This window comes from Telmatherina bonti, assembly GCF_933228915.1.
Source record: "Telmatherina bonti genome assembly, chromosome: 6".
Lineage (NCBI taxonomy): Eukaryota > Metazoa > Chordata > Actinopteri > Atheriniformes > Telmatherinidae > Telmatherina > Telmatherina bonti.
In genome coordinates this window covers 20,993,439-21,137,617 of record NC_136624.1, presented here as the reverse complement: position 1 = coordinate 21,137,617, position 144,179 = coordinate 20,993,439, and the positions used below count along the sequence as shown (strand labels likewise).

Here is a 144,179-nt window from a genome sequence, read left to right as displayed (position 1 = left end):
CAGGTCACAGGTGTTCAAGTGTTTTGAACTTGGCCCTCTGTTACACAGCTTTCTAGTGCTAAGTTGTCTTTTTTGAGTTAGGTTTGGTTTTAGTGTGAGTTAGTTGCTATTTTTGTAAGATTGCATCAAGATATGTGAGAAAGCCTGCTGTACAACAATATGCATACCACTGGTGCTTTGGTGTTTTTTTTTTTTTTAACTGCATAAACAAATGTGTGTGGCAGTGTGAAATGACTAATTTTCACAAGATTTAGTATTTTTCAAAAGTGAAATGTCAACAAGAAAATTGTCTCTGCAATTAACCTGTGCTTGCACTATAAGATATGTAGCCTTATGGAGACAAGTTTTGTGTGCAAAAATATTTGAGAAATATGAGGAATCAAAAGCTACAATTATGCCATTTATATCACATTGTTAATATGTCTGAAAATTGGGTAAATTATGCACTCTCGGGCTCATATAAGAAGCTTTGGAAACAGTTTCCTTGTAATCAGACATGACGAGAAGCAGATGAATTCTTACAGCTGGTGAGAAGGGAGGTTTCCTAATCATTCACTTGGACAAGGTGTTCAGAGAGATAAGAAAAGCAGGCTGTGCCAGCTTGACCCTCTAATTCTGGCCAATTTTCTGAACATCTCAAAAACAAATGAGTTGTGCAGTTTTTTTTTAATACCTCATATTATATTGGCTTTCCATCATTTTGTTATGTTTTTCCCTCCCTAATCTGAGAGGCCCCATGCTTCTTTGAATGTTACTTTTTAAGTGATGTAATGTGTGTGTGTGTGTGCGCTTCACCAAAAACATTCCCCTGGTGTTTTTATAACTGTATCTTTTTTTTAAGTTTCTTTTTTTCCCCCATTTTTAATTGTTAAAAAGTGAATTCACTGTATCTTTTTTTTTTAAGTTTCTTTTTTTCCCCCCATTTTTAATTGTTAAAAAGTGGATTCACAGGTCACTAAAGTTTGTCAGCTCTTTGTTGTCCAGTTTCTAGGTAACATGTCGGAAGGTTACTCCAGCAACACTGGGTGGTGGAAAGACACGGTCCCTGTCAACAGACTTGTGGTTAAAAATGGGTGGTGGATTCCTTGGAATTTAGCCTAGAGTATGTGTGAGTGTGAAGCAATAAGGCACAACCCCCTTTTGGCAGGGGAATGTGCAGCCCGTTGTATCCATGACAATACCCAAAACCACAGACAGTGTTTTCCTCCAGACTCTTTATTGTGGCATACACTGTCATGACAAGCAACTTAGTCCTCTATGCCAAAGAAGGTGTTACTGCCTTCTATAATGAATTAGTAATGCTCATAATTTATCTTTAATTTTGACTTTTTTCACCACATTACATATCATTCCAAACATAATATATTAGACATATATACACAGCCTTTATTAAATCTGATAAAAGATACACCCATAAGCCCCAAATCAACCCCTTCTCTCTCTCTCTCTCTCTCTCTCTCTGCCTTTCAGAGGGAGAGGATTTTGGCTTTCACAAAAATCCTCTGCCTCTGACAGACTGAAGTGATTAACACATGGCACACCTCCTGTTATGTCTTTCAAATTAAGATAGAGACCAGGAGTTACGAAGAGTGATGGAGAGAGAGAGAGTTCCTCACAGCTTTCATGTTTACAAAGCTGCAGGCCTAAAGGTTATTTAACCATTTACTATAAACTGTGGGAAATCCTTCCAGGTTTTACCAATGTGGATCAGCTGTGTTGTTGTTACAATGCTTTTCATTGAAAAGCTTTATTAGTTATATAATTATAATTACTTAATATAATGTATTTACTGTACATTTAAAGGCATGATGATCGATATCATGAGTCAGACTAAACACAATTTAGAATGCGAGCCCACGCTTTTATTGTAGCAGATCTTCTACGTCACTTCCTGCTTTTCTGGGAGCGTAAATGTTGGCGCTCCAGCACGGGACGATCACTGCAGACAGTGTGAGGAGCGCCCTCAGGCAATACGTTTCTTCCCTGGAGAAGTTGGACTACCGGACTTGGTCCTCAGGATCTTGAACTGGTTTTCTGCGTCCCGATATGGAATTTTTACTGGATACTCGAGGACGACAGAAACTAAAGTCTCTGCTGATAATTTATCTCTTTGTCGTGAACACAGCAGGTCAGTTTAAGGATAGCCTTGCAGCCGGTTAAATTAGATGATATTTATCACATGAGAGGCACAACACATTTTCCATCACCTCCACTGTGGAAGAACTGCGGCTTACTGTGATGCAGCTTCTATAAATAGCTTTAAAAGAAAAGGGGGGAAAAAAAAGTTAGAGAAACTCAATAAACTTTTGCAACTTTTTATATAATTTGAATTGCAACATTTATGTTTTCCATGCTATCCCATATGTAGAAATATAATTAGTTTTCAACTCTAGTTAATTTAAAATACATTTTCATAGCATTAGATTTTTTTTCTTTTTTAAAAAATGTATTATTATGATTAAACAGCCCTTAACTGGTTCATGATGTCGCCTTTCTCTTTTACCTCTAGGTGACTGTCCTAAACCTGAGGGAAGTAGCAATATGATCTTGTCTGATGAAGCACTTTTACGTAATGATTTCCCTGAGGATTCTGAGGTCACATTATTGTGTATCACTGGATACTTCAGTGAAAGCGGATCTGGGATCATAAAATGCATTAATCAGAAATGGACTGAACCAGATCTTATATGCAAGAGTGAGTCCTGTCTTTATTCGTTTCTAGCTCTTCTGACATTCATCCACCTTTAGCTCCAGAATAATTTGGTCATTTTGATAATATTTTTGATGTATTGTTATGAAAGTATTGTTGTAATGGCTGTTATTATGTTTTTTTAAATCCTACAGAGAAGGACTGTGGTCCTCCTACACCGAAGCCACACATGCAGTTTAATATCAGCCACGGTACCCTATTTGGGGCTATACTGCAAGTATATTGTGATAAGGGGTAAGTTATGAAACCTTGAGATTCCATTGCTATCTGAAAATAAAAAGATTGCATCTGAAAATCAAATTGGTATGTACCAGTGTGTAAAAGCGGGTCCAGCCTGCCAGCATTGAAGAAGTTGTTGATACATTCTTCTGAAATTAAACTTTAAAGGAATTTAGCTTCTGAGCTGAAATGACGCTACCACAGTATTTCAGTCTATGATTCTGTTGAACTTTTACCCCCTTGAATTAATCAGCTCTGTTTACTGTCCTTTGTCTTGTAGTTACAAGATTAGTGGAATGAGCTATCTACAGTGCTTTGATATGGGGTGGTTTGGAAAAGGAACATGTAACAGTAAGTATGTCTGATTGTACTACTTGTATATCTTTGGATACAGCTAAAAGTGTTTTCTGAGCACTTTGAAAGAAAAGGCTTTTTAGTTAATGTAAAGACAAGTACTGCTACCCCCCCCCCCCCTTTTTTTTTTTTTTAATAAGAAATACTTTAAACTATTTAAAATTAGACTCTTTAATTAACTTATCTATTTAACTCCTTTAGTTGTCAAATGTGGAAAACCCCCTGAAGTGGCCAACGGCAGAAGCCTCTGGGTTCTTCCAGATAATCCAAAATATGAAGACTCCGTGAGGTACAGCTGTGACGATGGATACACCCTCATCGGGAATCACAGCATTACATGCAATGAAAAAGGTCAATACAATTCACAGCCTCCTGAATGCAAAGGTAAGTTTTTTGTGTTAGACTTGAGTGGTTAGAAAAGCTCACTGATGTTAATGAAGTCTTGGATAGTTTTTTTTCATCAATAAATTTTTAAGCTATTCTTTGCAAATTCACTGGACCTTTCTTAAAATGCACAAGTAACATTCTCCTGTCTTTCGTTTAATTGTTCCATTAAATACTTTTTTTCTCTAACATGAGAGGGTAACATGCTCCATCTATAGTAACTTTTCAGTATTAAAAAAAAGAAAGTTGCATTTCAGCATTTGGACTCAGATTAGCTCAGCATACCACAAAATGCTTCATTTTAAATTAGATACCACTGCTTCTTATATTTGAGATACAAAATAATTCATTGGGACAAATGTTCTGTGACAACTGGCTTAGATTAAACAAAAATGCTATAAATGAAACCGAGAATCTGCAAAGTAAAAGTACTGCTCAACTCAATTTATTATTTAAGTTGCCTTACAGCACAATACAGTTAAATGCTCTGCAGTCTTTTGGGAACTGAGTTGTAGGAAGACTACATCACTGAGTGCAGAGTCCAGAACATAGTAATGTGAAAACAATGTTTATGCATGAAAATGTGTTTTCAATGTCCCCTTCAAAATGCCTCAGTGTTTCACACACTATGACTGGAAGGCAGAAACAAACAGAGGTCATATGTAGTTATATGAGATTTTTTTAAATGGATAATAACACTTGTCTGTAGACAGTGACTGTTGAAATCAACACAACTAGTGAAAATAATAGAACATGGCAAAAACAATCACTCAGTGATGCAGACAGTTGTCTCAAAATGAAAACATTTTGATATTTCTGGTTATAGTATCTGTATCAACATTTTACCTATTTCCAAATACTTTTGTCTTTAGAAATAATTCCAACTCTAAAAGATGGTAAAGTAGGGATCAGGTTGAAATTGCTGAAGTTTTTTCTTTCATCTATAGTGTTGCACTTGCTGTACCAGTCTCAAGGACACTTGAAAGCTTTGGTAGTTGATCTTTATACAGTCGTGAAATGTAGTCAAAACAGTGGCTTTCCTGGAATGTAGTTCAAAATCAAAGAAACAGTTATACTTTTAGGTTTGTACTTAATGTACAAATAATGGCCCAAATTATGCAAAAGTCCCAAGTGTGTTTTCATAGCTCTCCAAACCTTAAAAAAAACCGCATAAGAATCCTCACAAGATGATCTCTAAACAGAGTTTGCAATGCAGTTTCCAGTGTGTAAAATGGTAATCTGGAACAAGTTTAGTTCAATACAGTGTGTGTACTGTTGGTTTCATCAGATACACTCAGCAGCGACAACACAGCTTCCAGTGTTAAACATAATCAGCTCATACATTTCTAACTTTACATAATCCATTTATTAACTGTGTATACTCACCTCGTATGGTTTAGATACTAATCGCAACACTCACTGCTTCTAAAACAAATGAACAAAGTTGTGAATTGAGGAACTTTTTCCTAAAAGTTGTTCAGCTGTTGATGTCCTCCTTTACTAATGCACCATGAAGTTCCAAATCACAGCTTTCCACACTAGACTGAGAAATAAATGGAAGATTCTATTAACTTTTCTCCCTATGGAATGTGAAGTAAATGTAGAATCATATGCCTGATGCATAACTTTCATTCAAAGGAACAGCATGTTCTGCATGCTAGATTAAATCCATTTGCATGGCCCACCTTCAGCTTAATAAAAGGCTGATGAATGGCTGTTTTTTTTTTTTTTTTTAATCTTTGTTAAATTTAGCAGTCTTCTTTGTTCGTAGGTGTGGCAACAGAACATATAATTACAACAAAAAAAATTATAACATCCATTACTACAACGGCACAAGGTATAACCTACATTAATAAATAAATACAGTATTTATTGAAATTTTTTTTAATATAAACTTTAACAAATTTTGTGAAGAGTAATATGTTTTTACTGACTACAGATATTCCCTTACATCTGTTGGCAACGAGATATTTTGGCAACTATACTTGTGTTTCATATTACAGAGACGTCCACTTCTGCAGTTGTATCCGCCACACCCACAGCCCCCCACAGAGATAACACTATCACAGTCACTGCATCCCTAACTGTCTCACCTTCAGAACAAGGTACAGAAACATGTTCTCCTGAAAACTTTTCATAAATATTAAATATTGCATGTTAGAGCATGTATTTTTGCTGTGCATGCAGTATGCGTGTCAGAAATGACTATTAAGTCTCAAAAGCAAGGTTTTTTTTTTACTTTAACTAATGCAAGAAGTAATAAGAATTATGGTAACCAACTGTCATTGGGCTTGTAAAGACATAAAAAAGTATATTTCATGTTGTTTTGGATATTTACATTCATCCAGTGAATGGTAACGATAAGAGCTGGAATAAGCAACCTGACTTGTGCTTCTTGGTTCTTGAACGTGATTCACTGCTCATCTGTTCCTCCAAACTGATGAAACCTGTCAGATGAGAGCTGAAGTGTTTTCAAGAACACAAAGTAGAAGTCCAGTTGTCTTATCTAATTTCTTAAGATATATCTCATATTATAACAATTTTTGTTTAAAAGGTGGCAAAATCCCTTTGACACACCAGGATAAAGCTGCTACAACCACATCAGCTTCATTTGAAGGTATTCGTTGGTTGTTCTTTTTTTCTTTAAAGAGAAAAAGCATGTTTTCTTTATTGGATAGAAAAGTTTTAGGCTTTTTGATTTAAAAAAAAAAAAAAAAAAAAAAAAAGGATTATGGAGCCTGTGGGAGAGGATGGGACATTAGGCTGTGCCAAAATCAAAGAAAACAATAAAGCAAAACGAGGCCTAACTCACACTCTACCTGTAAACAAAAACAAAAACAAATAAATTCCTATCTAACTGATCTAATAACCAGAGCTTGACTAAAACATATATAAGGGGTGGCAACAGCCTCTAGCCCAGAGGTGTCAAACTCCAGTCTTCGAGGGCCGGTATCCGGCAGGTTGTTTCCCTCTTTCAGCACAGCTGATTCAGATCAAATGGACCCAGCAGCTTCTTGTCAACCTAGTTATGAACTTGTAAGGTGTGTTGGAGCATGGAGACAACAAAAACCTGCATGATACCGGCCCTCGAGGACTAGAGTTTGACACCTGTGCTCTAGCCCTAGTGTGTCTATACAATTTTTTTTCTACATGTGGAAATGTAAAGGGCGCCCCAACTTACCTGGTCCTCATGCCTCCCTACATACCTCTTCCACCATGCCATTAACAAACAAACAAACAAAAGCAAAACAGAAGAGAGTGACGGCCTCCAGGTGCTGCTCTTTTAAAGGGTGATCTGTAGTGCTGACTGGAACATCTGAATTTGAACCAGCCAATAAAACCCAGGTTAGGCAGATCTCCACTTCAACTACTTGGAAACACCTGATAACAGGGATGACAAGTTTTTACAAGTGCAAGTGATGCACGTAACAACTCCACATCAGTAAATCTGTGTCTTCTGAGGCACATGCATGTTATAAGTAAAATGAGTGCCTACAGTATGGAAAGTTGACCTTAAACCATTGTAAAGCCCTGATACCTTTCGTATGGGTATGGATAAGATTTTTAATGGTGTGTTGCTTAATAAAACTTAACAGATATAACATCCAATCCCTCATAACCCTATAAAGCCAAACATATTTGATGCAATTAGTTTCTGAGACCTTTTGCATCACTTTATGATAGAAACTTTGCTCACAACACTTTTGTACAGAATCTGATACATGTTTCCTGCCCCCTAATGGATACCAGGAAGCAGAAAACTACAAACTGCAGTAAATCTGACCTATAACATGCTAATAAATGGTCAATGCAAAAAATATTTTTTCCCCCCTAATTTAAAGGACTTCGGATTAAAAAAGTTGAACTTTTTTCTCAGTTTATCTTAGGTCCTAAATGGGTTAAACAAACTTTCGTGTGCTGTAAAACAAAGCAAATGAGGTTTTTTTTTTTCAGTCTGAGCTCATATACTGACAGCTGAAGACTTAAATTCTTTTTTTATTTTTTTAAAGTTTTGCTTATAAATATTATGGTACAGCGTCAGAAGTAATGGAGTATAACTATTTTCATTTGAATCTTTAACAACAGAAAAATAAGAGTGACAAGTAAAAAGTGAGAAGCACTTCCTTTTAACAGTAACTTCAGATTGCTAATATCTGCAATGTTACTAATGAAGTTGTATTTAATTTATCCAAGTTAACTAATGATAAAATCTGTGGTGAAATTTCCTGAAAATAACATGCATTCCAGAAGAATCATTTGGATCCAGTGTTGCTGAATTAATGCACAAACTCTGTTAATGATTATGTACTGAATTAGTAACATTACCATTACCATAAACAGTGTTTATTGAAATTTAAACTATTTGCATTGTAAAAAACTGTTTTATTCTTGCAGACAAACAGGAGGAGGCCATAGATACTAAAAATGATTTTGGTAAGTGATATTGTTTATGCTTAACAAATATATTAATATGTAGTTTTCTTGTCTGAGCATTTAACTTGATTTAAATATAATCTGTCTAGGATACACGACAGTTGTAATCTGCGTGATAGCCGTTACTTTAGGTAATGTACAAGTTTTCTTCTTTAAATGGCTTTCAATAAATTTAGTGATTGAAATACAGAATGTAAGAAAAGCTTCCTGTCATTTTCATTCCAGTTGCATGCATATGTGTGTTCTTTTTAAACAAGTTTCTTCTGAGAAGAAAAGGGTGAGATTACTTTTACATTTTTCACATCTTATTCATATACTTTACTTTTATGCTGCTGTTTATCTTTGCATGCTCTGCTCTTTAAACCTCTTCCAGCCAACATATAATATGCACCTCTTATATGCCACAGAAAATATTTGTGTGACATTCACTATGTGAATGTTGCACATCTTATAACACAGTGCATGCTGCACATTCATATTCTGAATGTGCAACAATAATACAGTGATTGTTGCACATTCAGAATATGAATGTGCAGCATGCACTGGCAAACCTAACATCACCAGACAGTAAAGCCATGCACTTTAAGCTCCAGTAAAAGTTATAGTTTCTCCAATGCTTTTTGATTTATGACCATATAAAGGAAATTTAGATGTTTGTGTTTCCAGACTGCTGAGGAATGACGGAAACGTACAGGAAATCCTCTGATTAAAACTATTTTCCAGGATGAAAGGAAAGGAAAAAAAGTAACACCCTGACAAAATCTTTTAATTTATATTTCAACCCATGACACTAGCAGGATGAAAACATATTCCCAGGCATTTATCTCATACTAAATAGCTTAGATTCAACAGGAAAAATGAATATCTTGTTAACTTTATGATATGTAAGCTACAAATATAGTATAAGGCCAATGGTTTTCGTTTTTTTTTAACACAAACTTCTGTCTTAATTGCAATGACTAACTCTAAATTCCCTGGAATGCAAATTAAGAATACATCATTTGGTGGACGACATAATTCAACCCTTCTGACACACATTCCTTATTTGATGACACTATAGCTCATATGACACTGGAGAAGACCTGAAGCCGGAGTTATTACAGTTCCAAAATCTTTAGATTGCCTTCCTCACTCAGGTATCTATAACTTACTGTGTATTTATTACCATAAAAACATATAAATATCCCAGAAACATGTTTAAGCTTTTTTTTTTATTACTTTATTTCTTACTATGTTAAACTGAAAATATGAAGTATTATGATAATTTTTACAGGAAAACCTCTAAAGGATGAATGTTGTGCTTTTTACTTGTACCACTGTGTGAATGAACTGAAAAACTAACTAATTTTACAACATTTCTTGTTGCAGCTCCAGCTCTGCAAATAGAATCACACCTATCAGTTAGAACATCTGCCACCAACGAAGGACATGCCAACAAACTGGGTGCCTTACTGAGTCCATGGGGGAAACAAGAAACACACCTTTTATATGTTTGCACTGTATCAAGTTATTAAACATGATCTGTGTTATGAAACAACAGGACATTTCACAGATTCCTGATCAGAAGCACTTTTTTAAATAACTTTTTAATGTGTTTTTATTGGGACATTAACACAAGTTTGTAAATATTTTATTTATCTCTGTTTGTATTTATGTTTAAGTAAACACTGACATTGTCGTCTTGTGTTGTAAATTGTGGGGGGAAAAAACCCATTTCAGTATTTAGCTTTTTTAGAAATCTCAAACCTGCAGGTTTTCATGTTATATGCTTTTTTTTAAATCAGAACAGAGGCACAACAGAAGTTATTCAGGAAGTTCACAATGTGTTTTATTCAGTTTGCAGACTGAATTGGCGACTGTCAGAGATTAAATCAGCCACATTCTCCGCCTTCTGACTTTCTGTTAAAGATTGTCTATTGTTCAGGACTCCTTTAAGTTAAAAAAAAAAAAAAAAGTAGCTGTCTAAAAAATGAGGAAAAAAAAGGAGCAAAACCTTTCTTCATGACAAAAGAATTCAGTAGAATTTCAAAAGTATGCACTACACAAGCTACCAAAAATGTGAGTTCAAAGATAAGAGTTTTAATTATAAATGAATCAAAGTTCATTCCTGATTTGCAAATGTTTTACAATCCACTTCTGTAAAGGTAAAGCCATAAAAGGACTACATTTGGCAAGACATGAAAGCATTTTCCAAAGTGTTTTCACATAATAAAAAGCAGAGACCTTTGTTTTACAGGAGAAGCTAAATGAATGCATCCATTGTTAAGAGAATAAAAGCAAGTTATTATCCTGGCAAGGTTGTGGACCAGAGGGGGGAAAGCCCCCATTGTAAAATGTATCGACAGTGCTTCATTGTACCCTGGGCTGTCATGACAGAGGTTTCTTTGCAAGTTTGGAACAGCCAGAGAGGAGAACAGGTTTCTTCCTGTGGCTTCCTCCGAGTATCCTCCTTGAGTTTGATGTTGATTGAAAAATGCTTTGATTAATTGTGCAGAAGAGAAAGCATGGTCACAAACAGGACAATCAGCAATTATTATCATTCCTCTGAGTTATGAGAGAAGACAATTGAGGACCAGAGAGGATGGGTTTGCTGTCTTTCTCAGAAGCCATTTTAACAGTGCTTACCCCAGAAAGTAATTAAAAAGGATATCGTGCTGTTCACAGGACACATGGGCAATTATTCCTTTTACTTCAATCATGGATCATTTAGATAAAAAAAAAAAACAGACAAAGCAGTATTTTTTTTTTATGATCAACACACAAAACCTGAGAGATAAATATGGCAAGAATGTTCTGTTACTTATTTTAAGAAGTTGCCAAAATAGATGAATATAAACAACAACAACAAACAAACAAAAAACTATACTCACAAATCCACACAATCAATGACTAATTAGAGGAAAAAACTATTTAAGAGCCTGGTGGTTTTGTCCTGGTTCAGTGTTTGTCTCCTTAGACCTCTTACACATCACATTCAAATTAAATCAACCTCAACAAATTTTCCTCAAGTTTGCTTAAAACCTATTAATTACACAATAATGTGAGGAATGTGAGTGCAGGGAAGCACCGTAAGGTCAAGGGTTGTGGCTCTCAAGGACCAAATTTACAAGTCAAAACAAAGCTGTTCTGAGTGATCACACCTTCCTGTGATGAAATTATTCTGTCATGATGGGAGTGGTGTTTCCCGTGATGACTGCTCTCTCAGGGATTAATGGATGAAAGGTCTCATGAATATAATGTGAATCATAATATGGCCATGGCCTTCTATACTTACTATGTCTCATTATCACCAAAACACTGAATGATGAATATCTTTTGGAGCTGATATTAAGCCCATCTGAGATTCTATAAACTTATAAGTTGTAAGATTTTCTTTTTTAAATGTGTTTTTGCAGCCTCAAGATGCTACATACAGTTTTTGCCTTGATCATCATTATTTGAATGTCTTCTATTTCGTCTGCTATTTGGTCAGGCTAACACAAAACTTTTTTATTTGTTGATTTTCAGCAATGCAAAGCAGTTGAGGCAAGTTATAATGTTTTATTATAATTTATTTATGCACATTTGCAATACAGAACAAATCAAACTGAATCATGGCATGACAACTAACATTATTATCCTGGGTGGGACATAAACAAGTGTGGGAAATTTCACAGCAATTGCTTGTCAGAAACCTTTTTCTGGTGACATGAGAAAAGCCAAAAGGTCATAAAAGTCTGCAGCATATATCATGATCCATCAGATAGTGGATTTCCGAGCAACCCTTAACCACAGTGCTATGGTGGAATGTGCCCTATCGCATCACAACAAACTCACAACAGTCTTTACAGTTTGTTATCAAGTCAATCATGCAATACTCCCATTACAGTCCAGACTTTTAGCTTATAATGTTTGATTCACACGAGCTTCTGCAGCTATGCCAGTGATGTATTGTTAGCAAAAGGCTGTATCCATTTAAAGCACTTTTTCATATTACAGATTTAACTGGTTCCCTGCTGTGGTTTTAAGTCTCTTAAAAATGTGACCACAGCCCAGGAAAAGTCTTTTTTTTTTTTTCTAGTGCAGAAGTAGGGCACCACTCCCAATGTGGCTCATCATCACTGGCGGGCATCAAGAGAAACATTTCGGGAAATTAACCTAAATTTAGCTTAATTTACCCTCTAATTCAGCGATAGATTAAGGAAATCACGAAAGCAGTGGCTGACAGAGTTCACAGTCACAACTGTAACGTATCAGTCACCATCTTCCCAATTTCCACTGAAGCAGCACAAGTCTCTATATCCTGTTTGACAAAAACAGGAAAATGATAAGAATTTATCTATCCATCCTGTTTTTACACAAATCCTGTTAACCTATTGGAACTAAATGATCTTTCTTTAATAGATTTTGCTTTGTGTTCTACTGTAAATTATATAAACAATGAAGATATTTGATCATATTTAACATGAACTAGGTTGATGTTTCAGCTTCTCAGATTATAAATAGTTACGTGTTTCTAATCTTACCTATGGAGTATTTATAAGGTAATAGTCAAAGGTTGTGTGTCCAAATTATTGATTGATCACTGGATCAATGCTGTGAGGCAACATTGAAATTTTAAAATGATAATGTAGTTGTTTTATGTGGTGTTAATACATTTAATTTTGGCAACATTTTAAATGAATGGAAAAGATGATGCATCACACATTTTTCTTTTATGTTAAGAATACCAAACTCTGCTGAAACTATCATTTTGGAGATCCCCCTGAACTGTCTGTACTTAACCCCTTCGAATTTACTTCCTGTACATAGATAATATTCATGTTCAGGTTTACAGCTGCTTCATCCTAAAGAGATATTCACAATTATCCTGAAAGTAATTTTGTTTTTAGTTGGTTTTGGTTTTGTTTTAATCTTAGGCTAGCCTGTAGATTTTTTCCTTTGTACTGTGTGTTTTCTTCATTAATTGTTCACCACTACAATGAATACAAATGTATTTATAAAGACCTTGCAGTTGCAGAGATGTACTAATTTCATTATGGGTATGTTCAAATGGATAAGGCATAAAACAAACGGGTTAATACATACTGGCCATTACAGAGTTGCTTGTTGATAAATGTTTAAGTTGATGATACTCAGATGAAAGGAATATACTAAATATCTTTACTTTATTGCTGTCCCATTACTTCCAGTTGACTTTAGGTTTTATTACATGTTTATAGAGAGATCTGAAAACTTAAAATTTACTGTTGAAAACCTCACACGCATGCACACACACACACACACACACACACACACACACACACACACACACACACACACACACACACACACACACACACACACACACACACACACACACACGCACACATAAAACACTTTTAAAGAATTTTAAACCAAAGTGCTTGTACTTGTCTCCCATGACATGAACTGTACAAGATCATGATCACTTTTCATTTCATGTTGTTGTTCAAAGAGGAGGAAATGGTCTTGTGCAGGAGATTCCGCCACCCCCCCCCCCCCCCAAGTTAACCTTGGCACTCAGACAGAGGAAGTGATGCGGTCTTATGGTAGATAAACAAGCAGAAATTACACTCCACATATTTAGTCTAATCATATGGCATTGCAGAGTAAACTCTGCCAACCCGTCTGGAACAAAGGGATTTGCGAGTGATTCATGTAAATTTGCTGAATCACTCACATAGTTACACAAAATGCGAGGCAGACTGGTTTGGGCACAGCTTTGACGTAGTTGAGAAAAAATGAGAATAAAGAAAGAGTAAAGCCCTTGTTGGTCAGAGATTTATGACTCCTCTTCAGAGTTATTCTCATGAGAAGAGAGGATGAAGATCTTTTAGTTTAAGACATCAACGTAAATGGTTTCCACTGTGGACATGAAATGAAAAACAGATGGCCCATCGATGATCTTATTAGAGTAAATGTTTACATGCACCCTAAACTTTGAAACGCCTTCACTTATTTGGATCTTTACTTTTAGTTAGGCAGTCTAATATTATTTTTGCTATGATAGACAACTTTATCTGACAAGTAATGTGATTGTTAGAGGCCTTTGGCGGTCACAGAATTTACTATCTAGAAATAAAACTGCTGTAGCCTAAAATGTCCCTTTATGGGGCAAGTGACTAGTTTTGATCACTTTTTCTTTCATATTCAGCATGAAACTTTTTTTTAAATGTAACAATAGAATGGAGGTCTTGGTACATACCAGAAGAAAAAATTTTGGGTTAAAATTTCTAATTTCAAGGTATTTTATTGAGTGCCCTATGAAGGGTTAACATGCCTAGTAGATGGTTGAATACCTCCTCCAGCTACAATTTTCTGTTTCTTAGCTATGATTTGCGATGATGATCTTTTTTCTTTTTTTTTTTTTTTTTTTTTTTTTTTAAGTAAATTCAATCAACAGAGTACACATAGAATTTTAAATGAAGTCATCAAACTAATTTAGTAACATGTGGCAAAAGTTACCCAACAGTCGCCAAAACAAACTCCTGGTCATACCAAGCCTCTTAACACTTTAGTGGATTTCCTTTCAGGGTTTTATACTCAACCTCTTGTTTATAAAATACCACATGCATTCTCTCAAAACTCCAACTGTTTCTCTGTAAGTAAAGACACTGTAGCTTGATTTTATTCATGTTTTTTCAATGGTTCTAATCTGCATATGTGCTTTAAACAACCTGTGTTTTTAACTGTTCTGCTGAGGTCAAGGAAAGTCTGAATGTACCATCATGCAACCAACACCAGTCATCCTTGAAACAGACTTGGCAACCAAAGCAGTGATTGGTTAAACCCAAATCAGCAACAGTGATGTCATGTTTAGTTAAGAAACTCCCTATGACTCAGTTTTTCTTCATAGTGAAAGCATATTAGATGGGTTGACAATATTTTCGTCTGCTGTTGACATGGAAACACAGCTCCCCAAGTTCTCCCGAATGCATCTGCACACCATAGCCCTGCCAAATGATTTTTTTTTTGTAATTTTAGTGCCATTTTATGCACCAGTCTCTTTATATAAAAAAAAAAGCCAGTAATAAGCCGTAGTGTAAACTTGCTTGAAAGTTCTGATATATGGTATAACTTGTGGTACGAAACCCTTTGCAGTTACTTTCACTATCTTGACAGATAAAAGGTCTGAAGATGATCTGAGAAGCTGTAAGAAGGGTTCCCAGCTCAGACCTTAAATTAAATTTTATTAAAAGCTATGACAGACCTTTAGATCTTTAGCTAAAGACATTGGAGCAGGTGCTCCAATGTCTGTACACAAAAATGTTGTTTAATTGACAATTTTTTAAAACAAGATTTAATTAAAAGGTCTGGAACTGGTTTTTTTTTTTTTTAGCATTACCAGTATTGCAGCATGATGCACAAGACTGGTGAGGTTATCTCTTTCTTTACTGATTTAAAAAAAACTTTTTTTCTGAAGAGATCTGCATGCTGTGCTGCTCGAATGATCGTTACTGGTAATGTTAGCACTGACAACAGGAAATTGTTTACATGTATCAGCTGCTAATAAGCTGAAGAGGAGATGCATGCTGGGAACCATTTTTTTTTTGTTGTTGTTGTTGTTTCACATTTCTTCATTCTGGGCAGTGTGAGACCCTGGAAAATAAGTGGATGGGCTTGGAGAAAGAACATCAGGAATGCAGTATCATGTTTTTTTTTGTAGAGTCATGACAGCAGGATGATTTATTGGACCAAATTATATCTGCTCAGGACTTTTACACCTTTAAGCTGGACTGTGATTATAAATGGAGTAGAAAGAGTAAAGATGACAGGAATGCAGTACTTGTGAACAACTGATGGCGTAATCCAGGGCATGTTCCTTAAGATGTTGAAACATAAGTTTCTGTCAATGTTACCTTCTGAGGGAGTTCACCTGTGCTATATGCTTATGCTGCTTGTGATGTCAACAGCTGCGGTGTTGCCAAGCTACTGAAAAAACACCCCAACGCATTCCTGGGAACCTGGAGATTGCAGTCATATCTTTCTCTTTGCTTCATTTCATCTCTTTAACAGTTTGATTATTTATTTTTCTGGCTGCACAGTGGTGTGTGCACTGCAGCTAGAAGCAACATGTCTTAAATAAGTGCAATAACTTGTATTTATATGGGATTTACATTTTTATAACCACGAAACATTTATGTTTAGTAGAAAAAACAATACAAAGTGCTGTACATAATAAAACAATTTACATCAAAACATAAACACACACACACACATATACACCCATAGTCCCCTTTCATCCACCCACAACAACCCGCACCCATGCCCTATTAGCCCTTTTAATTAACAGTTAAAAGAAGATGAATGGCCAGGTACATAATATTAAATATTGTGAAATATTTCATATAATTTTTATATGACTGGTAGTAATAATAATTCTGCCTGAGTCATTTTTCATTACAACTATGTACATGAGTGTTTTTTCTTGTAATCTCCAGAAACCACATGCTTAAAATTCACATGATTGTGGTTAACAGTCCTGGCAATGTAGGTTAATGATTCATGAATCTTAATTGAGAATTTTCAATAATTCATGAAAAAGGACTAATTTCAGCTGAGTGTTTTGGGGAATAAAATAGTTCACAGTTCAGGGCTTCTTGTTTAGGCTAATGCTGGTCCTTTATTTGCCTTCTTTTTTCACATTGTTTAGCATTACAATAGAAGACACACACACACACACACACACACACACACACACACACACACACACACACACACACACACACACACACACCTTTAAGCTATAAATACTCAAAATCTCAAAGAACTGTTTCCAGAGAAATGGCTATGACTAAAAGATGATTGATGATTCAAAGTCTAAACTGTGGAAGAGACTCTTTTGGATATACATTTTAAAATGCTGCACAGGCCTAACAGCTAACATCTGTATTATTAAAGCTTTTAACTAGATAATTCTGATTGTTCACTGTTTCTGGAAACAAATCACAACTGTAGCTGTAATGTCCACACAGCATGGCCAACTGACTGCTGCATGGGAAAAGTGGAAAGTGACACCCAGAACAAAAAAAAAAGTCCTTCACTTTTTCCTAAACATATTCTGTGCTTGTACCTGCAGAGCATCTTTCAGCAAGTCTTCTACAGCAACAAAACGTCATTGCACGTTGCCTGAAATAACCACAGGGATGACAGTGCAAGGCTGCCATCTTCTGGTACTTTTGGATATACCACCATGTAGCTGAAGCAAAATCTGTTGATTGTCCCTCCACATTGTAACCGATTTCAAATGGTGCTAGACATGATGGGAACTCTAAACACCAGAGGAAAACGGTCAGCCCTGGTGAGAGGGGGGGATCAAGGGGTCAGGAGACTGGATTCAACGTTGCATTCTTTGATGGTTCGAGAATCTCCTTAACCATCATCACAGGGCATTTCATCCTTGATCCTTCAAGATGAGCTTGACTGAATTTATCACTGGTCTGGAGTAGTATTGTTTGTATTGATGGTTTTACAATGAATCCAAAGGCCCAAAACTAAAATCTAAAGTTGATGGCACTCCAGTGGTCTGTTCCCACTCAAGAACACCGATTTCAAATGGTGCTAGATGGGATTTTATACTCTAAGACACCATTTGAAACCAGTTCCCTGGGGAGGATGACTTTTGGGGAAACCAGTATCAAACCCATATCAATATCTGAAGAAACAAAAAAAAAAACCAGATTAACAGATTATGAGGGCACAATAAAATGTTGGACACATCTAATCTGCATGATGACAGGGGAAACTGACAATCAGACCTGAGAATATAAAATATTTTGAGTTTATCATAATGTATTACTGTAACACGATCAATGAAAAGATCCTTGATCCATCAGAAGTTCCAGTTAAATTATTTATATAAGACTGATTTAATTCTTTAACATACAGAGGTTCTTCTACAAAAGTTCTACCCAAAGAAATCCCTGATCTGCTTTGTAATGAACACAGTGTGTTAAGAGGACAAAGTAATTAAACAAAACCAACTACTTGAAAATATTTCAGTAAATAGGACAGAAAAACGCTGTTGGCAGATACTTCGTAATACAACCTTGTGGTTTTTGTTTTTGCTCCACTGCAAAAATAAACAATTTTATCTTTTCATCACTAATCTGTTTTTCTCACAAGTGTTTGCTCTTCTAATGAGCTTTTTTGACATGACGGCATTAACATTGTTAAATAATAACAAAATAAAAACATCTGCAGGTTATTTAAGGCACATTCTTCAAGGTTATGCAGATGCTGAAATAACAAAATGTTTAATTTTCATTGTTTAAACTTTGATTATTTAATGTGAAGCTAAACACCCACCTGTGTTTTTCATTTGCACCGAGAAGAGGAATCTTTGTGCAAACTTTGCTGACAACATAAGTTTGGCAAAGACATAAGACATTGTTTAAAGACTAATGTTTTCCCCCGGGGCTGTATCTAAGATGACATTTTAGAGATTTAACTTTTTTCCAGACTGAGAAACAACAAAACATTCAGAAAGAAACATACAATCTGTTGGCACCAGGACCATTAAGGAGAACCATTGAGTTATGGACAGCACATCTAGGAACAACACAGCAGCTCAACACGTCGAATGAGAAGAGCATCAAATGGCCAAGATCTCAGTATAATGGCGTGGTAGTGGACTGGCACCAGAGATCAAGTACAACAAAAACTGGCTATGAATCATGTTGTGGAAAAATAGATACCTGAAGCTCCCAGCAGGTTTCTTTGTAGTGCACAGTAGGATATTATGTCCTCTCCTGGGTCTGCCTCAGGCATCCAGTTTGCTCCTGATAGTGACTGTGGTGGGAGATGGAAAAAACAGGGCCTGAAATAGGTAAAGATTCATTAGTATGTGCCCCTGTTGTCCAACCCAGTGAAGCATGCCGAGAACAGAATGTCTATATGAAACCCATTTGGGACTTTCTCCATCCCATTTTTTTTTTTTTTTTACATGACAGAACAAAGTTAAGATGAATAATATGAAAATTTGTTGGGTCCTAGTTGTAGGTCTGGCAATAAAAGACAGCCAGTAACCTGCCCTGACAGTGTCTCAGACACTCTTATCCTTTTGTTGGGGAAAACGTGACGTAGCACCTAATCCAAAACCTGCATGTGTCTTTCAGGGACAATTTCTCTGTCAGCCAGTGCATAATCCTCTTCACTGGTAGTTTACTGTCTTGGCCCTCTCAAACAAAAGCACTTGTACTGGCTGGTTATGTTTGAAGAACTGGTAATAGAATTAAGGAATTTGTGATGGCTAACATTGTTGTAGGGATGTGTGCAAAATGATTAAAGCATACTTTAGGAGTACATTAGATGAACGTTGCGGTCTAAAAGTCACGGCACTCCTTGCATCCATCCTACATAACATAGAATGTGAACCTCTCTCCATCCATGACTTTCTCCGTCTTTCATGCTCGCTGTTTAATTTTACTCCAAGTTCTTTTGTAAGCTGCTAACTGCATCGAAGCATTTGTTTATCTACCAAGTCACCTGATCATTTACTGCTTGTTAAGGGCACATCGGGCCCTTTTTAGAAGCAAAACAAAAGTGTGTTACGCAACATTGGTTTATTTGAAGCCACATCAAACCGCATGCGATGTTCACTTCTAACAAAACAAATTGTTGGCAGAAAATAAGGAGAAAAAAAAATCACAAAAAATTGCTTTAGTCAGAAACATATTGAACTGATTCTTCTTTTTAAAGGAAACGCTAACCTAATATATCCATGTTGTTCAAAACTCTTGATAAACATGCAACCACTGCACATGCACATGCAGGCTGTTAGTATGTAATTAGTGTCAACAGCGGAAAGTCACTCGAATAGTTCATCAGAGCAGGTGATGTAAAACCAACTGTGAATGCTGGCATATGTGAGACATTGTGTGCATAGAACAGTGCAGGGCAGAGCAGTGTGCATGTTTGCACGTGTAAACTGGGTAGGTGGTTAATCCTCTTACAGATTAGAGGTCCTAATTTATCAGGAGTGAGAGGCAACCTTATCAAGGTAATGTGTTTTTAAACCACCTGCAGTCAAAGAAATGTTGTGTGTACAATCTGGATCACAACACCTATGTAATAAAATATTGTGTGTCCTATGAATACATCTGCGTGAAGTACTAATTTGATTAAATGCTTTTAGAGTCAAGATCCACTGTTTTTAATGTGAAGTCAGTAGAATAACAAAAAAAAAAAAAAAAAAACAATACCTAGCTGGACCAATCAGATCTCGTTTCCTGTGTACTGTGTCAGACAGTACCAAATGTTTGGATCATGTAATAGCTTAGATATCGCTTTCTACATTGCATCATATTCTCCTTGGAGCTGCGAGTTGCGAAATGTTTGGAGAAGAAAGAGCCATAACACACTCGGATGAGACTGACGTTTTGTCCAATCTGCCACACAATGGGTGAAAATAAATTCCACAGACGAAGGAGTTGATATACACTTTGTCCCTCTTTTCTGACTCTTGCTTGGCCTGTTGGGAAATATCAGATGTCCCACTGACAACAAGAATGGCGTAATCATTTAAACTAGCTGCTGTAGGGCATCTCCAGAAAGCAAATTAGGTGTCCAGTTTCTGAAACAAGGAACACCTGGCTAATTATGGACAAAAGCATGAGGGAACCAAAACAATCGCACCATTTCATTTTCCTGTTGTTGACCTTTGATATTGACATATGCTTCAATGTGCAGTAGAACTATGCAAACTGAAACGGGACTTGTCATGACGGGAGACTTGAGAAGTGGCCATATTGGTTCCATCACAGTTGCTTACATCACTTTTTTGCCCTCGTTTTGCAGCACATAAGGTGTCTCTACCTGCAACCAAATGCTGCCTCACACTTGTCTATAAATACATCATCATCTAGCTGCGCCAGCAGTGCTCCGAGTTTAATTTTAGCACTGTCATCTCACGGCTCTGTACCACTTCCTATTCTATAATCTCAGCGTAGGAGGGATCTGTTTTAAAAGGCAGTGGGTCGCTCTCCATTTTCCCTGATGGTTTATGTGGGCTACAGGTGATACTGGCCCCTTGCTGTAAACACATTCATCTGTGCATTCCCTATCTCTGTCTTGTCTTTTAAAATGATGGCTTTGTTTATCCATTATTGAACCACCAGCATCAGCTGAAATTTATAGGCTCCAGCTGAAAAAGTGGGGATTGTTCATTAAAGCAGTGTTTTTATAGACCAGGAGCAATGCCAGGCATAGGACTCTATTGGAGAACAGGCTGCTCATTACTGATATCACATTTGTTATTAAAAAGTTCTGCTATTTTTATAAAAGCAACTATGTGTTCCATCTACTTCCCTCTGCTAACGTGACTATTGCTGCTACTTCCAAACAACTGCTGCTGAAACTGAAACACCACATAATACAAATAATAATAATGTGGTTATAATAGGCTATGGTTATATTTGTAAAAAAAACCAAAAACAAACATTTTTGTGTATTGTCAACAAAAATTATAGATTTATTTCTTATCTAATTGGATGTATAAAATATTAGGGATTCAAATTCTTCCAATTGTCGTGGTAAAAGCAGACAGATAATGTCATTTTGATTTCTTAGGAATTTGAAGGTTTACTTTAAAAACCAGCATAATAAAATCAAATAGTCAAATAGTACCCATATTACTTTATTTTTGCAGAACAAGGTTATGATTAAAATAGTTTAAAAAATATTTTAAAGAACTATTTTGGAATGTATTTTCTGGCAAATGTTCACCCAGTCAGGTTTTGGATTGAACCTGCTGTATTATTGTCAACTTCTTGTGCGTTGTGTTGTATAACATCCGAGATGAACACTTTTTTATTGGCTATTACTAAACTTATTTTACAATTGACACATTAAATGAAGTAATTCATGATTATCCCATTATTAAAAACTGTCCTTTTTCAAGATAATGTTGTCTATCATAAGACATGGGGTCTGACAGCACCAACAGCAGGTCAAAATGATCCGACTCTTGCCTTATTCATCATTTATGTCCTATGTATGGGGTTTTTTTTTTGGTGCAGCTATGTTGCATTCAGTAATGACAGCAGCTTATTCACAATCCTGAGGTTACATGGAGTCCACAGAGACTAAATATAATGTCACTGAGAAGCGGTTAAATATGATTAGCGGTAATAACTTGCTGAATTTCGGATAGTGATTAATCTGTAGTGTCCGTAAATTAATCCTGGGGTCCTCTCTGCAGCTATCAGCACAAACTGTGTTGGTTCAGGGGTGCAGTTCACCTTTCTTCTCAAAGAAATCAGCAAGCAGCTGCTTCTCACTGCATATCCTCTCCCTCTCCTTTCTTTTCTTTTTTGGTGACCTGATTTTCCTTTCTTGGGGATAGCTGACTTTTTCCCTGCCTCCTGTGGCTTTCCACCGTAAGCTACTAGCAGGATTCATAAAGGCCCATTTAATTCATTGCCTAACTCAGCTGAAACAGATCTGGAATAAAACTTTGTGGAGTGTTTTTATAAGGGTTGAGAGGGGCTTGAGAGACCATTGATAATTACTGTAATGGGGAATTCAGAGGCACCTGGGGCTTTATCTGAATTTATGCGACTGACTCTTCAATAACTGCCTTCTATCCTTGTTACTGTTTTATCATCTTATCCCTTCACTGCTGGATGGTTAACTCTTGTGTTAACTATTTGAGACCTATAAATTAAACTCACTTGAAATCTTCGATTTCTTTCACTTTACAGTCTGCAGCTCCCCCCCACTTGTCGCCCCCCTGCATAATCAAAACAAAAAAAAAAAAAAGAAAGAAAAATAACTATTGAGGTCACATTTCCTTGTTCATAAAAGTGGGTCACTTGTTCCACTGGTCAGCCTTATGGTAAGCATTATGACTGCTGAGGGCATGATCGTCACAGTCTTTAAAGTATGTTACGATTAGTTTTGGCAGCCTGGTTCACTCAATATGGAGTACATTATCTAAAATAAATCACTGAAGGTATTTTGATTAAAAGTCAGCTCTGTGATCAGTTTATGCATCTTCCCAGGACCTCTACGTTTGCTTCAAAACCACCATAATAACATTCCCTGTGGAGTCGAGTTTCTTTTGAGGACACATAATTAAAGGTACCCTCCCCTCCCATTCTCTCTCTCCTTCTCTTTTTCTCTCTCTCTGTCTCTCTCTCTCTCTCTCTCTGTCTCTCCACCTCAGATGCTCTGGGAGGTGATGAAGCTCTTTATCTCATGTCTCGTTGGCATGTCAGCAGGAGGAGTACCACACCATCCTATGACAGGTCATTTAGAAGACACAGGAGACCAGTAGCCTCAGCCACAATAGTATGATCACAACAAGTGTCTCAAACGCCTATGGTGTTACAAAAAAGGTGCATTACAAATTGTGGGGGGACACATCTGCGACATGTCTCATTCGTGATGATAGAGCACAAAAGTAAAATGAATGCTAAAACACTGTATTATAAGTGAAATGAGCACAAAACTTGGCGCCATATAATTAACTCCCAACTATAAACAATAAGTAATTAAAAAGAGAGAAGAAACATGTGCCAACATAGTTATACAGCAGATTAAACATCCAGAAGTGGTGCCACTCAGTAGCACCCCCTAGATTCGGGAAGCACAGCTCGCTTTGAACATATCAAGTGCGCACTAGAAATGTAAATTACTATGAAGGATATCCCCGGATCTCTGACGCAGCAAATGATGTCTGACACCTGAAACATAAATAAAGCTGCGTCATCACTCTCCTGCTTGAGTTTTCATTTCCTATAAAATCCTCAAACAACAACTTTACCGTCGCACATCAATGTGCGTCCACGTTTGTTCACTAAAGAATTATTTTAATAGTAAAACTAAGCGGTATTTTAAAAAAACAAAACAAAACAAAACAAAAAAAACAACACTGTCAAACAAGCCCAAGAGGCCGCCGGGTGGTAAATTATCGTGCCAATATGTACTGCGTAACATCGTCCTCTCCCACAACAGGATTACGCACTATCCATCTCTTGCGCAGCATCCTATTCCGAGCTCTTCCATGACACGCCATCGCTACCGATTCCACGTTTTGTTTACATCTTCTTCAAATTCTTGAAATTCGCTCACAAAATAAGTTTTAGACCGTCCAAAAATACGCTGCCCTCCCGTCGCTACATGTTCAACCATGACGGAAATTCCAGCTGGATTTTAAATGGCTTGTCGGACTTCGCGCTGACGCAGTTTAAATTTACCTGTTGTCATATCGATGATGAAACATCCTGATTTTTAAAGAAGTGTTTATAACTTCTTTTGTTTAACAAGCCACGAAAGCCCTGCGGGATTGTGAAAACATTACTTTCATATTGTTTAATTATTCTTTGGGCCATACTTTAAGAATTGCCTAAGCTTTATTCTCACCTTTCCATCAAGACTCCAGTGGTTATGAATTACATAGTGGTATTCTTTATGCAACATACGCAGCGTGATGTCGCTTTGCCCATGTAATAACATAAATAACTTACGTGTTTATACCAAGCTTGATTTTCACCGAGTGTGAAGAAGTGTCAGCCATTTCCCTCAGACCTCGCTAAATGGTCAGTCCACTTGATTCCTGTTTGTCCCTTATTGTCGTTATTATCAACCTCAGAGTGCACGTTTGTCTCAGTGTATCCCCTAACAATTTTCCATAGCGCAACATGAGGACCCCGCCCCTGACACTCCCCCGGTCACTGATTGGCCAAACGGCCGGACAGTCTTTCCTCATCGCCAGAATCACATGTGGATGACGCATGTTTACAAACATCGGTGAGATCACATGGTAATGAGGGCCGTTTTTTACCGTAAACCATCTCCCTTTGACGTAACTACCAGATGTCGTGCTCCGAGAGTGTTATTGATTTATCAATGATTTTGTGAGAAACTGTTTTAAGATGACGGATAACTTCTACAAGGAATGTCATCAACATCTAGAAGTAAAGACAACGCAGTTATTCCTCTCGAGTAGGTCAGGCCCACGGTAGCTATTATATGTTTTCAAATATCCATTTAATTATTTGACAAAGCGTACAGGAAGTTTTAGATAACCATCCATTAACTTTGAGCATATTTAAAATTGTAGGTAATCAGATTTCCCAGAAGGTAATGTAAGACTCAACTACTTTGTTTTGTTTTTTAAACTACATAAAAATGTTCTAAATTTTGGAATAATCTTTAAATGGCATCATTCACGTATTGTCTTGTGGTTCCATTAGATTTATTTGACGAGTTCATTTCTAAATATTATATTTTAAAATGTTTGAAAATCCATGGCGATCCAGAAAACACAATGCAATGTTGTTTTACTCCAGCAGGTGGCAGTATAACACTGGAAAAATCGGTCTATCACGCGATGAATAGTTATCGCTTATCATTTCAGGGGTGACGTAAAGACTTTGTAAGCGTAAGCACAGCCATTCTTTCAATTATCAAGGGTTACAATACGATTATCTTAGTTAGCATCTTGGAAAAAAAAAAAAAAAAAACAAACAAAAAAAAAACATTACAGACTCACTGTCAAATGTTGAAAACAAGCATAAATTGAGCTGTTGTCATGGTCATGGCTTGATTTCCGGTAAATGCCTTTTTTTTACGGATTTTGTCATGTCTGTCATTTCTGCTACTGATATTTAGGAGGAATACCTAAACCCTCATTTGATAACAAAGCATACCAGATTATTTGAAGTTTAGGGTCTTCTGTGATTTATGATGACTGAGGTAAAATGAAAAATATATTTAAATTTGCTCACGAGCATTATAGCTCACTAAACAGATAAAGGTTGTCTGTTGAAAAAAACGCAGTGATTTCTAATCAACCTAAAAAAATGTTTGACACATGCTGTTTGGGTCTGTTTATTGGCAAGTCAGCTGAAATAGGAAGCTTTACCCATTAGATGGAGACAAAGTACAAATTTTGCTTTCCTGGAAACTCAAGTCAAAACACTTTTCTTTTCATTTTTGTTTGTATCTCGATTTGGAAGAGAAATTTATTTAAATCTAGATTTCTAAATCCCCCAAACAGTTTTGTAGACATTTAATTCACAAAATCAAGACTCCATTTATAAATAAATGGGAGCCTTCATATTTCTATAAAAAATATAAACGCTGCTTTTAAAGTACATTGCTGACTGAGATAAATTACACAATTTATGTGTAAAAGTGGTGACATTTGTCATGTTTGTATTTTTGCAGTGATGGACTCGAACCACCTTGTCATTGCTGATCTGCTACCAGTGAACATGGCGCTGACCTTTGCACCCACTCAGCTTTACAGCACTGTTCAGGCAGTGGTAGTGTCTAGCACAGCAGGCTCGGTAAGTGAACCATTACAGCTGGCATGTATAGGCTGTCAAGAGTGTAACAACAAGAGCTGGTAAAGGTCATTTCAGCTAGAAAGACTGGTGTGGTTAATTTGCCGTGGCTGCACAAAGTAAGGCTTTGCACACATGTTAAGCTCCCACTCTGTTGTATTCACACACAGAGTGACAGATGACCTTGTAACCATTTGTTGTGTGACTGAATCCTCATAGCCAACAAAAACCAATAGGTCATTGTTTTGTTGTTTTGTTTGTTTTTTTTTTGTTTGCTTGTTTTTTTTTTTTTATACCCAACACACTGGTTTCTTAAGTGCATCATTACTGAAAGCAATTACAATTCTGGTTTTGTTACTGTGTTTTCAAAAAGCATATAATACAAATCTTAAATTTAAAAAGAAATTCTGTGAGACATACAATATGTGATTATAAGTGAGCACAGGTATATTAGACAAAATGATATTTTCTTTAAAGGGGTTCTGTTATGGTATTTCAAGTTTTCTGAGCTTTCTACAGTGTTACAGTGTTGAATCCTCATCAGACATATGAACGGCACCGTTTTTTATCACCTAAACACATGTTTGAGTTTGAGTTCCAGCAGCTCTCTGTTTGGTTTCCATGGCGTCGAAAAACGCGTTGTTTTAGAGAGTTTTTTCTTCTTGGAAATCCTTGTGACGTCCCGGGGGATAAGGTTCGGTGATTGGTTACCTTCTACTGGTTAACAAGGGCATGTACAAATACATCAGGCGGGTGAAAAACGTCTGATAAAGTTATTTTGAACGATGGCTGGTGAGTTTACCAAAGAGAGACATCCTGCTGCATTCGTTGCTGTGGGTTGCTGTTTTCCACTTCGTTTTTAGGGTCTGATTCAGGTTCCAACATGTAGGGCTGTATGCTATGTGTTGACATTGTATTTTGTTTTTTTATTGAGTTCATATTAGCCTAATCCTTCTGTTTATGAGATGTTACAATGACGGTGAAAGCAGTTGCGGTGCGTGCTCCCGATGTAGTGCAGTGGCAGGAGGCGGGGCTTAATGTGGAAGAGTCTCAATCCACTCGTTTTGCCCACAGGCTGATCTGACAGCCTACGGAGAGGGTCGGTCTGAAGTAAATAAAGCGATTTGTGACAATAACTCAATCAATCCCAGTCCTTCTGGTCTCAGAAATAAAAATAAATTAGCCTGAAATGCACATAATAGTTCCACTTTAAATGTGCCAATGAAAAATGGTTACATGTACAGTTGACATTCACATCAGTACACATTATATTATTGACTACTTAAATGTTTTGATAAAAAACTTAACTCTTTTTTTTTTTACATACCTACCCATTAATTTAGTCTCCCCAACAACTCATGTAGCCTTGTATTATCACATTTGCACCTTTGTGGTACACCGCTGGGAATGTTATGGCCGTGTTTAAAGCAGACCTACTGGGCTTAATCAGAGTAGAGCTAATTTGTTTTGGGCTCATCAGACATAGGAATGTGTTCCCGATATGCATCAAGCTCATTTTCACACTTGTTTATTTCTATTCCTTTGGTGCCTACACAGAGATTGATGTTACATTTTGTATTGTAGCTATTCCTGAACCTCTGATATGTATTGGTAATCAATTTGTTTTACATGCTTTGTGATACTGAACCAGTTCTCGCTTCCTGTGGCATTATTTGAGAACTATATAGTCATTGCAGCTCATGGCCAGTGGTACACCTCCCGCACTGCTTCTGTAGCTATGTGTTGACCAGTTCTCAGCTGATTGACCATGAGTTATTTATTTCCCTCAATCTTTAATAAGTCTCAGCCAGATTCACAATCCTTCATCTTTATAAACATAACCCAAGCTGAGTGTGGCACTGACACTAAATTTCATAACCGTGTTTTTGCCCAAAGCCTTGTTGATAGTCATATGAGTTCTTGGGTTTGCATCGGTGATGCAGTTATTTCTAATGTAATCTGTAATGTAACAGGGTTATTATTTAATATTAGGGATAAAATAGCAGACTGGTAGGTGTTATGTCAGCATCAATCAGCAGTTATTGGGTGTTAAGAAATTACCTTTGCCCTATTCCTTGAGCCAGTTTTCATAGTTTACAATATGTGTTTCACATGTGTGTGTGTACATATACATATATATATACATATATATATATATATATATATATATATATATATATATATATATATATATATATATATATATATATTCCTATAACTTTTAATTAGGTGAAACAGATGAATGGCTATATGTGCATAAAAAAGGAAAGTTAGAACATAATACAAAGGTACTTATTTTTATTGCACAATTCATTAATATACATGCACATAGCTGAGTTCCAGTTGAGTCAAAAAGACTTTAACAATAGCTAGCAATAAAGACATGATACTATATACCAGATGAAGTTTCAAATGCGTTTTTTTTTTTTTCCACAAATTATGTTTTTTCTCTATATATAGCAAACTACAGTGTTATATTACGGCAAACATTAGCATATCATGAAAGCACAGAAAACTTCTCAGAAGAACGTGGAAGGTGTACTGCATATTTTAGGTCTTACTTTGTTTTATAGCAAATAAAGTTGAGTTGGTCAACACAATCCCAGCTGTCCAAACTTTGTCCCTCCAATGAGAGCGCAGCACAGTGGTGAGTCCAGGCAGGGCAGTGTGGCGTCTCCCCTTGACTCCAGGGCTGGTACTTTACAATGGTCCCATCCACCCACAGCCAGCTGTCTGCGAAGTATCGTAGGCCGGTCCACACATGGGCTGTCTGGGCTGTCCTGATAGTCTGCAGGACTTCACCCAGACCAGATTCAGAGGGGATGCTGACTAGTTCCATGTCTATGTTGTGACAATGCTCCATTGCCTCCTCCCAGGTCTTATTTTCTTTTATCCAAACCAGGTTGCTCTGATAGCAGTAGAAAGGGAATTTGTTGTTACAGTTAGCTTCATATAAACCATTTTTGTCAATGGCCATACATCTGCCATGTTTGTCTTCGTTTCCCAAGATGTTAATTAAGACATTTGTCCCTCCTGAGCCTTTCTCTGTTTCATTTCCATCTTTATACACACCAGTCCAAATAGCTCTTTGTGCCTCATCCTCCTCTTTATAATTACTGTCATCATCTTCATCATTGTCATCATCATCATCATCATCATCATCATCATCATCATCTCGGTTTTCGATTAAAGAGAGATCAATATAATTCTCTCTGCAGTATTTTCTGGCCTCTACCCAAGTCATTGGTGTGTTGACAAAAACATCCTGTCCAAAGATAGCACAGAGAGCCCCAGACAGACCTGTAAAAACAAAAAGCCAGAGAGTTATCATGTTGACTTTGCTGAAGTCTCCTGTAGTGGAATGATCCCATCCCATCAGGGATTTTAAGCAGTCTCAAAAGAGCAGAAGCATCCAATCACAGGGTGCCTCAAGGTATTATGAAAATTTCTGGAAGGGTATGTCAGGAAGCTCAGATGCAAATATAGATCATTCAAATAGTCCTGGTTTAATAGAACATACTTAATGAAGCGTTTCACCTGAAGTTTGGGATGATCGTGTTTGCAGATGTCTGTCATCTTGAAACAGTTGTGTTTCACTGGGTTTGTATTGGTGTTGATATTGAGCTTATTGTAGAGGCATCGAGTTTGTCACGTTTGATAAAAAGCCAAATATTTATTTTTCACTGAAATTTTTTTTAAATTGTGTCGGGTGTGCAAATAATTTTTTACACAAAATTATTAACTTACTGAACAAATATAACAGGAACATACATCCCTTGAGTTTAGTAAACAAATATTTTAAATTGCACTTTTACTTTATATACCACGTTGCTCTGATGGTGAAATTCCTTAATCTTCTGACCTCACAGTGATTTTGCTTTTAAAACTACTTTTAAAAATCCCAGATTTGCATTTCCACCATGCAAAACATTCTTTAATGAAGCGTAAAGAATTGTAGAATTACAACACAGTGTTGTTTACTCTGTTTCCTACTCCGCTGCAACTAAGGGTTTGGCTTAATTTTAATGTTCTACACTTTTATACAGGATGGGAGCATGATGTCACCACACAAGCTGAGGGGGCTGATGTGAGAAAGTGCCATGTTTGGAGGCCACTTGTGAGGCGCTGTGACAGACATGGGGAGGACTGGGCACATGATTGACAGGAGAAAGAGTAGTGACTCCACTGTCCTGAGACCGATGGCGTGGATATCAGCTGTGAGACACACAGACATGCATATTGCTGATATCGCGAGCTGGTTGAAAGTGTACTCCAGCCATTTTTATTCTTAAATATCAACATTTCACTTAGTGAGACATGTGTATGCATGTTTTCCCTTTCAGATAAAAATGACCTATCGGTTCTTCTGCATTTTGTAGTCGAGAACCTGTTTATATTGCAGAATAGTAAGCAAGCAGGCTAATGAAACCTAATTCAAGCTTTGTGCAATCAATGAACATCACCCAAACAGCACTCATATGAGCCACATAGTCTTAGAGGCTTGGTGTAACCCAGCCAGAACAAGGGCTATTTGAGAGCTATTTTGATCAACATGTCCGCTAGTGAAGACTTAGAAGTATAATCCCTATAAGAGCATTTGCCATATTAGATCAAACAGACTGACAGATAGATAACACAGACCACCGCTAAGCCACTGTAACGACAGGGGACATTATTTTTGAGTTTTGAATCTGTAATGGCAATATTATCCCAATCTCTCCTTCATAAACATTCTTCATAAAAACTCCTGGATCCAGGATCTGATCTGGACCACCCCCCAAAATATAATTACTTGTTTCTTATTTCATTTCTGAGATTTGCTGAAAATTTAATCAAAATTCCTTCTTAACTTTCTGAGTTATGTTGCTGACTAACCCACAGACAAATCAACACAGCTAAATACATGACCACTGCCTTGTCAGAGGTAATGATAATTAGTGTGAACTGAAACTGTCGTCTGGTGATTTAGTTTTAGCAAACTGAAGCTTTCATATCAAGGAAAGTGTGGGAATGATGTGACAAACCCTCCACTGAGCTTGCAAAGGATCCACGGCTCCTGTTGGATTTAGTTAAAACAAAAGACAATATGAAAATAAAAAAAATAAAAAAATCAATAAAAATCTCCAAGTGCAACTGAATTTCTTGTGCTTCTTGCAAAATATTTGTAGTAGTAATCCTTTTTGAGTCAAGTAAATAGAAACTAGTTAGAAATTCATATAACGCATAAAAAATGGAAGTTTTTATAACTAAAACTGTCACAATGTTTAACTGAAGTGACAATAAATAACAATCTTTACCCTGAGTAAGTGACAAAAATATGAAATTGAATGAAAACTTTATAATATCTATTGTCCTGTCGTTGCTTTTGTTTTTTTATTTTTTTATTTTCTTTCTTTTTCAGATAATCTTGAGTAACAATAACAATGAAATAATATGTGATGGAAATTGAAAAGAAAAATTATTAATCCAAGCAGGAAATTGTAGTCTTGTAGTCTTTTTCACCCCAAAGACCATTTTTAGCTTGAGTAAGAAACAATAACAAATAGTCTTTACCATGACATAACTAACAGTATAATGTTCAACACTATAACAAAAGCTGAAGAAAATGATGAGCCACTTTCTTTGACTGAACAACACATGGCTTTAGTGTTTTTCGTAGCACAACATTCAACTTTTTCTTTCATCACCAGGTTTCACATTATTTAATGTAATATTTAGCCAGAAGCTCTGGCAGACACACCTTACAGAAGTGCTGTGCTTTCTGGAGATGAGCTTCCCAGAACTCACAGTCTGGTAGGATGTGCACCACCACAAAGTCCTGTTCCGTCCAATCAGATTGGTTGGACACAAAAGTTTCTGTCCTTTATGTCCATTGGTTGCTAAATGCTACATGAATGGTACTTGAAGGAGCATTTCACTGCCATGAAGCCCTTACAGCAACAGTCACACATAATTAGATTATCTGTGAAAGCACTGATTTCTTGGAAATTGCTGTTGATGATAAAACCACACGATTTAACTTTAAGGTTTTGTAGTGTGCAGTTCTTGTTCAGCATAAGTCTTTTTAGCATCCCCCTAATGACTGACACCTTCTGGGCTGGACGATTGATAATGACATCAATGTGTATGTGTGAATAACACACCTGCATCACAACAGTTAGTTAAATTGTTTTGCAGTAATTTGCAATCACATTGTTAAACTAAAAAAGAAAAATTTGACCTTTACTTTGCACACGCACGAGTTCACGTATATGCTTTAAAACTGGCATTTTTAATCTGTCCAGAATAAATTAGGAGGAATAAACTTGACTACATTTAGGTTAATTTCATTTATTTAAATCAAAATAAACAACATTTTAAATTTTAAATACATTTAATTTTAGGAAATGTAATAATGACAATAGAGAGCAATAATATTATGTAATATATTTAAATCTTAAATCACTAAGAAAAAAAAGGCAGAGTTTATTTTATTTGTTTGCTTAAGATGATGTGCTGAAAGATCTTCACAAGTTCATATGTAGATGGTGAACAACTGATTCTGTTATGGTTTTACTATTTTTCTATAGCTTGTATCTACCAGTATGTCCTCCATACATGCCCAGCCAGGTCCCTGGCATGGAAGGAAGTATTTGTAGAAAGAAGCTGAAATAAGCAGGATAAGTGTGTGCCAAAGTTTGTCAAGATGTCATTGGCGAGGTTACTTAATGGATTACCTGTATAGATTATACACTGATGTAATCTATAAAGAATCATGTTAAGGGGATGTTTTCCTGAAGCATTTTATCATATTGCTTAAAATCCACTTATGCCTAGCTGCAGCCAATTACTTAAATATTCTAAAACAAACATAAAAATTAGTCACCTGTTAAATGGACAGGACTAACAAAACACTATCCAATCATTTTAATGGCCCTTTCTAGAAGTCTGGATGATATATTGGTCAAACTTAGCTGCTTTTTGATCCCTACCCCCTCAACCCCTCTGTGTGTGCTCCTCTTCGTACATGTTTTGCATATTTTCAGTCTCCCCTTTAATGGAAATGGGGATATATTATTGTAAAGGTTTGGCATGTTTGATGAAAGTCTAGCATTAATGCAATCTTGTTCCAAATGGATACACGGCCTTACAACTAAGCCGAGTCCCAATCGGAATGAGTCTAGCATGATGTGAATGCACTTTTAGTTACTAACTCAAATTAACCAAGTGTGCCCAAAAGTTATATAAGTTCTTTTTGTATATTTTTCTTAAACTACTGAAGATATGTAGTATTTGTAGCATAATTTCAGCAAAAATAATTAAAATATTCTAATTTTTTTCAAATGTTTTTGTTTGTTTTGTGTCTTTGGTCAGGTTGTGAAAAACTGTAAAAGAAAACCTATTAAAGCTGCATTTCAACATGTGCCCATGCAAAGCCTTATGAGACTCTTACTTTGCTCTATTAAAATTAAGATTTTAAAACAACATTATTATCATTACAAGACAAACTCACCCTTCACATGACTTAGGGCTCTAGAGGCTCTATTTTGGTCACAAATGACGTTCTCTTCTGAGGCTGGAGCAGGAGAAATACTCCGTTTGCTCTGTGCTTGATGGCAAATGCATCCACATGCTTCCTGGAAGAGTTTTAAAACTCTATAACTTTTCTCTGATTTTCAGCTGGTTGACATGTGTCCGATGCACGCTCTCTGTCCACTGGTGAAAATGTAGTCACCTGTGTGTGCGCGCACGCATGTATCATGCATGTGTCATTAGGGTAGAAGTCACAGCCACACAGAGAGAAATCATGATGCACTTTTGCTGGTGCACACAAATAAAAAAAGTTAGACGCACAGATGCAATCAATGCAAAAAGTTAGTTTGAAGCCCTGCTTAATATTTGTGTAGTGAATTTCAATTTGGTTAATAAGCTAATTTCCCTTTTATGCATTATTATTAGGACATGGATATTAGTAAACAAAACTCCCATACACTCAATTGTGCATGTAACTATACTGTACATGATGTCCTCTGACGGTACAAAAACACAAGTCTGTGTATGTGAACTTTCTGCCGATAAGTTGATCTGGAGTAACATAATACATTTCATAATGTGTAAAAAAACAGCTTTTAATTACAAGCTAGAAATGACAAAGCAGATAAGATGAAGACAGTCTGCAAAGATATTGTCAACAATCCCACTTTATGAATCAGAAAGGAAGTGTATTTACATATGCAGTACATTATGAAAGAGAAGTAAAAAAAAATGATAACTCTGAAGTAAAAAATATATTTTGTATCAACAGGAGGTGAAAAATGTTGCTGTGCTGAACCAGCTGTATGCCATGTAAAGAACAATCCAAGTAATTTCTTGTTTTATTTCCTACTTTTAATTAGAAAAATCCCACTTTACTTTATTTGTTTGAATTAGATGATGCCCGCGTGCTTTTCCATTCCAATATACAGTGAAAAAGATATAATTTATTTCAAAACAGAAACAACAAACAGTACAATGATGAAAACCACGTAGCTATACAAATACACTTTGGACCTGGTCCACGTAGACTTTGACCAGAGGTCAGCTGCAGAGGTTTAGTTTTTCAGTAGGTTGAAGAAGCCCTCTGATAATTTCCACATTTTTAACATCATGGCAGGATCATTTCATTCCTGATAAAATCAAAGTTCTTGCTTCTTGATTTTTTGTTTGTTTTGTTTTTTTTAATCTGCCAGTATTCACATTTATCATGTAGTTTCAGGTTGTTTTTTTTTAATTTTTATTAAGAATGTCAACAACAATAGACATTTTTTGGTGTACAAACATATTATTTATTACATTTTGACAATTAACTATGCAAATTTAAGTCTTTGCTTCATGCACCTTTTTTACTTCACTTTTTAAGGCAACTGTGCAGACATAGAAATTCAGAGGGAAGTCAGTCACTGTCAGTCATTTTTATGCCAGTACAGAAACTCCTTTCAGCTGCCTGCTTCATTGGCTCCATTACAGCACAAATATGGATTCAAGGGGCCAGAAGCAAAATTCTTTTGCCTCAAGATTTGCTGTTGTGTACTGCTTATAGACTAAAACAAAGCCTGTCATGAGCCACACCTTTTATCCAATAACTTGTTCTGCTGTTACTTCTAGGGGTAATGTCAGATCTTTGCTGTCTTCAGGTGAACATTTTGTTCCATTCTCTACCAATTTGCTTTGAATATACGTGCTGCCACTGCTCGCATGATAGAGCTTTTAAAGGGAGGGCAGAGAGCTCTAAGAGGAGAGAAGGGTCAATTTACATGAATGCACATGAATGTGGGGCTGGTAAACATGCGGTTGGACATTAAATCAGAGGCGGTGTGTGATGCCATGCTATACACCAGATAAAATTACACCTCTAGTTCTTCATACAGTGATTTTTTTAATTCATTCAGTCTAGAAATGCTGAATATCTGCTTATTACCCCTTTAAAATAGTCATGCATTTTGTATTTCTATGTCAGGTGTCAACAATACACATTCAACATTATTTGGTGATATTGTTAGAATAAGATTGAAGTCAGAACAGCTATTCAGTCCCTACCAGTCAGAAAATCAGTCAGTCAGTCAGTCATTGTAAGCTCTTCATGGCACCAACAAAGGTTAGTGTTCCCGGACTTCACATTACAGGCACTGTAATCATTGACATCTTATTGTTGTTGTTGGCTTCATCGTTGTTGCCATTTTCCTCCAGACAGCAGAAAACCGAGGAGAGGAGCAGGAGGGGATGTGGCTTTTTTTTTTTTTAAAAATGGATTCTGCTGAACTTTGTTAAGAGGCAACAGAAGGGTTAGTGGATGATCAGTAGAGCACAGTGGTTGAGGGTGTTGTCATTCACATCTCGGTGTCGGCCACTGGGCTCTGTGTGGCAGAGTGTCCATTAGTGGTGGGGGTGGGGTTGGTCCCATTTTCTGGTGGAGACTCTCCATTGACAATAGGCTTGTCAAGGGGCTCCTGGGGCAGAGGGGCCACTGACACCAGGGTGTTAGCCTGGTTCTCTTCATCCACCTGGAAAGACTCAGCCTAAGGGGAGAACACAGCAGCAGCTTTAGATCAGAGCTTATCTGGGGGGTGTTTAGCAGAAAGTGTGTAAGTGAAAATGTGTAAACAAATGCATTATTTGTAGAGTTTTATAGGCTTCAGCTGTGCGTACCAGGAACTTGTCAAGTAGGAGCTTGATAATGTTTGTATTGTAAATTTTCAGTTTGTACATTATTAAGTAAAGACACCATTAATCTTATTTGTGAAGGAAAATTCAGTGAAATGCTTTGTCTTGGTATTTAACATAACATTTGAAGCTTATGACTAAAAGCAGAAATTGTACGAGCTTATTCTGTAAACAATATTAGGGTGTGTCACCATATGAAAGGGATTTTAAAACTGACATTGCAAGCTTTAAACAACAAACTAAACCTCATGTCCTGTAGCAACAGAATGTAGGTGAAACAGCTTGAAAGGCCTAACATCTCTTTGTTTTATACAGTTGTGAAGCATCTTATCCTCCAAGCCAATAATTGTGTTGATAAGCAAGTTTTGTCCTCAAATCCATATTTAGTTTCCTTTTCTTAAAAAAAAATGCTGCCAAATTTACTTGTGAACAAGAACGTTAGGAGCAACATTTTCCCAGGTTAAGCTCATAAGGTGTTTTTGTATTTTTTAATATTTCAAAGATATGCTTGGGTATTATATTTTGTCTGATGTCTTACCCTTGTGACCATCTTCGGCTTAATCTGATTGACATGATAACAGTGGTGCATTCCAGTTTTCTGATTTTGTTCATTTACAACAGTCTTCCAGGAATTGATCCAATCTTTAATAAAAACACATTTTGATGATGGTGTTTATACCAATTTTATCATGGCTTTTGTGTTTAAATGGCAATGTACAGAATACAGAGCATCATCTGGATAATTGGCTCATGTTCTGATTCTGTCCTTTAACACCACTAAAATGTCTGATGCATCTGTAAAGTTCCCTGAGATGGTATTAATGGGAGGTGGTACTTTACAAATAAATTTAGCAGATGCTTTTCTCCAAAGCAACTTACATATAAGATTGAGAACAACATGAGCATGAAATCAAACAGTTGAGGACATCATAGGTAGGTGCTGATATAACATGTAGTGCTACAGACTTTTTTTCTCCACTCCCCACAATTTTACCTTTTACCACAATATTTGTTGCAAAGAATTGGGCCAAGTTCTTGAAATCCACTGACAAATAGAGTGAAACTAAGTGTGGAAGTGCTCGTTGAAGAGCTGACTCTTCAGCCTGCTCTTAAAAGCAGACACGGACTCTGCAGATCCGACAGAGTTTGGCAGGTTGTTCAACCATCACGGAACAACAGTGGAAAATAGTCTGGCTAGTGATTTAGACCCACATAGAGGTGATAATGCTAGGCACCTTTCACTGGTAGAGCACAATTGTCTAGAGGGAGTGTAGCTCTGGAGCAAGTAGTGAAGGTAGAAAATAGCCGTTTGAGTCATTGTTTTGTAAGTCAGACGTGAAGCTTTGAATTTGATGCATGCTGCGACTGGAGGCCAGTGAAGCGTGATTAGCAGCAGAGTAGCATGAGCTCTTTTGGGTTGGTTGAAGATCAGACATGCTGAGCTAAATTGTTTTCATTAATCTGATGTCTTCTATTTTTCCTGATGTCATCCAGTTTTTCAGACTGAAGGACCCTCAGCTATTAATCAACTGTAAGACATGAGGTTCCATTGAGACTCAGGTAAGAAACACTAGTGTGATTAGACAGCATGCATATCATCCAAAGGTGACTATGCTCGGCATACTTCATATTAGAGCTATGTATCCTTCAGCACTCTCCAGTCCACAAATGTACCTCTAAACTGGTTTGATGCTGGGGGTGGGATTGAAACAGAACTCACATTATCTTACCAAACTGTTGAAGTGATTGACAAAAAGGTCCCTCTATGTCATGAACAAGGAAGTGGTTTAGATTTGAAATGACAAAAAAAGATTATTATAATGTACAAACTTTGCAGTTTGTTGGTAGACGTAGAAATTGGAAACATGTCCAATTTGTTTAATCACCTGAAAACGTGTCAACTTAGCTACGGTTCACCGTAATTTTGTTAAAGTTTAAAGACCCGTGTGCGTGCAGACATAGTGTTGGTTAGTTTAGCAAAAACGGTGCAATATTTCTAAATGACTCACCAATCTGACTCCTTTGGAGTTCTTGTGATGCGTCTTGAAGTAATAACCAGCTGTCAGCAGCGCAGCCAGCAGCAAGCCAGCTAGCAACATAGAAACCAGCACCAACTTTGAGTTCTTCCCCCAGCGAGGAACGGCCTCCTCAACATCCGTCTGTGCCAGAGAAGAAAAACATTGATTTATACTCGAAACTCGTGTTATAGTTTTCCTAAAGTGTAGTCATTCATTCCTTGGCAATCAAAACAAAAAAAAAATGTGACTGTATCTAAAAACTTTAAATTGCTTATCAGGTCAATCAGTGATGGAGCAGAAAATTAAATGTAGATTGCGTAAAAAGGCAAATAGAGAGATGGCTGTGACAAGCACACCAGTCTGCCAAAACGAGTCACCATACTCGAAAATAATGTTTTGCAGCTGACAAGTTGATTGTTTGTGGGATTTTTCTGACAACAACTGTCTGTTTGGCAGCTTAAGGTTTTTAAGAGAGTTTATAAAGTCAGGGAGTGGTTTTCTCCTCCCAAGTGTATTTCAACTTTTAATTATTCCAACCACAAAGTTTAGCTAGCTGAGTCAAGTTAAATGATTGCTTTAGGACGTCTTGTTTTCTACAGACCTTCATGGTGAATGGCATAAATTACATCGGTGATTAAATGTGGAATTTCTTTCACCATGCCTTTGCAATGCTCAAGGGGAAGCATTTGGGGAATTGCATGACATATACATGACTCCAATATTTTTAGAAAAACTTAACATATCTCAATATGTGTGATGCATCCCAGAAATGGCACTTACCTTATCCTTTATGTTGTCATTGTTGAACTTATTTGTCATGCCTGTAACATCAGCTGCAATTGGAAAAATAAATATTATTATTTTTTCATTGTGTCTGATATTGCTGCAAGTTAGAGGTGCTACTTGAGCTCGTGCATAAAAGTATGATGTATATGTTTACCTAAGAAAGAACATTTACTTTTTTTGTTTGCTCGTTAGTGACTACAGAAGTGAATATTACATGAATGCGGTGTAACCAATAACTTTGTCTTTATTGTTAATTATTGATAACCACAGAATATAACTGACCTTCAACATATTTCCCAGACACAAGGGTTTCATCTGTATTGTCTTCCTGGTAGATCTCCAGTTTACAGTCTTCCCCGCACAACTCCCGTAGGACACTTGCAATCTTCATTTGTGTTTCTTTCTGCAAAAAATTAATATTACATAATATTAAAGAATTTATTTTGAAATAAAACGTTAAAATGTAGTTGTATTTTAAAAATAAATAAGACTGAAGCATTTTTATTCTGTTATCAAAGGCTGAATGTGAAATCCATGGCAAATCCTGGCAAATCTTAATCCCAGCATCACACTTTGTTCATTTCATGACCAGTTAAAAATCAGCAATTAGAAAATAAGCTTGTCTTTCATTATTATTTTAGAAATCTAAGTAAAAAAAAAAAACCTAAAATCTAAAAATCTAAAATCAGGCTATTTGTGTTCTTTTGATGTAAAGATTTGAGTAAATAAAAGAGAACAACAACTCAATGACAGGTCCATGTATCACTTGTTCATAAAATATTGAATTTGAAATAGAAAATCAAAATATGAATAAGCTTGTTTTTCATTATTATTTTATAAATCTGAAACAAAAAACTTAAATCCAACTGTTTTCACTTTTAATTTGAAGTTAAGATCAGAATTAAAAAAAAAAAAAAAAAAAAAAAAAGATACATGGACAGAAATTAGTTTTAATATTTGCTATATTTCTGTGAGCTGGAAGGTGCTGCAGATTCTCTTCCTGCAAACTGGCATTGTTGCCTTTGTTGTTTATATAAACAAACATTTATATAATGCAGGTATGGGAATCAAGGGCTGCTGCAACATAGGGAAATGAAGATGTCATATAAAGAGATTAATCTGTGGAATTAACAAAATATTTTTAGCACAAAAAGCTATTACTCATGCCATCCAAATTTGCCATCATCTCAGCGAGAGACTTTAGGCATATAAATGCCTTGTCACAACGGTGAACCAAGTCCATCAAGAAACAATCTATTCTCCTATTTTACAAGATCCAGACATTTTTAAAGTAAAGTATGGGGTTAAATGTAAAGTATGGGGTTTGACCCCACCCGGGTTTGAATGATACAATGATTGAATGAATGAATGATACACAGAACACACTTTAAGCATTGTCTGTAATGCTTTGCTCCTTAAATCTCATTACTTTCTTTATGTGACATCTTTAATTTATTCAAGGTTATTTCAACACTATATGCTACTTTTTTTTTTACCCTGTTGTAATTTGATCTAAACATTGGGACTTGTTATGTAGTAGGAGCTCTTGACTCCAAGTCCAGATGAGTCACAAGACCATGTTTTTATGGACCAGATTTGGTCGCCTCCAGTCCGGTGCAGAGCTGGGTGAAAAAGATCTCCAAGAACTTATTTACAAGTCCACCACCTTTTTATGTATATGTGAGGAGCTCCACATGCAGTTCATTAAATGCTTTACTCTTTACATGACAGAGAAGTCAAAGGCTGCAGACAATCCTCTGCATTTTAGTCCTCTGCCAAGAACAGCATTGATCCCCTGATTTGACTCGGGGGTTTATTTTACATCTTACTTTAGTCCTCTCTTAACCTAAAAACATCACTGCATTGCCCTCTGCTCTGGGGAAAATAACATTTCTTTAGGGGACCATGTTTTTAAACACTCAAAACGCTGCATTGTTCATGGCTGTTTATACATTGTTGTAATGTTAAATTGTGCACTTACTTCTGAGGCTATATGAGCGCTGTAGCAAACTGAAAGCACATGTAGTGGATATAGACCTCCACAAAAAAGTACTCCAGACCTCAAAGCTGCTATCATGAGATACTGAAGAATTTATCTTCCTAAACACAAACATGCTCTCTCTCAAACACGCACATACACCCACACTACTGCCTTAGGCTTTTACACATTACATATTCCACAGCAGCAGTGGGCCACCAATTGTGCTTTCCACCCGTTGCCCTCACAGTGAAATCTGTGCCCTGGGTTACGTTCAACAGAAACTTCTTGGGCTTTCCGTATAGTCTTTAAAAAGAATGGATGCACAGTCATTTATTGATTCACTGACTCGTGATGTTTACCACCTTTAAAAGGATGAAGAATTTCCTGATGAGAGACATTTAGAGAGCTGATAAACAACTTGTCATGATGAGCAAAGCTATGGACAATATTCCTTTGTATAGCAGCATGTTGTTATTTGAGTTTGTAGGAAAGAAAAATTTTACACAAGTATTTTGAACTCCAGTAGGGTGACATGCCATGCTTCTCTTTCTTTTTACTGTTTATTAAATAGTTCTCATCTTTGTACATCTCTATGATCTGCCCTAAAACATTTGATCTACATCATATAAAAGCAAAAATGTACAGATTTGATCAGACATTTTCAGTGCTTACACAGCTGGATGATGCTTTGAGTTTCAGATTGACAGCATTTCTTCCTTCCACAGCTTCTTTGCTCACGCAGACAACATCAACTCCTGCCACTGGCTGCAGAGAGAAACCAAAGCTTGTTAAGTGCCACATTAACTCCCTTCCTTACCATTAGGCTCATGATTGCCATATGCCATCAGCCAAATTGTGCAGAAGCGCTGGATTTGTGGAAGAGTGCTTTTAACAAGCTAAAGTACATACAGTGTCATGCAATGGACATTTTAATCTAAATTCTGTCTTTGGTTCCTCAATTAAAAATGTACTTTTAGATTTATGGTTTGATTGGATTTAAGACAAGGTGAGAAAAGTGAAGATATGTTTGTAAAGTTGGTGCAAAGCCAAAATTTCTTGGGTGTTTATTTTAGTTACATGCAGACCATATTGACTAATTTCTCCATGTTCATATTCAATTATGTCTGAGGATATTAAGCAGATCTGTAAGATGAGGATCAATAATGAAGAGGCCTTTCAGGCTAAGTTAGAAGTTATCTCACTTTATCTCGCTTTTCATTTATAATAATCCTTATGAGGTGATTCTGATTATGCTTTTAATAAGAGCTCTTTAGCTTAGTTGTCTCAGCTTGACCTTGTTTAACAACGACATGAATACATCCAGTGGCTGACTGGTTCAGTACACTTAGTCTGCTTATGTCCTGGACCATAGTCACCTTGTAAGTAAGTAAGCAATAAGTATTGCGCTTTGTACAGACACTAAATCACAAAGTACTTCATACCAATAAAAACATACAACATAAAGAAAAAAAAACCACAACAATACAAATACAGAACAGTGAAACCATGGAGTCTACTTGGGACTAAAATGCTCGCCTAAACAAATATCTTAAAGAGCTTTATGAAGGCATGTACTGAGTCCAGGGAGCGCAGATCCTGGGGAAGCTCATTCCAAAGATTGGGAGCGACAGCTATTAAGGATCAGTCTCTCTGAGTTTTAAAGGGGGTTTGTGGAACCATCAACAAGTTTTAAGCCGAACTGTAGGGCTTAATTAAGTCCACAATGTAACTATGGACCTGTTCATGTAGAGCTTGGAAAGTTGGCACCAAGATTTTAAACTAAATCCAACACAACTGGAAGCCAGTGAGGAGACTTCAACACTGGCATAATATGGGCTGTCCTGCTGGTTCTGGTCAAATCCTGGAAGCTGAGTTTTGGACTGACTAAAGACAAGCCAAAACTTTCTTGTTGAGGCAGGTGAAGTGGCTGTTGTAGTAGTCCAACCGCGAGGACACAAATGCATGAATGATCATCACAAGCTCCTGTTCAGACACCCTGGACCTGAGCTTAGCAATATTACGCAGCTGAAACAAGCTTTTTTAACCAACTGCCTTGAATGATGCTATAATGACACATCAGCCTCATCAGATGTTACCCCAAGATTTCTCAACTTGGCTGCCTGAGTGCCGAAATGTGTCCCTCCATGCTTATAACAATATATTAGCTACTTTTATCAGTCTGAGCTTGTGGGAGTATGTAAATGTTTAAAGGGCTCTTGTGTATCAAGCTGCCATGAGGAACAAATAGAGATGAGACACCCCCCCGCTGTGCCTCCTAACACTGGGTTACATATTGCTAGCAACTGGGCCAGGATGTGAAAGAAAATGTAGCTTGCCAGTGGAGAAGGGGGTGGTAATACATTCATAACACAAAAAAGGATATTGGAAGATCACACACATGAATAAATATGTGCATATATAAAACAAAGCCATAGCAGTTGGTGCTTTGTGCTTTTGTCTAATATCTCTTGAGTTGGTCTGCCATGCTCATATCATTTGATCCTTGTTTTTTTGTCCACATGAACAGGTTGTGATAAATGTGGCTTGTTTTGGAAAAATGAATGTGACAAATAGTGAAACATTTTTTTTTAACCTATTTTTTTGTTCTCTTCCTGTTATTACTGCTTCCCTCTCAAATGCTGTTTCATTCGAAATGCACTTCCAGTTTTTTCTGTAAGTACAGTATGAGAACAGGAATGGGGGAAAACGTGGGTTTTTTTTCTGCTGGAAATTTCAGTGTGATTTGTCTTTCACTCCCTTGAAATGAATGATGTGCATGGTGTTGTCATATTTCTGACTTCACTTATTTTATATTACCTTCAACTTATTTACCACATTCACTGTGGCACTGTAGGATATGCTAAATTGATTATTTCCTACAGGTAGAAACCTTATAAATATAAATTAATCACAGCATTGTGTTGGTTCTTGTTTATCTTACCTTTGGTATGTTGATATGGCCATCACCTCTGGGAGGAATAGGTGCTGGGGTCTCAGGTTTGTCAGTCTGCTCCTCATCTGTTGATTTAATTCCTTCATCTGCTGGATCCTGTGGAGCTGCAGGGCTACTGTTATCTGCTTCCTCTGTGGCTTTTGGTGTTGTTTGTGCAGCAGGCTCTTGAGATTTCAGAGTAGGCAATGCCTCCACTTGACCGGGCCCATTATCTGATGCCAACAGAGTTGGATGGTTAATTGATCAATTATAAACAGAAAAGGGAAATAAACTTTATATTTTAATGATCTGTTTAAAAAAATGACTCAAAGTCAGCCTTTCCTTTTCAAAAATTCTGTTACATCAGCAATAGCACATGCTCATAAGTGTATTTTTTATATGCATGTTAATGCAGTCAAATGTCTGTTTATCTTTTTTTATGTTCTCAGAAAAATGTGATTTGTAGGAGGGGGAATGTTTAAGAAGAGCTACTCAGCTGTGTTTCATGAGTAAAAATTTGATTATTTCTGCAAAAGTTACCTTTCTTCTTACCAGGGCTATTATCTGTATTAATACGCTTACCTCCACGTGGTATAGACACCATCATTGTGGTCGCTGCATTATCCTGTGCTTTGACTCCTGTTGTAAAAAAAGAAAAGCATTTTGAAATATGGGTAAACATGACACAAGGTCACATTTACCAGTGAACAAAATATGCCCACATTATCCCTGTTCAGATACACAGTCTGTGTAATGTGCTGGAGACATTATTTGCAGGTATACTTTTGAGATGCTTCCACTGTGTAGTTTGCTGCAGAATAGCAGCATTTTCCAAGTTTACTAAACTCGACTATCACCTTTTTTAGGGCTATCGCCCTAATAAATAGAAAATTGATCAAAACTGACATTCATAACTAATAGATATAATCTTGCTCAATTATGTCAATTGTTAACTAAGTAACCATATACATTTAAATTGTGTATGTTTAACTTGACTTATTTTACACTATCTTATATATCTTTTTATATTTATCTTTTATACTTTTTTTATAGTGACTTTTTAATTGAAAATATGAATATATGAATATATTTGCAACAAAAAAAAATTAGTTATCTATGAGGGCCAAAAATAAAATGATACTCAAATAATTGCTAAATAATCAGAATTGAGGTAACCTGTTCAATTAAGTATGAAATTGGATTGAAGTCATAGCACCATGCTGTAACCTTTATGTCAGGGGTGTCCAGCTCTGGTCATCAAGAGCCAAAATCCTGCAGAATTTTCATGTATCCCCGCTCCGATACACCTGAGTCAAATTAAACAGTCATTGTACTGAACTTAATCGGCTATTGGATCCATTTAATGTAAACCAGGTGTGTTGGAACTGGGATACTTTGAAAACCTGTAGAAAGTTGGTCCTTTATGCATTACTATTTCCACTTGAGCTCCTCAGTGTGGACACAACGTGATTTCTTTGTGTCCCCAGACGCTCTGCAGTGAGTGAAGGTTAGGCAACAAACAGTATAGCATGAAACAACTGAAGTTCTCAGATTCGTGGATCACATCTTGTTACAAGTTTAGAATTATATTGTATTACAGGTAAACGTACCTTGGCTCACACTCTTGATATTTTGGTTTTTAAAACTTCCTTCAGCAGTGAACTGTTTTAGCACCAAAACATTCACATGAACTTGATGGTTAAAGGACACATCTGATTCTTCATTCTTACTTAATTAATCAAATATGCTGCCACACCCTGCAGTCAAAGAAATTGATGATCTTAAGGTCATTGTTGTTATGGTGTAATTAGCACATGTTGCATGGGTTGGATTTTAAAGTCAAACCAGATGATCATGCAGTCCTCCCTCCTTCTGCAAAATAATAAGACAATTATGTCAAGGTCAAAGCATTCCCATAAAGCCATGCGTTCCCAATCTTATTACCTCTACATTTTTACAGTCATTCATTTTCTTTACTATAAGATTGAAGAAAAATTCCCTTTTGAAATCTGGACTGTTTCACTCATATTAACTGAATGGTAATGTTTAAATGGATAAAATACATTGCAGCTGAGCGATTGCTTCCAGGACAAAGGCTCAGAATATTCTGTATTGTCACAGGAAGTGTTTGACAGGAGTCATTTGACTCGGGAAGATGAGTAATATCGCACAGACTACAGAAAATGTTGCTCTTTACAAACAGCAGTTTGATTTTGTTCTCATGGAAATAATAGACATATGTCCAAAATACAAAAGGATGCAAATTTTCTCCTTCTTGCACATACTGCCTTGCTGTCTGTTGAGTGCAACTGCAGTCAAACAGAGGCAGAACTGTGACACAACCAAGTCTGTTGGATATATCATTGTGACAGATGGATGAAAAGTACAGCACAAACAGTGTGTCTACCAAGCTAGCAGGTGGGGTAGAAGTCTCCAGGGAGGTTCTATGGTATGTTTAGTGTTAGCAACTGTCCACTACAGCTGTCTGTCTCACAGTAGCTGTTCTACATTGTTCCATAGTCTACACTGATTAAAGAAAACACATAAAGGTCGATGGGCTTATGGTAAATTTGTAGGTATTACATACAGTTAAGTGTTTTCTTGTATTGTTTTTAACCAAAATTTGCAAAACGTCTTTTTAAAAATGCAGGGATCTCTGTTGCATTAAGGTGAATAATCTTTTTCACTTGCTTGTAGCAGTGCGAGAATCCTCCTGCATTGGGATATGATGAGAGTTAAGGACAGTAATGTTTTTCATTCATCCCAAAAGATAACACTGTATGCCTCTTTAACAAAAAAGGACGCCACTAAACTTCATCTTTATATTACATGGAGTCCAAGCAGAAAGCTTTAATGACATCAGACAGAAAGCTTATGTCAGTGTCAGAGGGGTTTGACTTGCAGTCACTAGTTTACTGCAAGGATCATCCACATGTAGACTACCAATTGGTGAGGGAGAACCTTTCGTCATGATGTCAGTCTTTAGACTGCTTTCCCAGCCTGTCTTCTACAGCTGCAATCCATCCTCCATCTCTGAGTGGTCTGTATGTTTATTTTACAAGAAAGGATGAGGTACAAAGTGAGTAAAATGGTCAAACATAAATTAGTTTTTCTCGTACAAATCTGACATCAAGGAGTGCCATTGCCATGGCTAAAATGTGTTTTTTTCTGCACTGTAATCTGTCAGCTGGAGAGTTTGAGTAGATTAGAAGGGAAAACTCAGTCTGTGGTTTGTTATTTAAAATAAAAAGGCTACATTTCTACACAGTTTTTTTTTTGTGTGTGTGTGTATAGCAGTATATCTATATATGTCTGTGTATTTAAGGTTTCAGGTTGCTTCTCATGGAATATTTTGGGTGATATTGCGGTAAGAGAGTGGAAATGAGTTTGCACCGCGTTCGCAGCCACATTGACGCAGGCAGTACTTTAAGAAAACCTTAAGACTTTCCTGCATGAGGGAAGGCTTTAAGCATTACTGTAAAAATCTGTTGTTTTTCTTTTACTAGTTTTGTGCTAATGATGTCATGGGACTCCAGTGCACTTGTAAAACCAAGCTGCTGCATTTTCATAATTCAAACAGGCTTGTTTAGCCTCAGGGATATTCAAAACACAAAGCTCACTTTGTGCAACAGTGCCAAGACAGCCAGTAAACTTTGTCCATCTCCGACCAAACATCACTCATTACAAACAAACAAGCTTCTCCAACAGACCAGAAACCAGATGGAGTGAAACGTTCTGGATATAATTGCCTCTTATGATCAACATTTACAAAAAAAACTGGATCTGAGACACCAACTTTAATGTATTGTTATGACAAAACTCTTGCCAAATGACTCTGGGTCTGCTTGCTGTTAATTTTAGCCAAATTATTTATTGTTTTTAAGGTTGCTGCAGCCCAAACAATGAATTCTGTCAGCTTTAATAGTCTTAATATAAAGCATTTTTAAAGCAAGGAGTGCAAGTTATCCAACATACAGCAAGTAACTTTTGTGGTATTTCAAGGCTAGAATGTTGCCTTGACTTTTGTGTTTCTTATCAATGATAGTGTTTCTTGTCAAATCAAGCTTATTTAGCATGTTTAAAACAACAGACATTGATTAAAGTGTTGTATAATTTGAAAACAACAAAAAAAAAAAACACAGAACAGAGATATAAACTACCAGAAAAACAACATTAAGGCCTAAAAAACAAGAGACAAAACCATAAGTGTACTCTGCAGCCCCTTCTTCCTACTCTAGATCTGTAAACTTTCTGGCAGTGTGACCTCTGAACACGTCATCACTTCATTTTTCTCCACCGTTCACATTCCATCTCAAAGGTCACACAGATAAACATAATTCCTTACTGGAAATTTACAGTATTAATTAATGCAGAAATCCATATGTGCTATCTGCTGGTGTTTACAAGCCCTAAACCTAACATCAACATTATATCCCCAGAGATTTTTCTTTCATTCCTTCTTCTGTGTTTAATGATTAAAGCAGCAGATATCAGTTCTGGCATCTGCATCTTGGAATCATTGTACAAACATAACAAAGCTAACCATCCAAATCGGACCATACTCCATATATATGTTTTTTGGCGCTGGCCCTGACTTCGTAGCGCTCTCAAATATTTTCCCACCAAATTCCTTTGAATGACGGCTGCGGTCTGGATATGCTCCGCCCTGCACCCCCCATCTCCTGGGACTCTGGATGGAGGAATGTGGCAGGCTTTGGAAGAAGACAAGCCTTTGGCTCCACGCCCTTCTCCCTCCCAGGCTTTCGTCTCTCTTTACCCTCTCCCACTCACGCACAGTTAATCCAAAACATTTATCGAAGTGAAATTCAGGCTTCAGCCTTTACACCTTGTACACAATGGTGCAACAAAGAGGAACATCCTATATTTCTGCATGTTTTGCAGTTACTTTCCTGCTTTTATATTACTGAAAAGACTTAGCCTTCAACATGTTTTCTAGCCAACACTAATTAGTTAAGGTGAATTGAATCAAGTTCATTGTCAATTCAAATACCCATTTTTAATTTGGGTTTGTAAGTTTTGACACGTTTGTCTCTGTGTGGCCCTGCGATGGACCGACGAGCTGTTCAGGGTGTACCCTGCCTTGCGCCCGAAGACTGCTGGGGTAGGCTCCAGCTTCCCCGCAACCCTTCCTTGGACTAAGCAATCAGGAAAATTAATGAATGAATAAAAGAATGAAGTTTTGACACTTTCAAATAACTTTTTTGTCACCAAACGATGCTGGACCTAATTGCTGGACTGCAGTATTGATTTTAATCTCATATGAGACAATCAAGACCTGCAGAAAAAACAATCATCTGCAGCTCAGCAAGCTGGAGCTTCTGGTCTGATTCCCTCAAGTAGATGATGGGAAAGACGTTGTCTCAACTGACCCACTGCTGTTTGATCTAAATCTTTGTTCCATAGTTAGAAATGTTGAGAAACTTTACATATTTTTGAATACACAATAATTTGATTATGTTGAAGTTTTAAAGTGAATTCCAATAATGGAGTCAATGGACTTGTGGGCCATCATTTTAAATGGAGTTGGCACTTCTGCTCAGGAGGGATGGACTATAAAACTGCACTCTCTGCTTCTGTCAAGAGGAAACCTGTGCTGTGTAATTGAACATGGTGAGGTGTTAATGGTCTGAACACATTAGTGGACCACCATGTCAAAGTCCCAAGGAGTAGTGCTCCACTGACACGATTCTGGCCACATGAAGCATGTGGTAATTACCACATGGCAGTCTGTTTTGACAGAAAAACAAAACACACATTTATCTTTAATTTTCATAAATTAAATAGCAGCTTTAACCTTTTAATCTCTGACTTTGAAGGTGAGTTTTCGCATCCTAATTGTCACAAAATGCTTGTTAAATCAGGACAGAACCTGTAAATTCCAATATCAACAAAGAATATCTTCCTAAACACCCACCCTTCCAATATCATTTAATTGGGTTACATATACTGTTGGTACCATGAGTATTTCCTCCCCTGGTATTACTATATGGTTGTGTTAGTACAAAATTGAGTTTTCATTTTGTTTTGACTAACACATTCACACACAACTATAGAATCATTCTTATTTTTGTAGTGTCCTCAATGTGCTGATTGAAATATTCTCTTTGTATTTGTCTACAGGATGTGAGTGCCTCTCATAATGTTTTCACAGTGGGGGCTGTGAAAAACAGCAGCAAGTTTGGTCCCTTAAGACACTACCCTCCTCTGTGGGACTCACACTGTTTTAGCAACATCAGATCAACAGCTAAAGATATGTAAACTGCAGAAGTAAACTGTTTTCAGTATTCAGTTATTATTTTATAAAGGTAGTCGTAATAGAGCCGTTTGTGCCATGTGATACAATGTGGTTGAGACAAACTTCATATAAAAGCCGGTTTTACTGCCACCAAGTGGAACGATCATACTTATGTAGTCCATGCACATGCACCAAATTAAGCTAATATGATAAAATAGCTGTTAATCATTTCCATAAATATGTGTAGCACTGAGCATAGTGACAGAATTTCACAAAACTAATTGATGATGAATGATATTTTCTTCAATAAAAAAGTCTTTTCATTATTTAATACGCCATATCTCTTCCAAACTATACATTTTTTAAAGATCGCGCTTAGGAATGTGAGATTGCAGCATAGACGCGTAAGGTTAAACATGCTCTGCAACCCTACCCTCTTTGAAACAACAGACCACTGACCCCAGCATCTTGACCTACTCTTACCCCCCACTCCCCACCCCAACATGGCCCCCCTCTTGTCATTCCTGTCACAGCGATTAATAGCAGTACCCAGGCCATTCTTCTCTCATGGCAGGAAAAACAACAGGATCTTATGGTTTCAATCAGGCCATAAAGACAGTGTTAAATTCAACCAGAGCTGTCCAGCTGCAAAATTCACCCGACCCAACCCCGAGGCCACTGCAGCTCCTTATCGAGAGCGTGATGTCAGTTTCTAGGGACCACAATCAGGAAACATGACATCTGCTTTCAATTGTGGGCATTAAATCACTGCCCAACCCCCTCACGAGCTCCAACACACCCGTACTCACAATTGCCTACTTCAGTTTCACAGCCTTCTGCATTACCTTGTATAAGCAGTCTGGTTTGAGTGTGTGCAGGTAAACTGTAAGAAGATCCTCCTACAGAGGGAGGCAGATGTGAGCAACAATCGCTCAAAGGCTTCATTCCTGATTTTTGCCCCCCCCCCCCCCCCCCCCCCCCCCCAAAAAAAAATCAGTCAGACTATCTATTAAAAATGGGCATGTCATCAAATTACAATAGAAATTACTTACACACACATCTATGGGTGGTATTGAAAAACAGGGGGAAAAAATAGTCAAGATACACTTCTGAAACACTGATTACTTGCTTTCAGAGTTTTTGCTTTGAGCCTTGCAATCTGATACAGAGACACTCCTTTTTCCTTCCCTTCCTTTTATCTAATTTGCTGATCAGCATGCGTGCCAGCGTATTCTAGTTGATAAAGTAGCTTTTTCACTGGGTCATGTGAATGCTTACTATGGTTGAATACACACACAGAAAATAGAGTATGCAAGTAAAGAAGCTGAAAAAAATGCAAAGACACAGCTTCTATCAGTTTCAGTGAAAAACAAACCATTTTTTATTGGACGGGGTAGGAAACCCTCCCCCATGTTAAAGGAGTACTTAAAGTGAGTTTGTCTGTGTGTGTGTGTCTGTGTGTACACCAAGATGTTTACTTGCTACTGCTGTATCACTTGACACTTGAGATTTTTACTTGACACAGCTGCTTTCTTTATGAGAGGAATGAACACTGTTGTTGACATTGTTTCGTAATTCTTTGGTTCATCTGTTGCTTTACTGACTGCAGTGAAAACAATGATTTACATAATTACATGCTCTTGGGTTGGCAAGGTTAGGGAGTCTCCATTGCTTAACTAGAAAGTCTTCTCAAACCATTTCACATTGCAAACATAGCTTGAACTGTTAGGCAGAACTTGTTTGGAAAACTGTCTAAAAAGCTAAAAGTTTTTTTTGTTGTTTTTTTTTTTTTTTTGCTCCCACCACCACACCCTAACTTAACCTGCAGTCCTTCCCCATCATAACACTTTGGTATATCTAAATATATCTATATTTAATTTGAAATAAAGATTTACAGATGTTAAATTACTTAGTCAAAAGTAGCAATCAAATCTGGAAAAGTAGCAAAAAACCCTAAAAACCATTCATTCATTCATTCATTCATTCATTCATTCATTCTCTATATTGCTTAGAATAATTCAGGGCTGTGGGGATAGCAGGGTGTTTCCCATCACTTAAAATGCCCATATATATGTTAACTAAGCATGTGTTAAATGTCCACTATGTCATAAACTGTTCACAAGCAATCTCTGTCATGTCCTGACTTCTTCAAGTGTTAATACTCTCAAAATTTTATATTCTGGTAACAATGTTTGATGCAGAACATGAGTATATGCATAAATTAATATAAATATGCATTTAAGAATAAATAAACACATATAACAATAAAATAAAGACAATTGCAAAGAAAGTCTTTTTAATATATAATAGGCTACTATATATATGAAAATTCCCACTGAAAGTGCAAATGCCAGCGAAATTTGCTGCTGACTTTGTGAAGAGATTATCCAGCCATCCTACATGTTCAAATCCAGGAGGATCAGTAAATGACAAGGTGTAAAATATTAACAGTGTGGTAAGCAAGTGAGCAAGCTGATGAGAGTTGACTTGTTCTTCTAACATGTTTGTTGCTTTCCACTTACTTGTCAACATCTGGATTGAAGTATCTAAATATATGTGTTGTTGGTATTTAAAAAAAAGTAATGAAAGAGCCTCATCCACTATTCTGAAGAGGTGGCCAACAAAGCACGTCTATGCTCTGACCAGAGGCCATGACCTTTCTACTGTGAAATTGCTTCTTCAAAGGAGGATGTCCCATTGTCAGGAAAAGGGGTTCTGTATTAGTATATTTCGTCCCCAAGGGTAATATCTGGTCTTCTGTACCCACTAGAACTCAAAATTGGACCTTAAGGTAACTATGTGTATGCATTTGAGGGTTGAAAAGTTAAATTATGTTCCAATGTAGAATATGGATAATATATGTGCTACCTCTTCTACATGTTAGGGTACAATATTAGGAGATAGTCTGTGTCTGAAACAGGAAGAAAGAAAATATGGGTCATGCTTTACTCTTAAATAAAGGCTTTACAAGCCCTTATGCATTCAAAGCTCATTTTAATGTAAAGTATAGTCATGCAGACTAGAGGAGAGAAAAAAAGTTTATGTAGATTTAAATTTGGACTTTTCAAATTTGTTTTACATGTACTTTGATTTAACATAGTCTTAAATAAGTGTTTAACTTGTTTCACGTCATCCTTATTTGTATTGTCACCCTAGCTGTAGCTACAGAAGAAGAGAGGCTGTCTGCCAGTCAGAGGCTTGGTGGTTTGAGCCTAGGTTTCCTCTGACCACATGTAAAGTGTCCTTTGGTAAAGTACTAAATCCCACATTGGCTTTGATGTGTTCATTGGCATGTGAATGTACCATATAGTGGGAGACAAACATTTTCTACTTTTAAATTAGGGTGCAAGAGAATTCCCAGGGGTGTACAGCAGGTTTTTATAGAGTACAAACTTTAAGGTCACTTACTTACTTTTTGTGCAAGAGTTTGAACAATGCACCAGTTTTTGTAAGCTAGGTTGTTCATCAGTATGACTTATTTCTTTATTTTTATTACTCAATAAATCAGCCCATAGAACCCATTCAGTAACTCTTAAGGTAATAATTAAAAAAGTTATTCACATATGTAAAACAGCTGCAGCCAAGTCACACATTACAGTATGCCAGCATCACAAAATCAAGCATTGGTCAAGTCCAAACGCTCCAGGCCATAATTCCAACAGAAGCAAATACAGCTATCTTTGAAGAACCTTTTTTTCTGTTTTGATAATTTGAATTTTTGTTTTTGATTTTTTTTTTTTTTTAATCATAATAAAGCAATGGTGACAAAACTACATAGTAGCAATGGCATAAGGGGTGTTGGTTGCTAGGTAACAAAAATGTTGGATTGTGTTTTAAGGATTTCTTAACTGAGGAAATATTGGATGACCTAAGCTTAATCGGAATCCTGAAATTAGTGTGGATTTGCCTCTTTGAATCCGAATTGAGAGGGAAAAGCCTTTCTTAAACTCTCAACTTCAGAAAGGAAGTCTGTAATACACCTGGTGTTTCTGATCATGACCTTATCCTATGCTTCCACAGCACCCCTTCAGGTTGTCTTGGTAACCACTATGCTCCCTATCATCCGTGCTGCCTTTGCTTTCATCATTGATCTAAAGCCCATCTTTAATGAACATAAATAAATTCTTCCTGTAGGACTCATATGGATGTAGGACTCATATGGATTGACAACATGTTTCAGAGAGAGTGAGAGAGGTTCTAGTATATGATATCCTCTTCATAGCTTTTCATCATTTTGACACAAACATTTGGTCCAGATGGAGTCTGTCATAAGCTTGAGTTCCTTTGACTTAGTGGTGCTCATTAAGAATTTTTTTCCTCTTTTCCCAAGAGCAGAATAACAAGTTTTTCTACCTCAGAGTCACAATCTATAGGTTGAAAATATATTTACAAAGCTTCAGCCCTCAAATCAGGTGCAGCTGCTTCTCTTGGATGATGATCTCATTCCAATTGAGCTACATCTCATGAACAAGACAGAAGGATTGAATTAAGGAATCCACACTGTGATTCATTTCCAGTATTTCCAGAGAGCCTTGCAGTTGATGCATAAGCTGCAGTTCATCCTCAGAGCCTTTTTTGTTTAGTTCTTTATGTAACTTGATAATGTTGTTAATGACTCATATAAAGTGCTGTTTTGTCTATCTTTTAAATGTTTTGAGGAATCAAATGCCTTATTTTTTTTCTACATGTTTAGGCGTAAAGAGTGAAGCATTGTTGTAACACATTGGGAAACATGCTGATTCTGTTGTCTACTTAAATAGTGGCTTGAAGTTTGCCTTGAGTTATTTTAAGTCTCATTTGGCATGTGTAGTGTGGAACTTGCAGTATAATTTGACTTTGCTAACTGAATATAATTCTTTTTAAAGTGTGATTGTACTAACTCTGAAACTGCTCTCAGACACAAACATGAAGCCATCCATGCATGCCTCACATTCATTTTATGTGTACTTTAACATCGTCAGATATCCATGATGCCTCACTGCAGCAACACAGCCACATATGCATGTTAACAACCAAACTCCACACCCTTCTCTCACGCATGCTTTAAGTGGCCTCACATTGCAATCCAGCTAAATTTAAACACACACATTTCTCAAAGTCCGTGGAGATCATGGGAAACAGGTCAATAAAACAACTAACACGCAAGTAAAATTCAGAAATAAAGACTGAGCAGAAAACTGCAAGACAGTTGGCAAGATTGAATTAAAACCAATTTAAATGCATTGTTTCAATTCTTATGTTCAGAATAGAGTATAAATGACTTAACTGTGTTACCACACAGTTCAAAAACTTTCTTTAAAAAAAACCCTTTGTTTCCTAAAGTAATGCTTTCTTTTTAACACTGAAAAAACACAAACATTTTTTTTTTTTTAAATCTTCTTCTTTTAGTTGTTTTCTGCAGCAAAACAGTACACTTGCATTCCAGATATTGAAACGGTTGTAGGGTTAAAGTCTGGATTCAATGCCAACTTCTCAAACAAACACTGCTCCACCCCACCCCTGTTGGCTTTCCCTGTCCCAGTAAATGGTCATTCGATCCCTGAGAGTTGACCCTCTTTGCATCAAGTATTTTTACCTACCGTTAAAAAGCGTGGCAATGAGAAGCAAAGCGAAGGCCAACATTTTGCATGGTCTGTCTGTTCTTTGTGAAGATGCTGCCATTCTTGTCCTGTTAGAGTGCATACGAGCACGTGAGATAAAAAAAAAGGAGGGGAAAAGAAAAAGAGAAGAGAGCAAAGCTAGTCAAGGCAGAGCAGTTTAGGGTTTCCTCTTATCCAGAGCCGGACAGGGCGGATAAAGCACCACTTGTGTTCTGTCAGTTTTTATATGGCCGCCACCCCCCCCCCCCCCCCCCCCCCCCCCCCACCCCCTTCCTTCCTTAATAAGGCCCAGCCCTACACCCCGTATTCCAGTGGTTACTTTAACTCTTCCTCTGAGCCCCCACCCCTCTTGAAGGAGAAGCAAGGCAGATGGAGGGGAAAAGGATAATGGGGTCTTTTTTGGGAAGTTCTCCATGGAAAAGAAATAACCATAAATTCTTCAAATACCACTCAAGGTCTGAATCTATATGCAAGTAGATGCTCTATGTGTGAAGCCTATGTAACCAAATGGAATTCTCCTGTATTATAGGCAGGAAAATGTTTTGTTGATATGTGCCTCTTATTATGTCCCTTTGCACAAACTGGGCTGCAATGTGTGCTTGAGCTGTGAACTCTGTCTGGACAGAAGCAGTAATCCGCCTCACAATAAAATGTGATAGCTGACAATAGTATGTGACACTCAGGTCATTAATAGGCTTATAGAGATAGACCACGGAGGAGAATATCATAATCGAAACAAAGGTGCAACCCACTGTTATGCTAATAGTTTTAATCCATTTCAGCAGCTTGAAGCCCCCACCGCTCAGCAAAGCCATCAATCAACAGCAGCATTTGTTGAGACACCACAGGATCCGCTTAAGCCTTTCACACTTCCACAGACTCCCGAAAGCACCCCCTGAATCCGGAGGATCCTTACTTCAACTTTTGTTCACTCTTTTGTATGCACTTTTCTTACTCCCTATAAATTACACATCTGGAACCACTGGTGAAGGTATGCTAAATGAGTTCTTAAAAAAGACCCACCCTCTTGGACCAAGACAGCAACAACAACAACAGCGAACGGAGAGGACCAAAGCTAAATCTTACATTCTTAAGACGCAGTCATGTAATTTGATACCAGTCCTGCTGCCCATAACTCCCTTGTCCCTGTTTTGGCCCCCATCCTCCCCCCTTCCGTCATCACATTTCCTCCGTTACCCCCTTTCTTTCACGCCAGACCTCTATCAAACATCCAGCAGAAACAGTGGGGTGTTGAGGTAGCCAACTGACTCCTGTGACTCAAGAAGAGTTTAGCTGAGAGCCTCAAGAGATGAGCTGGTGTGGTCCCCATTACAGCCACAGATGTAGAGCTGCAGTCATGCCATCCCCTGTAAAACATTAATCAGACTGTTAGGTAGGATTTCTGCTGTTTGACTCTCTTTGAATCACTGCTTCTTGTCAGAAATAAGTTTCACAACTGACCCTTTATTACAAACGACATCACCATTTTTCTATGTTTCTAACCCTTCATTTTAGAAAAAAAAATAGTGATGCTTTTGCTTTTGACCGGGGCTTCATTATATTTATTTTTTACTTATTCTGACTAAAGTACAGTAAATGTGCAATTTTCATTCTTTAAAAGAAAGAAAAGTACAAATGCAATGAAAATAGTTTTTACTCTTTATGACAACAGACAGCAGTCTACTGGTTTGCTTTTGAGTCCATGTTTGTTTTGAAATGCAACTGTAATGTTACAGGTTACTGTGCAGGAAATCGACATAGATAGTATTCTTGTGAATATTTTACACAAGGCCAGTCTAAAAAATATCTTCAGTATGGACAACCTATGATATGAAGCCTGTCTATCTCTTGTTATATGGCTTTATTTGTTTATATGTGGACTATCCTGCACATCTGTTGCAGCTTATGGAGTCTGAAAAAAGTCTTTCCTTACTGTTGACTATTTCTGACAACTGTGTGTTATGTCAGTGTGGCTTTTAAGTGTGTTGTAGTAAGATTTGTGGGTTTTTAGTTCTATGTGTTGTATGTACACATCTCAGAGTTTGTATTCAGTGCTTTCTGAAATGTATGATGGAGCATCTCAGGAGAATACTGCTAAGCTGCTTTAGTATCAGAAGAAAAGCTCAGTGCTTGTACTTTCTCACAAGGAGTCCCCTGTAGATTTACCCTATACTTTAAAGACCACAAGAATCCTGAGCTGTTGCAAAGTGTCTTCTGAATATGCCGTTTTGTTTTTCTTTTCATTCTGCAGGAAAAATATTCAGTTTAATTAACAAAGAACAGCTAACAAAAGACACAAATTTTGGGGCAAATCTGTCTGATAATGAAGGCAATTTCATAGTTTTATATGAGAAATGTAAAGAAAAATTGAGCATTACCAATAGTTCTCGATGAGTGGAAAACATCCTTTTTCTTACTCACCTGAGAGCTTATAAAGTCCATTTCTGACATGCACTACTTTCCTTCATCTAATGGCAGGTCAGCTTGTGTCATATCTGAATGAGAGCTCTTGTCTTGTTTTCTAGCAATTTGCCAGTTGTTTCAAACCAGTGCTTGACATACTAATTTCAATGATTAAGGCATAACAACAAACTAGTGTAAAAGAAAGCTTAATACATGTCTGTTTCCCTTTTGATAACCTGCAATTTTACTATTAGATTGACTATTTATGAAATGGCATTCTGTCTTACTTAAATGTTACTGACAGCTCCATTCAGACACGACTGGCATAAATAGATGGGACAGGGGAATCCTTAAAATCATAATACAATGACATTTCATATTAGCATGCCAAAGTAAAACACAGTTGATGGGAAGTAAATGAAAATATCTCTTTTCTACAAATACTGTACTGTGCTGTGTCTCAAGCCACCCCTCATTTCTTTGTCTTAATCTCAAGGAACCTGACCTTCTTCTAAAGTAAGTCCTGACCAAATCTTTTGGCTTTCCTAAGGCCTTGAACATTGAATATAGGCTGCTTTTCAGTCAGTTTACATTCACTACTTTCATCAGACCATTTTCAGAGTGTTTTTATTTCTTCTGCTTTTATTTATCAAGCTACTCAGCCCTAAAATGAATTATGTATCAGTATGAAAAAGGATCCTAATTTAAGGGGTAAAAGTTTTTGTCCATTTTGTAAGAGATAATTTCTCAAAATATAAAACAATAGAATTCAAACCAATATAAGAAAATACACACACAAAAAAACACACAGTACAAACAGTCTTTTGCAACGATGCTTGCTCCCACTTATATTGTTGCATCACTCAAGAAGCCGAAAACATAATGCACTTTGATAGACATAAAGTAGTTGTATTTCAGCAGCAAGATCTGCACAGAATGCACATTGCCTTTTAAAAACAACTGAGGAAAAGGACAAGAAAAGAATAAAAGAAATAGTGGAAGGGCCAAAAGATATCTATGAATAGTATCAAATACATTGAAAAAAATAGAAAAGAAAATATAGAATGCAGTGGAGACCTGCCACACAACCTCAGACAAGCATCGGACTCTTCAGTTGATCCATGTGCTTGGAGCTTGGACGAAAGAGTGGGTCACCCAATAACAGGAAGGTTGGTGTTTCAAACCCTGCTTCTTTCCAATGAACCTGTTGTGTCTTTGAGCTGGTATACCACCATTATTACCATTTTTCTGTTAGACCTTTCATAGATCAGCTGTGGTTGTGCATGTAGATAAATACTAGGGGTGGGAAAATCAAATTAAAGAATCCAATTTTTTTGATTGAATATTAAAAAATGGATTTTTTTGTTAAAAAATCCATTTTTTTAAATAAATAAAAATAATCCAATATAAAAGTTTCGTCATTTTTTATTGTTTTTATTGATTTTATTTAACTTGTCTTCTTGGACATTATAGCAGCAGAATGATGGTCTGGCTACTGTGTTTTTTTTTTTTTCCCTATTTCAATCAAGAAAAATGACGAGCAAAATAAGTTTTTTAAATTTCTTTTTTGTTTTTAGTCTACAAAAATCGGGCAATATCGAGAAATCAGGAGAATCACAATTTAAATTGAATTGGCACCCCAAAAAAATCGGAATAGGGACGAAAGCATATTGTCACAGCCCTACTGAATACCACCAAATATAATTGTTTTTATTATTTCTTTTCCCTTCAGCCTCATTAGAAAGGGTTTTCATAAATGTGTAGAGACTAAAAAGTCATTTTAAGGATGAGAAAAGGTAGAAGAATATCAGCTGAAACAACACTTTGACTAAAAGTTTTGCCTTCAAAACAAGGACATAGAACTGATTTAATATTTTTTCCATGGACTAAATCTTGTCAAGTTTTTGTAACCGTACAGAAAGCTGTCATATACATGCTAGGTTTGTAAGTGATGCTGTAACACTGCCACAGAAAAACACAGAGAATAACACATAAAGCATGTCCATAAACTCATGGGATGTACAAACATAGAAAGAATAAGGAAACTGAGCCAAAAATGAGATATTGTGTGAGTATGCACAAAAATTTTGAGAATTTTTTATTTTGGAACCTGGTTTTCAAAAAATGAGTGTTTTTCATGTTCCCAAAACAAAAACAAAATCAAAATCATCCTGGTAAAAACCTTGAGCTGATACATCTCACTTAGTCTGTGTGAACAACTGGTCCTATGTAGTAATGAATTCTCCTCAAAATCTGAAACTTAAAATTATGGAAACAGTTTGATGTCGTGTTGACAAAGAACAGAAAAAAGGCAGCAACATTCAAAGGATAGCAGGACAATGTTTATGCAGACTTTTCTTCATTTTCTTGGCAACATATTAGATGCAGCACAAGACTTGTATGCAGTACAGTAAATAAGTCTGGTTTCTACATGTGAGTGGAAAAACTGCAGCACAATCACAAATCCTGTCTTCATCTTAATTGAAATAAATATCTTCCTCTTGTTTACTCTTTGATACTTCACCAAACATCAGCATGGAAAATTATGAAGTAGGACTCATGTTCAGCTTGGTGTTATAAAGCTATCTGTCTCAATTCCTTTAAAAAGTTGATCAAAAGTAAAATATGTCTGTTAGTTCATGCAACTTTATCATCTCACAGTTGTTGTGTATTAACAGTGAAGCAGAGGAGAATTGATGTATGGATGAATTAAAGTGGCACTGAAACATCATTAACTCTGCTTAGAATACTTTACAAATTGTAAGAGAGAAACACCTTGGTATTTATTCAGACATGACATTTAGTAGCCAGCAGATAATTGGAAAGGAATGCATGTATAACAGAAGCTTAACTGGATGGCTCAAAGCTTTTGCAGGTTGATGAAGCCATTAATTTTGTGTATCTCATCTCTGAAAAGGGTTTTAGAAACAAATGTCATGAATTAATCAGGACACTAAATGTGATGTTTTAGTGAAGAAAAGAAGCCAGCTCTAGCTGTGATTGACAGATGGTAACACATCATTGGGTCCTTGTGGTAATTTACAACCAGGTTGCAGTACTTGGGGTTGCAAAAAACAGGCACAGCACAATTTTTCCTTCACAAAGCCTCTATGTGAGACATTTCCGACAGAACAATGCTTGGCAATAAAGAATTAGGACTATTCAATGTAGCCTGTTTGTGATAACTAGGAATTAACTCCCAGTCCTACTGAGTGGACTTACATCAGGGGTCCAGTTGAAAATAATAATCTAGCCTAATAAATTTAGAAAGTTACTGTTTATTATGATATAATACAGCCTGTAGGATGCAGTGCGATCGCATTTCTTCATTTATCACTTCCAGACTTGTTCCATAGGAGGCAGCAGAAATGATTGGATGTAACTGTGTATGTTGTAGCTCTCAACACAGTGAGAGTAAATGCTATTACTAGTATAGAAAAGGATTTATTGGTTTGTTTACATGACAGTGTCTGTTAATTTGAAAATAAACAACAAAAAAAGGAAAAATTTTTTAGTTATGCTACTTCTGTTGTAAGAATTGTATCAGTGTATTTGTGAAACAGGGAAATGTGCTCTTACAGAATGAAGATGTGGGAAGATTTTGCAGCTGCAAGGAATGTCTATAGCAGGGGTGGACATCTCCGGTGTTTGAAAGCTGCAAACCTTCAAGTGTTGGGAGTTTCCCTGCTGCAATACATCTGACACACGTTGCACTAGTCTGCTAATCAGTCACTGATTTGAGTCAGGATCGGAGTTGCCTATCCCTGGTCTACAGTATGTCCTATAACAAACAAAAGTCACAATAAGTTGTGTTGTCATATGACCACTCCACAAAATTGTTTTTCTATATTTATCATCTGGAGCAATAAATTGGTAATCTGAGAAAACAAATTAAACATACTTTTTATTTGTCTTTATCTAAAATGTAAATTTCCAGTATATCTTTAACTAGCTTTTTACTCTGTCAGAGTACCCCAGCTGTCAGAGCTCAGCAGTCATCCATTATTTTCAAAAGCTCAAACAGAGCTCTGAACTCCATGTGGAAAACAATTACACTCTTACTTCGTGTATTTATATACCTGTCTTTACCACCATCCACCCACCCCCCAAAAAAAAACAAACAAAAAAAAACCATGCAGACAAACACTGTCACAAATACATAGCATACAGTTCGTAATGCAGAATTTAGGGAGCTTTGAAAATGAGAACTATAAATCCCACAAAGCTCACTGATTGGCTGTGTAGGAGGGAGTCTGTCTGAAGTGATTGCGTGAGTGCAGGAGAAGGAAGCTGAGGAGGAGGGAAACTGGAAGGAAAGTTTAGAAGGAGGAGGAGTAGTGGGAGGGGATTCAATTTCAAATTGCAGAAAATGTCGACTGTTAACTCTCTGGGCTGAGCAGCATGCAGGCTCTAAGCCTTTAAATGTAAAGGAAATGGTGAAAAAAAGGAAAATGAAGAAGAGAGGTTGCAGACTAATGAAGACCCTCCTTCCCAAAGCAAAACATGCATCAGCTAAATTCCTGTGTGGGTTCCCTGTATGGTCTCGGAGTTCCACTTTTGCTTTATTTTGGGTTTTTTGTATTTGTTGCATGGCCTGTAAAAATGTTGTATAGTACTACGTGATACCACATACAACCTTCTATTATTACAGTTTCTAGTTTTCCAGTAGCCCACTAAGTCTTCATACTTGTAAGATTACCAGTCCGCAAATGAATTATCCTTGTTTCTTTGTTTCCAAGACTGACTTGTGATAATAATTTTAGCCAGAAGATGGCATCAGTAGACTGCTGTGATATAAAGATCAACCAACTGGAAACAATCACTATACCATTAATCCCTTTATTTGTACATACATGTGCCTTCCTCAGTGCTGTTTTCTTTCTTTTACTTTTCACGTTTTCACATTTATAGTGATTAATAATGATTGTCAAGACTGTAATAGTGGAGAACCATGGTGGTAGAACTGTGAGTGGACAAAAGAAAAATTATGTTGGCCAGATGAGGAAATGAAAATGTCGTCATTGCATTAGCTCATCCAATAAATCCTGGAAGGAGTTTTTACGGATGCTGGCTGAGATGTGGTGCTTTGTGATTTATTCAGTACAGTAGTCACAGATTGCTCTACTTGATGTAGATAGTTGTCTGTTGTTCTAAGAAATAATACTGGATATGTTTGGATTGATACCGCTCAGTGATGTTGTATGTATTTAACCGAAGCAACAGGAGTCGGATGTTTGAAGAACTTCGCAGCACAGAGGCTGCACTCCAGCAATGCTTCGGTAAATGCAACACTTGATTGTGCAGTAGAAGGAATGTGTTTGTTGTACTGGGGAATATTTGAACATTCAGCAATTAAAAAAGAAAAGGGGAAATGGATAAAAAAAAAATTAATTCAAGAAGAAATTCCCAATAAAGACTAAATTATTTTCATATCATTTACCATAATATTTACTTCACAAATTACTTAATTACATGTTATGTCATGTGTTTTAGCATAAAAATTGTTATAAAGATTTTGAATGATTGACATTAAAAAAAGTTTATTGCAAAGAATTAAAAAATGACAGAAAAACATCTTCATGGAGAACTTCTTGCAGACTCCCAACGAGTCTGGTGAGGCTCTGAACAACTGCACTAAATGAAAGATATTTTCTACTCCAAAGCCATCTTAAGTCCCATACTGCCATGCATGAGAATGATAGACAGTCTCCTTCTTCTCCACAACATTCTGTCATATCATCACAGATGCCCTGCTCCATCACCCAGTATCAGCATGCTGAACACACATACTGACCCGATTCAGGGTGAGTTCAGCACAAACACCAATATAATCTGCACGTTATGCATATCATGAGCGCAAAATGTAAATAAAAGGTGGATAATAAATAAAAGAAAAAGTGGGATTTGTTTTTATAAGGTTTTAACTGAAGTGAATTAATGTTAATGTGATTGGAAAATTAAATGTCATGAATAAATGCCTAGATTAATAAATGAATATTAATAATTAGAATAAGGGGGAATATTTTCCATGTGTCTACACTTTTACTCACAGTTGCAGAAGACAAACATGTTTCTGTTCAATGCATGTGATAATATAACCCAAAAAGTGATATCCCAGTATGATGAACATCCTTGTCCACTTACTATTTATGCATGTTTGTGTTTATGTGAATGAAAAATCCAAGCACAGTTCAGAATTCCACAGAAAAATCCACAGTTTGAATTGTTCTTCAAGATCTGAATCCTGTGCATAAAGTCTGTGTTCCAATAAATTAAATATTCTGATCAGCTGGAAAAACTGAGGATCTGCTATTCTGAGTTAATTACCAGTGAATTCCCAGAAATGAGGCAATGCACTGTTTATTTAACTCAACTACACATATGAAATGTAATCATAGCAATCATGTGTCAAAGCAGGATGAGATATCATGACAAGTCCCAGGGTTTGATAGAAGACTAATTTCCAATTGCTGTTGTAGCTCCAAAAACCCTGTCTGATCCCATCCTATCAGAGTCTATCACAAAGACATCCTGCGGCTTTGTCAGCTGTCAGTTGGATAGGTTTGAGGTATAACGATCCCCCCTTACTGCGCATGTGTGCAAGAGAAGTAAGCAAGTGGGACATTGTGTTGGCTGCTGAGTGTTGGTACTCTGACAAGTAAGCAGTGAAGAGATGCAAGATAAGGGGTTTGAGCCTGGTAGGTGTATAGAAGACAGTACAACACCCCACCTTGATAATAGGTAGCAGGGAGGCCAGACTGTTCATACAACCCTTACTCTCCTCCCCCCTCTGCCCTGCCTGAGGGGGACGCATGAATAATGAATTCATGCCCCTGCATGAGAACCCCTATAAGCAGCTCACATGTCGTACCAAATATTGTCACATTATGACTGACCATGATGCTTCTTCATTCAAGTAGATTTTTTCTCACATGATTCTGTTTCTAAATGCACTTCAAAATTATTTAAACATTTTCTCAACCATGCTTTACAAATACTTTATTTTAGTCTAGTTGTTCCTTCATTGTCAAATTTGCTACTCTAACCTGGCAGCCTGTTTTAACAGCTGCATGTTCAGACATCCTTTTTTAGTATGATTTTACCATGATTACAATTAATTTCAGAGCTCGCAGCTGTGATTGGATTTCTCAAAAATACGCAAAAGAGGCCGTATCTCATCATGTAAGCACCATGTGCACATTTATCTTGCAGCCTTTTATGGGAGATGAGCAGGTTAGAAGTGATTGTATTATAAAGGCTTTACTTGTGTTTGGTCTGGAAATACAACGCTCTGTTCCTGTGGAGGGCTTTACAGGAATCCAGCACATGTGCATTTAAACCCACCCAGACAAGTAAATCTCTGCCAAATGTGATGAATCCATCATCTCTATTTTAAAAATGCTTCTTAACAGCAACTATATTATTTCACTTGATCCATCAGTTAAAAGGAAAAAAATCCTTGGTACTAGTTCTATCTCACCGATATGGTCGTTTTGATGTATACAGTTACTCTGTGATAATAGTACCTTTATTTTGATGGTGGATTTGCCTTTCTAATAAAGCTAAGACAAGATTGTTCTTACCCTTATTTTATTTTTAGTAACTGGTGGCGTCTACGGTGTGCTTATATAATTTATGTGTGGACTGAGTAATTATGTTAATCTCAAACTATAAAGGCTGAATGATAGATGTACTCCTGGGATCTTAGGTCATCTTTGACACTGTCTTGTATTTAAAGGCTTTCCCATGAAAACTCAATCAGAGTTCAACTATTAAATTAGCATGCTAATGGCCCACTAACACGGTAACAAATAGATTATCCACTTACGTTTGGCTGGGTAAACATTGACTTCAAAATGACCTCATCTCTAACAGCAGCTTCATTGTTTTGTTTACAAAGTTCAGACTCAAGTCAACAGAAATGAACTGCAAGTGATGGATTTTATGTTGTGTTAGACAATATAGTTCAGGAACATCTGAACACAAAAAAATCTAATGAAGTAATATGTTATCAACAAACTGTAATTTAGGATGTATTGTAGCATTTATATGTGCTTTGTGGACTCGGGGCAGGGATCTGACCTATGACCTGAGTAGAGACGGAATAGCAGACCCACTGAGAAGGGCGATTCAGTCCCTGTACAACAACAGAACAGATGTTCTGGGCACATCCCATCCAAAGGAGGCCCTGTTTCTATTTCCCCATTGACTGGCCTGGGATTGCCCACATGAACTGGGGAAAAAGAAAGTCCAAAAATTTCATTCAAATCCACCATTGTTACTTATCAAATAAACTCAAACTGAGCCTAAATCATTTTCATCAGCTGCGCATTTAATGTATAACAACAGTAAAAAGTGAATCTTTGCTTGCAAAATAGGAGTGTTTTTTATGTACAGCATTTATACAGTAATATATAGTTTAAAAAAAACATTACAGTCTGACAGTTTATTGCACAACACTTATATAAATTATCGTAGTCAAACCACACAGGAAACAGATTAATTCTGTCACATTTCGACATTTAACAGGAAATGTATTCATAATTTATATTTTTTCTTGCTCTTTTAACTGAACGTGAATGGAAGTCCTGTGAGGAGTATAACAACTCTGCCCCACAGAAGATTTCAGTAGTCGCGTTGAGATGATTAAAGAAGCGACTAAATGGCCTGAACCACACAAAGGCATCCATCTTTCATCACTGCTAAGGGTGAAATTGTCAAAACTACAATTCTGCATCAGCATGATGCCCAGACTAATTTTTTTTTTTCTTTCTTACATTTTTTCTTTTAATTATAATTATTTAAAAATTTTGACATGACACTTATACTACAGCAGCAAGGAGACAACAAGCAGCCAAGAAAAATAATTAAAAAACAAAAAAACAAAAAAAACTTGTGAATTACATGTTGAAACACAAGAACAGTCAGGATTTAAAGCAACGATTGTGCCGTGAAGCAACAAACAGACTTTACAAGGACCAACAACTGATCCAAACACATACATGATTAATTTTTACTCTGTCTACAAAATATAAGAAACACCTGATTTATACTAAGCTAAAGTTCCTCTTACATCTTCAAGTGTCTGAAAAATCCTTTTTCAGCTTTTTACCCATGTTTAATTTCTAGGCCAAGTTCATAGTAGATATATTGGGAAAATCAATACGGCATCAAGGCCTTCTTCTAACTTAATCTGTCCAGATTACTTCACAGAATCTGCAGGTGTTCTTAATATCTCGTACACTGGGTGCATTTCAAGTATTACGCTCAATGTAAACAATAACTGATGAGACATTTAGGGTGGGGGAGCGTTGCTGTGGGCCAGGGATGGACTAATCTGATCCATGATCACACTTATAACTTCATTAATCATGCTTTCAGCTACAGTTCAATTTGGTCTCCACTTATCTTTGAATGGCTGAATTAGTGGTCTATAGATCATCACTGTGAAAATTTCATATCTCAAATGAGATCTCTTCCGTACAAAGGCATGTTTTATTAATAGCCTCTACAGGGGCATTTAACATGGATAAAACACAAGATACATTATATTTGGCACTAAGAGCAAGGGAGTGGGCCCAAAATAACTCTCCATATTTTTAGAATTGGATGGTTGAGATCCCTGTGTTGTATTATTAATCAGCGAGACTCTCACCTTGTCAGTGATAGATTGTACTGCTTTCAAAACCTAGCAGTTCAGACAATCATCTCGGAGCAAACCATAACATTGTAGGCTTTTAAACACAGAGGTAGGAATCTCAGCTACCGACGACGATGTCACTCCAAGCCAGGGATATGTAGTGTGAACAAGTGTCCATCATTTCTGACATATAAAAAGTACTTTGAGTGTTGTCTCTCCAGATGTGCCGTCCCATTAAATTGGCCCCTGTCTTTGTTGATCTCCTCTGGAGATTTTTCATGTTGAGTCATTCTTTACTAAGTGCTGTTCTCTTCAGAACTCCAGCCATACTTCACACACATTTAGTATACGCACCAGCTACAAAGACAAACCATTACCCAGGGAATTGGAATTGGCAGTAAATTCAGCAGCCTAAATTCCCATTTTCCTTTTTTCCATTGGAGTGTTTTAGAAGTTGGATGTTTGCCTGTTGGAGTTTCTTTAAAAAATAAAAAACAAAAACAATTAAATAAATAAATGGTTACATTGAATTCAAAAGTCTTACTTTGGGACATAATGCTGTTTGATGTATACTGCGGTTTGTGTATGTACATCGGTATTTGTAAAAATATGCATGAGTGTGTATATAATGCGAGTTAGTTTATACAGTAGGTCCATTAAAATCTGCATGTAATTATGGACAATTGTGTATTTCCGCACATACACATTGGTGTGTTATGATCTCCATGTCTGAGTACCATGTGTATAACCATGTTACATTTTGTTTTGTGATGTGTGTGTCTATGTTTGCATGACTGAAAGTGTGTATGTGTTGATAATTGGGTATCTTGGTGTGTGCACAGCTCAGCTCTCTGTAGACATGGCTAAGATGATTTGCTCCATTTTATACGCCAACTTCTGCTTTTGAGCTTGTTCATCTTGCTCCAGTGCATCGATGATCTGAAACACAAAAACAGCTGTCATATATATATATATATATATATATATATATATCTATGAACCAGACAGTAAAACCACTTTCTTTAGATTTGAAGATAATATTTTTATGAATACAACACCATCTGTTTAGTAATTGACATTGCTAGTAAAATCTGTGTGCATTTCACAGCATTCAATCACAGTTAAGTTTTTATAGATTTATTCACAATAATTCATCACTGCTTTGATTGCATAGAATTAAATGAAAGTGTATTGATATTATTTAAAAGTCCTATTATGTTTAAGTTCTGACTGAAAACAAGGTATTTCAAGAGAGCAATTTTGGAATCATGGAAATTTTTTATTTTTGATATTTTTGAAAATATCTGACATATTTTAGACCATGTAATGACTTACTAGTGACATCATTTATTTCAGGCCAATCCATAAGCCTCAGAGTTGCTGTGGCTTAAAGGTTTAAGTGGAGGTCAGTAGGTAAATCACTGACTTCCCCACATGTCCATGGGTAAGGTCATGAACCCCACAATTGCCCGGTGTTGTGTTCATCGGCATGTGACTTTGTATTTAACACAGATAAGCTCTCAATTTTACATAATAAAAAAGCCCAGTATGACTATTAGAGCAAATGCAGTTTTTACCATAAAGCACTTTGAGCAGTTGACTATAAGAGAAAATCTCTCTACAAATGTAGTCCATTTACTTAAACCCATTAAGAGTGGATGGAACATGTGTATAGTATATCCCTTTAGACCCCAAGCAGCATTTGTGTATCTTTCTTTCAAGGTTGGTGCACTGTGTTTCTGTTTTCTAAAACGTTTTTTTTTTTAAGCACATCCATTGTTCTTTGTTTCTTGTCAATGGAAATAAGAACAAAAGTAGTGATGTGTAATAAAAACTGAAGGTTAAAGCATTCAGGTAGTATGAATTTAACATCACTATCTGCCATAGAGGCAGATAAATTGAGATATTTATGAAAAGTGAAAGCTCTGTCAATTTTTGACAAGCCTTCAGGATCTAAGAAGATGCTATCAAACATCTATTAGGCTTAAAAATGCTTTTTTTTTTTTTTTTAGTCCTTCAGTCTGAATAAGCTAAACTTCGGTGTTTTTTTTGTTTTTTTTTTGTTGTATAAACTTTGGAAAGACTCATAACTTCTTATAAATTTGTTACGACGCTGGTTTTTACGTAGCTGCCTTTCAAGACACCCTGTATACACAGAGCAACAAAACCCTGCCCTGAGAGCACGTCTATGACTAATTGAAGTCCAGCAATCAGCCTCTTTCAACTCCTGAAGAAACTATCCAGAACTGTTAAATGATTCAACTGCTGCAGCCTTTTTTTTTAACTAAATCTTTTACCTCCTGTGGTATGAAATGACAATGTTAGAGCAGGATGAGAGCTAAGTTAAACAAAATAGTTGGGTTGTAAACCCAAATAAATGAAAATATACAAAAACAATACAACAACAAAAAGCAGTTCAGTACTCAAAATTGTGCGGAATTTGGGGCCGGGTGTCAATTAGTTTGCAAACCATGCCAGTGAAACACCCGAGCAGATAAGCTTTTGTACTGCGTTGACCGAGCCTTACCTCTTGGCTGTACTTGCTGACGTAAGCATAGATCTCATGGAGGGCACTGAGCACGTTGAACTCACTGGAGTGAAGGCGAGCCTGTTCAGCCAGATACGCATTCATATCCTGATCACTGATGGCAGGTAGGCGGTTGATGTCAGCATAGTACCTGAGAGGAGACACAAACACACATACATTGTCAGTGTCAAGGACACAATCATGCATGTAGAGCTTTTCTCCTCTGTTGGATTTAGTCTGTTGTCATATAAAGTCAAATAATATTCACTGATAAAGGTGTCACTAAATCTGAGGCATTTTGGTAGAAAAATATGTTTAAACCATTCCAGGATACAAACTCTGTATGAAAAAAAATATTCAGCTTTATAGTGTTTGAATAATGTGTTCTAACTAAATGATATAGAATATTTATGTCTTAATACTTTCATTGCCTGGGCTACCATTTCGTAGACTATAGTTTTCAGTGGCTAATAAATCTTATAATCAATTATCACAGTTATGCAGATGACATGCAGCTTTATGTATATTTGTCACCAGATGACCACAGTCCAATAGGCTTACTGTGCCAGTGTTTGGAGCAAGTAAACACCTGGATGAGAGAGAATTTTAAATTAAATGAAGACAAAACTGAGATTATTCTGTTTGGTAGCAAAGAGAAGAGGGTCAGCAGGACTTCCTAAAAGAACATTAAACATCTGCAGCTCATCCAGAATGCTGCTGCTAGAGCTTTAACTAGAACTAAGAGGTCTGAACACATCACACCAGTTTTAAAATCTTTACACTGGTTTCCAGTCAGTAACAGGATAGATTTCAAAACCCTGCTGATTGTTTACAAATCCCAGAATGGTTTAGGACCAGAATACATCTGTGATATTTTCAGAGAATATAAACCAAGCAGAGCTCTTCGATCCAAAGACTCGGGTCAGCTAGTCCAGACCAGAGTCCAGACTAAACATGGAGAAGCAGTATTTAGCTGTTACGCTGCAAACAAGTGGAACAAACTGCCAGTGGAGATTAAACTCTCACCAAATGTAGAAACGTTTAAATCCAACTTAAAAACATTTTTTCTCATGTGACTATGCATGCAATATGCACAGCCACTTTTCATTAATTTTGCTTTTAATTATTTTAATATAATTTTTATTTTATTGGGATTTTGCTTTCTGTGTTGTCTTTTATGGGTTTTTTTTTTTTTTTTGCTTGTTTTTACACCATCTGTAATGCTTTTAATGTTTCATGGAAAGCACTTTGAATAGTCTTGTACATGAAAGGTGCTATACAAATAAACTTGCCTTGTCTTGTCTTGTCCTTATCAAAAACGTGTCAGAAAACCTCCCGAAACTGTTTCTACATTGATTTAAGTACGTAATTCCCAAAGTAAATGTTTGTCATCCAATTACTGTTTCAAGTCTTGGCTGTTTAACTAGTCATCTTATTATCATATAGTATTGTCCAAAGGAAAAGAAAAACTGCAAAGAAATGTTTTTAATCTCACTTTTTTTCTTAGTATAAACATTAAAGCATTAAAGCCGATTAATCACATCGATGAAGAAACTGATGTGAAGTTCACAAAATCAACCAACTCTCATACATAGTTGTCTAAAGGATATTGCGTCAGCTTTTGAAATAAAATTATACAGACTATGGTATTTTCCTGGAAGTATTGTTATGAATATTGTTATAATCAGTTACTAATTTATGCTTAATTTGACTTTCACCTTGCTCTTATGGTCAATGACCATTGCAACATTTGGCGATACAAACCTACATCTGTAAACACACTTTTAACCATGAATACTCACCTTTCCACCCAGCTTTTGTAATGCGGTATGTCCTTGGCATATAGTAGTTTGGTGGAGGGTGAGTCTTTTCCCAAACGGTGTTCCGACGTTGAACAAGAGTCCATAAAGGTTTGGGCCACCACAGACAGACAGGCGTCTGTGATACTGCTTTTATGGATGTCAAATACAAACTGGGGATTCTTGATTACATTTACCCAGAAACGTAGAGGAAGGCTGAAAATAATAAGAGAGAAATTATGAAAGAATCTGAAAGAAATATTTACTTCACAAGATGTTTTGTGTTTGTTTTTGATTAGTCCATTTGGTGATGTTGAACATGACACTGCATTAAATGTATATCTTTAAAGGCCATTGTTAGACTGTAAAAAGTGGTAGAAACATTGAAACATTAAATAATACAATAAAAACTTTCACAAGACTTATTGCCCAACCTAACCCAGTTGGTATTAGATTAAATTCAAGCTCATCCAGCCTAGAAGAAATGTAAAACTTTAGGTTTTTAAAGCATTATGTAAAACCAATAAAATTCTACTCTGTAAAGATTTGTAAGGGGACGCTGCCTTCAAACCAAAACGTAATGTTCTGCTACTAAGAATACAGGTGAAGACATTTGGAAAACAGATGTCAAGAGACACTTTTAACAGGTTTCTCTTGAAGTTGAGATATTGAGTCTCAGTCAGATCACCTTCTGTAAAATTGTAAGCATGTTAAAAATGGAGGTTTTAAGTTTTATTTCTTCACATAAAGGTTTGGGGTAAAACATTAAAAAATGACGAGTTTTCTCACCAGTTGCTCTTCCATGTGTGGCGAACATCCATGTCATTGATGCCATGTCTGTCAGCCTGCTCATCGAGGAAGTCGAACATGTATTTAATTGCGAGAGGCAGGGCAGTACCCCGACATACAGTACTGAAAAGAGTCTCAAACAGGTCATCCACAAACTTCTGCAGCGTACCCTGGAAAAGAGATAAATACTAAAAATGTAACTTGGAAGTATATACCCATGTGCCATTCTGTCCACTGTAGTTAATGGAATATAATATATGTATAATGTGGCACCTTTGTTGCTAGTAGCCTCGTGAGATAAATCTCAGAAACCATCTTGCTCCCACGCTCACCCTCTTTCTGGTCCCCGTGGTCATGGTTCTTGACTAAATGCCAAACTTTGACACCACTTTCTAGGTCAGGGGTCAACATAGGCACACGGGAGTGTGGGCTGTCAGGGCTGGTTGGGTTAGAGCGGAAGGGTACATCCATGCCTAGGTTGTCAAACATGATATAAGGTAAAAAATAAACATATTTCAAAATGTTACAAACGTGTTTATATGTGTATAAAATGAAATGTAGAGAAATAATTTGCTTCACAGATCAGAATAAAAGTTTGAAAGCCTTCAGTGTCATGTGCATCCCAGCAGGTAGGATACTTAAGTTTAGACTACGTAATGCACTACAACCATCATTTCATTGGATGTCATAGTAATAATATCCATCTTTATTTAATGAAGGCATATTTTTTTTAGCCAAGCTGTAATCCTTGTTTCCTGCCACTGCTCATGTTTTATGTATTTAGCTCTTCATGTTTGAAAATGTGACCTGATTGTGTTGTGTTGTTTTTAAACTTTTAAATGCAAAACAAAAATTTTAAACATAATGCAAAACAACAGCTTAGGCTGCAGTTTCTGAAATGTTTGTTGTATTTAAAAAAAGGCTACCTGACTCAATTATTTGTCTGTCTATATGAAAAGAAATAAAATAAAACAAAAGATATACTGTTGTTCTCAACAGTATTCATACCATTTCTTTAAAGAAAGGACAAAATTCACTATAGTACTTGGAATAACTGGTGACTCAAAAAAGTAATAAAAACAAAATAGCTAAATTATAATTTGGTGAAATAAAACACTGTTTTTTAAATTAACTGATTTAAAAAATAACAATTAAAATAAAAAACCTTTGCTGATGAGCAGTGGGCCAAATAATTTGTCAACAGGCGCAGAAGTCTGATTGACAGTCACAGAAAACACTTAATTTCAGAGATTGCCACAAAGGATTGTTCATCAAAATATTAATTTACAAATTATGGAAACTATCTTAGTTTATCATGTTTATTTGCTTGGTGTTTTGTTTTTTTTTTTTGCCAAATGTTGACTGAACTGAAACACAACTCAAAAGCAATGTCATGATTTTCATTCAGTTTGTATTCATTATTACTGTTGCCAGTTTTAACTTATTTAGGTGACTGCTGTTTTCTTCCTTCTTTAATGGGAAGGTAAAAATAAATTTGAGGATGAGTGTAAACATAATGAACCTGTTGTACGTTTTCTGTCTGATATCTCACTGTCTCTGTTTAATGTCCCATGTAACATTGTGTATCATGGTGCTTTATGGACTGGGATGTCACAGTAAAACGCTCCCATGAGCTGGGCTTTGGGTCTGTGCATTTCTTAAACAGTGCTGACCATATCTGCTGATACTGCGTGGGAAGCTGGCTGAGGAAGGAATGATGAAAGCGGACATCTGTTTTGGCACCAAGGCCACCACACAGCGCTCTGACACCTGGAAAATAAAGAAACGGCCTTGTGAGGTTTTTTGTTTGCAGCTGTTGATCAAAAGTAATCATTGCAAAACAAGGACCAAAAATTTGTTGAATTACTGGAGGATTATGAATATCATTTAAGCCAGGGTTTACAGACACTGACCTGTGATTCACGCGGTTTTCTGTACACCAACCACCATTTGCTTAAGTTGCCAAAGATATTATATTGATGAAAATGAACTGAAATTAAACACGTTAAACTACTTCACTGAACAGTAAGTCAATACAAGGACAAGGAGAAATTTGCCGTAGCGTTTCAGTATAACTAAACTAAATGACGACCATATGGAAGTAAATGTGATCCACCAGATTTTGAAATTTATAAGCCTTTGAAGTTCAAGTGCCAAACTTTTATGCAGGAAATTAACTTTCAGAATTTTCTTAATCTGAATTAAATGCTTCAATTTTCTAATAGTTTATTTTTACAAATTCAAAACTCAAAATTGGAAGATAAAAAATTCAAAGGAAAAAGATTCAGACTGCCACAATCCAACATGCAAAATTCGGTGGTTAAAATTCACCATCAGAAAATCTGTTCCTCATAGACTGGACGGAGCCTCCGTGACGACATCCATAGGTTTGTGAAGAGCTGAACTGAAGCCCGGAGTTCATACTTCATACTAGCTATTTAACCTAAAGTGTAAAGTCTGCATTTAATCCTCTGTCAAATTACTTTTCAGAAGTTATTGCAATATTTTACAGATGAAAAAATACAAACTTGATAGTTTTATCGTATAAACTAGCCTAATTATCTCACAGTGTCATGATTATCAGAAACTTTGGTGCAACACAGCTTGCTGGGTACAGAGTATCTGTACACAGCTTGTCTACCAGAAGTTAGTGACTTTCAGCATAAAACACGTTATTACTGTCAATAGGATACATGTCAAATAGATTGACATGTTTTAGCTAGTGAACCTGTGAGTTAGTATGTGTGCGTGAAAGAGAGCGTAAAGCACTTCCAGGAGTATGCTAAATGCTGTAGCTTTAGGCAAACAAGGCTCGGTCACTCAGAGCATGAGCAAAATTCATGCCACTGTTCTGCATAAGCTGCATATATAGCTTATTCTAAATCCAGCTTAACAAGAGAACAAACACTTCTACACCTTGCAAAAGGCTTAAAAAACTAAACAGTCAAAGTGTTTATCTCCTTCACACATACAAACAGGGAAGAGCCCCCCCCCACCCCCACCCCCGCTGTGTCAATAATCCTGCTATGGATTTTTGTCTCTAATCATCTGTGTTTTGTAAAATATTTGCTCGAATGTTGTCTGTGTAAAAAGGCCCAAAGCTAATTTTCAGGGAAACATTCAGCTGAGAAAGGAACAGAATGACTCATTTGAAATCAATGACCTGTGTATTTACTTCTAAGAGCTGGAGACCAAAAAAAAAAAAAAAAAAAAAGCTGATGGTGAAGAAGAGACAAACACACAAGTTCATGTTTGGTTGACTAAGTCTGCTTGTAAGCGTGAGGTTTAAAAACTGTTGACAGGAGTGAGGTGAGTTATATGAATATGAATGAGTAATGCTTTGCCCTTCATCATTAACTACTACTCTGTTGCCTCTGAGCTACTGAATAGTCAAAATCTCTTTTAAAAATGTTAAAATAATTTTTTGGATGTAGCAGTTTTACATTATCAGAGAGAACAAGAATAACAAGCCTGTTAATACCTCAATAATTAATTTTCCATTTTCATTCTCTTTTTAATTAAAAAAACATAATTTATTGCCTTTAAATTCTAACATGTGAATGTGTTTTTGTTTTTCTTGGTTTTGTATTTGAAGCTTGAGCCATTCCATGAATAATTGTCCTTCATATTTCATCATATCTTACTTTTGAAAAATACCATTCTTTACAGCACTAATTGTAGCACAAAAAGTCATGGAATTTATCATTAGTTGATTATTTAATACCTTTTATAATATCAATATTTGTTGTATTTTTGACAATATACAAGCCTGATGAGTGATTTTACAATGTCATATAACTTGTAAGGATTGTGCTTCTTCTCCATCCTCTCCACTCCTAAATCTGGAAGTTGGCTACTCTATGATGATCCTTGCTCTGTGGGGGAGTTTCATCCTGTCATCCTGGAGGGTGGAGTTGAGCCCCACATTCTGGGATGAGATATAGGATCAGCACTCCAAAATCTCATTCTGATAAGTCTGTCTGTCAATTATGTGCCAATCAGCTCCTGGTTGCACATCTGTGACTGACACATACCTCGTAGCTCTGAACTCTCAAAACAGAGTGAATACTAACAGATTATTGGGATTTTGGCACATTTTTATTTTTGAGGCACGACCCACATATTCAGCTGTTTTGCTCACAAATGCAAAATGCTTACAAGTTTTGCACTATTGAGGAAATGAATCATCAGGCTTTTTAATAATAAATAATACAGGGCCAACTGGTATTAAAAATGAGAAATAATTGACCCAATATTCCTCATATTTGTGCTATGTTAGAAGTTACCCACCTGGTAGTGCATGAGTGTGTTGAGTCTCTTCCAGTCAGCTTCTATCTTTGTTGTGATGTCCTCATCTTGCAGGACCACTCGAGCTGTTCTGCCCTGCCGCCACTCTGTCGTAAAAACATTATAAATTTTGAATAAGTCATATTTAGCATCATTTTATATCCTTATTGCCTTACATGTTTAGTCATGTCTGCAGGGAATCTTTATGTTTGCATTGTCCCTGAGGTGATGTCATCCTTTTATATTATGTTTACTTTTCAAAATGATGCCTATTGTCAAGAGAAGCAGCCAATATGTCATAAAGACTGCTCCCAATCCCTGACAATTACAGATTCATTCATTCATTCATTTTCCAAACCGCTTATTCCAATTCAGGGTCGCGGGGAAGCTGGAGCCTATCCCAGCCGGCTTTGGGCGACAGGCAGGGTACACCCTGGACAGCTCGCCAGTCCATCGCAGGGCACAATTACAGATTGTCTTCGCTTAAGTTGCCCAAAGCAATGAAATGCATCTTCTCAAAATCCCTAACATGTAACAGCCCCTTAAGGTGTAAAACTACAAGCCCAAAGCAGTATCAGCCATGACCAACAAGGTGTTTTATTTACTCCCTTTGAAGACGCTTGTCAGCTGGATTTGTGGCACGTCATTCAGTGCTGGATGACATGTGGTGAGCGTAAGCCTAAGTGTAGGTGTGCTGTCAGAATAGCTTAATGTCCATGCTGGGGTGTTGCTCTGATTGGGGCTGCAAACAGGTAAAGGGAGGGAATAGAAGTGGATGTGGAGCTCTTTGTTGATGTCAAAGATCCTCAGTTATCTGAGATAACTTTCCTGACATGGCTTCTCGCAGCGGAGTATCTCCCATCTGTCATTATTCCAGCAGGTTATGTGCCACTGCTGATTTTTTTTCCATATTTTTTTTTATATATATAAAAAGGATTTATGAAACAGGTATTATTATAAAATGAGTCTTTCACAGCCTCACCTAGATCCATGTCTGTAGCTCGTGGTCGCTGTGAGTAAGGCATGTTCTTGTATACTGCATCCAGGATCTTCTCCTTTACCTGGGTAATGGTGTCGCAGTTGAGCACCTTGACAGGAATTTCTGGACTGTTTTCATTATCGGGGTTCACACAGCTCAGTGTCTGCAGATGGAGGAGATGGTGGTGGAAGACAGAGAGAGAGAGAGAGAGAGAGAGAGAAAGGTGCTCATGTGGAGCTTCTGTCATTACCTTCTCCCCACCATTCTGTCCTGGTGGAGAGCATCTTGGCTTGAAATGTAATTTCACACCTCCAGGATGTGACTGTGCAGCTCGAGCAGAAGCGTTTCTACAAGTAATGAGACATAGCCTCTCTCACTCCCTGACATGGCAATCAGAGACGTGTCATCCTGTCACTGGCTGACTCTACTCTGCAGCTAAAGCCGGAGGGAGAACTTTTTTTTTTTTTTTTCTGATTGACTGCCAGAGGAATCCAACAAGCTTAATTTTAATAGAAATGTAAAAGGCGAAGGCATGATGTGTATTTCTGTTGACTCCACCACATGACTGTACTGTATAGCATACAGCAAACAGAATTTTGATGGCATTGTTGGTATAGTAACAGATTGATTATGTAACGCTACCTGCTCAATTTTTATTTCAATTTTTGCAATGTCAGACCATGTCACGAAGAAATGGGTAGAAGGACAAAAAACATGAATGTTTAACCCTTTCGGTGGGAGCTTTGTTGTGCTTTGAAGGACAAATAAAATAAAAGAAATTGTTTTGAATAATCAGTTTTATAATTCAATGAAACATTTCTGATCTAATAGGATCAACATAGGGACACACACACACACATACACAAAAAGGTTTTATCACTATGAGACCAAATCAGATCCAATAGCCAAGGTTAGATCACCTAATCTGACTTTAAAGTCAGAGTAAAGCAAACTCCAAGATCCTGAGTGGAAACAAGTTATACGTGTTAAAAAGTCAAAACATGTTCAAATGAATTGTGGATTTTTTTTTAGTGATTAACTTTTAGCTCAAGATATTTAGAGAAGATCTGAAGTATCTAAAAAGTTATTCTATGGTGCATTTATCACCACAGAATCAGCAGAAGTGACCTCACTCTTAACACTTAACATTTTAAAGCTTTTAAAGCCCTTTATGCTTCAAGAAACTTTTTTGGGGACAGTTGGGATTAGGAGGTCTACAAATGGTCGCAGCTAGGACAATACCCACAATGGGAATGTAAGCACGTTGCACAACAATGTTAGTATTCACTCCACAGCTATATCTCGTGATCTGCGTTGGTCATTTCACATCTAAGCAGTTTACTTCCACTAAAATGAGCTCCTCTCTGTTTAACCTGTAGTGTCATTCAATGGAGCTGATCTGCGATATCTCATAGCAATATCTCCAGCTTCTCTGACAGAGGTCACTGCTCATATTCCTCTGTTTGTGAAGCCTAATTTCATTTACTTGATTATTTTAATAATTTATGGGGTAGTCAATAACATTTGTTTGTGATTTGACAAACTCGGAGAATACAGTGGGTCTATATTTATTTTGCTTTATTCTGCCTTTAAAAGAACAACTTGAGTATTTAGATTGATGTGGTTTATCAAAACACAAAATGAGGGAATATCTTCTGAGAAATTTTTGCATTTTTCATTTCACATAACTTGAAGAATCAGTGGGCCGATAGAAGAGTGTATTGAAGCTATTCTGGCAGCAGATCGATGATCAACCTTACTAAGACATAAGACATGAAGGTGAGGCTTCCTTTGGATTTGTGTTGTCAGTTCTGGGTCTCTGTGATCTAAAAGTAAATGTATAAATTTGATACATTTATAATGATATGAGATAAGAGAGCAAACATGGCAGTTTGCTGACTCAGCGAAGCAGCAATGTGAACTAGAAAACACAAAGACCACAGCAAACATAGAGCTTTGTGATTTTATATAAATCAAACGAAAATACTGATGTTTATGCAAATGAAAATGAAGACAGGGATAATTAAATAATTACAGCAGCAATATTATAAGTTTTACTATCTACTTTAGTTTGAGAAAATTTTGTTTAGTTCTTGTTTAGACAGTGGTGCTCTGTAAGATTATTTGTCCATAGAGAAAAAGCATCCAGTCATTTAAATCAATCCTAAATTCATACCCAGCATGGAAATATACCACAGATCTGTGAATCTGTCACAAGAAGCTAAAAATTAAAACAAGCAAACAAAAAACAAAAATCTATGTTGTTTTTTTTTTTTACTTATAAGCTCCATTGTGACTCACCAGTGTCTTGTATTCAATCTGCTGGCGGATGAGTTTATCTTCACTGAGGGAATAGCGTGCCTCTCCAGTGATAGAATCTATGGGCCCTTTCTCCATTTGCTGTTTGATGGCACAGAACAGCATGAAGAGAGGCTCACCAGCACACTCCTGTTTTATGGGGGTGGGGGGGCAAGACACAGAAAAAAAGTGAAGAGAAGGAACGAGATCTACATTCGTTGACGATGAGATCTGGTAACTGGAGCATGACGCATTAAACACAATGGCGCTTTTATATCCTCAACTGGTTATGTATTTGACCTCACAGGTAACCATTATCCCTCCATGGCGTGCTTAAACACATCAATATCAGGCTGCTAAAATCATAGCTACAACACAAGCGTGCACAGCAGTCTGCTTAAAAATCAATGCAAATCATTTAAATGGGCAGTACCATACTACATCACACGGACACCTGTAGAAATGAGCCGGGAGAAAGGCTTCTTTTTACCTTGAGAAATTTGTGGAGCAAAAAGGCAAACCAATTTGTCAGCATCTTTTCTGCCACAGACTCTGTTCTGCAAGAGAAAAGAAAGAATCTGATTTATTTGGTATCAGGAGAGATCCCACATAGAGCCAGAGTGCTCTGATTATTCTTCATGGATTTAGACCTCTGAGCCTGACGGTACTGAAACCAAAAGATGTGACACGTCAGGTTACAAGACATAGTATTCTCACTCAGCCTCTTGGTCTCCAAGGATATACACTTGACTCAACTGTAAGATAAGTGCTGCTAGTGCACAACATATTTGGGGCATGACATAATTGTGCAGACAAATCTTGGACTCACCGTGTTTCTTTTCTTTTTGCGGTGTACGAAGCTGCTATACATGAGTTCAAAAGGAAGATTTAATGGTTTGCTGTGTATCATATCTGAATGCTCTTTAAAATAAGCCACAAGTAGCCTTAAATTTAAATCTTATCTAAAGCCTGCAGCATTATGGACATGCTCTCCTTCTCCATTACCTTATGTCTCTTCTCTGTTTCATCTTTACCTGCATTTCAGCCTTAACCTGTTCTGACACTGCCATTGACGAAAACCCATTAAACTTCTGAATGGTTACGAAAGAGCAGCATGTTTATGTTAACATGTTCTTGTTGTACCAGCTGTCAAGTGATCTCATCCTTTTATTTAATGAGCTGGCTTCAAACTGAGATAGTTCCCCTTTTTCGTAAAAAAAAAAAAAAAAAAAAAAAGTGACAGAAAAGGAAAAAAAAACTCATGAAACATTCAGCAGGTTGGCCTCAGCCCTGGGAAAACAATCGGCAGATAACCAGAGGTGGAGGAAAAGGGGAAAGAAGCAAGAGAAAGGAGGAGAAGTGACGAGGGAAGAAACGTGAGCTACAGCTGAATGTTTCATGAGGGGCACAGGGAAGATAAGTCAGACTGACAACAACTCTGCCGCCGCTGCACTCACTCTTCCCCATTAGGTTCTCTTCCGCTGTCAGTCCTCCCCGCTCTCTATCAGTTTTAACACTCCTGTCTTTCACCTGTCTGCTCAGTCACCCCGATCTTCAAACTAGTAACCAATGTTTCACATGGTTGCACAAAACCAAGCTGAAGAGAGGTGGGCTTTCTTTCACTGGCCTAGTTACTCAGCCATCAGCAGTGTGGTAACTGGGCTGGAAAGAACAAAGCACGGAGGAATTATCTATGCCAAAAGATAAGCAGTGCTGATCAGAACTGGTAGGTTTTGTCGGAGAAATGTTCTCTAGTTAAAATTCCTTCACCGCAGAGAAAAATATGTGCAGTTCTGCAATTATACAAGGTAGAGTTGTATAAACCTTACCTAAATTGTACGATTTTTCTAGATTTTTGCCCTCTTTTCTGTGAATACAGCTGATGTATGACTATTGCATTACCGTGAACTGTCATTCTATGTCATGATGATTGTTTTTAAATGAGAAAATGCTGAAGCACACTATTTGAAAACAGTAAACATAATCACAGTATTTACATAAAATATAGATATTTCATAAAAGTTGACACTATCATTTAAAAATGCATTATGCAATGCAGTTTTTAGTGATACCGCTTTATACCTGCGGAGGAGTAGTTTGGGGTGGTTTTTGCTCTCCAGGTTGCGCCCTATAAGGTCTGACAGCAGGTGTTTGAGGATGTCGGTTGCATACTCTAGCCGCCCTTGCAGAGCAGTCATGATGAGTGAAGCCACATAGCCGCGGTCACGCATGGAGAATGAGCGCTGCATCTCCAGTGTACGGATGAATGTCAGCAGGAAAACCTTGTTATTCACCAGCTGAGCAAACTGCTTCAAGGCTTTCTCCACATGCGTCTGTCCGCTCCCCGGCACCTACACGCATCATGCGTTTTTGCACACAAACAAAGATGCACACGCTTATTAGATAGTATTTGCTCAAGGATGTTTCATAGCAGATGAAAACGTATTTGGATATACACAAAAATTCTCAAACACTACAAAGCAAAATGCAAAACAGAAAAAAATCATGTAGCTGCAAGTTTGGTAATGTAGGAAGCTAAGTCGTAACTTAACTGTCCTCACAATGAAAATATCTTTCTTTTTTCTTTTTTTTTTCAAAGAGAGACTATAATTCATTCCTAATGTTTCTCCACTAATGAAAAGCTTTTCTCTGAAGAAAAGGGAGTGCAATCAGAGGAAAACGTTTTTTCCAGATCTTTGCTGATGCATGTAACTGTGTGTACTGGAATGGCTGATTAGACCAACCTTAATTTGTAACATCAACCAGTTTTGACTTTGAAGAAGTCTTTCCACTAAAAAAACTGAAGTGTTAGTGGATTTGCCATCAGATTTGATTAAATAATGGCTATTAAACAGTAGACTAAATCCTCTGGAAGAGGATAGGCATTTTTCAGAAAACGTTCATCGCCCAGTAGCTTCAGGATGGCAGTAAACTTCTAGTACAGACTCCTTCGTGCATTACTCTGACCACCAAACAAACTGGCAGCAGAATATAGTGAATGAAGTACAATTTGTTCACTCCGCTCTGTTCGACAAAAGTTTCTCCTTCCTAAAAGCCAAGAGCAGCCAATTTTTGATTACCTGATGCTTGAGGTCAAGATATTGAAACTACATTTGAGAGCTGCAGCTCTGCCTTAAAGATTCCTCACCTCCAGCTCTCTGAGCACAGGGTGGTCATCAATGCCAGGAAAAAGGACCCTCATAGCATAAGTACGATAATCCAAGAAGGGGATGCCAGCTCTGTCCAGATCACTAGTTAACTCGTTGATGTCCGTCTGTAACTCTGCAAAAGCTGAACATAGCAGAAGCATGTTGAATGTTCTGGCAAACACTAGGTGCCAGATTTACTCTTGATTTGTTAGCATCTGCCACAAACTCTGTTTTATATTCATATTACTGTCAGTTTTTAATTAAAAACATGTAGTTGTGAGAGTTTATAATGTGTAAATAGTATTTATTTTGCACCTTTCTCGATTGGAAATAAATTTATGAGACATTGAGCTTGTTTGTTTTTTGATTCGATTTACTTTGATTTACTGCCTGGGTTAGTTAATCAAAGCCTATGTTACCTCAAACCTTGTAAAATTGTAGCGTGTCATCAAATCATACCAAAAGAGGTTCATAAATTGCAAAATGGCAAAATGTTTAAAAAGAACCAAACTAAATAGCCATTTTACTTGAAAAGTCAAAGCAGAACTTAACATTGATTGGCATCCATCAACAAACTGACAGCGCCCCCACCCCCCCACCCTGAAGAATATAACGAAATAAAAAGCTGAGTGTATGTATCTCGCGTGTGGCCTTCTGTAGTAAAATAGCAGTGGAACTTTATATTTATATTATATTCCGTCATATTATTGCATGTTTCTCAACAGGGCCTCCCTAAATTACAGAAACTTTCTGGGAAAACTGGGATTTCTTAAAAACTGAATTATAGAAGTGAAATGAATTCACAGCTATAAAATAATACAAAAAAACTAAAGACTAAAATTTTCCTTGTTTTTTCATACAACCCAATTTATGATAAATTGCCGTTTAAATAAATCATGTTGTTAATGAACTTTTAACTTTCAAGTTAGCGCTCAACAGATGGTGCCATAATGCAATCACGGATTAAATGTTATCTTGGGAACATGAGGTTTAATGAGCAGAATATGCATTTCATGTCTCCGATCATACTCACCCTCTTTACACTCAAGAGCCACTCTGGACTCCAGATTGTCCATCTGCATCTGCAGGCGCTTCAGAGTGAGGTCGTTCTCATGTGACTTCCGTCTGTAAGCCAGTAGAACGATGATAACGATGATGAGGAGCAGCCCTCCTCCAGCTGTGATACTGAGGATAGCAGGGAGAGTGAGCAGGCTGTCCGACTGGATGTGAACTTCTCCTGGAGAGATGTGCAGTCCTCCTACTTGAACCTGCAAATGATTTGAAAATGTTTTTAACAACAATTCACAATTTTTTTTCAATTTTTCAACAATACATACACACAGACATACACACATATGTATATATTCTATGTAATCTATCTATATCTAATTCATATATACATATATATATATACATATATATGCCTTTAAAATGAAATGGCTTAAAAATTCTTTTGAAAACATCACTAAAAAAAAGTCTGCATAGCAAAAACAGAAAATGTTATATTTGTCTTTGAATAAAATAACCTATGGGCACATAAACTTCTCTTTCTTTTTCTAGCTCTGCTGTCATCTTTTGCTTGTCAATAATTCTAGAGGACAATGTGTATAATAGGAAACCTATCAGAGCATGAGTGACAGACATTGACAGAAAGCCAGTGACTAAATGAAAGCCTGTCAGTGACCCATAAACAGTGACGTAAAGACAAACACTGACCCACAGACAGCGACCCACATTCACACCGGCAGTCAGACTCCTAGCAAGAAAGAAAATGGGCAGATAATCGTGGAGTTTCGACTGACCATGACTTTATGCTGCCCGGTAAGGTTTGGTGGCTCACACAGTAACTGAGTGTCAGACACTGTAAGAGAACAGGGTGTATCTCCTATCAGCACCGTGTAATTGAGCCTAGCTCCTCCAGATGCAGATGGCACCAGGTTGCGGCCCTGCAACACAGTTAAAGAAGGATATTTCACATTTCAAATAGCTTTTGGTGAGGATCCTAACAAAATAAAATTTAAAAACTAATACATGAGAGATTATAAATTCTATGTATTACCTATTTAGGACTCAGGCCTAATGAAAGTCTATTAAAGACTTTTACATTCACAGTTTTTTCTACAAAACTTCTGTCCTGTGTTATCAATATTTCCCACTGATTCATACGTGCTCAATCTTAAAAAACCAAGCCGGACACAGATGGAGCCAACTGTTTTGTCTACGATGGTTTCATTTGTTTAAGAAACAGTAGAAACAGTGCATGTTGCAGCTCAGATGAAGCCAAGAGTTTTTTTTTTTTTTTAACAATGCAGCAACATTGGGTGTTCACAATAATGTAAACAGGTCACAGCTGGAGCACTAAATTGTTTGTATTTAGGATTAAAGAAATTATTATCAAAGTTTCTGGTGGTGAAGTTGTTTATGGTGGGAAATTATGCCACCAGCAAGTTTGACTTCCTTGAACCAGTTATGACTTAAGAGTTTCTGGAAAAACAAATAGATTAACTTACTTTGAGAATGATCGGGGCGCCAGGTTTTTGCTCCAGAACACCTGTGAGGCTCAGGGGCTCCAGGTAGGGATTGGGGTAGTAGACGAAGCCTGTGTTGTTATAAGTGAGCAGTGCTTGGACGTTGTTGAAGACAAAACCAAACTCATCCACTTGTTTAATTGTCTCCTGGTCAGCTGTGTGCTCTGCCTTCAGAGATGGGGCGAAGCAACTGATGGTGGTTGTGTTCAGAACTTTGCACACCTGGAGAGGATTGAATCAGATGTACAAGCTACATACAGTGACCATGAATATCCGCATGCATTATTCTATTCATGTAAGGACTTGCACTGTTATTGCACTTCCATTATAGTACATGTGAGACAGTGTTGATTTACATCTGTTAGAAGTTATTAGGTCTTCATTTTTATCTTTCAAAGTGTAGGTTGTGCATTCGATAGCATTAGTTTGTCTGTCTGTCTGCAATATAACTCAAAAGGTTATCGAAGGATCTGGATGATGTTTTGAGGAAATAGAAATAAAAGAAGGAACAAATTATTAAATTAGGGGTGAGACTGATCACAACCTGCGTCCAGGAATTTGCAGGAATCTCTACTGTGGGGAAATGGGGATATGGTAATTTTGCCATTAGAATTTCTAACTCAAAAATAATGCCCAGTCACTGGCAAAAAAAAAAAAATACAAAACCTAAAATGGGAGGAAGACAGAATTATCTTGTAATTTCTATGTTTCATTCACAATACAGTGTTGAATTAGATGATTAACAGCTACCCTTTACTTCCCCACACCTTATTACCACATTTTTAAAAATGTGACAGATTCAAACATGCATGTCATTTCATGTTCTGATGAGACATGATAGTTTAATTTATTAATAAACATGCTTGATTGTATTTAATTGCAAATATATTCACAAGACACTATCCTATCATGGCTATCATTTGCTGACTTCTGTGTTTTCTGACATTGTTCAAAGTTCCTCTTAATACTGAGCTTTCCCTTTCAATTTCACCGGCTCCAGGCCTGCTTTTAGCCAGCTTCAGACAAATCTCAGGTTCCAAAGGGAGCTGTTTCAAGTCAATTAAGTGCTTTTGTGATTCTAAATACTTTTAGGCAATCTAAGTCATGTTTTCAGATATGCAAGATAAAGAGACTGTCTTCATTAAATTCACCAGTGGCCATTTTTACCACATCTCCTTGGTAAAAAGTTTTGCTTTAATCCTTTTATACTTCGGCACTGCTAGTGACACTGTGGAATATGTATTTTTAATTGACCTGCTCAGAGTCTGGGCCGGCATCAGTGACACACCATTTAACTGGCTCAGAGCATACCTCTAACACACATCCACACGTTTTCCACTTAAAAGAAAAAAAACACAGCATTTGGTCTGGTAAAAGCATGTGGTTCAATCATTTCTCTTTTTGACATCTCATCAGTTACCTGTTTAGTATCGATTTCTGAGGTTTCAGTCAGCGCGAACCTCAGGCAAATCCTTGACTGGTCAAAAACACTTGGGGCTGAAGGTGTCTGGACTTTTGCCATCAGAGCCCCGACACTTTAATACAATCAATCACTTTGAAGCAACCTGCCTGAGCAGTTCAGTCAAGCCGAATCAACATCATAAATCAAGGCTCTAAAACTGAGCTCTTTCATGTCAGTTTTTTAAAATGTCACTTTGGAAGGAACTGCTGCTTACGCAGCCTCTTTCTAACCTTTTCTCTTATGTTCAGCTTCGATTTTATAAGCATTGCTTTGAAAATGCCTGCTTTGAAGATGAATATGTAAAAAAAAAAAAAAAAAAAAAGAGTTTACCTTGAACAGAGAAACAGTATGGAAAAGATTTATGTTTGTGTTTGTATCACATTGTTGGGAGTATTAAATCAGGATTCATCTTACTCACATTGACAGATTCATGGCCAGCATATTTGACACGAACCCGAGGTTCCTGAACTACATCCAGGTTAGTCCCAGTCACTGTTAGGGTGGTGTGTCCACTGTTTGAGGGAAGCAAACGCATTTTGTTAACGAGAATTGTTGTGCAGATATGCACACACAAACGCACTGCACTCCAGGTAGCCTGTGTATGAATGCAAACTGCTTTTCCACCATGATTTAATTAGAGCAGCGACCACAGAGAGACCAATCTTTTTCATCAACATTTTCCAGAGAATTTGCATTAATACATGTTGAGGAGGTATAGCTGGTAGCTCGCTCTTTGTTATTGGGCAGAAGAAGCAGATCAAACGGAGAACCAGCTGGTTGCTATTTTATATTCATCCATGACTGTGAGATTGGCATAACATGAATACAGGTGCTGCTTGTTTACATATCTGTGCTAGATGTGATTAAAATAAACAACACACTCTAATCTTTGCATAACCTGTGCTGCAGGGCAAACTTAGAAAAAAAAAAGTATAGAAAAAGAGAGACAGAAGTGAAAATACAGGAAAGATGTTAGAATAAAAATCTGTCTAAAAAAAGAAAAATAACACAAAACAACTGGCCAGTCTAGTCAAGCTAACAGAATGCCAATTCCTCTTGTCGCACTTCAAAGGCTACCTAAGCTTGTAGGGCCTCATAATGGGAATGCACATTTATGATGAGGGCCCTTGATTGCAGCTCAACAAAGCTCCTCCTGTCACTAGGCTGAGGGCCAGGGCTTCTCTCTGAAGTCTAATCTGCAGGGATGTAGTGTTGGGTAATCCCACACGAAGCCAAATTAAGTGCCATCTTTTATTTAGAGGAGTGCAGGTAATGCATTCCTCAACTGTGATAGAAATGTTTATGCAGCAGATTCAGTTGTTGTATTCAAAAATTAGCCACGTCAAACTAATTTCAAGAGTATTCAAGTGAAAGGTAAGATGAATAAATGTGCTGTTTTGAAGATTTTCATTGGTTGTACTCTACATGTTTCATAGAACTTGTTAAATCACAACACCTTGATTCCATGATTACATGCCTTTTCCCCAGAAACTATGGTGTTACTGGGTAACATGTCCTGGCAAAGGTTAGCCTGTGTTGAGTGGGAAATCATATGTGGACTGGAGACATTTTCAGAAGTATTCAGTAACTCTCCAGGAAATAATGCAAACACATTATCTCTGTCTGTATGTGTGTCCTTGACCTATCTCTGCAACAGTTTTTGTAATTTACTTCATACCTGGGAGGTGTGTTGCTGTAGAAGAGATTGTGCAGTGTCAGGTTTGGGCAAGTCTTTTTTGTGAGTATTATCTTGTTCTCAGAGCAGTGGATGTTGTGCAACAGACATTTATTCATACTGTTCTGGCTTTCTTGGCATTATCAGAAATGTAAATCTTAAGGCTATAAATAAAGCGCTCGATGTGTTAGACCTCATTATGTTATGCACTACATAGATTTACAGTTTGCATTGTTTCTCTGTTATTTATAGAATAATCTGTAAAACTTGCAAAAATGAGGATGTACATATTTGTATCCACTCAATCTTCAGTCATCTAAGGATCGGGATCACAAAATCTACAACATACAAGCAGCAATCCAAGCGCGCTTTCTCTTCTGTTAATTATGATCATTTTAAAAACACCATCCCTGTAACTCATTTATGATCGGGAGCTGATCTTGGTTTATTTTCTACTTGGAAAGATCAAAAATTTTCTTTTTAAGTCAGTTTCAAGAAACTATTTTTCGATGTTCATGTTAAAAGATTTTGATGTCATCATTAACTCTGGAAGACATTAAAGTAACTGGACTTCTATTACTGGTTAGCATTAGGAAGATGTGATTAAAAAATGTGAATGCAGATGGTATAACTCCCACTAATGCCCCAAAAACATTTAGATGTCCCTTTGAGGTGGATTTTGTCTGTTTTTAAGAAGAACAGACTGTAAACCATTTAACTTCCAAATATCTAAAGAACATAGCTCACCAGCCGTTTCTAATCTAAGCTGGTAAAAAAAAAAAAAAAAAACGAAAAAACAAATAAGTGATTGACCAGCATATTTCCAGAAATGTTATAAAACTCAGGATGCCTATAAGGATGGAAAAAAAAGATTTCTCTGTGTCTCCCTCAAGAGCATGTCATCTAAAGTTTTGTTTTTGTTTTTTTTTTTTACTTCTGTTGGATTACAACCAACAGCAAAACAGCCTATAGTGCTACCTTCTGACAACATTATGCAGCAACTTTGAAACAGTCAATTGAAACATGTAAAATTCACGTTACATTTTGGCAGATTAATTACAGGATCACCACAGCTTTGCTACCTTAGTAGTGTCTGTAAATGCTATTATCTTAATACTACTGATTAATAATACCTGGTAATGCTCCAGAGGGGTTCAATGCGCTGGACCGTGGGGTCTTCGATGTACTCAAAGGCAAGACTTCCAGGAACTTTGGCCCGGTCAACTCTCAAGCTGACCTGCACTGGTCCTGCTCCAGTCACCGATGGAGCAGAGAAACACACAATCTCTGATATGGTCCTCCTGGTGGGATTACCAAAAGAGAAATTTATTCCTGTTTTATATTGTGACTGCCCACTCGCTGCTTCAATAGCAAGTTTTTGACATCATGTAGCTATGAGCAATAGCGGATTCATTATAGTCTGTCCTCTTCCTTGTTACAGACACATTAGGGATAAAAGCTTTAATTAGAAGGGGCTCTAGCTAATGACTTCTTTGCCTCACCTGCCTGACTGCTACCATGGTAGCCATTTTGGACTTTAAATAGATGTCTATAAATACAGAAAGAAAAGAAATCTTCTGCTGTGAGCTTCATCACCTCCTAACCAATGATTAATTGGTCTTTTCAATGTAAAACACAGACACATATTGGTATATAAAGGATTTTACTTTTCTTTATTTACATAAAATGAGCTCATACTGTGTTTATAGTTAGAAATGATTAATTCTTTAAAAAAAAAAAAATACAGTGTGCAGAGAAACTCTGCATGACATTTTAAATAATGTAAAAATATGTTTTGTAATATCAGATTACAAAGAACAAAAGAAGGCTTTACAACCATCAGACTCACCTGTACAGCTCACATGTCTGATTTCCAAAGTAAACATTAACAGTGCTGCCAGCACCTAGATTCTCTCCGACGATGGTGACCTTGGTGCCCCCAGATTCAGGTCCTCTGCCTGGAGTCAGGGCCAACATTGTAGGGATCTGTAGACAGCCATTTGTTCAGCATTTAAACACAAAATACACCATGTGTTCTGATTTTGATTCATTATTATTTCATCCAAAGTTTAGTATTTTATAACATAACTTTTACTTTTATGACAACTAACACTTTTATTCTGCACATCATTAAGGTTAACTTATAATGATGTGATCAGGCTTAATATTCACAAACAATCTTTATGTCAGAGCAAACTGACGAAAGCATGACAATTCAGTGTCACAATTACCACAAAGGAGTAGAGCTGGGAGGACTGTGCATGAAGCTCTGGCTTGCATTCACCAACACACAGCTTAACTGGACCCGGTGCACTTCCTTCTGGAGCTGCAGCCATTTCACATACAATCCTGTTAACAACAAAACACACACACCATATGAACGAGGACTCTCAAAAACATGAGCATTAGGTATATTAATAATATTTTTAATTTATGTCAACTAAATTAATTAAAATACAATGTCCAAGTGTACACATGCAAAAACATCACTGTACTGAATCACATTTGTTATGAGCTTCTCTGGTGAAAAATGGCCTCTTAAGGCCACTGTGATTGAAGCAGACTTTCATAGAAGTTGTGGGTCAATACAGAGGGCCATCTTTCTTCCTAATGGGAAACCTATAACAGCAATATAACTCAAATGATAAACTACACCACTCCCCATCTCCTGCACGGTTGCCACCCACCATTACCTCCGGTTGCCATGACAGCATAGAGGTTTCTTCAATAAATCACTATTGTCTGTCAGGTCAATAAGATAAAGTACACCATGAATAAGTCATTATAGCAACTGACCCCATGCTGAAATTAATGGTTGTAACAGCGGTAATGCCATGTTTTAAAGCACTGTGTGAGTCAAATGAAAAGTCCTGCTGAATTCATGGCTGTGCGCAAGAAATTCACACCCCAGTACCATCAGAGATCCCAATGAATCGTCCCTGCTCAACCATGCTGTTCAAAGATCACGTGAGTTTTCCAATCTTCTGCTGGCATGTTCTTTTGTTCCCACTTTTTTCTTATTTTTTACAAGGATATAAATAAAGTCCCTGCAGCCTGAGCTCAATCGCATTACATGGCTGTGAGAGAAACACATGGCTAACAGATTGTACCCCCAGTCAGCGACACGCAGCGCATTTCAATTACAGCTGTACCGACAGCCTCATAACGACAACAGCACAGATACCGTCTGTCTCTTCCCTCTGCTCTGACTACAACATGTAATGCAAAACCCCACTCAGTCCCACAACCTGATGAGATATCATGGGGTATCCGGCTTATCCGGTTTAGACCACGCCACGGTTTTAGTGTCAGGGTTGGAGAAGACAATGCATGCATTTCTTTTTCTTCTGTATGGATGTGTGTTTGTGTGTGTTTTTGCTTGTGTACAGAATATCTGTGTAAGTTGCAATATGGGTCCAATGATGTTGGGGCAGTGGAGGTGAGGAGTGTCTCTTACTGCTCTGCAGTGATGTAGCCCTCCTCCTGTGGGGTGCACTGCACTCCTGCCACTTCCACATTATCCTCCAGCTCGGAGAAAGACAGACCCAGGTTCAGGCCCTGGATAGTGACAAGTGTGCCCCCCTCCAGAGGCCCTGCTACTGGGCTTACCTACATGGTAAAGAGAGGGAAATTACAGTAAGATAAAATAACATTTGTTATACCAACATCTCTGATAAAACCAGTGATTATTTAACATATTACAAAATTAATATAATAATATTAAAATAATATTACATATTATAAAACCTGTGTATTTATGTGTTTTAAAATTCAAGGTTATATTAAATGGTGTAGATCAGTGTTTTTCCATTCTTGTTTTCAGCATCCACTGCCCTGCATATTTGATAGACAACCTTGCTTTGACACACCTGAATGAAATGAATCCTTTAAACTGCCTTGTAAAGAATTTGACCAGTAAGTTCAATAATCCAAGCCAGGTGTGTTGGAGCAGAAACACATCTAAAACATGCGGGGCAGGGGTGTGGGGAGCTTCAAACCTCAAGGGCCACAGGCCGGCAAGTGTTAGAGTTTCCCTGCTGCAACACACCTGACTCAAGTCAATGGCTAATTAGCAGACTAGTGCAGAGTTGGATGTCAAGCGCTGTACCAGTCTGCTTATGAAGTCTGCTGTGTGTCAGGTGTGTTGCAGCAGGGAAACTCTGAACACTTTTTAGGATTGTGGCTCTCAAGGACCGGAGATGTCCACCTCTGGGATGGGGTCGTGAGGATCTGTGTTGAGCAAAAGCTGGTGTAGATAACCTCAGTTTTCTGTAAGTAGGGTCAACATAAAAGCATCAAGCATTGGATGGTTCAGTCTGTTCTCGTAAGGACTCAACACACAGGGGGCAATGTCACTTCTTCTCCAATAAATTTATTTATGGAACTTGCATGAGGAGGCTATGATCACTGCCCTTCTCCAGCCAAGTGACAGGCAACATTCCTGCATGTGAAATTTCAACCGCAAGGGGCTTGCCACAAATCTTCGATTTCTATCACTGTTGCACAGCACTACAACCAATCAGCGAGGGTTTCACTGTCTGATCAAGTAGAACCTTTTTTCTGTATCAGCCCCTAGGTCTGCAATCAAATGATGATATTCCACATGTTATTTCCTTTTTTTAAAAATAAGATGAACTTAAGGTTGTTTCTTTCTTTTGAAATTTCATTAGAATGAATAGAAGTCAAATTACTTCTGAAACCTTAAAAGACACATTATAAGAAAAAATATTTAATTACAGGAAGAAAATATTAATAAATGACTTGTAAATGGAATACTTTCATTTCTCTAAAAGGCTTTAGCTTTCTGTTGCTAATTGAAAATAAACTTAAATGAATTACTGGTATGTAGTGGCAAGTAAAGCCTTGAGAAGCCCATTTACAGGCAAAGCTAACACACCAGTAGGGTACATTCTGACCTACAGAGCAGAACAGGAACAATGCCGGAGCAACTCTGCCTTCACTCCCGAGTTGAATCATCCTACTGCAGCTCCTTCAGTAACACTAATAATGTGACAGGGACATCAAAGGCTCTTTGAAGTGGAAGAGCCTTGCATCTCTGTGCCTGACCCACTGTGCCTCATTCAAGAGAATGAACAGGAGTTTGGGACATAAAAGATCCATCACCTTCTTCTAAACAGACTGAATTCGTTTAGCTGTCAAGCACTTAAGGTATTCAGCTGGCTCGGGAAATAGTCTCAAGTAAACAGACGGTTTGCCAGGAAATCGGAAATTGGCCACAGACAAAATAAGTATTTGTCGTTGATATTTACAACCCAGGCTAATGTGTATATGTGACAAGAAAGTCTTGCATGCTTTTCAGTAGAGTACAAGAGGAAACATTCAAAGAAATAGTTTGGTTTAAAGCTTTCATCCATGAGTCTTGAGGAAGACTCAAGGATAGTTTTTTTGTCTTCTAGCACCATTTGATTTTAGGCTGGAAAGCCTCATCATTGATTTAAAATGACAAAATGATTGAATGTTAGTCTTCAGTGTAACATTTTGTTAAAGAATTATTTTCTAAACATATTAAAACACAATCGAATAGCCAGGTTACTCTCATAAAGATAAAGGACTCAGTAAATTAGCTTGTATAACAACCTGGTTCACCTTAGTAATTTTAGCTGTGTAATGACAACAGAGCACCTCCTAAATCACAATTTCCTTTATCATCTTTCTGATTTTCTGAACAAAAATTGCTGCAATATTTTTACCCTAGTCTTAAAAAACACTGTCAAAGAAATTAATTGGAATTATGATTCTCTAGAGTAGATCACTGAAAAGCATCCGTGGGAAACACATTTTTCATTAAACTCATAAAAAATTGGAATGATGATGAAAAGTTTAGCAACATGTTTTTCTATATGGGTGAAGAATCTGATACCCTCTGTTTGCATGCACTCAAACACTCAATATTGTGGGCTCAACTGAATGTTTTGGAGACAACAGTCCAACTGAAACAACAGACCTCAGTAATGCGCGGGTTGGTACACTTGACATTCCTAGTAGAAAGATCCAGCCACCGGCTAGCATAAGGGGAAATGGGAGGACAGTGTTGCTTCATGGTACATCGACCTTCAGCACTGCACCATCCACACTGGAACTTCCTGTCTGCCCTCAGACACATGCCACAGCTGTCCCGCTGGGCACTGCACTTGTAGAGATGGACTGTGGGTTAAGACATGACAAGAATGACTCATTATAGTCAGAATAGATGAGGAATGTCACTTCTTTTAGCAGTAAAAACTTTCAGAATTTTACAGAAACCTAATTCAGTTTAAACTGAACAAATTTAAAAAGATGAATAATGATAAATCATATTTACCTGGCTTGAAATTGTAATAATTTTCAATAAAAAATAGACTTTAATCCTGTTTAATAATTAAAATAATAAGCATGGATATATTCGTATACAGAACGATACTGAAGTATTCTTTATCTTTTTCTCTACGTAAGCTTGTTAATATTTTGCAAAGTTACTTTCTATCGGTGCATATGTTTCAGTTAATGTCCATAAAATGTGTTCTTGAAGACTGTTTATGGATGTTTTAATGTAAATTTTACAGTGACAACAAACACCATGTCTGAAGCCAAAATGGGAAAATGCAAAAAATCGCTTTTCTCTCCTTTTGGTGCACAAGTGATTGGGTCCTCTTTGATAAAAGTCCCTGCTACTGTGAACTTTCTCTTAAGGGCCTTTGGAAACCATGAAGTGCCCTCTATAAACTATCTATCCCCTGTGGATTGAGTGCTTTACACTCCTCTGGTTTGGCAGTGATGGATGGCAGAGGCACCTTTAATCTTCTCGGGATTGTCGATGATGAAGTTGCCGTTCCATACAATGGAGAGGTCCACTGCCAGGTCACTGATCTTCACACCCTCATACATGTACTGAAAAGCAGAAACAGAGATTGAGAGAGTGTTCAGAAAGTGGAAACAGGGAGGGAGAAGTCAAAGAGAGACAGAGGATAGAGTATATAAAAAGATACAGCGAGAGACGGAGTGGGGAAAATGAGAGGATGAAAGGGCGGCAAAGAGACGAGGCTTTTAACCATCTGTCATTTTCTGCCACGGTTGTCTGCTCCTCTCCTCTTTGACATGTAGGGACGCAAACCCTGGCTGGGGTGACCAATCACCCACATCTGAGGAAAATGGCCTTTTCATATACTGTCATAGTGTAGCAAGATAGGGAGTGCACAGAAATTTAACCTGTGATTTGCATTATGTAAAAAAAAAAAAAAAAAAAAAAAATCCCAAGGAATCGTATGTGTTCCTAAAATTTGTTTGACAACACTTTAACACTTTTTCATTTCCTTTTCGTTGCTTTCTCCTCACGCTGCACACCTCAGGCAGTATTCGTAAGGCTGATGCACCCTACGCAACTGGCCTACACAGCATCAGGCTATCTGCCTCATTTGACAGCTGTGAGATTCCCACTGAGAGTGTTTGAGGTCATACCGAGCTGTTTTGGCACTGAACGCTGGTGCTGTTAAAGCGCAATGCTGTGACACGGTGGCTGACACCCTGGACGTTAACCACACACTCATAGCCCCGCTGGCCTGACTGAGGCTGGGGAAGATTTCGGGCCCTCAGGGTGATGGGTCGGACCTCACCAGCAGGAATGAGAATTTCCCCAGAGTTTAGGAGCTGAGGGCAATCCTGTAACATAGAATAACACACACACACATGCACACACATACAAAAAACATATACACATATTACATTGACTCTAATGTATTAACCTTATTAATTCCCATATATAATGCCTGGGATTTACATAACACACTCTTGAGTATTTCTCTTTGTTTTTATGTGCATGCGTCTGCCTGTACTAATATGTTTCTATTACATAAACACGGAAGACTAATGTAGCACAGGGATTAATACCCCAAATAGGGCAAATGGATCCACAGTCCAAATACTATGTGCCGCTAGTGCATGCTGCATTACAAAATAACTATATGAAAGAGTGCAAGGCCATGTCTCATTGCAGTTATTTCACTACTGTAAATTGACTTCCACCATCACCAATTTGCAGTAGTTACAATTCTGAGAATGACATTATATTTCTCCATCTCTCTAACATGACTTTATACCCCTAAAGGATCGGTTTCACCTTTAACAACCCAGTGATTTTAGTTTTCTAACATCATGTCAATATACTGTGAGAATAAAATGCTTGATTATCTTTGTTATTGTGACGGCGCATTCAATCGTTTTAAGATATATTTTTTCAAAAACCATCTTTTTCCTACTTTCAAAATCAAATATGACAACAATGATGAGATAATGAAAGTGTTGCCTGCAAAATGGAGCCCATTAACTTTGGTGATCCTATGAAGTATCAAAACTATACATGTCAGTTTTCACTTATCCAGTAAAAGTTCTTAAAATCTATAGGATAGATTGGAAAAACATTTAGTGTGCATATTTAGATAGAATATCAGACAGAATTTCAATGATGATCTTTTCTTATGACATTGATGACCCACTCACCGATATCCACATGATGTTCATAATTTGGTTCTCGGTAAAATCTATTAAATATAATAGATAAACTGTCTTAAAACTTGGAATACTTTTACAGATATTATATAACTTTGATGACTCTAAGCTTTAAATCTTTCGTCAGGTCAGCATTTGGGACCAGTACTTTAGGTTAGTAATGATGAAACACTTATAAGGGATTATTAATCATTTTCTCATCAGCTTTTTCTGTTTTTAGTATAAATGATCAAATGTTTCATCTAAATATGCTGTCATCTGTTTTCAGTTTCCTTAAAAATCTGTATTGCCCCTTAAATTTTGTATTGGTAGGGCTCACATTAAAAACTAAGATGTATCATCACCGTATCTGTTTGTCATTATGATGTTAGCATAGGCATTATTATATATTAAATTGGTGTGCTGACATTAGCTTGCAGATCAAATCATCTCTGACCTTATAAGCACTCTCAGAGTTTTAGCATGGCTGTAAGCTTTTAATCATGTTGATTATTTATAGTGCTGTTAGGCTTTCTGTGCCTTTAAGGCAACTGTGTCACATATCATTTGATAAATGGTGCTCTCAATACCTAAAGCAGTTTAATGCTACTGTACCTCTGATGCGTTCACTCTACCCTCCTGAAAAGAGCAGCTGCTTGGGTCATGGGTGCACAAGTTGCGGTATTTACACCAATGGCAGCGAAAAGTGCTGTTTACACAAGACAGACACCTGCAGAAGAAAAAGAGAACATTACTATGTAGTAATTCAACATTTTAATCTGCGATCTATTGTGGATTTAAGTTATTCTTAATAAATCTCACTTGACTCCATTTACTCACTTTGAAACAACAAATATGGTGGCAGTGGTGATACAGCAGCAAGAAGATGGAAGGTAGGGGACACTACTGCATATTAAAACAGATGCACTATTAAGTGTCTGTGTTCTAAATTTCCAAACTAAATAATTAGCCATAATCAAAAAGGAGCCATAAAAACAGCACTCTGATACTGCAGCTCAAAGCGAGCAACAAATGCCAATAAATGTAGTGCAGCATCATTAAATTCTGATATTAATTAGCTGCCCTAGGCCAGTATGGACATAAAAATGTGTGACACGTGTGTATAGAAAGAATTTGGGGAGGTGGGGGGAGTATTAATAGAACTGGCAGTGTGCTGCAAACACTGGATAATTAATTATAGAGGGTGATGTGATGCTGAGGTGATGGTGGGGGGGCGGGTTTGGGGAAAGAGGTTCTAGGTTAGGAGCGTGTTTGGTCTGAAATATTAATCACAGGAGTACAAAGGGTCACTCCGCAGCTAATGGAGGCCATATTGGTGTGGAGCAGATGTGATGAGTTTCCAACTGTTTCTGTCTAATAACTTAATGCGGTTATATTATGAAATTTGTGTTTCAGTCAAAGTCCATTGTGGATAAATGGCTTTTGTATCCATAGCGAGCTAATTTCCTGGGTCTGGTTATGAATGCTTCATCCCGAATATCCTGTCCTTCTGTAAACTTAATGTATATTCCTGAAATGAGCCCTGTTTTCGCTGTAATTTATGCCACATTCAAAGTTTTGTAAATTGCAAGTGTAAGAAAATCAGGTCATTCTCAGTAACAACTCGAGAAAGGTAGGAAATCAGTTCTTGTCAGCTTTTGTTGTATGACTCACTTCAAGTGGATTAAAGAAAATGTTTTCAAATAAATGTCTTTAAAATTCATTTTAAACATTGTGTTGATATTACTTGGTTGGAGTTTTTTTTTTTTTTAACTCTCTTATGTTTCTGCAAAACCATAAAAAAATCCTTGTTTGCAGGTGACTTTTAAAGCCGACAAAGACGACTAATTGACATTCATGCCAATAAGATCCTCTGCTGTAGCTGCTTGTAATTGTTATTCACAAAGAAAGACGCTCGTGTTAGTTTACCGTTATGATTAATACAGTTGACATTTGAGAAATGGCTTAAAGTCAAAACAGCTTCCCTGCCCTGTTAGGGAGCTTATATTGGTTGGCATTTAAATAAAGTGCTCTTTAATTTACACAATTTTACCCACTGTAAGCCACCAGGGGAAGGACAAAATTAGAGAGCATCTTTTGTCTCACATACACATTTCTTTGACAGGGTCCTTTGTTACAAAGTTAGGTCAAATGAGTGTTATGTTCATCTATTTTGTGGCCTTTGGAGACTACCAACTGACAGGAAGCTGTATCTACGTGTGAATATGAATAAGGGTTGCAACTAATGAAAACATGTTATTCTATTATAAAACAACAATAATTGAGTTAATTCAACAATTATCCTGTCTGAATGGGCGAACGAGTGCTTTTCTCGAAAAAATTAATCACTTTCAACACAGTAGCACTTACCACTGTGCATGCAGTTACAATTACTGTGTCAGATGATCTGATCTCCCTTCAAAAACTGATTCACCCTACGCAACTGGCCTACACAGCATCTAGGCTATCCGCCTCATTTGATGGCTGTGAGAAAAATTGTGCTTAACATTCTTCACTACATTTAGGTTCAAGCTGCAGGCCCTCCTCTTATACACGGGGGTTAAACTGTGATTTGTTAGATGGGAGGAGGCTCTGCAGTTTTAGCACTGCAGTGAATGTGCTGTGTACAGAGACAACAATATCCAACTGCTTTTGATTAAATATCTTATGTCTGGTGTCTATATACAAACTAGAGTCATTATAAATGTAGTTGGCAGACAGACTTTATCTTATCTTTATCAACTTCAACACGTATCTTTGCCAAAGGCAGACACTAACTCATATTAAGATGTGATGGGGGAAACATTGAAGTACTGGAAAAGTTATGTGAAAATTAAAGTTGGTCATGAAACATATCAGCATGTTGATGTACTTGATACAACACATATAGTATGGGATATCCCAGCCTTTCATGTCCTGGCTGAAGACACCTCTAATCACACTTATATATCACCATCATCACAATAATTTGCCAGTTATGCTCTTCACCTAGCTAAGAACACCTCTGGCTAACTAGTTACCACTAGTTAGTCTCGTTCTTCCAGAGACTTCAGCCAACTTGGAATCAGCTGCTCTTGTTGGTGTTAGTCACCGCTCTCTGGCAGTTAGTTGGCCTGCCTACAGAGTACTATTTTGGGGTATTATTTTAGTGACAAGCTTGGTGTCTCGCTATCAGTATCAAGCCTAAATAAGCAAAGCTAAGGTCTTCTATTTGCCCCATTTCCTTATAGATGTGGCTTGTTGCTTCATGAGAAGAACCATGAAGCAAGCCATACCATTTTAGGGATTGTTCAACCCAGGAAAACATTGATGGAACCTGATGGTTGTGAGTCACACCACCAGCTTCAGCACTCACCCTGGAAAGACGGATCAGGTTCCTAGAAAGATTGCTGGGAAAGGCTGATATCACAGCTTTCACCGAAAATGGTGAAAAACCGTTTACTGATGTACCTGCTAATGTACTTTGTTTCAGAGCTAAAATCGTTCTGGAATAAACCTGGCTAACTTTGTCATGGTGCCAAGCTATAGACAGTTTTTGGACTTGGAAGGCCCCAAAAATGGTGGGTTTGTTAATCCCCTGCCAATGAAGCCCTTATTGGCAGCTTTTTTTCACCCCATCCCACTATCCCCCATAAATGGCCCCACTACATTACGAGCACTGCAGATGCTCAGCAGCTCATCTGGAGAAAATCTAATGGGTGCAAGCTAGTCAGGCTTGTCAAGTTATGTGTTCTGGTGGAGTTTAGGACAAGATTTGACCCAGGAACCATGAACATTCATCCTGAATGAGGTTAGAATCACCACGGATTACATCCTTTGTGTGTCTTGCAGTGCAAGTTATTCCCTGGTCAGGGGAATGGCATCCACGGTGGTGGCACAGAGGCATGTGTGGCAGGCTCTTACTGATATTCCAGACAGGAACACTGTACTTTATTTGGATGAGCTGGTATCTCCTAAGGGGTTGTTTTGGCAATCACTCAACACCATACAAAATTTGAGCTGAGGAAGAAGCAGACTGAAGCACTGCACAGTGTCATCCATAAACATGGGGCCCAAACCTTATGCTAGCACTCTCAAACTTGTGGTGCCACTGTCTCCGATTAAAGCTGAGGTAAGTAATTGCAGAGACATTTTTTTTTTTTTACTCTGGGTGAAATGGTTCCTCGTCCTGATAGTAGTCTATACATTTTGTAATCATAAACAGTAACAGATATAGTTAGACCCCCCAGTTTACTGTAAATCTGTAAAAACTCTGACCAATCCAAACCCTACCTGAAATGGCCAAGACAAGGTGCCACTTTGAAATCTTGCTAGCTCCCTAACTTTACCTAGCCCCGTTTTAAGAGATTAGCAATCCCTACACACTCAAGCTCTCTGTGAATGAAGCTATGCTCCAATAAAGATTTTTATTTTGCTTTCAAAAGAAACAAAAGACCATGCAGAAATTGGACAGTCACTTCATGTTGTTCCACAACAACCCACAAATAGGTGAAATACCCTTCTCCAGCAGTGCTGAAGGTGAGACACTTGGCAGACTGCCTCCCTCTCTAACATGCATGTGCATGCTGGCTTGAGGAGACTGTTGCCGTGGGTTACTGGTTACAGTACTGGTTTCCAGGTGAAAACACCTGTTTAATGTTTGTGAGAAACACAACTGTAGGAAAAGAGACAGTAGGAGTTCGCTGAGAGAAAATAAATATACTGTTGGGATAAGGAGGATAAGCCATATGTGTTTTCCCTGCTGTGGTGGAAAACAAATGTTGCGTTTTTGTTGTTCCAAAGAGAAGGACTGTCTTATTCTGGACTTGAGAGTGTTAAGCAAACAATTAAGAACATACAAGTTCTAAAAACACTGATACTCGGGTCGTTGCTGCTCACAGTTGGGCCAGGAGATTGGTTTGCAGCAGTCGATCTTATGGATGCCTACTTTCATGTCAACATTCATCCAGACCACAGACAACTCCTGAGGTTTGCATTCAAAGGTGTAGCCTACAAATACCAGGTGTTGCCCTTCTGTCTGTCACTTACTCCCCACACCTTCACAGCAGGAATGTGTGACAGAATCTGGCAATATGATATGTATCACAATCCTAGACTGTATAAAAAATGTACGGAGCTTCCACAACATCACCCGTAGGTCTTAAAAAAAACTGAAGTGAATACCATTTACTGGTTCCCACTGTTTCCATCTTGGCAGCATAATATGTGCCGTTGCTCCCGGAAATTGCAAAAATGGGCAAAGAGGTAGAGCTGAGAGTGGGGCTGTGACCATAGGGGTTGATGATTGACATCTATCAAAGTCTGACCTGTCTGTAGCTAAGAGCTAGCCCGAAGCTAACCAGCTAACAGAGGTAGGCGGGCTAAAGCTAAGACACGCTTTTTGCTGACTAAAAACCACGAATATACTACACTTTGCCTTCTTTCAGCCCGATATTGTGTACCTGTCAATCAAAACAACCTGCCCCAGTCATGCCACTTTTCGAGATTAAGTTACTTCTAAATGGATGAGTTATAAAAAATCATTCGCTCACCTCACAGTTGTCATGAAAGTAAATTTGACATTTTAAACCAAATTGTATTTTGAACCAAGCTGTAAAGATGTTTATTTCTGCTGTGAATTTGGCTTTTTTTTAACATAGGACTCTGGGAATTTGCTGTTTTGGGCCCTTAGCAGATGAAGGGTGAACTGCCACTTTTCGCAGTTTTGCATAGGCTTCACTTTTGTCCAATGGAGGTTGCCCCTTGATCACAATACAGGGGCAACGATACAATATAATACGATATATTGTCACATATTGCGACATATCACAATACTATAGGCAAGATGACACACACACATATACATATGTATATACATATGTATATATATATATATATATATATATATATATATATATATATATATATATATACATATATATATATATATATATATATATATATATATATAGATATAGATATAGATATATATAGATATATATAGATAAAGATATAGATATATATATATATAGATATAGATGTAGATATATATATATAGATATATATAGATATACATATATAAGTGTGTGTGTATATGTATATATAATATTTCAATATACTGATACTTTCTTACACCCCTACTTTAGAGCTTTAGAGTGTGTCAAGATGGCATCCATTCCCTTAAGGGTATCCACATTCTATCTTATCCAGAAGATTGGGCTCCGATAGTGTATTATAAAGAGCAGACTGCAGCACATCTGTCGCTAGTTCTGTCTCAAATTCAGGTGTTGGGCTTTTTCATGAATTCCCAGAAAAGTACATTGATTCTGATCCAGCAGTTTTCATTTCTCGAGCTGGAGATTTGCTCCAAGTAGAATCAAATGTCTTTAACTGGGGGCGGACTTGTTCTCCAGAAGGAGTCTTTTTGTCAGAGAATGGCAGCTTCACCCATCTGAATTAACCCAGATAAGTGAACAATTCATCAGAGCTGCAGTGGATCTCATTGCCACTGTGTCCAACACGCACCACTCAGTGTTTTTTTTCCATAACAGATCATAGTGTGTCTCTGGGATTGGATGTCCTTGGTCATCCACGGCTCTCAGCGCTGCCGAGTGCATTTTCACCTGCAGAGATCATACTCCTTGCTCTGGACAGAGATAGATTGATGCCAGACTCTCATCACCTGACCATTAATTTTTTTGTATAAAATATTAGATTTCTAGATTCACTGATCACAAATTTATACTTAAAATCTACCCAGCAGTTTTTGCATAAAGTTGCTAACAAACAGACACACAGAAAAATAGATAAATGCTGGCAAAAACATAACTTCCTTGGCAGAGGTAATTAAAGGGTTAACCCCAAGGTTGCGTTCAAGCGAACAGCGACACAGTAGAGCACAAAAGGTTTTCTTTCTAAGTTTCATGTTTACAACAATCTTGGAACTAAATCTTGCACTAGTTTTACAGAAGAAGAACATGTAAAGATGAATTCATAATTACTTCTAGTACATTTTAATTAGTAGAAAAAGCTGTTAGTTGTATTTATATCTAGGAGAAGTAAGCCAGCAAACTGCCACTTAAAGCAAAGTTGAAATAAACAGGCCATGACAAATGCATCATGTTGATTTAAATGAAACCTGACAGATAAATTGAACTCAGAGGTTATCCAACAGCGCAATCTTAAGAGGGGTTGCAAGCATCAGTACATCATTGCCCCAAATTAAGTTGTGCTTGTCCATTTATTGAACAAATCAAAGGATGAGAGGGGGGGCAGCTGCACTCACATTTTATGTGTGCTGCAGTTGTAGAACTTCACCTCCGTGCTAGCAATCATTTGGCCTGTCTCCTTTGAATTGAGACGAAGCTCCACGCCAGCCCAGTCTGAAAGAGAGTGGTCAAAGGGAGGGCATGGTTAGCAAAAGGGTGGAAAGAGAGAATTGAAAATATTTTAAGAACTTAAAAGATTCAGGCAGAAAAAGAAGTGAGAAAGACTGAAGGAGAGACAAAGAAGAATAGAGGAAAGAATCAAAACAATGAGTGTCAAAAGGAAGTCAAAATGAGAAAAACGTTAATACTTTTATCATTTTCTTGTAAAGAGCCACCTGTCGACTGTTTGAAGAAGGGAATGCTGCTGTTGTCTTAGGAAAGCCTTCTGTCAGAGTCTTCAAATGAGGGTTTAAAGTGTATACTCCAAAGACATTTTGTACTAACCAAATAAACAAAACATTTCAAGCAGTAAAACTTAAATAGGTTTTATAGAATCTACAAAAAAAATATTCAGGTTGTTCACCTGATATTCTGTGATCATTTTGCAACGTTTTCTACATTACAACTTCAGACCTTATATCTACACTCACCTTGACCTTCTGGCGTCTGAGGGACCTCCTTTCCAGCTGGAGAAAGGCACATAACCCTATTCCCTTTGACACGGCCCTCTGCTTGAGCCTGCTGCCCAAAAGAACAGGTAATTCCAGCAGAAAGGTCTGGAACATTGTGCACCTCCAACAGGAGCTGAAAGAGATGAGGGAACATTAAACATGATGATGTTACTAAAAATTTGTATAATTGTATCATTATGTACCATATTACACAGTATATTTTATAACAGAATTTTCTTGATGAGAAAATAAAAAGTTAATTTATTAAACTCTTTGCATATTAAATATACAAGCAGTGCCTAACACAGCTTCTAAAAATGGGGACTCGTGTTTCACGTCCAAAAGTTATCAAAATACCCCTCATCGCACCTCTTATGTTTACTGTTAAGTATATTTTTTATCTCACTTGTAAATTTCATTGAAAGTGGAATTTGTGGTTGTGGAGAAATGTAGGTGTTTTCCAATAGTTGTGCTAAGCTTAACAAACAAATGCCTGGCACAAGATTACTATTTGCCAAGCATTGAATTTAGTCTCTCATCCTCCATTAGTTTATTTAAACCAAAATTAAATAAATACTGTGATGTCCCAGAGGGAGAGTGAACCTTCTGTCTGACTTCACCCCAGAGAAAACTAATCCCTCCCAGGCCTACACTTACTGCATATGTGGATGTACAGGGCTACTTACAGTGATTGCTCATAAACACTGGCATTGTGAGTGAAGTGACAGTGCAGTGATTGGAGAAATGATAAGCAGACTCACAGGGACACCATGTGCTGATACAGCGATGCTGTCTGGGTGAGCAATAACCTTCACACAGCGGTCAATGTCAGTTGCGAAACGGAAGCTCTCTTCCGCCCGCAGACACCGATCTCTCCTCGAGCACCTGTGGAAGAAGGGTGCTCCATTAAAAGAAAATGTTTAAAACAATTAGGACATTTGGGATCTTAAGGATTTTTTTTCTCTTTTTTTTCATGTGTGCGCTTCTCAATCTGTTTACTCCATTTTTAGTGAGACATCTCAATAGCTTTAAGATGCATTTCCATGTTTCAAGAGGATGGATATCTATGAAATAAGTGTTGGAACAGTAATTGCTTAACAACATGCTGACATAAGCATGTAGGCTGCCTAATCAAAACTTCACAGAGCTGCTAGCATGACTGCAGACACTCTCATCAGAATGCAAATGAGGCTGGCAATGTCTAAATCCAAGTTTACATTAAACCCACATACTGCTTCTATCATCTCATGAAGTGTTAACAAATATTTTGTAGATATTTGTTATGGTCATATAAATTATCCTGCTCAAAATTAATTCTGAAGATGTAAAATACCTTTTTAAAGGAACCACTTCATAGGATTTTACATAACAAAGAGGCTTTCTCCCTTTGTTTTTTTCTGCAGAGTAGATACACTCAGTGCACAAAAGCAGAATAAGCTTCAGCTCCTGGATCTCACACCATAATAAAATGTAAGAGTGATGGGGTGGCTGCACAGTGAAACCTTTAGGTGATCTTACAGGAGACAAGAGCAATATAAAAATATATCTTAAGTCCTGAATAAGAATGGAAAGTACTTTCAAAAGAACTTTTTGTTCAGTTTTAGAAAAGGGTAAGTGATTCTTCTCTGCTGATGATATTTTTGTCAAAATCATTTTAGAAATTTAATTTCGTTTTTCCAAGTAGTATAGGGCTGCAAAAAAATATAAAAATAAAAGAAAAAATCTTGAACCGTAAAGTCAAAATTTAGTAGGAAACTACACCCTTTTCTTTTCTCTTTGAATATATAATGAGCACAGTAGTGAGGGGAGACAGTGCTTAATATAGGCTGAGATGCTGCAGAGGGGGTGGCACCTCCTGAGAGAGCTCAAAGAACCCTGAGACCTCTGGTGTAATTACAGCCCAATACAAAGGCGGATTGGAAAGGCAGTGGCAGCTGTTGCTGGCCTGGCTTCTTGAGACAGCCCACAGCCACGGGAGTATAGATGCTCACCTTCTGACTGCACATCAGCTGAAGTGAGGTAGAAAATAAAGACATCTTTTATCTGACTGTCTTTTTTAGCCATTTATTTTTGTCTCTTTCTTGCATCGTGTTTGGTTTGATAAAATCATTTGTTCCATTTTTCCTTCAAGCTTCTTGCATATTCACAAACGTTTGGAAAGAGAAATCCTGAAAGCCATCAACACGACACCGTGAGAGTCATTCAGAGACGCCGATGTGGATTTATCAAGACATTTTAAAAAAGCGTTTTTACTCCACAGTGTGAAGGATCATGCCTCTTTTTGGATAACTGAAGGGAACATGTCGGCTCACTGAAAAGTGCAAGACATTATTTTAAACAAAGAGTGTAATGAGACTTGCAGACAAAGCGTCCATGTGAGGAAAAAAAAAAGGGTGAAAAAACTGTTTAATGGGCTGATTTATATTTCAGTAAGCGTATTTTTCTCCTCATTTTACAGGCAGTTTGATAAAATAGAGTTGCAATTTAAATAATGCTGATCATCATCAAGATATATTGCTAGCTTAAATGCAGATGTGAAATGATGAGACAGTGGTAAATCCCTGGCTGAGGTCAGCTTCAAACACAGCTGCTGGTTCAGAAACACAGCCTTTTAATCTTCTGAATCCCCTTTGCTCCATATCGAGGTGTTATGTAAGCTAACCTAGGGTCAGATAATTAAGATGGAGGAGATAAGCTTGCTCTGTTAGGTCCAAAATGTTCCCTGGGTATGTAAAGGTGCAGTTGGTTCACCCACTGTGACTGATAAACTAATCCCTCCCTCCTCCATTAACACCAGTTGTCCTCTCACTCAGCAGACAATAAAATCTGGTGGTCATGCTGCTTCTTTTGTCCTAAATGGTGCAATTTAGGAGGGATCACAGTGTCCGACAACCACTTCCTGGTTTTCCGTTATTCCTGCCAGCTGTTGATAATGGTGAATTCCAGGGAGAACAATAGGAGTGTCATATTAAAACGCATAAATCATATGAATGCGTGCTTAACCACACTCACAGCTTCCTGCAAGCAGTTTGGTAAACAGTGACGTTGTGGTTTTAATCCCCCAGCTTTGATGTGCATATGTGGGCATGAGAAAAGATAAAAGGAACACACTCACATGTTATACAGGACACACCAGCCACAGTGGGGATCACCAGAGCTTAGACACTCAGCACATGTACCATATTGCTCGCAGGCCTCCACGGGGACCTGGATCACCTGAACCAGAGAAATGACAAAATGAGTTAGAAGTGAGAAGCGTAACAATGAAACACACAAATAAAGATTTTCAACCACCATTTAAATACTGCACTGTTCTGGCTTTTCTAATCTCAACATATTTGAATTATGAAAATTTTATAGCACATTTAAGGAAAATGATACACATCAGTTTTTGTTTTTTTTACACCGGTTATATTTATAATTGTAAGGATAATTCTGTTGGGTTTTTCTTTTACCTTTACTGTTTATTCTCAAGAGGAAATGCAGACCTAACAAATATGTATATTTTAAAAAAAGACAAAAACAGAGGAGGAGAAAGAATGAGTTGCATCTAACCTTGGTCTTTTCAGCTATGTGTGCCAGTGATGCAAAAATAAGCTTTCCAAACCACTAAGCCACTTTGAAACTCAGACACTTGGTTTTTTACAAATTAAACTAAAACTATATATTTGACTACTTTCTGATTACATTTTTAACCAGTGTTTTTAAATTCTGCACAAGGAGTAAGACTTTCTCCTGGGGCTGCAGTTCCATATTTTAACTATATTACATTTTTCACAGCTGCTAAACCAGTGTCATTTCTCACACTAACTTTCTGATATCAGATCCATAATATTGTTAGATTTCTTGAACTCTTCTGTGAAGACAGCCATGTAATCTCAAACACATGGCATTCACACTTGGCAGGTTGCTGTGATTTTATCCACAGATGAGTTGATCGATGCTGTACCAAATGGAAAACAGAAACGTAGCCGGAAATCTAAACACACACTTCCAACTAAAAGAACCCCGCTAACATGTAAAGGCTGCTCCTGCATGTTTCACTTTGTTTCTTTTGTTTATTTTTATTGTCTGGAAATATGGCAATGGCCCAGAGATGCAAAGCAACAAATTCAATGTCATCTTTTACAAATAAAATTCTCATTAACAATTATATACTTTTGTAATCAGTATCATATCAGTCAGTGATTATAATTATTTTTCATGAATGACTGATTTCTTTTGTATTTATTTTAAGTTACTTGTGAAAAGGTTTAATATTTTACTATAGCTAATGCTGTATTTTAGTTTGATTTATTAAACACACAGACATTAAAACTGACCATTTAGTACAGCTCAAATTTTATTTAATTTGCTAATAATGTATATATAGCCGTGCAGAGAGGTTTCAGTTTAAAGCTTTAAATGACTGTCAGCAGCTTTCTGCTTAAAAAAGTCATTTTGATTAAAAAAGAAAGAGGCTTTTTCCTTCTTTTTTCGCAATGTATGAAAAACATCCAAAAAGATAAAACCTAAAGCTTTTTACACAAATGTGTGCTTTTGTGCAGATGCTTAGATGTCTTTAAATAACACATCTAATGACAATTTGACTGTTTTAAAAACACATTTTGTACAAGTTTCCTTTTCACCTTACTTTATGATGATTTATTTTCTCACTCTACTGAAGTATAACGATTAGTTGAACTCTGTGTAAAGATTTATGGTATTTTTAGCACATCTGCACTCTATTACTGCATGAATGTCTTGCAAAGGATAAAGGTCTCTATTTGCTGTAAGTCAATGCTGTTGCACTAGCGCTGCATAAAAAACTCGACTGAGCAGAAGTCTGAGCCTCGCTATTTTCTACTTGGTTATTATTCTTGGTATGGACATATGATGCAAGCAATTTCCTGATGTAAGCAATCACAAATGAAGAGTGGATTATGGATTAGAGTGTCTCCGGTGCTCTTGATAGACTAAGTGGGTACTCTCTTAGGTCTGTGTTGGCAAAATGGATTATCTGCTGCTTCCTACAAATAACTTTCAATTTTTTTTTCAGCAGTTCTGAACCCATTTGGTGCATTCCATTAGCAAAATCATTTTGTAGCATGGGAGGGGGCGAGGACTCTAATCTATGACCTGCTGTGGTTCGGATCATCTAAACTAAGGTAGTTGGTCTGTGGCTGTTAGGCAACATGACCTTTGCAAGAGGAGCGTTTTAGCTGCGCTTTATGCTGGCTTGCAAAGAATCAATTGGAAGCTTGCACCACATATCAGGTTTGATTTGTTTAGTGGAGCTGACCTGAGCAGAAGATGACTTAACTGGATTCAAAAATTATCTGAAGGCAGGGGGCTGAAATTGTAGCTGTTTAGTATGTGAATTAGTGCCAGTCTTATATGACAATTTTGATTTAATAAATTTACTCATGTGGGATCCTCCATGCCGGGAGCTTTGCCTGCTTGGCCTGCAGGGGTGTTGCCGTTGGGCTGAGACAGGTGGGGGGGAACCTTTAGTGTGTGTGTGTGTGTGTGTGTGTGTGTGTGTGTGTGTGTGTGTGTGTGTGTGTGTGTGTGTGTGTGTGTGCATGTACAAGGGAGAGAGTTGTAATTGTTGTTTTATGTAGTATTATGCAAATATGTTTTGTATTATTTAAAGCCTTTTGCGCTTTTCATGTATGAAAAGTGCTTCATAAATTCAATAAAACTTCATATGATTTGATTCATATTATATATGTTTTGCCTTTTTTTCATTTTGTGTTATAGGATTAAAGCAGATCGAATATAGGGCACATAGAGGGTACAACACTTGAAATTGATGACTGAAATTGTTGTGTTGCAATGATGCTATATGCATCTTATGCACAAGTTAGTTACTTAAGTCTCGTTCACATTACTTTGTCAAAATTCTCATTAACAGAACAGAAATTAATTTTTTTTAAAAATACAGAGAAGCCAATCTGTAGTAGCACACCATCTTGAAACTCATAGTTCCTGGTAAAGGTTGTGTTTTTGTTACAATACATTACAAGCCTGCTTTGAACTGTGCCATCAACATGAAGAGAATAAAGCCATTCTGCACTACCCTGCAAATACTTCTCGCAGAAAATCACACTGTGCAAATACAAACATACAGACAGGAATAATGGATTTAAAGCTAGAACAGAAAAAAAAAAATTACATTTAGAAGAAAGTATTGGTGGATGTCACTGGTGAAATTAATGTGAAACCAGTAGAAGCGTTTGACTTTGATCAGCTTACAAAGGATTCAACTATTCATTTTAAAAGTCATGCAGTTCATGATTACGTAGATGCAGTTGATTTTACAATATGTATGTTATGGTTTTTTTTTCCTTTGGATGACAAATGACAGTAATTATCTGCTTTTCACTGAGTTGCATCAAAGTACAGGTTTTGCTTCTGTTTTTCTCCCTCACACTACAATGCACATGTGCATGCTTGTCATTTTACAATTCGCTAAATTAAGTATTCATTCATAATTTATGTACTGTATCTATTCATGTCAATGCCTTGTATATCATTCATGAGTACACAAAATATTTAGCATTTCTCATCAGGCTTTTGTTTGTGTTCTGTCGCTCTGAGCTGAATTTTTCAGGAGGAACTGATCATTTCAAGCAAACACAGCAAACAAAGGAAAATCATCTGCTCCAGTGAGGTGAAATCTGAGCCTTTCAGCATCAGCATGACAGTAAAACAGCACTGTTAGACCCATATCTTCAGTTTTTGAAATGACTAAATTCTCATTCACATCTAGAATGCCCTTACACTAATGCCTGACCTTGTGATGTTAGCAGTTTGGTATCACTTAAACGCTTTCATCCGGATTTACGGCAACGTTACGAACACTCTCAGAAGGATATATAGGCATTTAGCTTTCCATGATGCCGTCATCCTATATCCTCAGTCTGCTTTGGAAAATCCTTCAACACCACATGACATGTAATAACTAAGTGTTGAGCGGGCTTTTTCTTTGAATTCCACCTTAAATTTGTGTCACTGAAATGTTTTCTTGATGCACAACTTTTGAATTCTATGAGCCTTTATAATATCTAACTAAATACTTTCAAAGCAATACATACACAAAATAAGCTTGCAATTCATATCCTGAAAACTCCGGTCAGCATTTTGACAAAGTAAAGAACATCATTTACATTTTTTTTTTTGTAATTCAGATTATGCTTTGATTTCAATTGGTCACCATGTAGCCAGTAGATTAATGCCTACCAGCAGAATGGCAAGTGCTTCAATATGACAAAGAATTTTCCAAATAATGAAAACAAACACTGTGAACTAAATATTTTTACACTAATGTTGTTCCACCCTTTTTCTGATTTATTTATGGCCTCTTTAGCACATATGCCAAGCAGAATCCATTCCCATCCAGGAGTAAGTGAGTAAATTGGCAAGAGTGCTGAGCTGGCAGAGAGAAGACCACATGCACATTACTAAGGAGGAATTTAAATTCTAAAAATGCATCGTTCATAACAGAATCCAAAAGAGGTGCAAAGGGTGACAGTGAAAAGAGGGGGCAAAGCAGATGAGGGGTAAGCAAAGTAGGACATGTTGTTACCTGTAATATTTCTGACCCCAAAGGACTTGCAGCTAATTTTTTAGCATTGTGGCAACATTATGGAGTGGAGTGCCTTTTGTGTTGCTTTACCTCTCAAGCTTGAAGAGATCCACTTGTTGTATCAACAATTTCAGAACACACTTATATATTTTTTAATGAATTTTAAAAATGTGAATGTGAAGTCAGTCCTTTCCAATTAAAGCTAAAGTTTTAGACTGAATAGCTATAACAGGAATGAGCTTCTGCTACTCCAAGTTGTTTAGTCATGCTGTAAATTCCTTTCTTATTAAATAAATGAAAATGAAACCAAATTTAATGACTGTTTTCCACTGAATTGTCTAATCAGACAAAAATATTTTAACAGAGTTCACTTAATATGTAATGACTACTGTGCACATTTTGGCAACATTTTTATGGTACAATAGATGTCGCTCAACTGACGGTGGGAATATGTCAGACAACAAGACAAAAAAGGTCACACACAGGTAAGGGTAAAAAAAAAATGAGGAGACAGAAGAAACAGAGAGGCAGAGTGAAACAAGAGTGTGCATGAGGGGGATTTCAAGTAATGATTTAGCATTTTACAGAAAGACATTTTGAGAGATTGCCCTGGATAAACCCTACAGCAGCTTCCTCCCTTCCCTCAGGTTTAAAGCCTTAGCCATCACTTCACAGACGGAGGAATGACACTCACTGATTTGTGTATTTGGATTCTGGGCATTTCTGTTCCTAGAAATGATCTAACTAAAGGCACACAGAGATGGGAATAAAAGAAAAAAATGATTTACTGCTGTGAAGACTCTTTTTCATATCAATAATAGCTCCCAAATGGCGTTTTGTTGAGAACATAGTCACACAGGAAAAACACCCATACCCACACACATATACACCAGTACTCTCTTTTTTTTTCTCCCCACTCTTCATCTTCATGCTAACCCTGCGTATTTCACCCGGTGGGAGACAGAGGGGCTCATTGTTATTCCACAAGGGTTGGCTGATCTCAGCCAAATCTGTCTCGCTCCTCATTCCTCATCATTCCTGTATTGTGTGGCTCCCAGGAATCTGAAAATCTCTCATCTCTGGGATCCACTAGAAATGTGGGAAATCTGTGATGTGAAGCCCTCTTCCTTGGGGGATTCCTTACCCGAGCTACGAGAAAATCTGAAGGGAAAGCTGAGCAAAGATGGGGATGGAAAGAAAGAGGAAGGGTTTACTCTGTTCAGAACTCGTGAGAGCTACAAAGCCAAAGCTGTTCTAATATTGAGAGAAAATGCCTGGTCAGGCTGGGCTTAGATTTCGCTCAGTTATCATGCACCACTGAAGGTGGAGTTTGGAGAGTAGCTGGCAATCTCCTTGAAGGAAGCATGTGTCTCCTTGAACGACCAGAGCTCATCAATAAGTGATGCCCTGTCTCTTTCAGTCTATCACAAAAGGAGGAACTGCCTTGGTTTGTTTTAGATAACAGTTTTCAGCACAACCCTGTCTCTATTCTCCACTGCTTCCTTGATAGCATCCCTTGTCTGAAACCTCATATTTTTATGAATAGATGGCTTTTATAATTGTATTGCATTCCATAAAAGAGTTAAAAAAAAAAAAAACAAACAAACTCTGAAATAACTGGCATGATTGCAAGCACCCCAGCGCCCTTTGCTGCTATGTCCTGTGACTCTAGTTCAATACATTCCAGCAGTCAGAAGACAACTGAGCACGTTGATCGAGGCTTTTTTATTTTGGCCACACTGAAACCTAATCCCATTTCACAGTTGCATGCTGCGGTGCCAAAATAATCACTTGATGGGAGTTGAAAGTGATTACCACTGTTCACTCTTATCTCCAATGAGTGCAGAGAGTATCGTCCAGCAACAGCAACAACTGCATGGTTCTGTGATGCTTGGCCAAGTGAGGAGCAGACAGGGGAGGAGGTACAGCCACACAGAATAAAAAGCTTCCAATGGTTTTTCTACGAGATGCGTGTCTTCAGCACATACAAAAGATGCATGTACTGTTCGCATGGATAAGTAATTAGAGCACTGGTCCATCCCCTTACACACAGCCCTACATATTTAATAAACCTTTATGTAGACATATACTTGATGACTGTAGGGGAATTTTCACATTGGTTTTGGTGATAAGTCATCATCATCTGGTTGGATTCCAAGTAAATAGCATTGATTTCAGATTTAACATACACTAATGTTGTTGATTTATAAAACACAGTAGCCCTAACATTAATTCTGCTTTCTGTATAGAATAAGGCAAATAAGGAACAATGCTATGTGCTGTGCCTTGATAAGTAGAATCTAAACAAATCCCTCAAAAGAAGAATTGTTTTTTTTTTTATTTCCCTCAGTACAAATGTAGCTATTTATTTGCTCAAATATATTCCACAGAGTCAAAGCCAAAAGACGGAGAAAAACAAAGAAAAGATAAAAGAATCCATACTGTACATTCCATGTCAAATACAATTTTTAAGCCTCACATTCAGCATCTCGCTCAAGGACATGTCGGCACGCTGAACCCTCACTGTCAAAGAGGCTTGAACTCTGCAGGCTTCAAACAGATAGATGCTCTCACCAATCACTACATCACCACCCAGCTCAAAGCATCTCCTGACAGCTGCACCAAAAAAAAAGAGGGCGTGTCCTCACCTGATTGTCAGACATGACATACAGAGAGTTCCTGTCCAGAGAGAAGGCCATGTCCCGGAGGATGGGGTTGCTGTCCTTCATCACAGACACTGTCTCATACAGCATTCCTCCCTCCACAACACCATCCAGCCTGATCTACATAGACAAACAGAAATGAAGAGAAATTAAATGTCATTGAGTGGTAACTGTACATGTGCCTGCTATTTTTCATCTCACTTTTATGACCACTAAGTCTGACAATGTTTTTCTTACAATTTACTATTTTAAATCATTGTAAAACAACACTTAAAAGAGGACAAAATGCATTTTTCTTCAGATTTGGAATCAAGTTGGGGTTTTTTTCTATCTTTTGGTTTTTGTATTTTCCCTACTATTAGATGACCTCCACACCGAAAAGAACATTTGAGCCTTTTTTTAATCTTAGAAAGAAAATATTGTTTAAGCTTTAGTTCTGAGAGGCATTCTTGATTAACAATACAACCACTCATGTTGCTTTGTCAGCTGGTTGCAGGCATGGTGCAATCAGGTGACCTTCATAAACTGTGCATTTTTATTTAATCAGAGAACCAAATTAAAAGAAAAAAATCATTTTAAAACATTGCTTAAAAGTTGAGTGAAATTCTTCTGCTGCATTGTTTAGAAATATGCTAAAGTAATTTAAGAATATAAGGTTTAATCTCGTAATAATGAACATTTTGGTTAGTAACTATATTTCATTTACATATGAAATGGTGAGTGTTATTTTCACTTAGATTAAATAACTTTTCAATTTTGCCACAACTTCACTTGCAACTTTAGCCATGAAAGATGGATGCTAATTTTCTGCTGTGACTTCTGAGCTCCAAGTCACATCGAATGCACCAATACACACAGTGAAAAAAATAACCCCAAGATCTGTAATGTTGATGACATTTCATCTAACATCATTTTTTAATTATTCAAGTAAAATACAAGAGGAGAATTTCACTAAGTTAAAGGCCATAATAAATGATGAGTAAAACAGTCTAATTATTATAACTCCTACGGTTGGTGTTTTTGAGTCAGATTTAATACCTTATCAAATATATATAACCTCCAAAATGGTTGACTTGTAATCAATACTGAATTCATTCAGAACACTAACAAAATATAAGGGAGGCATGAATTAGAAAGCTGCATAGCCTGCGTGTTATGCGATACAGAGTATCACGTAACATTCATAGACAGGCAGGAGGTACAACACAAAACATGACCTACGTGTTGCTGGTATAGACTCGTAAATGGCTTCTTGCATAACGATCATATATATTGATTTTTCTGTACCAGTGTAACATTGCAGTATATCAGCTTTAGCAAAGCTTTACGTCATGAACCACATGGTCTTCAGTTTCAAACACAGTAGCAGCAGCAGGTCGATCATCACATCAAAATGACAGAGCATATGAGACAAGGTGAGCTTGTGTGGGTAGTTAAGTTATTCAGTTTGCAATCAATCATCTGTAGCTGACTCATTTGAGAGTCAATTGAAAGAATCTTAGCAACACCTAAATCAAGTAGCCACTATTCTTTTGTGTGTTATATTATAAGCAATTTAAGATAATGTTGTGTCTATGTAGCTCTATGGGCTCTGTCATCCTTGTAGCAGAGAGTGAGATATAGTCGATACAAGTGAACAAATGGGAAGAGAAAGTTGCTCTGAAGTTGCTAAGGAGGAACCTAGATGCTGCAGTGTTGTTCAGTCAACCCTTTGGACTTTTGTAGCTTTTGTTACTATGATGTGTTTTGAGTGAAACATTTAAAAAAAGAAAACTTTAGCAAATATTGTAAAAACAAAACCATGTCCTTAAAGCTATAAGCAAATCAATTGCAACTTTCTAGTTATAACTTTCTTACCAGTACCACCTTCTGTTTAGGATGAAGATATAAATGACTTACCATTACATAAAGTAATGGTGTTGTTACATCACTGCTCCCTTGTGGAATAATAAATGCACATTAATGCTTTAGAACCTCATATTACAATGTCCAGGTGGGAGAAACTGGATATACAGCCGTGAACAAACACGTGTCCTGTGTAACTACTTTCCCATTTCATAACTACTGTACTTCGTTGTAACTCACCATCATAATTAAACCTTACGTTGTCATGTCCTTGTCTAAAGTCTGTCCCTTGCATGTTAATTCTTGCTGCAAACACACAGTGGACAGAATAATATGACAAACTCAATACTTTAAAATGGTTCCCTGTAAGCCAATAGGTGACCTATGTATATACAATGGCTGTAATACAAACATAAGACAAGTATGAGTGCATCATTTTAGAGATACTGGAATGAATTATGGTTGCAAGAAGAAGAATTAATTCCGATTTTCTCAATCAACTTGGTGTACAACTTCAAAATATGTCAATGAGGCTTTAGCTGTTGGAAGCTCCTTTCATGTGGCTATGCCCCTCTTTTTCCAGTCTTAATGCTAAGCTAGCGTTTGGCTAAAACATCACAGAGCTGGATTTTGAAGAGATGAAATTGATGTTTATCTTCTTATCTACCTTTCAGACAGCAAATAAGCAAAATTCTCAAATGTCTGCCTCTCAGCTTAGCTACAGTTTGGATTAAACTCACACTCCCTGTGAGTTCCTGACATGTGAATGAACACTTGCACAATAAACTGGGGAGCAAGAATATGCAGTGAATGTTAAGTGTAGATTTGTTGATTTTGTTTAATCATAAAATTAGCACACATTATCACAGTCAATGGTGAGGATTCAGAAAACAAAAAGATAGATTAGTTCTAATTTAGTAATCAAATAGCCCATTGCAATCCTGACCCTCGCTCACCCATAAGGTGAAAGGAATTAAGTTCAAAGATGTGTTTGGCAAGCTCTACCTTCATTTGACTTTAGAATGACTTTCAGAGAGAAAAAATCTTTTGGGGCTCAATAAATGTAAACATAGCAGATGCACACCGGTGAGGGGATTTCAATTCTCCCTCTCCTGCCGACATACGGCATCTGTTGTTTCAGTTAAGCAAATAAATAAGCAGCTATGTCCTCAAACAAAGTGGGATGCTGAGGAAAGCATTGATAGGTAAGAATGTAGAAATGTAAGAATGCTAATGCTAATGAACCTACTGATGCAAATATAAACTCGATACCACATAATGGAACTGTTCATCTTTTTGCCAAAAACCTATCTCTATTTCTTTGTCTACAGTGCAAAGTACACTTCCCAATCTTCAAAAATCTTCACTCAGAAGGTCTGAAACTGGAGTAAATGACATGAAATAGTTCTGATACCTTGACATAAAAAATATTGGGCAGAACCTTGAAACAAAGGAGAAAAGTCAAACACAAAATAAAGCAAATCCTTGTTTCCTTCATCCATTACTCTTTATCCCCTAAAAATAATAATATTAATAATAAAACTTATTAACTATGCAAACCCAAGTTGTTGCGCCATTTAAATTCCACGGAAAGTGTCTCATTAACTATGTGATGCAATTATAGTAAAACTGAATTAATTTCTCAAATGTAATAATAAATGCAAGATAATGATGAACTGGAGCAGAGAAGCGCGGAAGTGTTTTGAAATGTTTGCGGTATGATTATGCCACATCTTCTCAGCATGAATCCTAACACGGGGCTTCACCACCCAAATCAGATTTGACTGCAGACGATTTTGAAATGTGCCAGATCAAGCTCATGCATGGTGGAAAAGCTTCTGCATTCTCTCAGCGGGGAAAGTCAGTCAATACAAACTGATTACATGATTGGATCCCCCGAGCACCAAAACTTCATCAGTCAATCACAGCTCCAGCTTCTGGGCAGCTGTACCTCTCCAACAGTCACAAATGAAGAACAGACGGAGGATATATTTGCACCCAAGGACTGTATTTTAATTTATGTAGGAAGTAGGGCTTTTATCGTGGTGAGGCAAGAAAGCACAATAATAAGATGACATAATCTCTCAACTGTAAGTTATCAATAGGACATGGTGTGTCTCTCATCTGTCAGATTGCAATTGCGTGGAAACCTTGCACAATTTTATCCTTTAAATAGTCATTTTAAAATAAAGATTTATCTCAGAACTAAGCTTCTTTCACTTCTGGACACTGCATTGCTTCATTCTCTTGCTCCAGTTCCTCCTCCTTATCCCATTCCTCCTGTCCTGCAATCCCACACAGTAATAGAAACAGTTTATATTCATTTTTCCCACACTCTATGTTTAGAATAGCACTATATCTGTGCTGAAACCACACTTTTAAAAAAAACAAAACAACTAAAAAAAAAACTACAGACTTATGTGAGTTTGGTTGGGTAGGATGAGGGTTGCCAGAGATGCGGGGATTTGCTCAAGCAAATTCTGACCCATCATGACCAGTCCGAGGTGTTTGATTTCAGTGGATTTAAAAGTGGTTTTTATCATCTAAAGCAGAGCTGACCAGGCAGAAGCCCTCTGGGAGTACAACAGGTCCTCAATCTCTCCTTAAGCCCTGCAGCTTCTTAATGAGAGTAAGGCGGGTTTAATTGCTTTTATAATGAGCCTGCTTGCTGAAGGTGACACACAAAGTTGCAAACACACACTCAAAACATCCTACACAGAGAACGTCTTGCAAACAAAAATAAATGATACTAAACTACACTCCAGCTAGTTTCTCTCATGAAACTGGATCTCTTGTAAGCACTATGCTGGGTTGTAGTCCTTCAGTAACACACATACCCACTAGTACAACTATAATATATTTAGTAATACAATAAATATCCACATAAATCAATGAAAAAAAAGTAATTTTCTGTTCACTTACTGCAAATAAGGACTTAGTACAGTACAAAAAATCACATTTAAAGTGTTGTTAAAAGACATTAATGTTGTCAGTGTTAGTCTTTCTCTTAGACAGTCACATCATTATACAATTCAACTGATGAGGGATGAGATAGATGCTATAAAAGCTCAAGGTTAGCTGTATTACTCAGTATATAAAGCAGTTCATTCTCATATTCGTTCAATGCAAGGGGGAGAAAAAGTAAATTGTTAATTTAGTTGCTCTATAGCATATTGTTTTAATGTACGCATCAGATGTTAGTCACCCTAAAGAGTTTTCTGTTCTCTGCTTCTTTTGTCCAGCAGCTGTAGATCTGTTCCACCCTTCCTCCCACGCACAGTAAAGTGTATTGGGGTTTTGCTGAACCCTCCTTTTCTTGTGTGGTCTTTGTAATATAAGAGAAGAATAGTACAGATTTGGCATTAATACCACATGTTCATGTGCCCCTAGCTTGTCTCTCATTTCATTCCTCTTTCCCAGCATTCCACAGCTGACGTGGGTATATATTTAACCCATGAATATGTAAGCCAATAAGAGCAATATCCGTCCTGCTGTTTAAATTCCCTTGCAGAACCTGTGGTGGTTATAAACAACCCAGCTTAGCTTGGCTTCCACAAACAGATATGCAACCTGAGCCTCTGTGTGCTTAATGAAAACAGCCTCTCACTCTTACGCTCTCTCTCATGGATGGCTTTCCATCTTACCCATCAGGCTGTACTCCAGTCCTGTGAGAGCTAAAGAAAACAAGGAACGACTTCTAAGATGTCACTTGGCTTTAGCTGCACTAGCCTGGATGTAAAGCTGCCAGAACTTGTATAAGAAAATCACCTCCCCAAAAGTCCTTTCAGTGAGAGTGTACATATGGGACTGGTTACTGTTGATGATATTGAAGCAGGAGAAAAATGTCCTTTTTTTTAACTCCAGATTGTAAATTTATGTTTATGAGTTAACGACAATTCAAATTTGAGAGTTTGTCCGTATACGGTCGGCCAGCCTGTGCACAGTTAACCTAAACATATGGACAATGACCCAGGAGGCAAAGAGCAATCTGTTCAACCAATCATTCCCAATCTGCCACGATGACAAGGTTTCGTCTGTCACTGAGGACCTTGTTTGTCTGCTGTCAGACACAGTAAGGTTGAAGTAAAAGTTCAAGATAGGCTCCAGCTTCCTATGACTCTGAATTGGACTAAGTGGTGAAGAAAATGGATGGATGGATGGATGGATGAACTAAACTTAAGTTATACAATCTCTTTAGGACAGTATGCTGGTAACCTGTGATTAGACACATTCGATCTAAAGTGAAGCAATATTTTTTCATCAGGAAGTTTAACAGTGCACCGTACATAAATGTTCCAGTTCTCTGTTAATAAGACTGCAGAAATCAAACATTTCAGTTCTATTGTAGATATATAAAGATTGTAAGCAAGACTGACTTTAGTGCAGGCTTTAAGGGGAGTGCTTCAGGCTTGAATCTTTATTATGATACAAAGGAAAGCAGTGACATAAGGGCCAGACAACTGTCCACCTTTAAGGCTGAGTAACTGTGCATATGGTGGGACTGTGGATGACAGCTGAGGGGAGTATGCATTGATTAACCCATATATTCATGATAGCTCTGTGAATGCTAAAGAGGCAAAGCTCATGGGTAGAGCTGGGAGTGGGAAGCAAATGAAACAAAAATATCACTGAGGTAGAAATGTGTATACCAAGACTCCACACAGAGAGACGGCTTGATCACAGCCATAAGATATGATGTGTGGTGGCAAAATGTGACCTGGCGTGAGGTCAACACTTGGGTTAGTCATATGTTTTTGTAATTCTAAGTTATTCTTTAGTCTTCCAGATAAAACAGCCAAATCCTCAGTTTTCCTAAACCTTCAGCTGCATGGCAATCCTCCAGACCTTCATCCCACAGTTTGTATAACTTAACCACAGCCTCCTCAATGTCTATGCATGTTCACTTCTTTCTCCTTAAGGACGTGGTTTCCTGCTCTCTGTTTCCTGTCCTTCTCTTCACGACCCCCATCCCGCCAATCATTCCCATTGTTTGTCAGGTTCCCATGGCCCACCAACAAAAGCAGTGGGAGGGGGACAGTGGAACAATTCATGCCCCCGTATGGTCTTCATTTTCTTGACCGCAATGCAGTCACAGAGCTCTTGTACACTTATATTTGTGTGCTAAACTGTAGAGAGAAGAGAAAAAAGTTAAAGTGAACAAAGACTTGGGGAGAAAGACCTAGCTATAAAATAAAAGAAGCAGACATGGAGACCTTTCTCTGTTATTGAAAAAATCACCTCTTTTAATACCTTTTACTATTTCTATTGTACCAAGACATTAAATGACAATCCATTCTGTGGACTTTTACCCTTCAGGTTCAGCTCCTTGTATCAAAATCCTTTCACTTTAGCCACAAACTTACCTATTCTGCCAGTGTCTCAGAAACCCAATTTAAGTGATTTCAATCAGCAAATCAAATCTCCCATTCCCAGTCTCCTCACAAACTGTGACTTTGAAAAATTCAAGTCATTTAGCCATACACTGGAGAATTTCCCCATCTGCTCAACTCTCAATAAGCAGTAATGAATCTACTATTTGCACACAAGAGTATGTGACTCAGGCTCTATTTGCTGTAAGCTTAACATTTTGAGACATTTCAAGGGAAATATGGTTGCTGAGTAGTTGGAGCCACAAAGGTAACATGCTGGACCATTTGTGTTCGATTAAACATTGCTTCCACTCTTGTTAAAGCACCTTGGAATTATATTTGCCTTAACTAAAGTTAGGTATCTTATAGTGACTGAATGGTAAGGCATTACTAAAAGGTTCACAATTAATACTATCAAAAATAAGAAGCTTTTTTATTATTATTATTTTCATGGAAAAATAGGGAAAAAAATAAGAAGCATCTTTCTATTTTTTATTTTTTTTCATTCTGCATGATAATCTAGTGCATCTAAGGATAACTGCACTGCAGTAAGATTTCCATAGAAAATCAATTCCACTCAACAACTGTCATGTGTTTGCAGCTGCCACAGGGTAAGCCAAGATATTATGTCACTCCACAATGTGTTCTGCTTATTTGCATGCTTGTTATGTTGAGACAAATGTCTGCCAAAAAATGTAAGATAGCATCAAAATGCAAAAATATGTCTGTGTTTTTCTTCAAATTTGACTTATTAAATTAATTGATAAAAATAGCACAGACATTACATTCATGAAGTCATGTAATGCTACCATCAGATATGAGATGCTGAATTAAGCCGCTTTTGGACATGCACTCCTCTATAATCTGACAGCAACTGAGCATGACTTCATCACTGAAAGGTTGTGACACCACAGCAACAAGGTCAGAGTTAGTATTTATGTATTGCTTACAACATTACACATGTTTTAACTGCACACAGTTACATTAATGAATGGACATGCACGGCATCAGGTAAATCTGGTGTATGATCTATTTTATAGAGAAATCTGATAGATTATTATATCATTAAATGAATGTCAGCCCTGTCAAATCTCTTTCTAATCCCTGGAGTTTCCTTTTATCATAAAATGCTTAACAATCTATTTTATTATCCTCTGAGCCACATAAACATGCAGAAACCCAAATCTTTCTGCACTCTCCTCTCTACGTGTGTCATATATCACACAGCAGAGACAGTAGAGGACATCGTGACGTTGTACCCAGGCGAAGTAAAAGATAATATTTTGTCAATCTAACAACTGCATTCATTAATTTAAGTGCAATAAAGCTTTATAAATTAGGGATCTATTATCACAGCACTTGTTGAAAAAGCTTCAACTTATGTAAGAAAAAGAGTATTTTTAACTGTTCCTACTGCAGCTACATTGTAGTTATATGTTACCCAGTCACAGCTTAGTTATCAGGCAACATAACATCTTACAGAAAGAAGGCTCTGACCTCTTGCATCATAGCTCATTTTATGTATGCCCCAGTGTCATGCAAAATGTAAATACCACATTTACTTCTTTCTCTGCCATCAGTATGTCTGAGTTAGGCTGTTTGGCTGCTTAAAACTTGTGAATGACTAAATACAAAATACTGTCTGTGAATCTCTGTCTGTATGAGAGAGAGAGAGAGAGAGGAGGGCATGGACATTTGTATTTGTGAGTTCTCAACATGTCTTTCAGTGTGGATTTAAAGAGCAATGACGAAAACCACAATAAACCAAAAATACTGTTGTTTTTGAGGTTCAAGAGCTCAGGGACAGTCTTAGTCATGCTTGCTCAGATATATTGCAGAGCCTCACTTCAGCAGCAGCTACACTACTGTCCTCAGATGTGCATCAGTGTTGCAATAAATTGTTAAAACTTTGATGTGACAGAGCTGATTCAAATGTTAATTTTTGCCTTCTCTGGGTCCTTTTTGCATTTGCTAACAAGTGGAAACCATGTTCCTGAAAAGCTGAATCCCTTCACACCTCCTTGAGAGTGTAATAAATTTAAATAAGGACCAGTGAGAGATAATGACCTGAATTACCTGGATTCACCTCATCACAGTACGTCAGTCAAAGTGAAAAAGATCCTCTTGTTTTCAGCCTGGAGTTATCAAACAGGGTCGCAGTAGTCAGCTTAAATTAACCACCACATGCAACAAAGCGGTGGTACATAATGACTGAAACGTTCAGTTATACCTGGAACAGGAGCAGCCTAATCAGGAGCGGTTGATGAGTTTATCCATATGCGACACAGAGCGTGGATACCAAGACTGCTAGTTATGCTTGTGACCTCTCACCCCACTGACACCCTCTATATGGCAAGCTTGACCTTTACTGCTCGACTGATCCCCTGATGGCATTTATTGTCATGCCCCATTTCCACTGAAGCTGTCCATTTGGGTGTGATGGAATAGGATTGGAGAGGTGACCCTGTGCTCCTTGCGAGCTCCTGGGAGTGTGAGATCATGGCTGCTCATTCAGTAAGTGTAATGACTGTACATCAGGCCATTAGACACCCTGCACTTAACTGCAGTAATGATGGATGTCTCACTTTGTTCAGTTAAAGTTATCACTCAAAACACACTCACTTTGCCCCCAGTGTTTTGTTTTTTTTTTTGTTTTGGTTTTTTTTTTTGGGGGGGGGGGGGGGGGGTGTATTCATCATGAAGCAATCTTTCTTTTTCTAATGTAATACATCAGCCTCTTTCTTACCATATATCTGGTTTTTATTTTCCCCTTGCACATTCTTCTATCTTTGCCTCACACCTCCTGTTTTTTCCTTCCCCTGCTTTCTTATTGTCATGCTATCTTGTCTTTTTCCCCTATGGCTCAGCAAATGAAAGAGCTGCAGTGATGCTATCTGTGCCCCCAGTCTGGACCTTGGTGTGTGTGTGGCTTGTGTGTCAGACAGATTTCTCCTCATAAGACTGAGTCACATGTCACAACAGTCCTCTCACACATTTCTTCAGTCCTGCTGCATGCTGCACCACTGTGCAGTAACTGGAGCCCATGGACCTCGTAAGTCAGTTCAGTTAGATCAAACTTTTAGGAACTTGATCATAATAACTCCATACAGGATATATTTGCAATGAAACATGATAGACAATTATCTGAATCAACTTTATGAATCTCACAGAGTGGGTCATCCTTTGTCTCCATGTCTGGTGTAAGATGTCCTACAGTCGTGAATTTCTGTTCTGTTCATCAGTTTAGCAGCATGTTTAGTAAGCACTGTGTGTAGTAAGGACCACCTCAGTGAGTTTCACTCATCCAACTGGATTCCTTCTTATACTTGTTTGTTTGCAAATATACATTTTTGTAATCTACAGCTAAAATTACGAATCAGCCTGGTTAAAACAGGGATCCTCAATCCTGGTCTTCAAGGGCTGGTGACCAGCAGGTTTTCCAAGTGTCCCTGCTGAAACACACCTGACTCAGACTCAGCCTTGGTCCTCTGCACATGTTTGCTAAATATGCACTGATTTGAGTCAAGTGTGTTGCAGCAGGGACACTTGGAAAGCCTTCAGGACACTGGCCCTTGAGGACCTGGATTGAAGATCCCTGGTTTACAACTTAATATTCAGTTCATTTCTGTTTGAGCTACTCTTGCAGTTCTACAACCCTTAACTTGGGTTATTATTTCTCTAAATATCTAATAAATCCTCTTTGTGTAGATTAGTGATTAGCTGGATCTTGGTGTTAACTGCTAAGATAGAGAACTAAATGTTTATTTCCAACCAAGTTTATGACTTAATCATAGCATATAACTGAATATTCAAGAGGAATCTTATTATCTCCATAACTGCCTTCTTTTACCAGTAGAAATACAACTGGGTCAGATCAAGATATAGTTTTACATTTTCCACCATTTAAAAGTTTATTGGCAGACTGATTAAATGACTCCTTATAAATCACACTGTGATTCTGCTCTAGTGTCATGTTCTAGTATCTGATGCCAGTAAAGGTAAATCTGTTTTATGAAATGAGCAGTAGGCCTATATGTTAAAAAATGAAAGAAAAAGAATTTTAAAAATTCTAGGATAATTCATTGTCAATTCAATCATGAAAGTTCTTTTTACAGCGTGTGTTTTTGGCTTCATTTATCAAGCTTAATTGTGCTAAGACAAAATTCAAGAATTATGTCCAAAAAACTAAATTTTGTATTCAGATATATTCAGATGAACAGACAATCTTTGCCGTCCTAACTATTTTCCAAACATGGCCACCCTTGGCTTCCACAAAGGGCAGAGGGAAACGTAAATATATCTGTAAATGTATCTGTATAGCTTGTAGCCTGAGCTCTCAGGCTATTTTTATATTCTTTTATTCTATAATAAAGGTTATTAAATACTACTGATCTCAAGAAAAACAGATCCAGAGGAAGAGAGGTAGATTCAAGTTGTGGGTCATCCCAAACCCATCAAATGACTCCACTGAATTTAGGTTTAAATTAATGAAAGAAGAATTGATGTACAATATCTCTGTTATTTTGACCAAAGCAATGTCACGACATTTCATTAAGTCCTCGGGAAAATGCGTCAGCTTGTGAAACAAAGGGCAATTTATTTCTCTTTGCACACTATATTTAGCTCCAGACTTATATAAGTATTGCAGAACTGTGTCTTGAATGAGTAAAAGTAAACAACTCAGTCGTTGATAAATGATATAAAAGAATACGTCTTCCAATGTAGCAATGCAACAAAAATCAAGGTCATAATCTTAAGTATCCACAGGCAACTATTGGTACATTCATTTCATTGTCAGATTTTATCTTTGTTGTCTTTGATTAATCAAAAACTGAAAACTGATTTGAAGTTTTGTAAGAATGGAGGCACATTAAATCTCTGAGAAATGTGAATTAGACATGGAGTTAATTGTATTTTCTTTCATCAGGAGACATCAGGAGGAACAAAAACCACATCCTAAGTGCATTTGCATCTCATTTTGTCTGCAAACATGTAAAAACAATTCTTGTCAGATGCACATAAATAATGCTCATAAATCACTGAATTGGTCCTTTAGGTAATTTGTAAAACTAAAAGCAATTCAAAGCACAATCCACCAGAACACATTTAAAAAAGAGCAACTATTGGAGCATAATGTTTTGGGTTTTTTTTTTACTTTACATCAATTTGGGCACAAAATGTAGCGCTCCATTATTACTGTACCTTTGTTCAGCTGTATAATGTCCCAACATAATCACTATGATATATGTCCATACCAAGTTGTGCTAATTAGATCATTAATTGAGCTGATTATGATGTTAATTGGTGTTAATGGATTAAGGATCATTATGACATTATGTAATGAGACACAAAAATGACTGTAACTGATTTGCCTCAGTGGTGTTTATCTCATGGATAACAGATTAATGTGCAACAGCTCAAATAATTAACTGAAGAAAAGGATTTAAAGTATATTCTGTATTTTCCACAAAAATAAATAAAATGGTGTATTTGTCATGTAGCAACCTGGAATGATGTAGATATTTCAGCTCATATTACCCAGATAGCAAAGGTGGCAGGGAGCTTTGAGAAATAAACCTGCTGTCACAGTGATGTCATCTTTGCTTGAGCTCTCACCCTTCAGTCTACAGTCTCATTGAGGAGATCTAAAGACATGAGCTTTATGAGACTTGGTAGGTCTAAAGGAAAAGATTATATCAACTTTATGACAGAAAAAAAGAAAGTGTTTTGGTATCGTTTGCTTCACCGTCTGTCTTCTGCAAAGCACCTACTTTACCACAGCGCTACATGAGGACGCTACAGCACACCTTTAATGTTTAAGTGTCAGAGATTTTTTCTAAGGCTCTTAGAATGACTGAGAAAGAAATTATTTTTAAGCGAATAGTGTTTCAGTTTTAGACTGAATAAAAAGCAAAAAAAAAAAACACTATGTATGGGCACCCCAAGTAGCTGAATATGACGACAGAGATAACTCTAACACATTTACTAGCTTATTTGGGCTGATGTTGAGAGATTTCAAACAGTTAACAAACGTCTTATGGAAGCCTAGGAATTCGAATATAAAAAAAAAAAATGGTGGTCTGTCTGAACTTGTCTGACCTATTTAAAGATTCTTAAAAACTACAAAAGATGTTGAAATAAAAGTGAAAAAAATTATTTTATTACACATCAGCAGGGATAGGGTTATTTAGCACCAGTAGTAGTAGTCAGTAAAATTCTCACTACAAAGGGGATTCAAAATGTGGTACAGATTAAAGGATGATTTGTTTGTACAACAGAATATGATCTAAAGCAAACCCAAAAGTCAACAACAGATTAGAGATGCAACGATAGCCGTAAATGTTCTGTGCTCATCAGTAATTTTCCATCCAAACTCTGTTGACCTTAATAAAGTAGCCCAAAAAAAGATGCCCAGGAATCACAGAAAACTGGTAAACATTTAAGGAAGAATGGGGGTAACAAATAAAACTTGAAAGATTCTTAGTTAGCAGCAAAGAGTTTAAGAGTTCTGACACAAGAGTGCTATCATGAAATGTGCCCAGACTTTTAATCCTCTTTCTTCATTTTTCTTTTGAAAAGATTATATATCTGAAAATATAATCTTGCATAGTAAGACATTTTGGGGTGTCAAATTTTTTTTTATTCCATAATATAATAATAATGACTGTCCAGCTAGCTTTCTATTATTGTTAGGTAGGGTTAGTTAGAACTGTTTACATTTATACTGGAAAAATGTTGGTCCAGAAGTTGTTGTTTTTTTTCCTTGGACCTTTGACATATCGCTGGACTTGTTTACAGGTGTGGTAAAAAGCTGCTTTGTAGGAAAAAAATCATAACAATGTTCACATTCTTTATCTTAAAAAGTTACTTTTTTGACTTTATAATGAATTTACTGATTGAACTTTTTCAACCAAATAATTTCTGGGTGAAACAAACAAAAACAAAAAAGCTTAAAGCCTTATCTGCTAGTGGCAGTGTATTGCATCTCACCTTCTTTAGGCGTCCACTCCTGCTTCCCAGGAAGACAACACTGTGTCCGTTGTAGATGTAGGAAGTGACAGAGGTCAGCCTGTCCCTGCTCTCGGTGAACACTGTCCGACCCGATACCAGCTGAGAGCCCCCCAGGGGCTGGTTTATATCCAGGCCACAGAAGTGATCATCGATGGGAACAGGCTGTGGAGAGAAGATGTGAAGATGAGGAAAACATTGGAAACATTTTTGAAAAAAGTGTTGTTGTCGTTTTCTTTTTGTTTGTTTTTTTTTGTGTGTAGAAAACAATGTGGGGCTCGATATAAGGACGGGGAAGAAAGAGGAATAAAGATGAGTAATAAAAAGAGGGAAGTGGAGGTAATGAGAAAGGGTGAGTGGGGGGCTGAGATTACTGCAGACACATGCAGATACAAGATGAGGATGCACACTGACTTCTGGTAATCCTAACAAGCATTAAGTGCACAGCTTTCAGGGTTAAAAATGTAACATCAAAAGGGGTTCAGGCTGCTGGGCTTCCCAACGAGCCTTAGAGGAGGCAAATTCATGGAGCAGACTTAATTGCTGATGGCAACATGAGAAACTCTGTGTATTTTGTGCCTGTTTCTGTGATTTTTGGATTGCTTGATCTGACATCACATAAACACACAGCACAGGAGATGTCAGGTTTTGATTAAGCATCAAAGAGAGCTGCATGCATAGCAGTCCAACTAGATCTACTAACATGCACCTCAAACCTTTGCTAATTGCCTCTCACTTGTTATATAAAACCACCTCTTCAAGGCTGTTAATTTCTTATTTCACATCTCTGACTTCTTATGCTCCTACTAGTTCACACTATGGTATTTTTGTTTTTCTTTATTTGTTGGTTTCCATCACATGCTATGCCTGAGTTTAACTGAATGTGATCAGTGAAATGAGCTGACTCCACCCGACTTGCTCTGAGTTTTCTCTCTTCTGTCCAAATTAAATGTTTTTTGCTTGTTTGTTTGTTGTTGTTTTTTACCTGTAATGTAAAATAAAGACATGCTGCAGTCGAAAAGGGAAAACACATGCATATAAGGTCTCTGGAGCCTTAAAAATTGTTATTTCATTGTATTTGATCAAGGCAGATGCATATAACTGAACATATGTCCCACATAATATGGAAATGGATGATGAACATGTAGTTGTTGTTCAAACTTTGAGCCATTATGCTAAAAATATTTTTCAGTGAAGTAGTTTGATGGTACATTTTTCAACGTAGACCAAAGTAAATATGACATATTCTGACGTATGAATTTGATGTTAATGAAATTATGTTGATAGCAACAAGAGGTTTTAAGACTGACCTGATCAGCATTTATCATCTGGTTAAAAGTTCACATTTTGACCAAGTTTTCATGCCATTCAACATCAGCTTTATGTACATATTGTTTATGTTGTACAGATACATTTAATGTAGCTTTTTCTGTCTTCGCATGAGCATGCTAACATAAGTATTTTTCATGCAATCATCTGTTAGGTAGAGATTGGTTTGATCACTGTAGGTCTAAACTATCTGTATTGCATACAGATAGCATACAGTCATCCATGTTTTTTTCCAGACAGTTTTTATGTTGTCTTTTGACAGCAGTATTGACTTTAAAACCACTCTGTTGCATTTCTCTAGGCCATTGAACTCTAACTGACTTGTCAATCATCTCCAAAGACATAAACCAAATGTTTTAATCTGGCAGTCTATTGTAGAAACAAAGGAGTCCATACTTGAATTAATGTGTATCTCTTTTTTTCATCATTTGCTTTGATGAATAACATTACATCTTATTTATTTGATAGCATGGCTAAATCAAAGTTGAAGTCAGGAATCACTAGAGCAATTAATGTGATGGAATCACTGTTTTTATGGTTCGCTTTCAGCATATTTCCACAAGGGCCACTCATTATGCAGAATTATATTTTTCACTAAGGCTCAGACTTGGACAATTACAAGAAAGCCCTTTTCTCAAGATCAAGAACAGGTCTCAGAGGATTCAAGTACTGCTGACAGCGACAAGAGTAGGAGAAAGAAGATGGGAAGACAGAGGAAGAGAAAGGGGAGGAGAAGGAGGTGGGAGTCTGTGCCCAAACCCCTGAATGATATCAAAGCTCTATACAAAACTCCTCTGATTAGCATTGTGAAATTAATCTCCTCCAGCTCTTCTCCTCTAATAAGATCCAGAGTGTTGAGTGGTTTCTTCAGCATAGCAAAGGCTGTCTGCCTAACAGGTGTTAAAGATGCTATTAAAGTTGTGGGAGAACCAGCCGTCTTTTGGTAAGCTTATAACCACCACTATAGCAAATTCATAGTTGGCCAAAATGTGTTTGTGTGTTGTGAGATAGTATTGTATACAGTCCACTTACCGCCTTGGTGCACTGCACATCCTTTCCCAGCAGCCAGTGCAGCTCCAGGTTTCCTTCTCCTTGGTAGCAGGACTGCAGCCGCTCCTTAATGCGTGCATTAATGTCTTGAATGGTGAAGATGCAGAGAGCAGAGTGATCTGAAGGATCATGGTACTGCTTTTGTCCCTTGGAGAACACCGCAAAAAGGATGTCCTCCTGAGCGCTGATGTTGAGCGACTTAGCCAGCACCCTGCCAGCCTTAGACAGGTAAGCCGCCTGCAGCAGACGGTACTCCTCGCCTTTATGTACGCACCCCACGGGAAGTGACACATAGGAGTGGAACTTCTTGTCACCTTTGCAGAGTCGGATGATGCGAGATGTGTAAAACAGGTCACCAGGGGAGCTGCCTGCAGGCATCCCATTCTCTGGGGTCTCTGGCTGGACGGTCATGAAGTAGACAAAGCTTCCACTAGAGAAGCCATAGATGTAGTAGATGTCAAAATGCGGAACAAGAGCCAGTGTGTCGGAAGGGATTTTGATGAGAGATGAAACAAAGTCAGTGTGAAGCTCGTAGTCCAGCATGGCAGATGATTCTGGGTCACGAGGGAGCTTACGGCTGGAGATAGTAGGAAAGTAATCCTGTTTGCCACCGACAGCAGTGCCAATGTACAGAGTGGCATCCTGACCCTGGGAGGGCACAACAACACCGAACATTGTCCCTGTCTGGTTGTCACTTGACAGATAGTGCTCTTTCTTGTGAGTGGGCTCCACAAGGATGAACAAGTCATCTAGTCTCATCAGCTTACAGACTCCCTGATAGAGACTGCCGCAGGCCAGCAGTCGGTTGTTAGAGTAGTCGATAAGCAAAAGTTTGTTAACATTGTCCGTAGAGGCTAAAGGCTCAGAGCAGGGCTGCACAATCAGAGGGGGATAACACGCTTTGTTATCATACTCTGGCCCTGTGTCATGAGACACTAGGAGGGTTAGATTAGCAGACAACTTGTAAATGCGGTTGACAGCTCCAATGTAAAGCGCCCCAGTGGACTGATGTACTGTCAGATGATTTAACGACCATTCCCTCCTCTCTGATTGGAAAGTGTTCATAGTCTGTCCAAGAGTCATCTTTTGATTCACACAGATCAAAGTCAACAGCCACAGGGCCAGGGGCCATGACATGACCTTTAGAGGACAGTGACCTTTAGCGAGGCCTCCGTAAGTCCATTCTTTATCCGAGCACATCCCCATCCCCAAAGGGCTTCGCAAAATACCAGGCTCAGACAAATGGGTTTGTGTGCCAGCACGAAGCAGGACTTGCTGAAAATGATGAGCTGAACTGTGGTCTTGTCCTTTGAAAGTAATCTTCACATCATTCTGGAAGAAAAAGAGAAAGGGAAGCTTATAAATCTGAAAACAAGTCTGATGCATTTATATCTGCTACACTGTAAAAGAAGACTAAATGACTCCCCAAAACAAAGCGCTGACACAATGTAACTGTGTGTTCTGTCTGCTTGGGTGGCTAATTACATGATCCAAATGTTTTTAATATGCATCCATATTTTGGGCTCCCTGTTTTCCCCTTGCCTCCTCCACCTTGTTCATTTAAAGGCTTGACTCCAGAAGGAATTAATCACTCTCCACTGCAGCTGATTCCAAAATTAATCAGGCTTTTTCTAGGGATGGCATGGAGTCATTAAAGATTCAGAACCAAGCAGCGTCAACTCTCACACTTCGTTGTTTAATTTCATTAGCATATTTTATGTGGATATTTCTAGGGGACAAGCAATGTCCATCAAGCACATGACGGACTGACTGAAGGATGAATGAGTTTCACACATGGATGCTTGATGGATTTACTGTTTTTACAATGTTCTTTCGCATGTCATTGTGTTATTTATTCTGATGAAGAGGTTGCTGGTGTAAATTTAACAAATTAGAATCTCTTTTAATAAAAACAGATTTTTTTTTTTTGTCTCAACACAACAAGAGATGTTTAGTTAAGTTGATACAGGCATCAATGATAATGGCTTCACATATGCTGTTACTTTAATGAAGTTCATTAACAGTGTAATAAACCTGCCAGGAAAGGAGTCCGCACAATAAATTAAAACACCTAAAACACCCTAATCCTGTCTGTGTGCCACTGGAAGTCCCTCTGAACTAGCTCTTACAAAGGTTTCTTTCCACATTTTGTTGTCTCCATTGTTACACAAAAAGGCCCCTTTCCAACCCTTTCTTTTTTTCTTTTTTTTTTTTTAATAAACCAACTCACTTAAATACATCCAAATTTCCTGCCAAATGCTTGAAGGCTTTTACCTCAGGTCCACCTGTTCTTGTTGGCTGGTTCTAGCATGAACAGGGTGTTTGCTCAGTAAGAGTTCCTGGTATAAGTAAAGGTTAAATGAAGACAGCTATATCAGATCCTCATACGCAGGTCATGATGCAGTGGGTGCTCTCCATTGGCTAACTAACAGGACATCCGGCTGTGTTGAGCTGGAGCCAGGGAAGGAGCGGATGGATTGATACTGAGCTGGCTGGGCCGACTCCAGCTCCACTCCAGCATCTCCTGTCCATCTGTCCCCACCACGCTCACACAAGGGGACAAGTCACTCAAGTGTCTCGGCCTACCCTGCTCAATTTGGCAAGCTCAATATGAGTGACTCAACCAGTAATTGGCCACCATAGAGTATATTTTCTGTCACACATTGTACCGTGACATTTGCATTTCAAGTTCAATGTTTGTTTTATCAGATGGCATTAACTCAGATCTAAACACATGCTGCCTTTTACTCGCTTCAAATCCTGTACTTTAAATGTGACATGAGAGAAGCTTTCTCTTTTCTGTTTATGTTTCTCACTGGATACTTGATTGGCTTTTATTTGTTTCTAATAGCAAAGATGTGGCAGGTTATTTAGCCTCTAATGGTCCCTATTCTGGGCCAAACATTGATGAGTAAATTCCTGCTGAAATCCCTCAAACTATCTCTTGGCCAGTTTCTAAGTTAATAAGCATTCAGGTTTGGTAGAAATGTGTTTAGTGGTAGCAAGGACATTTTTCAGGTTTAATGGCCTCTAGAAAAGATGACATAATATATTTTCCTTATTCAGTTTATTTCATAAAGCCATTAAAAAGGAACGGTAATTAGAAATCTTTGTCCTCAGGTCTAAAAATCCTTTTTCTTGTGCTTTTATGTTTGATGCAAGGTTCTTATAACCCAATTTCCCAAGTTGAGACATTGAGTAAAACCTTAAAAAAACAAAAAATACAATGATTTACAAATCCTTTTAAATCTATGTTCAACTGCAGACACAGAATAACAAAATATTTAATCTTCAAACTCATAAAATTTCTTGCTTTTTTATTCAATCATTTTGAATTTGATGCCTGAAACATGTTCCATTAAAGTTGGCTTCGGGGCCCATTTACTGCTGTGCTGCATCACCTTTTCTTTCAACAATAGTCATTGAGTGTTTGGGAACTGAGGACACTCACTGTTTATGGAATTTTTTCCAGTTCTTGCTTTATACTTCAGTTGCAGTCCAGGGTCTCTCTTGTTGCCTTTTATGCTTCTTAATGCGCCACACAATGGGAGACAGGTTACAGCAAGCGGGTCAGTCTCTTTCCTGCACCCTTTTACTATGAAGTCACATTGTTGTAACAAGTGCAAAATTTGGCTTAGCAATGCCTTGCTTAAAAATAAAGGGGTGTCTCTAAAAAAGATGCTACTTGGATCACGACATATCTTGCTCAAAATCCTGTATGTACCTTGCAGTATTAATGGTGCCTTTACAGATAAGTCACCCATGCCAACACATGGCCTCACACACCGACCATCACTGGTTTTTGAACTTTGCGCTGACAACAATTTGGATAATCTTTTTCCTCACTAGCTCAACGTTTCCTTTTTAATTTTAAAAAACAATTTCAAATGTAGACTCCTCAGACCACATCTCACTTTTCCACTCTGCGTCAGTCCATCTCAGATGAGCTCTGGACTAACTTAAGTTGCAGTCTAAGGTCTCTGTTGCATATCTGGGTGTTGTTAACATGTGGCTTTCATTTTGCATGGTAGAGTTTATATTGATGTAGTATTAACTGTGTTAACTGACAATGGTTCCTCTGCCTACGTGGTAATATCCTGTAGACAAAGTTGTCAGATTTTAATGCAGTGCCATCTGAGAGGTTGGTGATCACAAGCATTTAGCGTTGGTTTTCGGTCTTGCCATTTGCATGCGGAGAGTTCTCAAGATTTTCTGAATCTTTTGATGATATTATGGACCGTGGATAAATAAACCCCTAAATCCCTTGCCGTTGTACGTTAAACTGTTGAACTATTTGCTCACAGAGTTATATACGAAGTGATGGATCTGGCCCCATCCTTGTTGGGAGCCATCCTTTTGAGGATGCTCTCTTTATAACCAATCCAGATCCTCACCTGTTTCCAATTAACTTGTTCACCTGTGGAATGCTAAAAAAGGTGGCATTTTTTTTTGTTTGTTTGTTTTTTAGCATTTCTCAACTTTCCCAGTTATTTGTTGCCCCTGTCTATTTGCTTCAGGAATGTCCTGCAAGCATCAAATTCTAAATGAGGGAATATTTTCATAATGCAATAAAGTTTATCAGTTTGCACAATAAAGATGGGTCAAATGGGAGATGCATCACTTCTTGTTTTTGTAATTTTTTTTATTTTACACAATATTCCAATTCTTTACAAAGAATATTGTGAAGAATATTACACAATATTCTTTTTATCACTTAATTAATGTTTTATTTGTTTTACAAACCTATGTTCGGTTAAAGAGACAATATTCAGGGAATGATGTATTTTGGGGAATGTGGGCGTGGAAGGGCTGGGTGTTTGCTCTATGTTCTTGTGTGTGTATGAGTGTGTGGAAAGAGCTTGTCTCTTCATTATTTTAAATGTTTTATCTACTGTTTGTTTTAATCCTTATGACTTGATTTTATCTTGTAAAGCACTATGTGTTGCCCGTGGCATGAAAAGTGCTCAAGAAATAAAGTTTGATTTGATTTGATTTGATTTGATTGGAGTTGGACTTGGAGATAATGAAATGCAACACACAGAATGTCTGTGTGAACCTGATTTGTTGCATCACAATAGATGTTCACTGATTGAACTACCTCTGCTTTATGCTGTCTAACAGGATCATGGTTTGGATATTTCTTATTTGAGTAAAAAAATGGGCATTTGAAAATATTTTGGGGAAGTTTGCAATGCCAAGTTATCCAGGCCACAAGAGCTGTCCTTTTCTTACCTAATCATAAATAAGACTGTGCTGTTGAGGTTAAGCAGTAAATAGCAGATCATATGATATTTGCAGAGCCGGGTTTGAATTTGGCATGACCTTAAACAACCCACACCAGCAGTGCCACCAAGAGGTTAATTCTGTGTTGAGAATTTCCCTCTCAAATCCTCAGAGGTGTTCCAGAAGGAGGGAGAAAACAAGTGCGGAGTTGGGCAGGCATGCAGGCAAGCAGCAGCCTCATCATTTCATCCATTTCTGTTCTGCCGGCTTTGGTCACGTCTAAGGCGTGCAGTCATGCTGCTCAGTGTTTACCCTGGATTATAGAGACAGCTCTTCGCCCTGCACAGCCCTCCCTGCTGAATTCTCCGCCTCACCACTCTCAGACACGCTCCCGTCCAGACGTGACTCATTCACACTCACACACAGGAACATGGTTAGCAGAGGCTGCTGGGGATGCGAGCTCTCAGCGGGCACCAATCACAAAGCAAAGGAGGGACAAGCTGGCCTCTTGTTCTCCACAAACATAACCCTCTGACCTGGATCATAATCAGTGGAACCAAAGCCATCCCAAGGCTTATGTTTTATTGTGGTGAAATGCTGTCATAGGCTCTGTATTACCTTGTTAGTCATGATTCATGCGACAGAAAGGATGTTCAGTTATTTTTCTATTTATTTGACCCATCTGCCTTCAGCAATGAACCTTAATGTTCAGATATTTGTTTGTTTGTCTGTCTGAATCAGTTTTTCTCCCTGCTCAGGTTTAAAAGCATAATGTTGTTTTGTTAGGAGTCTTCCTATTATAAAGTTGCAAATTCCAGCTTATAATATGAGCTAATAGAATTTAAAGTGTAAAGATTTACAGATTCGAAGGTATATACGTAACGTATTAAATCACATCAGATCAAAATTTTCCATCTTTAAGTCAAGACTATCTGTGTCTACTAAACAATGTTCAAAGACGGTATGTTTTCAAACACCAGAAGTAGAATGACAAAACATGACTTTCTTATCTCTTGAAAGAATGGAAGACTTACCACGAGTTTATCTTGTTGTGTTTTGGCATTATAGATTTATGTGAGATTGGGAAAGCTGTCGACAGACTGTGTTCAGATCGTTCTAAAGGTCAGAGCATAGATCTCTGTTCTCACACTTAGTCAACAATAGGAGTCATTGTCACTCACATCAGAGGTGATTAACAACAGTTTTTCGGGTTTGTTTTTGTTGCCGTTGTTTTTGTGGCCCAGATTTATAAGACTGCACAAAAGCAATAACGGTATCAGACCACGGGGGTGGAAATCTGTTGGAGCTACAATAGTCATAACAGCATCTGTCCTCATGATTACAATCTGGCTGTGCAGAAGAACGCCGGGATTTTTGGGTCTCTGGAAAAAGTTTTGTCTTAGAAATCAGTTTAGATTTGGAGAAAAAAAAAGTTGAAGCAGTATTTCTGAACAATGTTTGCACTTATATCGCGTGAAGTCACATGAGACACTTTAGGCCGAGGTTTTCAACGAATGTATGGAGGCGAGTCTGAGGGGGAGGGCCAGTGTTGTAGACATTACACATGAATGGACTGGGAGGACGCCAGGCGCAACAGAACTTGACTTCCAAATGAATAAATGAAGGCAATTAGTAGATCTGTTTACAATGTTGTGGAGACAGAAGTAGGTCAAACGTGGTAGACAGGAGGGAGGAGGGAGCCAGCAAACCAGAGCCAGGGGCTGTCGCTGGTACCTACAGTGATGAGTCGGGGAATTAGGACATGAAAATGCCGTCTTTATTAACAATGACTTTTATATGAATGTCATATTGAATCACAAGGGAGCAGTGGGGTTTATTAGAAAAAGCAATGTTTTGTGATCATCCCACCGTGTTTTATCTGTGGCTACATTGTGGCAGGGAGGCCCAGGGCGGTTGGGCTCCGCCTTCAAAGTTCTCATCACACAAAACACAGCCAGGCCTCAGAAGGCATCATGTGTAACGTGGATGCCCACAATGCAGATACCCACGAGATATGTTTAACTTGATGCCCCACAGTGGGACTATATGACAGTTCGCCTCTGGTTCATCTTCATCGTTATGTTCAACAGTGTAAATTCAAACAGCAACATTTTCCCCAGACAAGGGAGGAATCTTACAACTACTTTTGCTTTTAAATTAACAACACTGGTTGTTTGGAAACTGGAGCATGAAGTTGCTGTGCATTCATTTAGTTTTACTGGTGTTTTTTTCTGGTCTGTCTGTATGCCCCAGCATTGTTTTATATATACATATATCAGCTAACATGACCCATAGATGCTTTCCTCCACTCTTGTTGTTTAGTTTATTGGTCAGCTCGGTTATTGCAGGCTTTAGTACTCTCTAGCCAGTCACTAATCTGGATGGTAGAGTAGCGCAGGATGTCTGCAGGGAACAGTAAAATGGCACTATGTCTTTGCAACACACTCGTATTGACGGTAGGATGATGTGTGGAACCCGGGCAGATGCAAATGTGACATAGGGGATCCATTCCAACACATCACCACAACACTGTGTGCAGCCTGCTCTGCAATCCATGCCATTATCTCAGGATATATGCATTATACATGCAGATACACTACTATGTCTGAAACTGCGCTTAAGAGCAGGGACCAAATGAAGGGCACTGCTGCCACTGTTAGATTTAACCATGCATGCCGTACTCTTCCCTTCCCTCTCCTCAGCTCTGTTTCCTCCACCATAAATCTCATTGTCAGTCTGTCCTGGTTAATGGTGACCTCAAACAGGCTAATCTCAACAGCCGAGACCCTTGTGTTTCATGTGTGATGAGTGTAAAGGGGAAAGTCAGAGTGACCTCTGGCACTGTGATGAAAATCCATGCAGTTCGGGTGCAATACAGGGTCTTCTATAATTCAGTGATTGCAGAACAAGACAGAGTGAGCTGTTTGCTTTTGAGCTAGATAGCATGTGTACGTAGTGCTGTGCTGCATCAACTGGCCAGTACCCTTTATTCTTAGTGCTGCTTAGTTGCAAGGCAAGGAACAAGGAAGGAGCAGAGGAATCCAATCAGGATTTGAAGTCAAAAGTGGAGACGCTAACTGAACGGAGATTAGACTGAAACTGCTTAATGTGAACATATTCTTACCCTGAGACAAATTGCTGGGAGCATGTTTATTATGTTCAAAAACAATCAGTCTGGTATTCATCCCCTTGAATTGATGTAATTTTATTGTCCCCCATTCACCCACCTTCTTGTATTTTTCCTGCTTGAGTTAACTTTCTGTAGAGCAAAGCTATACTTCCGCTTAGACTCTCAGACTTACAGATATGCCGGGCGATATTGCTTCTGCATGCATAAATCATAGGGACCCAACAGGGAAACTACATTATATTTGACTGGCACTAGACTTCAGCAAGTGTATAAATGACAAAAATAATCAAAAACAGGGATACAGCACGTCCATGTGAAGCTGAGAAGCACATTTAAGCACATAATTCTCACACCACTGAACACAGAAACTAAGAAGTATGCCAGGGAAGTCTGTGAGGTTTTTTTTGTTTCCTCCTTCTTTGCTCATATGGCTTCATGGGGTAGAAGTTGCCAAGGTTGGGAGTAGCTGGCACGAATAATTATGATCAAAGAAATTACAATGCAAAAGGAACAGCTGCTACCTCCACTGCTGACAAATCACTACGAGCAAGAGGAGACAGTGATAGACTGCATACAAGGCAGAGAGGAACAGGAAAGGGGAGGAGAATTGGTGTATGTTCTACCATTTCACAAATTTAATTTTCACCTCTAAATATCTACAGCTCCAAAGCCCATTTAACATTTAATCCACAGTGCAAATAAGACCTTTGGAGGCCATTCCCTCAAAGACTGTGCAAATATAAGAATCTATTCTGCTTCTTTTTTCAGTGCTGCATTCTCTGTTTCTGAATTTAACCAGGTCAGAGACTTTTTTTTCATTCAGTCACTTGATTTTTCTAACCTGAACCACAAGACGGGTAAAATAGTACTGCTACATAATGGTACAAAATAGTACTGCTACATAATGGTACAAAATAGTACTGCTACTCAAACAGAACCTTGCTGGAGCAGGTTTTATGAAGATCTTTCAGGGATAAAATATACACAGCAGAGACCTTTTGGCTATACTTTCACCTGTCCCTCCTAATACAACTTGATCCTTCAATTAAAATTGAATTCTCAAAGTCTATTAAGCCAAGTCCCGCTTGGATTGTGGCTGCTAAGGGCTGATCACAAAGCAGCAGTCTCAGTCATTACACAGGTAGACTGGGTCCGGGACATGTAACCTGATGAGGACCATTTTGCCGATGTCCCCAATGGGAAATCACAAGGGCATTTTTCTGGGAACTGACGACTTGCTTTTTTTGTAAGACAATCCGAGGCAACAAATTTCCCAAAATACTCTGTCTCCCCCAAATTACAGGAAGAAGGAAGCAATTTAATGATGTCTTTGGAAATGTAGAGTTTTGGAATTTCTGTTTTTCTTCAGTAATGCTCCCAGTCATGAAGCTAAATCATCATATCCTGGAGATTTTCTGTGAAGGGACAAATTAATATACAGTATCAGGAACATTACATCTTGTGTATTTGACAAAATAAAAAAAAAGATGGAAATGCTCTTAGTAATTTAGTCACTTAACAAAAATCAACAAAAGTATTTTAAATGTAGCCAATCCCTTTTCACCGTCCCAGAAAAACCCAGAGAAAAGCTTAAAAACCTGCGTGTTCCAAAATGGATTTTGTAGAATGAATAATTTAACAATTTTTTGATCTGGGAAATCAATTTAAATTTTGATTCAGGGTCCCAATGATTAAAAGCATTACAAAAATTGCAAAAAGATTAAATGTGCCCGTTTTTATATATATATATATATAAAAAAGGATAAATTAAAACAGTAAGTCTTGGTAGTCCTCATCTGCAGAACTATTACAATAAAAATCTATCCATGTGTAATTAATAGTTATGGACGCCAACCAAACAAGTCATTAGGTTATAAAAATGTATGATCAAAGAGCTACGAAGGGTGAGAGAGAGTTTTGCCAATAAAAATATGTAGCAGTACTATTTTATTGTCTCTGTGATGGCAGCAACTACAGTAGTAGAGCAGAAAATTGCTAATTTTAGGAGAATTGTTCATTTCTGGAAACAAGTGTGAAAATTGGCACACACATTTCTTGGGGATTTTTTCTTTTGATAAAACCATTTAGCCATCTAAAAATTCAAGATGGCAACATTTTTAAGATTGCCACCATTGAATATAAACAAATACTGCATTTAGCAATAAAATCACAAAATTATCTTCTAAACAGGGTGAAAATGCTTCACAAACATGGCGTCTGCATTACTTACAACAAAGTGCTAGAGATATCCGCACAGCTGGGTGCAGTAACAGTCAGCAAGTATAAGGGTGGAAGGACCAGTTCTGATAAAACAGCTGATCACCACATCAGCCTTTGACAACATAGACCACAATCTCACTGGAGTGGCAGTGACCACTTCCTTCCTTATAACCAGCGTCTCATGGAAACAAAGAAGACAAAGTAAAAATGTAAACAGCTGAAGTGTGGGATGAGAAAGTGAAGAAAGTTTCAAAATTTCCAGACTCTTTCACAAACATCCAACCCACCTTCATTCACCCAGAAGAAAACTTCTCCTCTCACAAATTGTGTGACATGACCACTAGTCTGCAGCGGCAACAACTGGCAATGAAGTACAAGTGGCTGGAAAAGGTTGCTGTGAAAAACGGGCCATGCATGTGACTTGGTCGACCCACCTAGCTTTACAGAAGAATGGAGAGTCATTTGCAGACAGCCTTACATTACTTTTGCCTCTGCTGCAAGATCAGGCTCTCTTGGTTGCTACAGACAAAACATGTGATGGACAGGATCAAGGCGTCAGTCATTGCTTTTATCCAGCCAATGCATACAGTAGCCAAGCTGGCCAGGTTTCACTGGCTTGAAATCGAAGTCAATAATGTAAAATTGGACTGTGTTTGCTTGGAAGCAGAGGCCGTAGAAAGCAATTCCACCAAGCTTAGCAGTGCTAATGTGGCATGTGAAGTCTGCTGCCGACCAGGTGGGCTTCATCTGA

The 144,179-nt window shown here is 37.6% G+C and overlaps 3 protein-coding genes across 3 annotated transcripts; 1 reads left to right on the top strand and 2 right to left on the bottom strand.

The window, feature by feature from the left end:
• Window positions 1-2,001: 2,001 nt before the first annotated feature.
• Window positions 2,002-9,581, top strand: LOC306756668 (complement decay-accelerating factor). The gene is made up of 12 exons (XM_079241490.1): window positions 2,002-2,128; window positions 2,510-2,695; window positions 2,845-2,944; window positions 3,210-3,280; window positions 3,485-3,667; window positions 5,671-5,772; window positions 6,222-6,284; window positions 8,063-8,101; window positions 8,191-8,232; window positions 8,327-8,378; window positions 9,162-9,237; window positions 9,470-9,581. Exons 1-11 carry the CDS (start codon window positions 2,047-2,049, stop codon window positions 9,217-9,219), a joined length of 978 nt encoding a protein of 325 aa, XP_079097616.1. The 5' UTR covers window positions 2,002-2,046; the 3' UTR covers window positions 9,220-9,237; window positions 9,470-9,581.
• Window positions 9,582-34,611: 25,030 nt separating this feature from the next.
• Window positions 34,612-56,324, bottom strand: LOC306757618 (uncharacterized protein). The gene is made up of 8 exons (XM_079242727.1): window positions 56,126-56,324; window positions 44,873-44,929; window positions 44,300-44,523; window positions 42,031-42,123; window positions 39,660-39,780; window positions 39,372-39,424; window positions 38,583-38,732; window positions 34,612-36,428 (listed from the first exon to the last, which is right to left on the bottom strand). The coding sequence occupies exons 1-8, from the start codon at window positions 56,226-56,228 to the stop codon at window positions 36,240-36,242; spliced, it is 990 nt and encodes a 329-aa protein (XP_079098853.1). The 5' UTR covers window positions 56,229-56,324; the 3' UTR covers window positions 34,612-36,239.
• Window positions 56,325-69,032: 12,708 nt separating this feature from the next.
• LOC306757615 (plexin-A2-like) lies at window positions 69,033-134,061 on the bottom strand (the record flags this gene model as incomplete). Its single annotated transcript, XM_079242722.1, has 31 exons — window positions 69,033-69,128; window positions 70,717-70,867; window positions 72,519-72,731; window positions 73,305-73,474; window positions 73,578-73,777; window positions 74,978-75,074; window positions 77,595-77,698; window positions 78,574-78,733; window positions 80,872-81,018; window positions 81,359-81,425; window positions 82,951-83,219; window positions 84,017-84,159; window positions 85,051-85,285; window positions 85,820-85,963; window positions 86,528-86,767; window positions 88,426-88,519; window positions 90,816-90,983; window positions 91,532-91,668; window positions 91,914-92,031; window positions 93,140-93,291; window positions 95,648-95,847; window positions 96,474-96,570; window positions 97,138-97,338; window positions 98,779-98,893; window positions 105,428-105,524; window positions 106,001-106,154; window positions 106,783-106,906; window positions 109,137-109,237; window positions 116,240-116,374; window positions 130,459-130,641; window positions 132,838-134,061. The coding sequence occupies 31 exons, from the start codon at window positions 134,059-134,061 to the stop codon at window positions 69,033-69,035; spliced, it is 5,736 nt and encodes a 1,911-aa protein (XP_079098848.1).
• Window positions 134,062-144,179: the final 10,118 nt, after the last annotated feature.

Coding starts and splice junctions, on each gene's coding strand:
- LOC306756668 (XM_079241490.1), top strand. CDS start 2,047: ATGGAATTTTTACTGGATACTCGAGGACGACAGAAACTAAAGTCTCTG. Junction 5,773..6,221: donor TGTCTCACCTTCAGAACAAG/GTACAGAAACAT, acceptor TTTGTTTAAAAG/GTGGCAAAATCCCTTTGACA. Junction 8,102..8,190: donor AGATACTAAAAATGATTTTG/GTAAGTGATATT, acceptor TAATCTGTCTAG/GATACACGACAGTTGTAATC.
- LOC306757618 (XM_079242727.1), bottom strand. CDS start 56,228: ATGCACTCTAACAGGACAAGAATGGCAGCATCTTCACAAAGAACAGAC. Junction 42,124..44,299: donor GCCATATCAACATACCAAAG/GTAAGATAAACA, acceptor TTCTCTCTGCAG/CCAGTGGCAGGAGTTGATGT. Junction 36,429..38,582: donor ACTCCAAAGGAGTCAGATTG/GTGAGTCATTTA, acceptor TTCTCCCCTTAG/GCTGAGTCTTTCCAGGTGGA.